Source organism: Bubalus kerabau, chromosome 2, assembly GCF_029407905.1.
Source record: "Bubalus kerabau isolate K-KA32 ecotype Philippines breed swamp buffalo chromosome 2, PCC_UOA_SB_1v2, whole genome shotgun sequence".
NCBI lineage: Eukaryota > Metazoa > Chordata > Mammalia > Artiodactyla > Bovidae > Bubalus > Bubalus kerabau.
Window position 1 is genome coordinate 46,613,676 of NC_073625.1, and position 142,687 is coordinate 46,756,362.

The 142,687-nt window shown below is 50.0% G+C and overlaps 1 protein-coding gene across 1 annotated transcript; it reads right to left on the minus strand.

Moving 5' to 3' along the window:
• Positions 1–25,001: 25,001 nt before the first annotated feature.
• Positions 25,002–98,579, minus strand: LOC129644410 (endogenous retrovirus group K member 25 Env polyprotein-like). Its single transcript, XM_055570057.1, is given in 9 exon segments — positions 25,002–25,157; positions 35,685–35,922; positions 40,821–40,880; positions 78,213–78,329; positions 81,121–81,237; positions 89,592–89,680; positions 91,843–92,894; positions 92,897–93,493; positions 98,537–98,579. Coding segments are annotated over 9 exon segments (2,469 nt in total).
• Between the last annotated feature and the right edge of the window lie 44,108 nt (positions 98,580–142,687).

Consider the following 142,687-nt stretch of genomic DNA (forward strand, 5'->3'; position numbering starts at 1 on the left):
CTTTTTTCACACCTTCTCTAACTTTATTTATGGAAAAAATATTCTGTTTAATATCCCTAGTTATGCTGTCGTTGGTGCTCTAATCCTATTTCTCATAATCATTCTTCCTTGTATTGTCAGGATTCTTCGGCAGAACATAGGGAAGCTTGCGACTGAGCTGCATCTGGCTGTTTTAAGAAATAAAAATGGGGGAGATGTTGGGGGCCGGTGTGATGCACTCCACCCATGGCAAAGGTCATGAGGAAGGAGGCTCGACATACGCAAAGGCGGGATCGAGCCTCAGGAGTCCCCCTGGAAATCCTCAAGCATCTACCCCCATAACCAGAGCCTGCCTACTTTACTACTTTGTGCTCCCACCTACACCTCTGACTTTACGGGGGCTGTCCCCCACCACCTCTTTCGGAGAAGGAGTTAACTTAGAACTCCAGTTAATAATAATTCCTGGGCGTGACAGGAGTGTTTCAATCTACAAACTCCTCTGAAGGTTCTCTAGCCTGCCTGACAGGCTTATCTGGCCACATGTGATTGCTCACAGCCTCCCAACCGTGTGAGGCACGAGATGCTTTAGACTTTCTAAAAACAGGTTCTTTAGAGACGTTAGAAAACTATTAGTATAAGTATAGTGGGCTGATTAGAAATTGTATTGTTGAAAGTTTTCTCATTGGTAGAGCCAATGTTTGCTGCTAAGTCTCCACATCCCCTGACCTTATACACATTAATGAATATATAAAAGAAATAAGTATTAACCTTTGATATAAATCACGTTAGACCTTAGGCCAAGTAAATTCTTTCCTTAACTAAAATCCACTACACCCTCACCCTATAGGAATGTAACTTTATTTGAGTGACGTCTGTTTTAAGAATAATCACCCCTGGAGAAATAAGTGTTGACTGACTGCTGTCACAAGGAGAGGGTCATAAACTGTCAGCAGGCCCCCCTGGCCAGAAGATGATGTAACACCCCTAAGACCTCTGTATACATTTGTAAGAAGCACCTGACTTTGATAAAAGTAATGCTGTCCCCGGGTGACTTTTGTATAACACCTCAGTGTATAAAAACAGACCCTGGAAAATAAAGAATTGGGATAAGTTCCTCAAAAGACTGGTCTCCCCATGTCTCTTTCTCTCTCAAATTCTGGCTGCGTCTCTATCTGGAGACTAACTTCTAACTTCTTCCTGCCATGCTTACTAATTATGCCTGGGCTTCTAAGATCCGACCTGGGAGTCCTCAGTGTCTCCTCTCCTTTGGGAGAATGGAAGGAGTACTGTGGCCTACGTAAGTGGTGCAAGCTTCTTGTCTTTAGGTTTTATTGGTCTCCCGCATAAACCAAGCTACTCAGCCTCTTTTCTCCACAGAATTATCCTACTGAACTATCCTCATTCTATTACACTTTATATCTTTGATGAATATTTAATAGTCGCTGACGCCGTCTCCCCTTTGAATAACCTGGATCAACTGGGGCTGGCCCCGGCAGGAGGGGCCTTTCAGGACACCACTGGGTTTGGTGCAATGGAAGAGGGCCTCATCTCGAGTTTAGGCAGGAACCTCAGTGTTCCTCTCCATTTCTGACTTGGATCGCAGGGTCTCTGCAGAGTTGGAACAGGAGATGCAGGCCTCATCTTGTGTTGAGGAATGGAACTCCGCTTGCCTCTCGAGTTGTTCACAGGGTGACAGGCCACTTGTTGAGGTGTACTGGAAACCTGGGGGTTTTTCCTGACTATGCATTGGGCTGTCAGTGCCCCTACGTGTTGTGACTTCACCTACAGGGTTACATTCGAAGAGGTGTCTGGGCATCGGGTTCTTATCAAGAGCAGACCAGGAAATCAAGGTCTTTCAGAATGTGGCACAACACACGAGGCTACATCTCGAATTTCTTCGTGAGACCAGCCTCATCCTGAGGTGCGACAGGAAGGTCGGGATCCCCTTCCAGACAAAGTAGGGGAATTGACTCTCATGTCGAGATCAGGAGGGGAGAAGGGGCTCAGATGAAGTGGTGCCAGAAACCTCAGTTTTCCTCTCGAGTGAGACCGGTATGTCAGGGAACTTTTTTGGTCGCATTAAGGGTGTCAATTACCCGTTTCAAACTTCAAGACAGAACGTGGAACTTCTCTTGAGATGCTGTAGCGGGAAAGGGCTTCATCTTGCGATGTAGGGGGAACCTCGTGATTTTTCCCGAGTTGCGGCGGGATTCTTGAGTTACGATGGGAAACAAAGGATGCCTCTCATGTTGGCCCAGGGAAGTTCAATCTTCCATTCGAGTTGCGAGGGAGATCTGGGGAATGCTCTCGAGTCACTGCAGGGCGAAAAAACCTCATTTAGGCTTGTGTCCAGAAACTAATGTTCCTCTCCAGGGGCGACAGGGATTTTGGGGTTGCATTGCAGACTCACCCGGGGAGTCAGGCCTTGTCTCGAATGTAAGCAAAGAACTCCGCTCTCCTCTCGAGTCGTGAAGGGTATCTCTTGTAGCACACTGAGTGGGCTAAAGGGAGGCAAGCCTCCTGTGGAGTTTGGAGAGAGGACTCGGGATTGCTGTCTAAGTGCTGCAGGAAAAGAAAGGCTTCATCTCGGGATGACATCTCGGAGGCATCTCGGGGTTTTTCTCAAGCTGCGGCGCCAGTGTGGGTTTTCTCACGAAGTACGACGGGGAACTCAGGGAGCCTTTCGGGTGGTGCCAGGGAAGTCAGATTTCCATTCGAGTTGCGAGGGGAAGCACAGCATTGGTCTCGAGTCATGATAGGTGAATCGAGCCTCAAGACGCTTTGAAGAAGGAATCTCGAGGTCTTTCTCTACATGCGGCAGGAAATCCTGGGTTCCCTCGACTTGTGCGGGTGACTACAGGGAGCTTCTCAGGGTGCCTCTGAGATGTCAGGGATACTGTGGAGTCGGGAGGGGCCTCTCTGGACTCCAATGGTTTGGTGCAATGGAAGAGGGCCTCATATCGAGTTGAGGCAGGAAACTCAGGTTTCCTCTCCATTTTTGATTTCGATCACAGGGTCCCTGCAGAGTTGGAACAGGAGAGTCAGGCCTCGTCTTGTGTTGAGGAATGGAACTCCGCTTGCCTCTCGAGTTGTTCACGGGGTGACAGGCTACTTGTTGAGCTGTATTTGGAATCTGCGGTTTTTTCTGGTGGAAGCACTGGGGTGTCAGTGACCCTTCGTATTGTGACTTCATTCACAGGATTGCATTCGAAGAGGTGTCCAGGCATCGGGTTCTTATCAAGAGCAGACCGGGAAATTGGGGTCTTTGGGAATGTGGCACCACCCATGACTCTACGTCTCGAATTTTTTCATGAGACTGGCCTCATCCTGAGGTGCGACGGGAAGGCCGGGATCCCCTTCCAGACAAAGCAGGGGAATCGACCCTCCTGTCGAGATCAGGAGAGGAGAAGGGGCTCAGATGAAGTGGTGCTGGGAACCTCGGTGTTCTTCTCGAGTGAGACCGGTATGTTGGGGAATTTTTTGGGTCACATCAAGGGTGCCAAGTACCTTTTCGAACTTCAAGACGGAACGTGGGACTTCTCTTGAGACACTGTAGCAGGAAAGGGCTTCATCTTGCGATGACGGGGGAGCCTCGTTGTTTTTCTCGAGTTGTGCCAGGATTCTCGAGTTATGAAGGGGAACTCGGGATGCCTCTCGTGTTGGCCCATGGAAGTCCAATCTTCTATTCGAGTTGTGAGGGAGAGCTGGGGATTGCTCCCGATCACTGCATGGCAGATAGCCCTCATATAGGCTTGTGTGCAGAAGCTAATATTCCTCTCCAGGGGCGACAGGGATCTCGGGGTTGCATTGTAGACTCACCGGGGGAGTCAGGCCCTGTCTCCAATGGAAGCAAAGAATTCCGCTCTCCTCTCGAGTCGCGACGGGTATCTCTTGGCGCCCACTGAGTGGCCTAAAGGGAGGCAAGCCTCTTGTGGAGTTTTGAGAGGGGACTCGGGATTGCCCTTTAGTCCCTGCTGGAAAAAAAGGGTCCCATCTCGCGATCACGGGGGAATCTCGTGGTTTTTCTCAAGCTGCGGCGCCAGTGTGGGGTTTCTCGCAAGGTACGACGTGGAACTCAGGGAGCCTCTTGTGTGGCGCCAGGGAAGTCAGGTCTCCATTCGAGTTGTGAGGGGGAGTGCGGCATTGCTCTAGAGTCATGGTAGGGGAATTGGGCCTCAAGACGCATTGAAAAAGGACTCTCGAGGTCTTTCTCGGGTTGCGGCAGGATACCCTGAGTTCCCTCGACTTGTGCTGGTGACCTCAGGGAGTTTCTCTGGGTGCCTCTGAGAAGTCAGGGATACTATGGAGTTGGGAGGGGCCTCTCGGGACTCCACTGGGTTTGGTGCAATGGAAGAGGGCCTCATCTCGAGTTGAGGCAGGAAACTCAGAGACCTACTCCATTTCTGACCTCAATCGCAGGGTCCCTGCAGTGTTGAAACAGGACAGTCAGGCCTCGTCTTGTGTTGGGGAATGGAACTCTGCTTGCCTCTTGAGTTGTTCACAGGGTGACAGGCAACTTGTCGAGCTGTATTTGGAACCTGCGGATTTTTCTGGACGATGCACTGGGGTGTCAGTGCCCCTTCTTGTTCTGACCTCATTCACAGGGTTACATTCGAAGAGGTGTCTGGGCATCGGGTTCTTATTAAGAGCGGCCCAGGAAATCGGAGTCTTTCGGAATGTGGCACCACCCACGACTCTATGTCTGGAATTTCTTCGTGAGACCGGCCTCATCCTGAGGTGCGATGGGAAGGTTGGGATCCCCTTCCAAACAAATCAGGGGAGTCGACCCTCATGTCAAGATCAGGAGGGGAGAAGTGGCTCAGATGAAGTGGTGCCGGGAACCTCAGTGTTTCTCTCGAGTCAGACCGGTATGTCGGGGAACTTTTTGGGTCGCATCAAGGGTGTTAAGTACCATTTCTAACTTCAGGATGGAACGAAGGATTTCTCTTGAGACGCTTTAGTGGAAAGGACTTCATCTTGTGATGACGGGGGAACCTCGTGGTTTTTCTCGAATTGTGGCAGGATTCTGGAGTTAGGACGGGGATGTCAGGATGCCTCTTGTGTTGGCCCAGGGAAGTCCAATCTGTCATTCAAGTTGCGAGGGAGAGCTGGGGATTGCTCTCGAGGCACTGCAGGGCAAATAGACCTCATCTAGGCTTGTGTCCAGAAACTGATGTTCCTCTTCAGGGACGACAGGGATCTCGGGGTTGCATTGCAGACTCACCCAGGATGTCAGGACTCATCTCGAATGGAAGCAAAGAAATCCGCTGTCCTCTTGATTTGCGACGGGAGTCTCTTGGAGCCCACTCAGTGGCCTAAAGGGAGTCAAGCCCCCTGGGGAGTTTTGAGAGTGGTCTCAGGATTGCTATCTAGGCCCTGTGGGAAAAGAAGGGCCCCATCTCTCGAAGACGGGGGAATCTCGAGGTCTTTCTCGAGTTGCACTAGCAAAACCCTGGGTTCCCTCCACTTGTGCTGGTGACCTCAGTGAGCTTCTCAGGGTGCCTCTGAGAAGTCAGGAATACTGTAGATTTGGGAGGGCCTTCTTGGGACGCCACTGGGTTTGGTGGAATGGAAGAGGGCCTCATCTCGAGTTGAGGCGGGAAACTCAGGGTTCCTCTCCATTTCTGACTTCATTCGCAGAGTCTCTGCAAAGTGGGAACAGGAGAGTCAGGCCTCATCTTGTGTTGAAGAAAGGAACTCCTCTTGCCTCTCGAGTTGTTCACGGGGTGACAGGCCACTTGTCAAGTTGTATTTGGAACTTGTGGGTTTTTCTGGACGATGCAACTGGGGTGTCAGTGCCCCTTGTGTTGTGACCTCATTCACAGGGTTACATTCAAAGAGGTATCTGGGCATCGGGTTCTTATCAAGAGTGGAGGGGGAAAACGGTGTCTTTCAGAAAGTGGCCTGACCCACGAAGCTACCTTGAATTTCTTTGTGAGACTGGCCTCTTCCTGAGGTGCAACAGGAAGGTCGGGGTCCCTTTCCAAACACAGCAGGGGAATCGACACTCATTTCAAGATCAGGACGGGAGAAAGGGCTCCGATTAAGTGCTGCCGGGAAAATCGGTGTTTCTCTCGAGTGAGACCGGTTTGTCAGGGAACTTTTTGAATTGGATCAAGGGTGTCAAGTACTGTTTTGAATTTCAGGAAGGAATGTGGGATTTCTCTTGAGACGCTGCAGCAGGAAAGGGCTTCATCACGCAATGACGGGCGAACCTTGTGGTGTTTCTCGAGTTGCAGCGGGATTCTCGAGTTATGACGGGGAACTCAGGACGCCTCTCGTGTTAGCCCAGGGAAGTCCAATCTCCATTCGAGTTGTGAGGGAGAGCAGGGGATTGCTCTCGAGTCACTGCAAGGCAAATAGACCTCATCTAGGCTTTTGTCCAGAAAATCCGTGTTCCTCTCCAATTGCAACTGGGATCTTGGTGTTACATTAAAGGTTCACCCGGGGAGTCAGGCCTCGTCGCGAGTGGAAGCAAAGAATTCCGCTCTCTTCTCCAATTGTGACGCGTATCTCTTGGAGGCCATACTGTGGTCTAAAGGGTGACAAGCCTCCTGTGGAGTTTTGAGAAAGGACTGGGGATTGCTCTCTAGGCCCTTCAGGAAAAGAGGGGCCTCATCTCACGAAAGTGGATTAATCTCATGGTAATTTTTCGAGCTGCTCTGCAAGTGTTTGGTTTCTCACGAGTTACGACGGAGAACTCCGGGAGCCTGTCGTGTGGCACCAGGGAAATCCAGTCTCCATTCGAGTCGTGAGGGGGAGCGCGGCATTGCTCTTGAGTCACGGTAGTGGAATTGGACCCCAAGAGGCATTGAAGTAGGAATCTCGAGGTCTTTCTTGAGTTGCGGCAGGAAACCCTGGGTTCCCTCGACTTGTGCTGGTGACCTCAGGGAACTTTTCAGGGTGGCTATGAGAAGTCAAGGATACTCTGGAGTTGGGAGGTGCCTCTCGGGACTCCACTGGGTTTGGTGCAATGGAAGATGGCTTCATCTCGACTTAAGGTGAGAACCTCAGGATTCCTCTCCATTTCTGACTTGCAACGCAGGGTCTCTGCAGAGTTGGAACCGGAGAGTCAGGCCTCGTCTTTTGTTGAGGAATGGAACTCCACTTGCCTCTCGGGTTGTTCACTGGGTGACAACCCACTTGTTGAGTTGTATTGGGAACCTGCGGGTTTTTCCAGACGATGCAACTGGGGTGTTGGTGCCCCTTCGTGTTGTGACTTCATCCACAGGGTTACATTCAAAAAGCTGTCCGGGCATCGGTTTCTTATCAAGAGTGGACAGGGAAATCGGTGTCTTTTGGAATGTGGCAGGAACCATGAGGCTGCCTCTCGAATTTTTTTGTGAGACCAGCCTCCTCCTTAGTTGCGACGGGAAGGTCGGGATGCCATTCCAGAAAAACTAGGGGAATCGACCCACGTGTCGATATCAGAAGGGGAGGAGTGGCTCAGATGAAGTGGTGCCAAGAACCTCAGTGTTCCTCTCCAGAGAGACCTTTAGGAACTTTTATGGTCACATCAAGGGTTTCAAGTACCCTTTCGACCTTCAAGACAGAACGTGGGACTTCTCTTGAGATGCTGTAGCGGGAAAGGGCTTTGTCTTGTGATGACGGGGAAACCTCATGGTTTTTCTCGAGTTGCGGCGGGATTCTCGAGTTATGATGGAGAACTCAGGATGCCTCTCGAGTTGGCCCAGGGAAGTCCAAACTTCCATTCGAATTGTGAGGGAGAGCTCCGGATTGCTCTCAAGTCACTGCAGTGCAAAAAGACCTCATCTAGGCTTGTGTTCAGAAAATAATGTTCCTCTCCAGGGGTGACAGGGATCTCGGGGTTGCATTGCAGACTCACCTGGGGACCCAGGCCTCATCTCGAGTGGAAGCAAAGAACCCTGCTCTCCTATTGATCACGATGGGTATCTCTTGGAGCCCACTGGGTGGCCTAAAGGGAGTCAAGCCTCCTGTGGAGTTTTGAGAGAGGACTCGGGATTGCTCTCTAGGCCCTGTGAGAAAAGAAGGGCCTCATCCCACGATCACGGGGGAATCTCGTGGTTTTTCTCGAGCTGTGGCGCCAGTGTGGGTTTTCTCACGAGGTACGACAAGTAACTCAGGGAGACTCTCGTGTAGCCCCAGGAAAGTCAGGTCTCCATTCAAGTTGCGAGGGGGTGCGTGGCATTGCTCTGGAGTCATGATAGGGGAATCGGGCCTCAAGGCACGTTGAAGAAGGTCTCTTGAGTTTTTTCTTGGGTTGAGGCAGGAAACCCTGGGTTCCCTCGACTTGTGCCGGTTACCTCAGGGAGCTTCTCTGGGTGCCTCTGAGAAGTCAGGGATACTGTGGAGTTGGGAGGGGCCTCTTGGAACTCCACTGGGTTTGGTGCAATGGAAGAGGGCCTCATCTCGAGTTGAGGCAGGAACCTCAGGGTACTTCTCCATTTCTGACTTCGATCTCAGAGTCCCTGCAATGTTGGAACAGGACAGTCAGGACTCATCTTATTTTGGGGAATGGAACTCCGTTTGCCTCTCGAGTTGTTCACGGGGTGACAGGCCACTTGTCGAGCTGTATTTGGAACCTGCGGATTTTTCCGGATGATGCACTGGGGTGTCAGTGCCCCTTCGTGTTGACTTCATCCACAAATTTGCATTCAACGAGGAGTCTGGGCATTGGCTTCTATTCAAGAGCAGACCGGGAGATTGGGGTCTTTCAGAATGTGGCACCACCCACTAGGCTATGACTCGAATTTCTTCGAGAGACCAGCGTCATCCTGAGATGAGACGGGAAGGTCGGGATTCCCTTCCAGACAAAGCAGGGGACTCGACCCTCCTGTCGAGATCAGGAGGGGAGAAGGGGCTCAGATGCTGTGGTGCTGGGAACTTCGGTGTTCCTCTTGAGTGAGACTGCTATGTTGGGGAACTTTTGGGGTCGCATCAAGGCTGTCAAGTACCGTTTTGAACTTCAAGACAGAACGTGGGACTTCTCTTGAGGTGCTGTAACGGGAAAGGGCTTCGTCTTGCGATTACGGGTGAACCTCATGGTTTTTCTCGAATTCCGGCGGGATTCTCGAGTTATGACAAGGAACTCAGGAGGCCTCTTGTCTTGGCCCAGGGAACTCCAATCTTCCATTCGAGTTGTGAGGGAGAGCTGGGGATTGCTCTTGAGTCACTGCAGGACAAATAAAACTCATCTAGGCTTGTGTCCAGAAACTAATGTTCCTCTCCAGGGGTGACAGGCATCTTGGGGTTGCATTCCAGACTCACCCGGGGAGTCAGGCCTCGTCTCGAGTGGAAGCAAAGAACTCTGCTCTCGTCTCGAGTCGCGACGGGTATCTCTTGGAGCCCACTTAGTGGCCTAAAGGGAGTCAAGCCTCCTGAGGAGTTTTTAGAGAGGACTCGGGATTGCTCTCTAGGCTCTGCAGGAAAGAAGGGCCCCATCTCGCGATGATGGGGGAATCTCGAGATCTTTCTTGAGCTGCGGCAGGAAACCCTGGGTTTCCTCAACTTGTGACGGTGACCTCAGGGAGCTTCTCATTGTGCCTATCGGAAGTCAGGAGGACTGTGAATTTGAAATGGGCCTCTCGGACTGCACTGGGTTTGGTGCAATGGAAGAGCACCTCATCTTGAGTTGAGGCGAAAACCTCAGGTTTCCTCTCCTGTTTTTGATGTGGGAATCGGGCTGTGTTTGCCGTTTCAAACAGAAAGGTAGGTCTCGACGTGTGTGAAGGCATGGAACTCTGCTTTTCTCTCGAGTTTTCAAAGAGGTTTCAGGCCTCCAGCCGAGTTGAATTTGGGATCTGGGGCTCTTTTCGTATTAACAACCAGGGCATCAGAACTCCTTCGTGTTCTGAGTGGATTCTCGGCTGACATTCAAATCAGTGCAAGGAAATCAGGCCTGACCTCGAGTGGATGGGGAAATCAGTGTCTTTCGAATTGTGACACAGCCTCCGTGTTCCCCTCCAGTTCAAGTAGATAGCAGCCTCCTCTTGAGGTACGATGGGACGTCGACATTCCTTTCCAGTCAAAGCAGGGCAATCGACCATCATCTCAATTTGAAGTGGGGAAAACAGTGCGCTTCTTGACTTGTGGCAGAAATTTCAGCGTTCCTCATGAGTGGGGTCGAGTATCTCGGGAAACTTCTGGAGTTTCGTAATGCATGTCTAGGACCCTTTCGGGTTCCAAGGGAAACGTGGGCTTTCTCTGGAAACGTTGCAGTGTAAAAGGGCCTCCTCAAGCATGCAGGCGAGAATCTCGTAGTTTGCGTGAAGTTGTGGTGGGAAGATTAGAGTTCCTCTTGTGTTGCTTGTCGATCTGGGGGGCCGCTTGTGTTTCCTCAGGGAACTCAGATCTTCTTTGGCATTGTGAGCGCCACCTCAGGATTCCTCATGCATCGCTGAAAGGATGAATAGAGCCTCATCTCGAGATGAGGCGGGAACCTCAGTCTTCCTCTCCATTTCTGACTTGGATTGCAGGGTCTCTGCAGAGTTGGAACAGGAGAGTCAGGCCTCGTCTTGTGATGAGGTTGGAACTCTGCTGGACTCTACAGTTGTTCACGGGATGACAGGCCCATGTAGAGTTGTATTTGGAACCTGCGGCTGTTTCTGGACAATGCAACTGGGGTGTCAGTGCCCCTTCCTTTTGTGACTTCATCCACAGAGTTACATTTGAAGAGGTGCCCGGGCATCGGGTTCTTATCAAGAGTGAATGGGGAAATCACTGTCTATCGGAATGTGGCACGACCTATGAGGCTACCTTTCGAATTACTTTGTGAGACCAGCCTCCTCCTGAGGTGCGACCAGAAGGTCAGGATCCCTTCCCAGACACAGCAGAGGAATAGATCCTCATGTTGAGATCAGGAGGGGAGAAGGGGCTCAGATTAAGTGGTACCGGGAAATTCCGTGTTCCTGTCGAGTGAGCCCGGTATGTCCAGGAACTTTTTGGGTTGAATAAAAGGTGTCAAGTACCGTTTTGAATTTCAATAGGGAAAGTCGGATTCCTCTTGAGAGGCTGCGGCGGGAAAAGGCTTCACCTCACGATGACGGGGGAACCTCGTGGTTTTTCTCGAGTTGCGACGGGATTCTCGACTTAACAACAGGGAACTCAGGATTCCTCTCGTGTTGGCCCAGGGAAATCCAATCTCCATTCGAGTTGCAAAGGAAGCTGGGGATTGTTCTCGTGTCACTGCAGGGCAAATAGACCTCATCTAGGCTTTTGTACAGAAAATCCGTGTTCCTCTCCAATGGCAACAGGGATCTTGGTGTTACATTCGAGGTTCACCCAGGGAGTCAGGCCTCGTCTCAAGAGGAAGCAAAGAATTCTGCTCTCGTCTCCAGTTGTGAGGGGTATCTCTTGGAGCTCATAGAGTGGCCTAAAGGGAGTCAAGCCGCCTATGGAGATTTGAAAGAGGCCTCGAGATTGCTCTCTAGGCCCTGCAGGAAAAGAAGGGCCTCATCTCATGAAAGGGGAGGAATCTCGTGTTTTGTTTTTTTTGTTGTTGTTTTGTTTTTTGTTTTTTTTTCGAGCTGCTGTGCAAGTGTGTGGTTTCTCACGAGGTACAACGGAGAATTCAGGGAGCCTCTCGTGTGGCACCAAGGAAATCCAGTCTTCATTAGAGATGTGAGGGGGAGCGTGGCATTGCTCTCGAGTCACGGTACCGGAATCCAGCCTCAAGACGCATTGAAGAAGTAATCTCAAGGTCATTCTCGAGTTGTGGCAGGAAACCCTGGGTTCCCTCCACTTGTGCCAGTGACATCAGGGAGCTTCTCAGGGTGCCTCTGAGAAGTCAGGAATACTGTAGAGTTGGGAGGGCCTTCTGGGGACGCCACTGGGTTTGGTGGAATGGAAGAGGGCCTCATCTCGAGTTGAGGCGGTTCCTCTCCATTTCTGACTCGGGTCTCAGGGTCCCTGCAGAGTTGGGACAGGAGAGTCAGGCCTTGTCTTGTGTTGAAGAATGGAACTCCACTTGCCTCTCAAGTTGTTCAAGGGTGACAGGCCAATTGTCGAGTTGTATTTGGAACTTGCGGTTTTTTCCGGAGGATGCAACTGGGGTGTCAGTGCCCCTTGTGTTGTGACCTCTTCCACAGGGTTACATTCCAAGAGGTATCTGGGCATCGGGTTATCAAGAGTGGAGGGGGAAACCGGTGTCTTTTGGAATATGGCCTGACCCACGAGGCTACCTCGAATTTCTTTGTGAGACCGGCCTCTTCCTGAGGTGCAACAGGAAGGTCAGGATCCCTTTCCAGACACAGCAGGGGAATCGACCCTCATTTCGAGATCAGGACGGGAGAAGGGGCTCAGATTAAGTGGTGCTGGGAAAATAGGTGTTTTTCTCAAGTGAGACCGGTTTGTCAGGGAACTTTTTGAATTGGTTCAAGGGTGTCAAGTACTGTTTTGAATTTCAAGAGGGAATGTGGGATTTCTCTTGAGACGCTGCAGCAGGAAAGGGCTTCATCTCGCGATGACGGGCGAACCTTGTGGTGTTTCTTGAGTTGCAGTGGGATTATTGAGTTACGACAGGGAACTCAGGATGCCTCTCGTGTTAACCCAGGAAAGTCCAATCTCCATTCGAGTTGTGAGGGAGAGCAGGGGATTGCTCTCGAGTCACTGCAAGACAAATAGACCTCATCTAGGCTTTTGTCCAGAAAATCTGTTTTCCTCTCCAATTGCAACTGGGATCTCGGTGTTACATTCAAGGTTCACCCGGGGATTCAGGCCTCGTCTCGAGTGGAAGCAAAGAATTCCGCTGTCTTCTCCAATTGCGACGCGTATCTCTTGGAGGCCATACAGTGGCCTAAAGGGTGACAAGCCTCCTGTGGAGTTTTGAGAAAGGACTGGGGATTGCTCTCTAGGCCCTTCAGGAAAAGAGGGGCCTCATCTCACGAAAGTGGATTAATCTCATGGTAATTTTTCGAGCTGCTCTGCAAGTGTTTGGTTTCTCACTAGTTATGACAGAGAACTCTGGGAGCCTGTCGTGTGGCACCAGGGAAATCCAGTCTCCATTCGAGTCGTGAGGGGGAGCGCGGCATTGCTCTCGAGTCACGGTAGTGGAATCGGGCCTCAAGAGGCATTGAAGTAGGAATGTCGAGGTCTTTCTTGAGTTGCGACAGAAAACCCTGGGTTCCCTCGACTTGTGCTGGTGACCTCAGGGAACTTTTCAGGGTGGCTATGAGAAGTCAGGGATACTGTGGAGTTGGGAGGTGCCTCTCGGGACTCCACTGGGTGTGGTGCAATGGAAGATGGCTTCATCTGGACTTAAGATGAGAACCTCAGGGTTCCTCTCCATTTCTGACTTGCAACGCAGGGTCTCTGCAGAGTTGGAACCGGAGAGTCAGGCCTCGTCTTTTGTTGAGGAATGGAACTCCACTTGCCTCTCGAGTTGTTCACTGGGTGACAACCCACTTATTGAGTTGTATTGGGAACCTGCGGGTTTTTCCAGACGATGCAACTGGGGTGTCGGTGCCCCTTCGTGTTGTGACTTCATCCACAGGGTTACATTCAAAAAGCTGTCCGGGCATCGGTTTCTTATCAAGAGTGGACAGGGAAATCGGTGTCTTTTGGAATGTGGCATGAACCACGAGGCTGCCTCTCGAATTTTTTTGTGAGACCAGCCTCCTCCTTAGTTGCGACAGGAAGGTCGGGATCCCTTTCCAGACAAAGCAGGGGAATCGACCCTCGTGTCGAGTTCAGGAGGGGAGAAGTGGTTCAGATTAAGTTGTCCAGGGAAATGCTGTGTTCCTCTCGAGTGAGACAGGTATGTTGGGGGACTTTTTGTGTTGCATCAAGGGTGTCAAGTACCATTTCGAATTTCAAGAGGGAAAGTGGGATTTCTCTTCAGACACTGCAGCGAGAAGAAGCCTCATCTCACGATGACGGGGGAACCTCGTGGTTTTCTCAAGTTGTGGCGGTATTCTCGAGTTATGACAGGGAACTCAGGGAGCCTCTCATGTTGCCCCAAGGATGTCCAATCTCCATTCGAGTTGCTAGGGGGAGCTGGGGATTGCTCTCCAGTCACTGCACGGCAAATAAACCTCATCTAGGCTTTTGTTTAGAAAATCCGTGTTCCTCTCCAATGGCAACAGGGATCTCAGTGTTACATTCAAGATTCACCCGGGGAGTCAGACCTCGTCTAGAGTGGAAGCAAAGAATTCTGCTCTCTTTTCCCGTTGTGATGGGTGTCTCTTGGAGCCCAGAGAGTGGCCTAAATGTTTTCAAGCCTCCTGTGGAGTTTTCAGAGAGGACTCGGGATTGCGCTCTAGGCCCTGCAGGAAAAGAAGGCCTCATCTCGCTATGACGGGCGAATTTCGTGGGTATTTTTCGAGCTGTGGCTCAACGTGTGGGGTTTTCCTCCAGTTATGACAGGGAACTCAGGGAGCCTCTCGTGTTGCCCCAGGAAATTCCAGTCTCCATTCGAGTTGAGAGGGGGAGCTGGGGATTGCTCTTGAATCACTGCAGGGGAAACTGGCCTCAAGACGAGTTGAAGGCGGAATTTCGAGGTCTTTCTCAAGTTGCTGCAGGAAAACCTGGGTTTCCTCGACTTGTGACGGTGACCTCAGGTAGCTTCTCATTGTGCCTATTGGAAATCAGGAATACTGTGGAATTGAGAGGGGCCTCTCGGACTCCACTCTGATTGGTGCAATAGAAGAGCGCCTCATTTCGAGTTTAGGCAGGAACCTCAGGTTTCCTCTCCTGTTTTGATGTGGGCCTCGGGCTGTGTATGCCTTTTCAAACAGGGAGGTGGGTCTCTATGTGTGTGAAGGCATGGAACTCTGCTTTCCTCTTTAGTTGTCAAAGGGGTTTCAGGCCTCCAGCCAAGTTGAATTTGGGACCTGGGGCTCTTTTCAGATTAACAACCACGGCATCAGAACTCCTTCATGTTTGAGTTGACACTCGGCTGACATTTGAATCGGAGCAAGGAAATCAGGCCTGATCTCGAGTGGATGGGGAAATCAGTGGCTTTCGAATTGTGACAAAGCCCCCGGGTTCCCCTCCAGTGTCAAGTAGATACCAGCCTCCTCTTGAGGTGTGATGGTGACGTCAGCATTCCTTTCCACCCAAAGCAGGGCAAACCACCCTCATCTCGACTTGAGGCGGGGAAAACGGGGCCCTTCTTGACTTGTGGTGGGAAACGCAGCATTCTTCTCGAGTGGCGACGGGTATCTTGGGAAACTTCAGGAGTTTTGTAAAGCATGTCGAGGACCCTTTCGAGTTCCTAGGGAAATGTGGGCTTTCTTTGGAAACACTGCAGCATAAAAGGGCCTCCTTAAGCATGCAGGCGAGAATTTCGTTGTTTGCATGGAGTTGTGGCGGGATGCTTAGTGTTCCTCTAGAGTTGCCTGTCGACCTAGGGTACCTCTTTTGTTTCCTCAGGGAAGTCAGATCTCCTTTGACTTTGTGAGGGCCACCTCGGGATTACTCGTGCATCGCTGCAGGGATGAATAGGACCTCATCTCGAGATGAGTTGGGAACCTCAGTGTTCCTCCCCATTTCTGACTTGGACCTCAGGGTCTCTGAAGAGTTTGAACAGGAGAGTCAGGCCTGGTCCTGTGGTGAGGTTGGAACTCCGCTGGCCTCTCAAGTTGTTTACATGCTGACAGGTCACTTGTCGAGTTGTATTTGGAACCTGCTTTTTTTTCCGGATGATGCAACTGGACTGTCAGTGACCTTCGTGTTGTGAGGTCATCCTCAGGGTTACATTTGAAGAAGTGCCTAGGTATCATGACCTTTCTTGAGTGGATGAGGAAATCGGTGTCTTTTGAAATGTGGCACGACCCACGAGGCTTCCTCTCGAGTTTCAGTGTGAGACCGGCCTCCTCCTGAGGTGGGACGTGAAGGTCAGGATCCCCTTCCAGACAAAGCAGGGGAATCGACCCTCTTGTCGAGATCAGGAGGGGAGAAGGGACTCAGATTATGTGGTGCCGGGAAACTCGGTGTTCCTCTCGAGAGAGACTGGTATGTCGGGGAACTTTTTGAGGTGCATCAAGGGTGTCAAGTACCATTTCGAATTTCAAGAGGGAACGTGAGATTTCTCTTGAGACTCTACAGTGGGAAATGGCCTCATCTCCCGATAACGGGAGAACCTTGTGGTATTTCTCGAGTCGCGGTGGGATTCACAGGTTTCGCGGGGAACTCCGGGAGCCTCACGTGTTGCCCCAGGGAAGTCCAATCTCCATTCGAGTCTCGAGGTGGAGCTGGGGATTGGTCTCGAAACACTGCAGGGCAAATAGGCCTCCTATAGGGTTGTGTCTAGAAACTACATGTTCCTCCCAGTGATGACAGGGATCTCGGGGTTGCATTCAGGCTTCACTCAGGGAGTCAGTCCTCGTCTCCAGTAGAAGCAAAGAACTCCAATCTCCTCGAGTTGTGACGGGTATTTCTTGGAGCCCATTGAGTGGCCTAAAGGATGTCAAGCCTCCTGTGGAGTTTTGAAAGAGGACTGAGGATTGCTCTCTATGCCCTGCAGGAAAAGAAGGGCCTCATCTCACGATGATGGGCGAATATCGTGGTTTATTTCGAGCTGCAGTGCAAGTGTGGGGTTTCTCTTGAGTTACAACAGGGACCTCAGGGAGCCTCTCATGTGGCCCCAGGGAAGTCCAGTCTCCATTCCACTTGTGACGGGGTGCACGACATTGCTCTTGAGTCACAGCAGGGAAATCGGGCCTCAAGACGCATTGAAGAAGGAATCTTGAGGTCTTTTTCGAGTTGTAGCAGGAAATCCTGGGTTCCCTAGACTTGTGACAGTGACCTCAGGGGGCTTCTCAGGGTGCCTATGGGAAGTCAGGAATACTGTGGTGTTGGGAGGGGCCTCTCGGTACTCCACTGGGTTTGGTGCAATGGAAGAGGGCCTCATCTTGAGTTGATGGGGGAAAATCAGTGTTCCTCACCTGTTCTGATGTGGCTTTCGGGCTGTGTATGCCATTTCAAACAGGGAGTCAGGTCTCGACGTGTGTGGAGGCATGGAACTCTGCTTTCATTTTTGGTAAAGTGTGCCAAAAACCCTTTCGAGTTCCAAGGGAAACGTGGGCTTTCTTCGGAAACGCTGCAGTGTAAAAGGGACTCCTCAAGGAGGAGGGGAGAATTTCTTACTTAGTGTGTAGTTGGGGCTGGGAGCTGAGGGTTCCTCTCGAGTTGTGAGTCGACCTGGGGGACCACTCGTGTCTCCTGGGGGAAGTCAGATCTCCTTAGGCATTGCGACGGGTATCTCTGGATTCCTTGTGCATCGCTGCAGGGTTGAATAGGGCCTCATCTCGACTGACGGGGGAACATCAGGGTTCCTCTGCATTTCTTACTTTGATTGCACGGTCTCTGCAGAGTTGGAACAGGAGAGTCAGGCCTCGTTTTGTGTTAAGGAATGGAGTTCCACTTGCCTCTGGAGTTGATCACGGGGTGACAGGCCACTTGTCGAGTTGTATTTAGAACCTGCGACTTTTTCGGGATGATGCAACTGGGGTGTCAGTGCCCCTTCATGTTGTGACTTCATCCTCAGGGTTACATTCGAATAGGTGCCCGGGCATCGGGACTTATCTTGAGCGGACGGGGAAATCGGTGTCTTTAGGAATGTGGCATGACCCACGAGTCTTCCTCTCGCGTTTCAATATGAGACCGGCCTCTTCCTGAGGTGCGACGGGAAGGTCGGGATCCCTTTCCAGACAAAGCAGAGGACTCGACCCTCATGTCGAGATCAGGATGGGAGAAGGGGCTCAGATTAAGTTGTGCCGGGAAACTCGGTGTTACTCTCGAGGGAGAATGGTATGTCGGGGAACTTTTTGAGTTGATTCAAAAGTGTCAAATACCGTTTCGATTTTCAAGAGGGAACGTGGGATTTATCTAGAGACGCTGTAATGGGAAAGGGCATCATCTCGCGATGACTGGGGAACCTCGTGATTTTCCTCGAGTTGGGGCGGGATTCCTGAGTTACGATGTGTAACCCCGGGAGCCTCTTGTGTGGCCTAAGGGATGTCCTGTCTCCATTCGAGTTGCGAGGGGGAGCTGTGGATTGCTCTCGAGTCAATACAGGGCAAATAGACCTCATCTCGGCTTGGGTCCAGAAACTCCTTGTTCCTCTCTAGTGGTGACAGAGATCTCGGGTTGAATTCAAGGTTCACCCGGCGAGTCAGGCCTCGTCTCGAGTGGAATAAAGAACTCCACGCTCCTCTCGAGTTGCGAGGGGTATCTCTTGGAGCACATTGAGTGGCCTAAAAGGAGTCAAGCCTCCTGTGGAGTTTTGAGAGAGGACTCAGGATTGCTCTCTAGGCACTGCAGGAAAAGAAGGGCCTCATCTCACGATGATGGGGGAAGCTGGTTGTTTTTCTTCAGCTGTGGCGAAACATGTGGTGTTTCTCTCGAATTAAGATGAGGAACTCAGGGAGCCTCTCGTGTAGCCCCAGGGTTGTCCATTCTCCATTTGATTTGTGACGCAGAGGGCGGCATTGTTCTCGAGTCATGACAGTGGAATCGGGCATCAAGACACATTGAAGGTGGAATCTTGAGGTCTTCATCGAGTTGCAGCAAGAAACCTTGGGTTCCCTCAACTTGTGATGGTAACCTAGGGAGCTTCTCAGGGTGCCTATGGGAAGTCAGGAATACTGTTGAGTTGGGAGGGGTCTGTTGGGATTCCACTGGGTTTGGTGCAATGGAAGAGGGCCTCATCTCGAGTTGAGTCTGGAACATCAGGTTTCCTCTCCTGTTCTTACGTGGGTCTCGGACTGTGTATGCTGTTTCAAACAGGGAGTCAGGTCTGGATATGTGTGGAGGAATGGAACTCTGCTTTCCTCTCGAGTTGTCAAAGGGGTTTCAGGCCTCCAGCAGACTTGAATTTGGGACCTGGGGCTCTTTTCGGATTAGCAACTGGGGCATCAGAACTCCTTTCATGTTGAGTTGATTCTCGGCTGACATTCGAATTGGTGTAAGGAAATCAGTCCTGATCTCGAGTGGATGGTGAAATACGTGGCTTTCAAATGGTGACAAGGCCCCCGGGTTGCCCTCCAGTGTCAAGTAGATACCAGCCTCCTCTCGAGGTGAGATGGGGACGTCGGCATTCCTAACCGTGAGAAACAGGGGAATCGACCCTCATCTCAACTTGAGGCAGGGAAAACGGGGCTCTTCTTGACTTGTGACGGGAAACTCAGCATTCCTTTCAAATGGGGATGGGTATCTCGCGAAACTTATGGAATTTCGTAAAGCATTTCAAGGACCCTTTCGAGTCCAAGGGAAACGTGGTCTTTCTCTGGAAATGCTGCAGCATAAAAGGATCTGCTTAAGTGTGCAGGGGAGAATTTCGTAGTTTTAGAGGAGTTTTGGTGGGAAGCTTAGGGTTCCTCTGAAATTGCGTGTTCACCAGGAGGACCGCTCTTATCTCCTCAGGGAAGTCAGATCTCCTTTGGCATTGTGAGGAGCACCTCAGGATTCCTCAAGCATTGCTGCAGGGATGAATAGGGCCTCATATCGAGTTGAGGCGGGAACCTCAGGGTTCCTCTCCATTTCTGACTTTGATCGCAGGGTCTCTGCAGTGTTGGAACAGGAGATTCAGGCCTCATCCTGTGTTGAGCAATGGAACTCTGCTTGCCTCTCGAGTTGTTCACGTGGTGACAGGCCACTTGCCGAGTTTTATTTGAAACCTATGACTTTTTCCAGACAATGAAATAGGGGTGTCAGTGCCCCTTCGTGTTTTGACTTCATCCTCAGGGTTACATTTGAAGAGGTGCCCCGGTAGTGGGACTTATCTGAGTGGATAGGGAAATGAGTGTCTTTCATAAAGTGGCACTACCCATGAGGCTTCCTCTCAAGTTTCAAGGTGAGACCGGCCTCCTCCTGAGGTGTGACAGGAAGGTCAGGATCCCTTTCCAGACAAAGCAGGGGAATCAACCCTCATGTCGAGATAAGCAGGGAAGGGGCTCAGATTAAGTGGTGTCGGGAAACTTGGTGTTCCTCTTGAGTGAGACTGGTATGTCAGGGAACTTTTTGGGTTGCATCAAGGGAGTCAAGTACTGTTTCGAATTTCAAGAGGGAACGTGGTATTTCTCTTGAGACGCTGCAGCAGGAAGGGGTCTCATCTCACTATGACGGGGGAAACTCGTGGTTTTTCTCAAGTTGCGGCGGGATTCTCAAGTTACGACAGGGAACTCAGGGAGCCTGTCGTGTTGCCCCAGGGAAATCCAATCTCCATTCGAGTTGCGAGAGGGAGCTGGGGATTGCTCTCGAGTCACTGTAGGGCAAATAGATCTCATCTACAGTTGTGTCCAGAAACTCCATGTTCATCTCCAGTGGCGTCATGGATCTTGGGGTTGAATTCAAGGTTCACCCAGGGAGTCAGGCCTCGCTCGAGTGGAAGCAAAGAACTCTGCTCTCCTCTAGAGTTGCGACGGGTATCACTTGGAGCCAACTGAGTGGCCTAAAGGCAGTCAAGCCTTTTGTGGAATTTTGAGAGAACACTTGGGATTTCTATCTAGGCCCTGCAGGAAATGAAGTGACTCATCTCGTGATGACGGGGAATCTCGTGTTTTTATTTGAGCTGCTGCGTGACATGTGGGGTTTCTCTCCAGTTATGATGAGGAACTCAGGGAGCCTCTCGTGTGGCCCCAGGGAAGTCCTGTCTCCATTCGTGTTGCGAGGGAGAGCGCGGCATTGCTCTCGAGTCACAGCAGGGGAATCTGGCTCAAGACTCATTGAAAGGAGTATCTCCAGGTCCTTCTCAAGTTGCAACAGGAAACCCTGGGGTTCCCTTGGCATGTGACCGTGACCTCAGGGAGCTTTTCAGGGTGCCTATGGGAAGTCAGGATTACTGTGGAGTTGGAAGGAGCCACTCGGTACTCCACTGGCTTTGGTGCAACGGAAGAGGGCCTCAACTCTAGTTAAGGCAGGAACCTCAGGGTTCCTCTCCATTTCTGACTTCGATCGGAGGGTCTCTGCAGAGTTGGTACAGGAGAGTCAGGCCTCATCTTGTGTTGAGGAATGGAACTCCGCTTGCCTCTCCAGTTGTTCTCAGGTTGACAGGACACTTGTCGAGTTGTATTTGGAACCTGCGGGTTTTTCCGGATGATGCAACTGGGGTGTCAGTGCCCCTTCGTGTTGTGACTTCATCCTCAGGGTTACATTGGAACAAGTGCCCGGGCATCGGGACTTATCTTGAGTCGACAGGGAAATCGGTATCTTTTGGAATGTGTAACAACCACGAGGCTTCCTATCCAGTTTCAATGTGAGAGAGGTCTCCCTCTGAGGTGCGAGGGGAACGTCGGGATCCCTTTCCAGACAAAGCAGGGGAAGAGACCCTCAGGTCGAGATCAGTGGGGAGAAAGGACTCAGATTAAGTTGGACCAGGAAACTTGCTGTTCCTCTCGAGTGAGACCGTTGTGTGTGGAACATTTTGAGTTGAATCAAGGTTGTAAAGTACCGTTTCGAAATACAAGAGGGAACGGGGGAATTCTCTTGAGATGCTGCAGCGTGAAAGGATCTCATCTTGCGATGCCAGGGGAACCTCGTGGTTTTTCTCGAGTTGGCCAGAATTCTCCAGTTACGACAGTGACCTCTGGGAGCCTCTCGTGTTGCCCCAGGGAAGTCCAATCTCCATTCGAGTTGTGAGGGGGAGCTGGGGTTTGCTCTCGCATGACTGCAGGGCAAATAGACCTCATCTAGGCTTTTGTCCAGAAACTCCGTGTTCCTCTCCAGCGGCAACAGGCATTTCGGGGTTGCATTCAAGTTTCACCCGTGAGTCACGCCTCGTCTCGAGTGGAAGCAAACAACACAGCTGTCCTCTCGAGTTTCGACGGGTATCTCTTGGAGCTCATTAAGTTGCCTAAAGGGAGTCAAGCCTCCTGTGGAGTTTTGAGAGAGGACTCGCGATTGCTGTCTAGGCCCTGCAGGAAAAGAAGGGCCTTATCTCACAATGACGGGGGAATCTCGTGGTTTTTTTCGATCTGCCACGCGACGTGTGTGGTTTCTCTCGAGTTAGGACTTCAATATCAGGGAGCCTCTCGTATGGCACCAGGGAAGTCCAGTCTCCATTCGAGTTTCGAAGGGGATAGTGGCATCGCTCTCGAGTCGCAGCAGGGGAATCAGGGCTCAAGACGCTTTGAAGGGGGAATCTCGAGGTCTTTCTCGAGTTGTGACAGGAAACCCTGTGTTCCCTGGACTTGTGACAGTGACGTCAGGGAGCTTCTCAGGGTGCCTATTGGAAGTCTGGAATACTGTGGAGCTGGGAGGGGCTCTCGGGACTCCACTGGGTTTGGTGCAATGGACGAGGGCCTCATCTCGAGTTGAGGCGGGAACCTCAGGTTTCCTCACCATTTCTGACTTCGATTGCAGGGTTTCTGTAGAGTTGGAACAGGAGAGTCAGGCATCTTCTTGTGTTGAGGAATGAAACTCTGCTTGCCTCTCGAGTTGTTCTCAGGGTGATGGGCCACTTGTCGAGTTGTATTTGGAACCTGCGAATTTATCTGGACTATGCAACTGGGGTGTCATTGCCTCTTCGTGCTGTGACTTCATCCACAGGGTTACATTCAAAGAGGTTTCTGGGAATCGGGTTCTTATCAAGAGTGCACGGGGAAATCGGTGTCTTTCGGAATGTGACATGAGCCACGAGGCTACCTCTAGAATTTCTTCATGAGACCATCCTCCTCCTGAGGTGCGACTGGAAGTTTGGGATCCCTTTCCAGACAAAGCAGGGGAATCGACCCTCATGTCGAGATCAGGAGGGGAGAAGGGGCTCAGATTAAGTGGTGCTGGGAAATTCGGTGTTCCGCTCGAGTGAGACCGGTAAGTCAGGGAAGTCTTTGAATTGGATTAAGGGTGTCAAGTACTGTTCGAATTTCAAGAGGGAACCTGGGATTGCTCTTGAGAATCTACAGCGGGAAGGGGCCTAATCTCAGGTTGATGGGGGAACCTCGTGGTTTTTCTCGAGGTGCATTGGGATTCTCAAGTTAGGACGGGGAACTCAAGGAGCCTCTCATGTTGCCAAAGGGAAGTCCAATCTCCATTCGAGTTGCGAGGGAGTGCTGGGGATATCACTGCAGGGCAAATAGAACTCATCTAGGCTTTTGTCCAGAATATACGTGTTCGTCTCCAATGGCAACATGGATCTCGGTGTTACATTCAAGGTTCAACCGGGGTGTCAGGCCTCATCTTGAGTGCAAGCAAAGAAATCCGCTCTCCTCTCCAGTTGCAACGTGTATCTCTTGGAGCCCATAGTGTGGCCTAAAGGGAGTCAAGCCTCCTCGGGGGGGTTTAAGAGAGGACTCGGGATTGCTGTCTCGGCCCTGCAGGAAAAGAAGGGCCTCATCTCGCGATGACGGGCGAATCTCGTAGTTTTTTCCAAACTGCTGTGCAACGTTTGGGGTTTTCCTCGAGTTACCACGGGGAACTAAGGGAGACTCTCGTGTGGTCCCAGGTAAGTCCAGTTTCCATTCGAGTTGCGAGGGGGAGCGTAGCTTTGCTCTTGATTCACTGCAGAGGAATCTGGCCTCAAGACGCACTGAAGGGGGAATTTCGATGTCTTTCTTAAATTGTGGCAGGAAACCCTGGGTTTCCTCAACTTGTAAGGTGACCTCAGGGAGCTTCTCATTGTGCCTATTGGAAGTCAGGGATACAGTGGACTTGGAGGGGCCTCTCGGACTCCCCTGGTCCTGGTGCAATGGAAGGGCTCCTCATCGCGAATTGAGGCAGGAGCCTCAGGGTTCCTCTCCTGTTTTGACGTGGGTCTCAGGCTGTGGATGCCGTTTCAAACAGGGAGGTAGGTCTCGACGTGTGTGAAGGCATGGAACTCTGCTCTCCTCTCTAGTTGTCAAAGGGATTTCAGGCCTCCAGCCGAGTTGAATTTGGGACCTGGGGCTGTTTTCAGATTAACAACCATGGCATCAGAACTCCTTCGTGTTGTGAGAACTCTCCACTGACATTTGAACCAGTGCAAGGAAATCAGGCCTGATCTCGAGTGGAATGGGAATATCAGCGGCTTTCGAACTGTGACAAGGCCCCCGGGTTCCCCTCCAGTGTCAAGTAGATACCAGCCTCCTCTCGAGGTGCAACGGGGATGTCAGCATTCCTTTCCAGGGGAAGCAGGGCAATCGACTCATCTCGCCTTGAGGCAGGTACAACGGGGCTCTTCTTGACTTGCGGTGGGAATTTCAGCGTTCCTCTCAAGTGGGGGCGGGTATCTCGGGAAACTTCTGGAGTTTCGTAAAGCATGTCGAGGACCCTTACGAGTTCCAAGGGAAACGTGGGCTTTCTTTGGAAACACTGCAGCATAAAAGGGCCTCCTCAAGTGTGCAGGCGGGAATTTTGTCGTTTGCCTGGAGTTGTGGAGGGAAGCTTAGGGTTCCTCTCGAGTTGCCGGTCGATCTGGGGGAACGCTCGTGTTTCCTGAGGGAAGTCAGATCTCCTTTGACATTGCGAGGGCCACCTCAGGATTCCTTGTGCATCGCTGAAGGGATGAATAGGGCGTCTTCTCGAGTTGAGGCCAGAACCTCAGGCTTCCTCTACATTTCTGACTTCAATCCCAGGGTTTCACAGAGTTGGAACAGGAGAGTCAGGCTTTGTCTTGTGATGAGGTTGGAACCCCGCTTGCCTCTCGAGTTGTTCACGGGGTAACAGGCCACTTGTCGTGTTGTATTTGGAACCTGTGCCTGTTTACGGACCATGCAACTTGGGTGTCAGTGTCCCTTCGTGTTGTGAATTCATCCTCAGGGTTACATACAAAGAGGTGCCCGGGCATCAGGACCTTTCTTGAGTGGACGGGGAAATCGGTGTCTTTCAGAATGTGGCATGACACACGAGGCTTTCTCTCGAGTTTCAGTGTGAGACTGGCCTCCTCCTGAGGTGGGACATGATGGTTGGGATCCCCTTCCAGACAAAGCAGGGGAATTGATCCTCATGTCAAGATCAGGAGGGGAGAAGGGGCTCAGATTAAGTTGTGCTGGGAAACTCGTTGTTCCTCTCGAATGAGAATGGTATGTCGGGGAACTTTTGGAGGTGCATCAAGGGTATCAAGTACCTTTTAAAATTTAAAGAGGGAACGTGGGATTTCTCTTGAGACGCTGCAGGGGGAAAGGGCTTCATCTCGCGATGACGGGGAAACCTCGAGGTTTTTCTCCATATCTGGCAGGATTCTCGAGTAATGACGGGGAACTCAGGATGCCTCTCGATTTGGCGCAGCGAAGTCCAATCTCCATTCGAGTTACGAGTGGGAGCCGGGGATATCTCCCAAGTCGCTGCAGGGCAAATAGGCCTCATCTAGGCATGTGTCCACAAATTCCGTGTTCCTTTCCAGTGGCGACAGGGATCTCAGGGTTACATTCAAGGTTCACCCGGGAAGTCATGCCTTGTTCGAGTGGAAGCAAAGAACTCCGCTCTCCTCTCGAGTTGCAACGAGTATCTCTTGGAGCCAATTGAGTGGCCTAAAAGGAGTCAAGCCTACTGTGGAATTTTGAGAGAGGACTCGGGATTGCTCTTTAGGCCCTGCAGGAAAAGAAGGGCGTCATCTCGTGATGACGGGGGAATCTCATGGTTTTTTTTGAGCTGCAGCGGGACTTGTGTGGTTTCTCTCGAGTAACGATGGGGAACTCAGGGAGCCTCTTGTGTGGCCCCAGGGAAGTTCACTCTCCATTCGAGTTGTGAGGGGGAACACAACATTGCTCTCAAGTCACAGCAGGGGAATCAGGCCTCAATATGCATTCAAGGGGAAATATCAAGGTCTTTCTGGAGTAGCAGCAGGAAACCCTGGCTTCCCTCAATATGTGACAGTGACCTCAGGGAGGTTCTCAGGGTGTTTATGGGAAGTCAGGAATATTGTGGAGTTGGAGGAGCCTCTTGGGGCTCCACTGGGGTCAGTGCAAAGGAAGAGGGCTTCATCTCAAGTTGAGGTGGGGAAAAGGGGGTTCTTCTTGACTTGTGGAGGGAAACTCAGCATTCCTATCGAGTTGGGACAGGTATCTCTTGAAACTTCTGGAGTTTTGTAAAGCATGTAGAGGACCTTTTCTAGTTCCAAGGCAAACGTTGTCTTTCTTTGGAAAGGCTGCAGCATAAAATGGCCTCCTCAAGCATGAAGGGGGTAATTTTGTAGTTTGCCTTGAGTTGTGGCAGGAAGCGTAGGGTTCCTCTTGAGTTGCGTGTAGACCTGGGGGACCGCCCGTGTTTCCTCAGGGAAGTCAGATCTCCTTTGTCGTTGCGAGGGGCACCTTGGGATTCCTCACGTATCCCTGCAGGGATGAATAGGGCCTCATCTCGAGTTGAGGCCGGAACCTCAGGCTTCCTCTCCATTTCTGACTTCGATCCCAGGGTCTCTGCAGATTGGAACACGAGAGTCAGGCCTCGTATTGTGTTGAGGAATGGAACTCCGCTTGCCTCTGGAGTTCTTCCCCGGGTGACAGGCCACTTGTCGAGTTTTATTTGAAACCTGCACCTTTTTCTGGACAATGCAACGGGGGTGTCATTCCCTTTGGTGTTGTGACTTCATCCTCAGGGTTACATTTGAAGCGGTGCCCGGGCATTGGGACTTATCTTGAGTGGACAGGGAGATCGTTGTCTTTCTTAAAGTGGCACGACCCACGAGGCTTCCTCTCAAATTTCAACATGAGACCTGCCTCTTCCTGAGGTGCGACGGTAAGGTCTGGATCCCTTTGCAGACATAGCAGGCGAGTCAACCCTCATATCAAGATCAGGAAGGGAGAAGGGGATCAGATTCAGTTGTGCCGGGAAACTTGGTGTTCCTCTCGAATGAGAACGGTATGTCGGAGAACTTTTTGAGTTGCATCAAGGGTTTCAAGTACCATTTTGAATTTATGAGGGAACATGGGATTTCTCTTGAGATGCTGTAGCAGGAAAGGGCCTCATCTCGCGATGACGGGGGAACCTCGTGGTATTCCTCTAGTTATGGCGGGATTCTCCAGTTACGACGGGGAACTCAGGAAGCCTCTGGATTTGGTGTAGGGAAGTCCAATCTCCATTCGAGTTATGAGTGGGAGCTGGGGATTGCTCTTGAGTCACTGCAGGGCAAATAGACCTCATCTAGGCATGTGTCCACAAATTCCGTGTTCCTTTCCAGTGGCGACAGGTATCTCTGGGTTGCCTTCAAGGTTCACCCAGGGAGTCAGGCCTCGCTCGAGTGGAAGCAAAGAACTCCGCTCTCCTCTCGAGTTGTGACGGGTATCTCTTGGAGCCAATTGAGTGGCCAAAAGGGAGTCAAGCCTCCTGTGGAGTTTTGAGTGAGGACTCGGGATTGCTCTCTAGGCCCTGCAGGAAAAGAAGGGCCTCATCTCACAATGACAGGGGAATCTCGCGCTTTGTTTGTTTGTTTGTTTGTTTTGAGCTGCAGTGGGACATGTGGGGTTTCTCTCGAGTAACGGCGGGGAACTCAGGGAGCCTCTCGTGGGGCCCCAGGGAAGTTCAGTGTCCATTCGAGTTAGGAGGGGCAGCACGGCATTGTTCTCGAGTCTCAGCAGGTTAATCGGGCCTCCAGATGCATTGAAGGGCGAATCACGGGGTCTTTCTCGAGGTGCGGCAGGAAACCCTGTGTTCCCTCGACTTGTGACAGTGACCTCTGGGAGCTTCTCAGGGTGCCTGTGAAAAGTCAGGAATACTCTGGAGTTGGGAGGGGCCTCTCGGGACTCCACTGGGTTTGGTATAATGGAAGAGGGCCTCATCTCGAGTTGAGGCGGGAACCTCAGGGTTCCTCTCCTGTTGTGACGTGGGTCTAGGTCTGTGTATGCCATTTATAACAAGGAGTCAGGTCTCGACATGTGTCGAGTCACGGAACTCTGCTTTCCTTTCAAGTTGTCAAAGTGGTTTCAGGCTTCTAACTGAGTTGAATTTGGAACCTGGGGCTCTTTTCAAATTAGCAACTGGGGCATCAGAACTCCCTTCGTGTTGTGAGTTGATTCCTGGCTGACATTTGAATCGGTGCAAGGAAATCAGGCCTGATCGAGTAGATGGGGAAATATGTGGCTTTCGAATTGTGACAGGGCCCCCGGGTTCCCCTCCAGTGTCAAGTAGATACCAGCCTCCACTCGAGGTGCAATGGGGACATCAGCATTCCTTTCCAGGTGAAGCAGGGCAATCGACCCTCATCTCGACTTGAGGCAGGGAAAAAAGGATCATTCTTGACTTGTGGTGGGAAACTCAGTGTTCAGGTCGAGTGGGGATGGGTATCTCGGGAAACTTCTGGATTTTCGCAAAGCAAGTCCAGGACCGTTTCCAGTTCCAAGGGAAACGTGGATTTTCTTTAGAAATGCTGAGCGTAAAAGGTCCTCCTCAAGCGTGCAGGGGAGAATGTTGTAGTTTGCGTGGAATTGCGGCAGGAATCTTAGGGTTCCTGTTGAGTTGCGTGTCGTCCTGGGTGACCGCTCATGTTTCCTCAGGGAAGTCAGATCTTCTTTGGAATTGCGAGGGGCCTCTCGGATTCCTCGTGCATCGCTGCAGGGATGAATACGGCCTCATCTAGAATTGAGGCGGGAACCTCAGGGTTCCTCTCCATTACTGACTTAGATGGCAGGGTCTCTGCAGATTGGAACAGGAAAGTCAGGCCTCGTCTTGTGTTGAGGAATTGAACCTACTTGCCTTTTAAGTAGTTCACAGGGTGACAGGCTACTTGTCGAGTATATTTGGAACCTGTGTCTTTTTCCAGAATATGCAACTGGGGAGTCAGTGCCCCTTCGTGTTTGACTTCATCCTCAGGGTTACATTCGAAGAGGGGCCCAGGCATCACGACTTATCTTGAGTGGACAGGGAAATTGGTATCTTTCTGAATGTGGCACAACCCACGAGTCTTCTGCTCGAGTTTCAATGTGAGACTGGCCTCTTCCTGAGGTGCGACGGGAAGGTCGGGATCCCTTTCCAGACAAAGCAGGGGAATTGATCCTCATGTCAAGATCAGGAGGGGAGAAGGGGCTCGGATTAAGATGTGCCGGAAAACTTGGTGTTCCTCTCGAGTGAGAAATGTATTTCGGGAACTTTATGAGTTGCAAGAAGTGTGTCAAGTACCGTTTCGAATTTGAAGAGGGAACATGGGATTTCCCTTGATACGCTGCAGCGGGAAAGGGCCTCATCTCGCAATGACGGGGGAACCTCGTGGTTTTTCTCGAGTTGCGGCGGGATTCTCGAGTTACGACAGGGAACTCAGGGAAACTCTCGTGTTTCCTCAGGGAAGTCCAGTCTCCATTCGAGCTGCGATGGGGAGCTGGGGTTTACTCTCTAGTCACTACAAGGCAAATACACCTTATAAAGACTTGTGTCCAGAAACTCCGTGTTCCTCTCCAATGGCGACAGGGATCTCAGTGTTGCATTCAAACTTCAGCCAGGGAGTCAGGCCTTGTTTCGAGTGGAAGCAAAGAACTCCGCTCTCCTCTAGAGTTGTAACGGGTATCTCTTGGAGAACATTGAGGGCCTAAAGGGAGTCAAACCTCCTGTGGAGTTTTGAGAGACAACTCGGGATTGCTCTCCAGGCCCTGCAGGAAAAGAAGGGCCTCATCTCGCAATGACGGGGGAATCTCATTGTTTTTTTCGAGCTGTGGCACGACGTGTGGGTTTTTATCAAGTTACGACAGGGAACTCAGGGAGCCTATCGTGTGTCCCCAGGGAAGTCCAATGTCCATTTGAGTTGCGAGTGGAGGGCAGCATTGCTCTCAAATAACGGCAGGGGAATCGGGCCTCAAGACGCATTGAAGGGGGAATCTCGAGGTATTTCTCGAGTTGCAGCAGGAAACCCTGGGTTCCCTTGACTTGTGATGATGACCTCAGGGAGCTTCTCAGGGTCCCTATGGGAAGTCAGGAATACTGTAGAGTTGGGATGGGCCTCTTGGGACTCCACTGGGTTCGGTGAAATGGAAGAGGGCCTCATCTCGAATTGAGGCGGAAATCTCATGGTTCCTCTCTTGTTCTGATGTGGGTCTCAGGCTGTGTATGCCGCTTCAAACAGTGGGTCAGGTCTGGAGGTGTATGGAGGCCTGGAACTCTGCTTTCCTCTCGAGTTGTCAAAGGGGTTTCAGGCCTCCAGCCGAGTTGAATTTGGGACCTGGGGCTCTTTTCATATTAGCAACCAGAGCATCAGAACTCCCTTCATGTTGTTAGTTGATTGTCGGCTGACATTTGAATCGGTGCAAGGAAATCAGGCCTGATCTCGAGTGGATGGGGAAATACGTGGATTTCGAATTGGGACAAGGCCCCCTTGTTCCCCTCCAGTGTCAATTAGATCCAAGCCTCCTCTTGAGGTGCAACAGGGATGATGGCATTCCTTTCCAGGCGAGCAGGGCAATCGACACTCATCTCGACTTGAGGCGGGGAAAATAGGGCTCTTCTTCACTTATGGTGGGAAATTCAGCATTCCTCTCGAGTGGGGACGGGTATCTCAGGAAACTTCTGGAGTTTTATAAAGCGTGTTGAGGACTGTTTCAAGTTTGAAGGGAAACGTGGGCTCTCTTTGGAAATGCTACAGCATAATAGGGCCACCTCAAGCAGGCAGGGGTGAATTACGTAGTTTGGGTGGAGTTGTGGCAGGAAGATTTGGGTTCGTTTCGAGTTGCGTGCCCACCAGGGGGACTGCTAGTGTCTCCTCAGGGAAGTCAGATATCCTTTGGCGTTGGTAAGGGCTCCTTGGGATTCCTCGCGCATCGCTGCAGGGATGAATAGATCCTCATCTAGAGTTCAGATGGGAACCTGCGGGTTCCTCTCCATTTAAGACTTCGATCACAGGGTCTCTGCAGAGTTGGAACAGGAGAGTCATGCCTTCTCTAGAGTTGAGGAATGGAACTCCGCTTGCCTCTTGCATTGTTTTCTGGGTGACAGGCCCCTTGTCGTGTTGTATATGGAACCTGTGGCTTTTCCGTACTATGCAAGAGGGGTTTCAGTACTCCTTCATGTTGTGACTTCATCCACAGGGTTACATACGAAGAAGTGCCCGGGCATCGGGACTTACCTTGAGTGGAAGGGAAACCGGTGTCTTTCAGAATGTGACCCGATCCACAAGGCTTCCTCTCGAGTTTCAATGTGAGATATGATCCTCCTGAGGTGCGACAGGAAGGTCAGGATCCCTTTCCAGACAAATCAGGGGAATCGACCCTCATGTCAAGGTCAGGAGTGGAGAAGGGGCTCAGATTAAGTTGTGCCGGGAAATTCGGTGTTCCTCTTGAGTGAGACCGGTATTTCGGGGAACTTTTTGATTTGCATCAAGGGTGTCAACTACCGTTTTGAATTTCAGGAGGGAACGTGGGATTTCTCTCGAGACGTTGCAAGGAGAAAGGGCCTCATCTCCCAATAACGGGGGAACCTCATGGTTTTTCTCGAGTTGTGGCAGGATTCTCGAGTTACGACGGGGAACTCAGGGAGCCTCTTGTGTTGGCCCAGGGAAGACCAATCTCCTTCGAGTTGTGAGGTGAACTGGGGAATGCTCCCCAGTCAATGTAGGGCAAAAAGACCTCATCTAGGCTTGTGTCCAGAAACTCCGTGTTCCCCTCCCTCTCCTGTGGTGACAGGGATCTCGGGGTTGAATTCAAGATTCACCCGGGTGCCAGGAGCCGGCATATTGCATATTGAGTGCATATTGCATATTGAGTGAGGATCTGTAATAGCTCAACTGGAATTCTATCACTGCCGGGAGCCAGCGTGAGGCACTCCGCCCATGACAAAGGTCATGAGGAAGGAGGCTCGGCATACGCAAAGGCGTGATCGAGCCTCAGGAGTCCCCCTGGAAATTCTCGAGCATCTACCCCCAAACCAGAGTCTGCCTACTTTCTGCTTTGTGCTTTCACCTACACCTCTGACTTTACGGGGGGCTGTCTCCCACTACCTCTCTCTGAAAAAAGAGTTAGCTTACAACTCCAGTTAATAATTCTTGGATGTGACAGTGTTTCAACCTACAAACTCCTTTGGAAATCCTCTAGCCTGCCTGAATGGGTTTTTCCGGCCACATGTGATTGTTCAGAGCCTCCCAACTGTGAGAGGCAGGAGATGTTCTAAACTGCCTAAACACAGATTCCTTTGAGTAGTTAAAAGATTGATTAGAAATTGTATTGGTGAAGGGTTTTTCACTTGTTGGGCCAATGTTTGCTGCTAAGTCTCCATACTCCTTACCTACTGTGTACTTGGCAGCGTATTGATTGATATAATGGGTGTATAGAAATGTAAAATGCAGCTTTGTCCAATGCTTTTTTGGAGGCTGGCGCCTGACTTTGGAATAATCACCTTTAGAGAAAGATAAGTTTCTTAAAATGTTAACAGGCCTCCTGGCCAGAAGATGATGTCTATCACCTGAACTTTTGCATATGACAAGTTTACAGGAAAAAAGCCTGGCTTGCTGCATGACTCTACCCCTTCCCCCATTATCCTCTATGCATAACTTAAGGTATAAAAACTACTTTGGAAAATAAAGTGCGGGCCTTGTTCACCAAAACTTGGTCTCCCCATGTCGCTCTCTCTTTCAACTTCCGGCTGAGTCTCCATCTGGAGCGCGGAACCCGCCATGCTTGCTAATTATGCCTGGGCTTCTAAGATCCGACTGGGGAGGCCTCAGTGTCTCCTCTCCTTCAGGAGAACAGAAGGACGCCTGCGGCCTACGCAAGTGGTGCAAACTTCTTGTCTTGAAGTTTTATTGGTCTCCCGTGTAAACCAAGCTACTCAGCCTCTTTTCTCCACTGAATTTTCCTACTGAGCTATCCTTATTTCAGCCGCTTTTCTCCACTGAATTTCCTCACTGGGCTATCTTTATTCTATTACTCTTTGTATCCTTAATTAAAGTGTAATTAAGCAGTTGTTCCCTGACCCTCGCCTACGCCGTCTCTCCTTCGAATACCCTGGCTCAGCCGGGGCTGGTCCCCGGCACCCGGGGAGTCATCCTCGTCTCGAGAGGAAGCAAAGAACTCTGCTCTCCTCTCGAGTTGTGACAGGTATCTCTTGGAGCCCATTGAGTGGCCTAAAGGGAGTCAAACCTCCTGTGGAATTTTGAGAGAGGACTCGGGTTTGCTCTCTAGGCCCTGCAGGAAAAGAAGGGCCTCATCTCTCAATGATGGGAGAATCTTGTGGTTTCTTTCGAGGTGCGGCGCAAATGTGGGGTTTCTCACCAGTTACTATGGGGAACTCAGGGAGCCTCTCATGTGGTGCCAGGGAAGTCAGGTCTCCATTTGAGTTGCGAGGGGGAGCGCGGCATTGCTCTTGAGTCATGGTAGGGGAATCGGGCCTCAAGACACGGTGAAGAAGGAATCTTGACATCTTTCTCTAGTTGCAGCAGGAAACCCTGGGTTCACTGGACTTGTGACGGTGATCTCAGGGAGCTTCTCAGGGTGCCTATGAGAAGTCAGGTATACTGTGGAGTTGGTAGGAGCCTCTCGGAGTTCTACTGGGTTTGGTGCAGTGGAAGAGCGCCTCATCTCGAGTTGAGGTGGGAACCCCAGGGTTCCTCTCCATTTCTGACTTCGATTGCAGGGTTTCTGTACAGTTGGAACAGGAGAGTCAGGCCTCGTCTTGTGTTGAGTAAATGAACTCCTCTTGCCTCTCTAGTTGTTCACAGGGTGACAGGCCACTTGTCGCATTGTATTTGGAACCTGCAGGTTTTTCAGGATGATGCAACTGGGGTGTCAGTGCCCCTTCGTGCTGTGACTTCATCCACAGGGTTACATTCGAAGAGGTGTCTGGGCATCGGGTTCTTATCAAGAGTGGACAGGGAAATTGGTGTCTTTCGGAATGTGGCATGACCCATGACGCTACCTTTCGAATTTCTTTCTGAGACCAGCCTCCTCCTGAGGTGTGACGGGAAGGTCGGGATCCCTTTCCAGACAAAGCAGGGGAATCGACCCTCATGTCGAGATCAGGAGGGGAGAAGAGGCTCAGATTAAATGGTGCCGGAAAACTCGTGTTCCTCTCGAGTGAGACAGGTATGTCGGGGAACTTTTTGGGTTGCATCAAGGGTGTCAAGTTCTATTTCGAATTTAAAAAGGGAACAGGGGATTTCTCTTGAGACGCTGCAGCGGGAAGGGGCGTCATCTCACGATGATCCGGGAACCTCATTGTTTTTCTCGAGTTGCAGCAGGATTCTCGAGTTATGACAAGGCTCTCAGGGAGCCTCTCGTGTTGGCCCAGGGAAGTCCAATCTCCAGTCGAGTTGTGAGGGAGAGCTGGGGATTGCTCTCGAGTCACTGCAGGGCAAATAGACCTCATGTAGGCTTTTGTCCAGAAAATCCGTGTTCCTCTCCAATGGCAACAGGGATCTCGGTGTTACATTCAAGGTTCACCCGGGGATTCAGGCCTCGTCTCGAGTGGAAGCAAATAATTTCGCTCTCCTCTCGAGTTGCGATGGGTTTCTCTTGGAGCCTATAGAGTGGCCAAAGGGTGTCATGCCTCCTGTGGAGTTTGGAGAGAGGACTCAGGATTGCTCTCTAGGCCCTGCAGGAAAAGAAGGGCCTCATCTCGTGATGACGGGTGAATCTCGTGGTTTTATTCCAGCTGCAGTGCAACGTATGGAGTTTTTCTGGAGTTACGATGGGGAACTAAGGGAGCCTTTCATGCGCCCCAGGGAGGTCCAGTCTCCATTCAAGTTGTGCGGGGCAGAGCGGCATTGCTCTCGATTAACTGCAGCGGAATCTGTCCTCAAGACATGGTGAAGGGGGAATTTCGAGGTCTTTCTCGAGTTGCAGCAGGAAACCCTGGGTTTCCTCGACTTGTGACGGTGACCTAAGGGAGCCTCTCATTGTGCCTATTGGAAGCCAGGAATCCTGTGGACGTGGGAGGGCCCTTCAGTCTCCATTGGGTTTGGTAAAATGGAAGAGGGCCTCATCTCGAGTTGAGGCAGGAACCTCAGGTTTCCTCTCCTGTTTTGACGTGGGTATCAGGCTGTGTATGCCTTTTCAAACAGGGAGGTAGGTCTCAACGTGTGTGAAGGCATGGAACTCTGCTTTCCTCTCGAGTTGTCAAAGGGGTTTCAGGCCTCCAGCCCAGTTGAATTTGGGACCTGAGGTTCTTTTCAGATTAACAACCAGGGCATCAGAACTCCTTCGTGTTGTGAGTTGATTCTCGGCTGACATTCGAATCCGTGCAAGGAAATCAGGCCTGATCTAGAGTGGAGGGGGAAATTAGTGGATTTTGAATTGTGACAAGGCCCCCGGGTTCCCCTCCAGTGTCAAGTAGATACCAACCTCCTCTCGAGGTGTGCCAGGGATGTCGGCATTTCTTTTCAGGTGAATCAGGGAAATCAACGCTCATCTCGACTTGAGGAGGGGAACATAGGGCTCTTCTTGACTTGTGGCGGGAATTTCAGCGTTCCTCTCGAGTGGGAATGGGTATCTCAGGAAACCTCTGGAGCTTCATAAAGTGTGTTGAGGACCCTTTCAAGTTCCAAGGGAAACGTGGGCTTTATTTGGAAACGCTGAAGCGTTAAAGGGCCTTCTCAAGCGTCCAGGCTAGAATTTCGTCATTTGCGTGCAGTTGTGGCAGGAAGCTTAGGGTTCCTCTCGAGTTGCCAGTTGACCTGGGGGTCCACTCGTGTGTCCTGAGGGAAGTTAGATCTCCTTTGGCGTTCCAAGGGCCACCTCGGGATTCCTCACACATAGCCACAGGGATGAATAGGGCCTCATCTCTAGATGAGGCGGGAATCTCAGTGTTGCTCTAGATTTCTGACTTCAATTGCAGGGTCTCTGCAGAGTTGGAACAGGAGAGTCAGGCCTCGTCTTGGGTTGAGGAATGGAACTCCACTTGCCTCTCGAGTTTCACGGGGTGACAGGCCACTTGTTGAGTTGTATTTGGAACCTGCGGCTATTTACAGACGATGCAACTAGGGTGTCAGTGCCCCTTCTTGTTGTGACTTCATCCTCAGGGTTATATTCGAAGAGGTGCCCAGTCATCAGGAGCTTTCTTGAGTGGACGGGGAAATCGGTGTCTTTCGGAATGTGCCACGACACTCGAGGCTTCCTCTCGAGTTTCCGTGTAGGACCGGCCTCCTCCTGAGTTGGGACGTGAAGGTCGGCATCCCCTTCCAGACACAGCAGGGGAATCGACCCTCTTGTCGAGATCAGGAGGGTAGAAGAGGCTCAGATTAAGTGATGCCAGGAAACTCGGTATTCCTCTCGAGTGAGACCTGTGTGTCAGGGAACTTTTTGAGTTGCATTAAGGGTGTCAAGTACCGTTTCGTATTTCAAGAGGGAACTTGGGATTTCTCTTGATACGCTGCACCAGGAAAGGGCTCCATCTCATGATGACGGGGGAACCTCGTGGTTTTTCTCGAGTTGCGGTGGGATTCTCGAGTTACAACGGGGAACTCTGCATGCCTCTCGTGGTGGTCCAGGGGTCCAATCTCTGTTCGAGTTGCCAGGGAGAGCTGAGGATTGCCCTCGAGTCACTGCAGGGCAAATAGAACTCATCTAGGTTTGTGTCCAGAAAGTATGTGTTCCTTTCCAGTGGTGACAGGGATCTCGGGGTTTCATTCTATATTCACCCGGGGAGTCATGCCGCGTCTCGAGTGGAAGCAAAGAACTCTGCTCTCCTCTCGAATTGCGACGGGTATCTCTTGAAGCCCATTGAGTGGCCTAAAGGGAGTCGAGCCTCCTGTGGAGTTTTGAGAGAGGACTCAGGATTGCTGTTAGGCCCTGCAGCAAAAGAAGGGCCTCATCTCGCGACAATGGGCGAATCTCGTGGTTTTTTTCGAGCTGCGACGCAACGTGTGGGGTTTTCCGCAAGTTACGATGGGGAACTTAGGGAGCCTGTCGTGTGGCCCCAGGGAAGTCCAGTCTCCATTCGAGTTGGGAGGGGGAGCGTGGCATTGCTCTTGAGTCACGGTAGGGGAATCAGGCCTCAAGAGGCATTGAAGGAGGAATCTCGTGGTGTTTCTCAGTTGTGGCAGTAAACCCTGGGTTCCCTCGACTTGGGTTGGTGACCTCAAGGAGCTTCTCAGGGTGCCTATGAGAAGTCAGGGATACTGTGAAGTTGGGAGGGGCCTCTCGGGACTCCACTGGGTTTGGTGCAATGGAAGAGGGCCTCATCTCGAGTTGAGGAGGGAATCTCAGGGTTCCTCTCCATTTCTGACTTCAATCGCAGGGTCTCTGCAGAGTTGGAACAGGAGAGTCAGTCCTCGTCATGTGCTGAGGAATGGAACTCCGCTTTCCTCTCGAGTTGTTCATGGGGTGACAGGACACTTGTCGAGTTGTATTTGGAACCTGTGGGTTTTTCTGGACGATGCAACCGGGATGTCAGTGCCCCATCGTGTTATGACTTCATCCACAAGGTTACATTCGAAGTGGTGTCTGGGAATCAGGTTCTTATCAAGAGTGGATGGGGAAATCGGTGTCCTTCGGAATGTGATATGACGCACGAGGCTACCTGTATAATTTCTTTGTGAGACCCGCCTCCTCCTGAGGTGTGATGGGAAGGTCGGGATCCCTTTCCAAACAAAGCAGGGGAATCGACCGTCATGTCGAGATCAGGAGGGGAGAAGGGGCTCAGATTATGTGGTGCCAGGAAACTCGGTGTTCCTCTCAAGTGAGACCGGTATGTTGGGGAACTTTTTGGGTTTCATCAAAGGTGTCAAGTACCGTTTCGAATTTCAAGAGGGAACGTGGGATTTCTCTTGAGACTCTACAGCGGGAACGGGCCTCATCTCATGATGATGAGTGAACCTCATGGTTTTTCTCGAGGTGTGGCGGAATTCTCAAGTTAGAATGGGGAACTCAAGGAGCCTCTCGTGTTGCCAAAGGGAAGTCCAATCTCCATTCGAGTTGTGAGGGGAAGCTGTGGATATCACTGGAGGGCAAATAGACCTCATCTAGTCTTTTGTCCAGAATATCCATGTCCGTTTCCAATGGCAAAAGGGATCTCGGTGTTACATTCAAGGTTCAACCAGGGAGTCAGGCTTTGTCTCGAGTGCAAGCAAAGAAATCCACTCTCCTCTCCAGTTGCAATGGGTATGTCTTGGAGCCCATAGAGTGGCCTAAAGGGAGTCAATCCTCCTGTGGAGTTTTGAGAGAAGACTTGGGATTGCTGTCTCGGCCCTGGAGGAAAAGAAGGGCCTCATCTCACGATGATGGGCAAATCTCATGGTTTTTTTCAAGCTGCGGGGCAACGTGTGGGGATTTTCCTCGAGTTACGATGGGGAACTAAGTGAGAATCTCGTGTGGCTCCAGGGAAGTCCAGTCTCCATTCGAGTTGCAAGGGGAAGCTTGGCCTTGCTCTGGATTCACTGCAGGGGAATCCGGCCTCAAGATGCACTGAAGGGGGAATTTCGAGGTCCTTTTCGAGTTGCAGCAGGAAACCCTGGGTTTACTAGAATTGTGATGCTGACCTCATGGAGCTTCTTATTGTTCCTATTGGAAGCCAGGAATACTGTGGACTTGGGAGGGGCCTCTCGGAATCCCCTGGGTTTGGTGCAATGGAAGACTGCCTCATCTCGAGTTGAGGCGGGAACCTCAGGTTTCCTTTCCTGTTCTGACGTGGGTCTCGGGCTGTGTATGCTGTTTCAAACAGGGAGGTAGGTCTCGACGTGTGTGAAAGCATGGAACTCTGCTTTCCTCTCGAGTTGTCAAAGGGGTTTCAGGCTTCCAGCCGAGTTGAATTTGGGACCTGGGGCTCCTTTCAGATTAACAACCAGGGCATCAGAACTCCTTCGTGTTGTGAGTTGATTCTGGGCTGGCATTTGAATTGGTACAAGGAAATCAGGCCTGTTCTCGAGTGGAATAGGGAAATCTGTGGCTTTCGAATTGTGGCAAGGCCCCCGGGTTCCCCTCCAGTGTCAAGTAGATACCAGGCTCTTCTCGAGGTGCGCCAGGGACGTCGGCATTCCTTTCCAGGCGAAGCACAGCAATCGACCCTCATCTCGACTTGAGGTGGGGACAATGGGGCTCTTCTTGACTTGTGGTGGAAATTTCAGCATTCCTCTCGAGTGGGGACGGGTATCTCTGGAAACTTCTGGAGTTTCGTAAAGTGTGTCAAGAACCCTTTCGAGTTCCAAGGGAAACGTGGGCTTTCTTTGGAAATGCAGCAGCATAAAATGGCCTCCTCAAGGGTGCAGGCGAGAACTTCGTTGTTTGCCTGGAGTTGTGGCGGGAAGCTTAGGGCTCCTCTCAAGTTGCCTGTCGACCTGGGGGACCGCTCGTGTTTCATCAGGGAATTCAGATCTGCTTTGGCATTGCGAGGGCCAACTGGGGATTCCTCGTGCATTGCTGCAGGGATGAATAGGGCCTCATCTCAAGATGAGGCGGGAACCTCAGTGTTCCTCTCCATATCTGACTTTGATCGCAGGGTTTCTGCAGAGTTGGAACAGGAGAATCAGGCTTCGTCTTGTGAAGAGTTTGGAACTCTGCTGGCCTCTTGAGTTGTTCATGGGGTGACAGGCCACTTGTCGAGTTGCATTTAGAACCTTAGGCTGTTTCCGGACGATGCAACTGGAGTGTAAGTGCCTTTTCGTGTTGTGACTTCATCCTCAGGGTTACATACAAAGAGGTGCCCGGGCATCGGGACCTTTCTTGAGTGGACAGGGAAATCGGTGTCTTTCGGAATGTGGCACGACACACTAGGCTTCCTCTCGAGTTTCAGTGTGAGACCAGCATCCTCCTGAGGTGAGACGTGATGGTTGGGATCCCCTTCCAGACAAAGCAGGGGAATTGACCCTCATGTCGAGATCAAGAGGGGAGAAGGGGCTCAGATTTAGTGGTGCCGGGAAACTCGAGTGAGACCAGTATGTTGGGGAACTTTTGGTGGTGCATCAAGGCTATCAAGTACCTTTTAAAATTTCAAGAGGGAACATGGGATTTCACTTTAGACACTGCAGCGGGAAAGGGCCTCATCTTGCGATAACAGGGGAACCTCGTGGTTTTTCTCGAGTTGCAGTGGGATTCTTGAGTTAAGACGGGGAACTCAGGTTACCTCTCGTGTTCGATCAGGGAAGTCCAATCTCCATTTGAGTTGCGAAGGAGAGCTGGGGATTGCTCTCGAGTTATGGCAGTGCAAATAGACCTCATCTAGGCTTGTGTCCATAAACTACGTGTTCCTCTCCAGTGGCGACAGGATTCTCCGGGTTGCATTCAAGATTCACCTGGGGAGTCAGGCCTCATCTCGAGTGCAAGCAAAGAACTCCACTCTCCTCTCGTGTTGAAACGGGTATCTCTTGGAGCCCACTGAGTGCCCTAAACGGAATCAAGCCTCCTGTGTAGTTTTGAGAGTGAACTCGGATTGCTCTCTAGGCCCTGTAGGAAAAGAAGGGCCTCATCTCATGATGACGGGGGAATCTTGTGGGTTTTTTCCCAGCTGCAGCAGGAGTGTGGGGTTCTCACGAGTTATGACGGGGAACTCAGGGAGCCTCTCGTGTGGTGCCAGGGAAGTCCAGTCTCCATTTGAGTTGCAAGGGGGAGTGCGGCATTGCTCTCGAGTCACGGAAGTGGAATCGGGCCTCAAGATGTGTTGAAGAAGGAATCTCGAGGTCTTTCTCGAGTTGCGGCAGGAAACCCTCGGTTCCCTTTACTTGTGCCATGACCTCAGGGAGCTTCTCAGGGTGCCTATAAGTCAGGGATACTGTGGAGTTGGTAGGGGCCTCTCAGGACTCCACTGGGTTTGGTGTAATGGAACAGGGCCTCGTCTCGAGTTGAGGCAGGAACCTCAGCGTTCCTCTCCATTTCTGACTTTTATCGCAGGGTCTCTGAAGAGTTGGAACAGGAGAGTCAGGCCTCGTCTTGTGTAGAGGAATGGAACTCTGCTTGCCTCTCGAGTTGTTGACGGGGTGACAGGCCACTTGTCGAGTTGTATTTGGAACCTGTGGGTTTTTCCAGATGATGCAACTGGGGTGTCAATGCCCCTTGGTGTTGTGACCTCATCCACAGGGTTACATTTAAAGAGGTGTCCAGGCATCGGGTTCTTATCAAGAGTGGACGGGTAAATTGGTGTCTTTCAGAATGTGGCATGACCCAAGGGGTTACCTCTTGAATTTCTTTATGAGACTGGCCTCCTCCTGAGGTGCGAGGGGCAGGTCGGGATACCTTTCCAGACAAAGCAGGGGAATCAACGCTCATGTCGAGATCAGGAAGGGAGAAGGGGCTCAGATTAAGTGGTGCTGGGGACTCCGTGTTCCTCTCGAGTGAGGCTGGTATGTCGGGGGACTTTTTGGGTGCATCAAGGGTGTCAAGTCCAGTTTCGAATTTCAAGAGGGAACGTGGGATTTCACTTGAGATGCTGCAGAAGGAAAGGGCCTCATCTCGCGATGACGGGGGAACCTCGTAGTTTTTCTCGAGTTACGGCGGGATTCTCGAATTACGACGCGGATGGGGGAATCTCCTGGGGTTTTTTGAGCTGCAGAGGGACGTGTGGGGTTTCTCTCAAGTAACAATGGGGAACTCAGCGTGCCTCTTTTGTGGCCCCGGGGAAGTTCAGTCTCCATTCAAGTTGGGAGGGGGAGCACGGCATTGCTGTTGAGTCACGGCAGGGGAATTGGGCCTCAAGATATGTTCAAGGGGGAATATCAAGGTCTTTCTGGAGTTGCAGCAGGAAACCCTGGCTTCCCTGGACATGTGAGAATGACCTCATGGAGCTTCTCAGGGAGTTTATGGGCAGGCAGAAATATTGTGGAGTTGGAGGGGTCTCTTGAGACTACACTGGTGTTGGTGCAAAAGAAGAGGGCCTCATCCCGAGTTGAGGCTTGGAAATAGGGGCTCTTCTTGACTTGTGGCGGAAAACTCAGTGTTCCTCTCGTTTGGGACGGGTATCTCTTGAAACTTCTGGAGTTTCCTAAAGCATATCGAGGACCCTTTCAAGTTCCAAGGGAAATGTTGTCTTCCTTTGGAAACGCTGCAGCGTAAAAGGGCCTCCTCAAGCGTGCAGGGGAGAATTTCAAAGTTTGCCTTGAGTTGTGGCAGGAAGAGTAGGGTTCCTCTCCAGTTGAGTTTAGACTTGGGGGACCACTCATGTCTTCTCAGGAAAGTCAGATCTCCTTTGTCATTGGGAGAGGCACCTCGGGATTCCTCGTGCATCACTGCACGGATAAATAGGGCCTCATCTCGAGTTGAGGCTGGAACCTCAGGCTTCCTCTCCATTTCTGACTTCGATCCCAGGGTCTCTGCAGATTGGAACATGAGAGTCAGGCCTCGTATTGTGTTGAGGAATGGAACTCCGCTTGCCTCTGGAGTTCTTCCCTGGATGACAGGCCACTTGTCGAGTTTTATTTGAAACCTGCACCTTTTTCCGGACAATGCAACGGGGATGTCATTCCCCTCGGTGTTGTGACTTCATCCTCAGGGTTACATTCGAAGAGGTGCCCCGGCATCGGGACTTATCTTGAGCAGACAGGGAGATCGTTGTCTTTCTTAAAGTGGCACGACCCACGAGGCTTCCTCTCGAATTGTAATATGAGACCTGCCTCTTCCTAAGGTGCCACGGTAAGGTCTGAATCCCTTTGCAGACATAGCAGGTGAGTTGACTCTCGTATCGAGATCAGGAGGGGAGAAGGGCTCAGATTAAGTTGTGCCAGGAAACTCGGTGTTCCTCTCGAATGAGAATGGTATGTCGGAGAACTTTTTGAGTTGCATCGAGGGTTTCAAGTACTGTTTCGAATTTACGAGGGAACGTGGGATTTCTCTTGAGACCCTGCAGCGGGAAAGGGCCTCATCTTGCGATGACGGGGGAACTTCGTGGTTTTTCTCGAGTTAACGAGGGATTCTCGAGTTATGATGGGGAACTCAGGGAGCCTCTGGATTTGGCGCAGGGAAGTCCAATCTCCATTCAAGTTACAGTGGGAGCCGGGGATTACTCTCGAGTCACTGCAGGGCAAATAGACCTCATCTAGGCATGTGTCCACAAATTCCGTGTTCCTTTCCAGTGGCGACAGGGATCTCAGGGTTGCATTCAAACTTCACCCGGGGAGTCAGGCCTCGCTCGAGTGGAAGCAAAGAACTCCACTCTCCTCTTGAGTTGCGACGGGTATCTCTTGCAGCCAATTGAGTGGCCTAAAAGGAGTCAAGCCTCCTGTGGAGTTTTGAGTGAGGACTCAGGATTGCTCTCTAAGCCATGCAGGAAAAGAGGGCCTCATCTTGAGATGACGGGGAAATCTCGTGGGTTTTGTTTTGAGCTGCAGTGGGACGTGTGGGGTTTCTCTTGAGTAACAATGAGGAACACAGGGAGCCTTTTGTGTGGCCCCAGGGAATTTCAGTATCCATTTGAGTGGTGAGGGGGAGCACGGCATTGCTCTCAATTCATGGCAGGGGAATCGGGCCTCAAGATGCGTTGAAGGGGGAATATCGAGGTCTTTCTGGAGTTGCAGCAGGAAACCCTGGCTTCCCTTGACATATGACAGTGACCTCAGGGAGCTTCTCAGGGTGTTTAAGGTAAATCAGGAATATTGTGGTGTTAGAGGTGCCTCTTGGGACTCCACTGGGGCCGGTGCAAAGGAAGAGGCCTCAGCCAGATTTGAGGCGGGGAAAATGGGGCTCTTCTTGACTTGTGGTGGGAAACTCAGCATTCCTTTTGAGTTCGGACGGGTATCTCTTGAAACTTCTGGAGTTTCATAAAGCATGTCGAGGACCCTTTCGAGTTCCAAGGGAAATGTTGCCTTTCTTTGAAACTGCTGCAGCGTAAAAGGGCCTCCTCAAGCGTGCAGGGGAGAATTTCGTAGTTTGCCTTGAGTTGTGGCGGGAAGCGTAGGGTTCCTCTCTAATTGCATGTAGACCTGGGGGACTGCCCGTGTCTCCTCAGGGAAGTCAGATCTCCTTTCTCGTTTTGAGGGGGCACTCAGGATTCCTCGTGCATCACTGCAGGGATGAATAGGGGCTCATCTCGAGTTGAGGCCGGAACCTCAGGCTTCCTCTCCATTTCTGACTTCGATCACAGGGTCTCTGCAGATTGGAACATGAGAGTCAGGCCTCATATTGTGTTGAGGAATGGAACTCCGCTTGCCTCTGGAGTTCTTCCCTGGGTGACAGGCCACTTGTCGAGTTTTATTTGAAACCTGCACCTTTTTCCGGACAATGCAACGGGGATGTCATTCCCCTTGGTGTTGTGACTTCATCCTCAGGGTTACATTCGAAGAGGTGCCCCGGCATCGGGACTTATCTTGAGCAGACAGGGAGATCGTTGTCTTTCTTAAAGTGGCACAACCCACGAGGCTTCCTCTCGAATTGCAATATGAGACCTGCCTCTTCCTGAGGTGCGACGGTAAGATCTGGATCCCTTTGCAGACATAGCAGGTGAGTTGACTCTCGTATCAAGATCAGGAGGGGAGAAGGGCTCAGGTTAAGTTGTGCTGGGAAACTCGGTGTTCCTCTCGAATGAGAATGGTATTTCGGAGAACTTTTTGAGTTGCATCAAGGGTTTCAAGTACCGTTTCGAATTTATGAGGAAACATGGGATTTCTCTTGAGACCCTGCAGTGGGAAAGGGCCTCATCTTGCAATGACGGGGGAACTTCGTGGTTTTTCTCGAGTTACAGAGGGATTCTCGAGTTATGATGGGGAACTCAGGGAGCCTCTGGATTTGGGGCAGGGAAGTCCAATCTCCATTCGAGTTACAAGTGGGAGCCAGGAATGCTCTCGAGTCACTGCAGGGCAAATAGACCTCATCTAGGCATGTGTCCACAAATTCCGTGTTCCTTTCCAATGGCAACAGGGATCTCGTGGTGCATTCAAGGGTCACCAGGGGAGTCAGGCCCCGCTCGAGTGGAAGGAAACAACTCCGCTCTCCTCTCGAGTTGCAACGCGTATCACTTGGAACAAACTGAGTGGCCTAAAGGGAGTCAAGCCTCCTGTGGAGTTTTGAGAGAGGACTCGGGATTGCTCTCTAGGGCCTGCAGGAAAAGAAGGGCCTCATCTCGCGATGACGGGGGCATCTCGTGGTTTTATTTTTAGACTGCAGAGGGACGTGTGGGGTTTCTCTCGAGTAACAATGGTGAACTCAGGGAGCCTCTCGTGTGGCCCCAGGGATGTTCAGTCTCCATTCGAATTGGGAGGGGGAGCACGGCATTGCTCCCAAGTCATGGCAGGGTAATCCGGCCTCAAGATGCTTTGAAGGGGGAATATCGAGTTCTTTCTGTAGTTGCAGCAGGAAACCCTGGCTTCCCTTGACATGTGACAGTGACCTCAGGGAGCTTCTCAGGATGTTTATGGGAAGTCAGGAATATTGTGGAGTTGGAGGGGCCTCTTGGGACTCCACTGGAGTCGGTGCAAAGGAAGAGGGCCTCATCTCGAGTTGAGGCCGGGAAAACGGGGCTCTTTTTTAATGTGGCAGGAAACTCAGCGTTCCTCTTGAGTTGGCACGGGGATGTCTTGAAACTTCTGGAGTTTCTTAAAGCATGTCGAGGACCCTTTCGTGTTCCAAGTAAACGTTGTCTTTCTTTGGAAACGCTGCAGCTTAAAAGACCCTCCTCAAGCATGCAGGGAAGAATTTCGTAGTTTACCTTGAGTTTTGGCGGGAAGCCTAGGGTTCCTCTCAAGTTATGTGTCGCCCTGGGGGACCGCTCGTGTCTCCTCAGGGTAGTCAGATCTCCTTTGTCGTTGCGAGGGGCACCTCTGGATTCCTCACGTATGGCTACAGGGATGAATAGGGCCTCATCTCGAGTTGAGACCGGAATCTCAGCCATTTCTGACTATGATCCCAGGGTCTCTGCAAATTGGAACATGAGAGTCAGGCCTCGTATTTTGTTGAGGAATGGAACTCCGCTTGTCTCTGGAGTTCTTCACCAGGTGACAGGCCACTTGTCAAGTTGTATTTGGAACCTGCACCTTTTCCCATAAAATGCAATGGGGGTGTCATTCCCCTTGGTGTTGTTACTTCATCCTCAGGTTTACATTCGAAGAGGTGCCCGGGCATCGGGACTTATCTTGAGCAGACAGGGAGATCGTTGTCTTTCTTAAAGTGGCACGACCCACGAGGCTTCCTCTCGAATTGCAGTATGAGACCTGCCTCTTTCTGAGGAGCGACGGTAAGATCTGGATCCCTTTGCAGACATAGCAGGCGAGTCGACCCTCGTATGGAGATCAGAGGGCAGAAGGGGCTCAGATTAAGTTGTACCGGGAAACTCAGTGTTCCTCTCAAATGAGAACGGTGTGTAGGGGAATTTTTTTGTTGCATCAAGGATTTCAAGTACCGTTTCGAATTTACGAGGGAATGTGGGATTTCTCTTGAGACGCTGCAGTGGGAAAGGGCCTCATCTCACGATGACGGGGGAATCTCGTGGTTTTTCTCGAGTTATGGGGGGATTCTCAACTTATGACGGAGAACTCAGGGAGCCTCTCGATTTGGCACAGGGAAGTCCAATATCCATTTGAGTTACAAGTGGGAGCTGGGGATTGCTCTCGAGTCACTGCAGGGCAAATAGACCTCATCTAGGCATGTGTCCACAAATTCCGTGTTCCTTTCCAGTGGCCACAGGGATCTCGGGGTTGCATTCAAGGTTCACCCGGGGAATCAGGCCCCACTAGAGTGGAAGCTAGGAACTCCGCTCTCCTCTCGAGTTGCGACGGGTATCTCTTGGAGCCAACTGAGTGGCCTAAAGGGAGTCAAGCCTCCTGTGGAGTTTTGAGAGAGGACTCGGGATTGCTCTCTAGGCCCTGCAGAAAAAGAAGGGCCTCATCTCGCGATGACGAGGGAATCTCGTGTTTTTTTTTCTTTTGAGCTGCAGCGGGACATGTGGGGTTTCTCTCGAATAACGACAGAGAACTCAGGGAGCCTCTCGTGTGGCCCCAAGGATGTTCAGTCTCCATTCGAGTTGCGAGGGGGAGCACAGCATTTCTCTCGAGTCGCGGCAGGGGAATCCGGCCTCAAGATGCACTGAAGGGGGAATTTCGAGGTCCTTCTTGAGTTGCAGCAGGAAACCCTGGCTTCCCTCGATTTGTGAAGGTGACCTCAGGGAGCTTCTCACTGTGCCTATTGGAAGTCAGGAATACTGGCGACTTGGGAGGAGCCTTTCAGACTCCACTGGGTTTGGTGCAATGGATGCGTGCCTTATCTCGAGTTGAGGCGGGAACCTCAGGTTTCCTCTCCTGTTTTAACGTGGGTCTCGTGCTATGTATGCCGTTCCAAACAGGGAGGTACGTCTTTATGTGTGTGAAGGTAGGAACTCTGCTTTCCTCTCCAGTTGTCAAAGGGGTTTCAGGCCTCCAGCTGAGTTGAATTTGGGACCTGGGGCTCTTTTTGGATTAACAACCAGGGCATCAGAACTCCTTGATGTTGTGAGTTGATTCTCGGCTGATATTCGATTCGGTGCAAGGAAATCAGGCCTGATCTCGAGTGGATGGGGAAATCAGTGGCTCTTGAATTGTGACAAGGCCCACGGGTTCCCCTCCAGTGTCAAGTAGATACCATCCTTCTCTTGAGGCACAACGGGGATGTCGGCATTCCTTTCCAGGCGAAGCAGGGCAATCAACCCTCATCTCGACTTGATGTGGGGAAAATGGGGCTCTTCTTGACTTGAAGCGGGAGTTTCAGAGTTTCTCTCGAGTGGGGACGGGTATCTCAGGAAACTTCTGGAGTTTCATAAAACGTGTCGGGGACCCTTTCGAGTTCCAGTGAAATGTGGGCTTTCTTTGGAAACGCTGCAGCATAAAAGGGCCTCCTCAAGTGGGCAGGCAAGAATTTCGTCATTTGCGAGGAGTTGTGGCGGGAAGCTTAGGGTTCCTCTCAAGTTGCCTGTCGACCTGGAGGATTGCTCGTGTTTCCTCAGGGAAGTCAGATCTCCTTTGGTGTTGCAAGGGCCACCTTGGGATTCCTTGCCCATCGGTGCAGGGATGAATAGGGCCTCATTCTGAGATGAGGCGGGAACCTCAGTGTTCCTCTCCATATCTGGCTTCGATCACAGGGTCTGTGCAGAGTTGGAACAGGAGAGTCAGGCCTCGTCTTGTGATGAGGTTGGAATTTTGCTGGCCTCTCGAGTTGTTCACGGGGTGACGTGCCATTTGTAGAGTTGTATTTGGAACCTGCGGCTGTTTCCGTACGATGCAACTAGGGTGTCAATGCCCCTTTGTTTTGTGACTTCATCCTCAGGGTTACATTCGAAGAGGTGCCCGGGCATCGTGACCTTTGTTGAGTGGACGGGGAAATAGGTGTCTTTCGGAATGTGGCATGACACATGAGGCTTCCTCTCGAGTTTCAGTGTGAGATCGGCCTACTCCTGAGGTGAGACGTGAAGGTCGTGATCCCCTTCCAGATCAAGCAGGGGAATCGACCCTCATGTTGAGATTAGAAGGGGAGAAGGGGCTCAGAGGAAGTGGTGCTGGGAAACTCAGTGTTCCTCTTGAGTGAGACCGGTATGTCAGGGAACTGTTTGAGTTGCATCAGGGTTGTCAAGTACAGTTTCGAATTTCAAGAGGGAACGTGGGATTTCTCTTGAGATGCTGCAGTGGGAAAGGGCCTCATCTCACGATGACTGGGGAACCTTATAGTTTTTCTCGAGTTGCAGCGGGATTCTCGAGTTACAACATGGAACTCAGGGAACCTGTCTTGTTGCCCTAGGGAAGTCGAATCTCCATTCGAGTTGCAAGGGAGAGCTGGGGATTGCTCTCGAGTCACTGCAGGGCAAATAGACCTCATATAGGCTTGTGTCCAGAAACTACGTGTTCCTCTCCAGTGGGGACAGGGATCTCGGGGTTGAATTCAAGATTCACCCTGGGAGTTAGGCCTCGTTTCATGTGGAAGCAAAGAACTCCGCTCTCCTCTTGAGCTGCGACGGGTAACTCTTGGAGCCCATTGAGTGGCCTTAAGGGAGTCAAGCCTCCTGTGTAGTTTTGAGAGGGGACTCGGGATTGCTCTCTAGGCCCTGCAGGAAAAGAAGGGCCTCCTCTCGCGATGACGGGCCAAACTCGTGGTTTTTTTCGAGCTGCGGCACAACGTGTCGGGTTTTCCTCGAGTTACGATGGGGAACTAAGGGAGCCTCTCGTGTGGCCCCAGGGAAGTCCAGTCTCGATTCGAGTTGAGAGGGGGAGCTTGGCATTGCTCTGGATTCACTGCAGGGGAATTCAACCACAAGGCACGTTGAAGGGGGAATCTCGAGGTCTTTCTCGAGTTGCAGCAGGAAACCCTGGCTTTCCTCTACTTGTGAAGGTGACCTCAGGGAGCTTCTCATTGTGCTTATTGGAAGTCAGGAATACTGTGGACTTGGGAGGGGCCTCTCGGGCCTCCACTGGGTTTGGTGCAGTGGAACAGGGCCTCGTCTCGAGTTGAGGCGGGAAACTCTGTGTTCCTCTCCATTTCTGACTTCGATTGCAGGGTCTCTGCAGAGTTGGAACAGGAGAGTCAGGCCTCGTCTTGTATTGAGGAATGGAACTCTGCTTTCCTCTCGAGTTGTTCACGGGGTGACAGCGCAGTTGTCGTGTTGTATTTGGAACCTGCGGGTTTTTCTGGACAATACAACTGGGGTGTCAGTGTCCTTTCGTGTTGTTACTTCATCCACAGGGTTACATTCAAAGAAGTGTCTGGTCATCGGGTTGTTATAAAAAGAGGACAGGGAAATCAGTGTCTTTCAGAATGTGGCATGACCCATGAGGCTACCTCTCGAATTTCTTTGTGAGACCGGCCTCCTTCTGAGGTGCGATGGGAATGTTGGGTTCCCTTTCAGAAAAAAAAAACAGGGAAATCGAGCCTCATGTCGAGATCAGGAGGGGAGAAGGGGCTCAGATTAAGTGATCCCGGGAAGCTCGGTGTTCCTCTCAAGTGAGACCAGTATGTTGGGGAACTTTTTGAGTTGCATCTAGGGTGTCAAGTACAGCTTTGAATTTCAAGAGGGAACGTGGGATTTCTCTTGATACCTTGCAGCAGGAAAGGGCTTCATCTCACCATGACGGGGAACCTCATGGTTTTTCTCGAGTTGTGGCAAGATTCTGGAGTTATGATGAGGAACTCAGAGAGCCTCTCGTGTTGGCCCAGGGAAGTGCAATCTCCATTCGAGTTGCGAGGGAGAGCTGGGGATTGCTCTCGAGACACTGCAGGGCAAATAGACCTCATCTTGGCTTGTGTCCAGCAACTCCGTGTTTGTCTCCAGTGTCGACAGGGATCTGGGGGTTGCATTCAAGGTTCACCCGGGGAGTCAGGCCTTGCCCAAGTGGAAGCAAAGAACTCCACTCTCCTCTCGAGTTGCCACAGCTAACTCTTGGAGCCCATTGAGTGGCCTAAAGGGAGTCAAGCCTCCTGTGTAGTTTTGAGAGAGGACTCGGGACTTCTTTCTAGGCCCTGTAGGAAAAGAAGGCCCTCATCTCACAATGACGGGGTAATCTCGTGGTTTTTCTTGAACTGTGGTGCAACGTATGGGGTTTTTCTCGATTTACGATGGGGAACTCAGGGAGCCTCTCGTGTGGCCCCAGGGAAGTCCAGTCTCCATTCGAGTTGAGAGGGGGAATGAGGCATTTCCCTCGAGTCACGGCAGGGTTATCGGGCCTCAAGACACGTTGAAGGGGGAAATTCAAGGTCTTTCTCGAGTTGCATCAGGAAACCCTGGGTTCCCTAGACTTGTGACAGTTACCTCAGGGAGCTTCTCATGGTGCCTATGGGAGCTCAGGAATACTGTGGAGTTTGGAATGGCCTCTCGTGACTCCACTGGGATCAGTGCAATGGAAATTGGCCTCATCTCAAGTTGAGGCAGGAACCTCAGTTTTCCTCTCCTGTTCTGGTCTCCCGATGTGTATGCCATTTCAAACAGGGAGTCAGGTGTGGACTTGTGTAGAGCCATGGAACTCTGCTTTCCACTCGAATTGTCAAAGGGGTTTCAGGCCTCCAGGAGAGTTGAATTTGGGACAGGAGGCTTTTTTTGAATTAGCATCAGGGCATCAAAACTCCCTTCATGTTGTGAGTTGATATTTGGCTGACATTCAAATCGGTGCAAGGGAATCAGGCCTGATCTCGAATGGAAGGGGAAATATGTGGCTTTCGAATTGTGACAAGACCCCCGGGTTCCCCTCCAGTGTCAAGTAGATACCAGCCTCACCTAGAGGTGTGACAGGTATGTTGGCATTCCTTTCCAGGCCAAGCAGGGCAATCAACCCTCATCTCGACTTGATGAGGGGAAAACAGGGCTCTTCTTGACTTGTGGTGGGAAACTCAGTGTTCCTCTCGAGTGTGGAAGTGTATCTGGGGAAACTTCTGGAGTTTCATAAAGTGTCTCTAGTACCCTTTCGAATTCCAAGAGGGAACGTGGGCTTTCTTGGCAATGCTGAAGCGTTAAAAGGCCTCCGTAAGGGTGCAGGGGAGAATTTCGTGGGTTGTGTGGAGTTGTGGCGGGAAGCTTAGGGTTCTTCTCGAATTGCGTGTTGACCTGGAGGACCCACAAGTGTCTCCTCAGGGAAGTCAGATCTCCTTTTGTGTTGCGAGGGGGACCTCGGTATCCTTCGTGCTTCACTGCATGGATGAATAGGGCCTCATCTCCAGTTGAGGCGGGAATCTCATGGTTCCTCTCCTGTTCTGACGTGGGTCTCAGGTTGTGTATTCCATTTCAAACAGGGAGTCAGGTCTCGACTTGTGTGGAGGCATGGAACTCTGCTCTTCTCTCGAGTTGTCAAAGGGGTTTCAGGCTTCCAGTCGAGTTGAATTTGGGACCTCGGGCTCTTTTCCAATTACCAACCAGGGCAACAGAACTCCCTTCGTGTTCTGAGTTGATTCTCGGCTGACATTCGAATCGGTGCAAGGGAATCAGGCCTGATCTCGAGTAGATGGGGAAATACGTGGCTTTCGAATTGTGACAAGAACCCCGGGTTCCCCTCAGGTGTCAAGTAGATACCAGCCCCTTCTCGAGGTGCGATGGGGATGTCAGCATTCCGTTTCAGGCAAAGCAGGGCAATCGACCCTCATCTCGACTTGAGGGGGATAAAACAGTGTTCTTCTTTACTTGTGGCAGGTAACTCAGCGTTCCTCTCGTTGGGGACAGGTATCTGGTGAAACTTCTGGAGTTTCATAACTTGTGTCAAGTACCCTTTCGAGTTCCAAGAGGGAACGTGGGCTTTCTTTGGAAACACTGCAGTGTCTAAGGGCCTCCTCAAGCATGCAGGGGAGAATTTGGTGGATTGCGTGGAGTTGTGGCTGGAAGCTTAGGGTTCCCTTCGAGTTGCGTGTTGACCTGGGGGACCCGCTCGTGTCTCCTCAGGGAAGACAGATATCCTTTGGCATTGAGATGGGCATCTCGGGATTCCTCGAGCTTTGCTGCAGGGATAAATAGAGCCTAATGTCCAGTTGAGGCGGGAACCTCAGGGTTCCTCTCCATTTCTGATATCAATCTCATGGTCTCTGCGGAGTTGGAACAGAGGTGTCAGACTTCGTCTTGTGTTGAGGCACGGAACTCACCTTGCCTCTCGAGTTGTTCATGGGGTGTCATGCCACTTGTCAAGCTGTATTTGGAACCTGCATCTTTTTCCAGAGGATGCAACCGGGGTGACAGTGCTCCTTCGTGTTGTGACTTCATCCTCAGGGTAACGCTCGAAGAGGTGCCCTGGCATCGGGACTTAACTTAAGTGGAGGGGGAAATCAGTGTCTTTTGGAATGTGGCAAAACCCTTGAGGCTTCCTTTCAAGTTACAATGTGAGACCAGACTCCTCCTGAGGTGCGACAGGAAGGTCGGGATCCCTTTCCAGACAAATAAGGGGAATCACCCTCATGTCGAGGTAAGGTGAGGAGAAGGGGCTCAGATTAAGTTGTGCCGGGAAATTCAGTGTTCCTCTCGAGTGAGACCGGTATGTCGGGTAACTTTTTGAGTTGCATCAAGGGTGTCAAGTACCGCTTCGAATTTCAAAGGTGAACGTGGGATTTCTCTCGAGTTGCTGCAGTGGGAAAGGGCCTCATCTAGTGATGACGGGGGAACCTCGTGGTTTTTCTCAGTTGCATCACGATGCTCGAATCATGATGGGGAACTCAGGGAGCCTCTTGTGTTGCCCCAGAGAAGTCCAATCTCAATTCGAGTTGGGAGGGGGAGGTGAGGATTGCTCTCGAGACACTGCAGGGCAAATAGACCTCATCTAAACGTGTGTCAAGAAAGTCCGTATTCTTCTCCTTTAGTGAAAGGGATCTCTAGGTTGCATTCAAGGTTTACCTAGGGAATCAGGCTTTGTCTCGAGTTGAAGCAAAGAACTCCGCTCTCCCTCGAGTTGTGACGGGTATCTATTGGAGCCCATTGATTGGCCTAAAGGGAGTTAAGCCTCCTGAGGAGTTTTGAGAGGGGACTCGGGATTGCTCTCTAGGCCCTGCAGGAAAAGACGGGCCTCATCTCGCCATGACGGGGGAATCGCGAGGTTTTTCTCGAGTTGCAGTGCGACATGTGGGGTTTCTCTTGAGTTAAGACGGGGAACTCAGGGTGTCTCTCGTGTGTAACCAGGGAATTCCAGTCTCCATTTGAGTTGGAAGGGGGAGGCGGAATTGCGCTCGAGTCACTTGAAGGGAATATGTCCTCAAGACGCGTTGAAGGGGGAATCTCAAGGTCTTTCTCGATTTGTGGCAGGAAACCCTCAGTTCCCTCGACTTGTGATGATGACCTCAGGGAACTTCTCATGGTGCCTATGGAAAGTAAGGAATACTCTGGATTTGCGAGTGGCCTCTCCGAATCCACTGGGGTTGGTGCAATGGAAGAGGGCCTCATCTCAAGTTGAAGCGGGAACCTCAGGCTTCCTCTCCTGTTCTGACATGGGTCTCGGGGTGTGTATGCAGTTTCAAACAGGAAGTCACGTCTAGACTTGTGTGGAGGCATGGAACCCTGCTTTCCTCTCGAGTTGTCAAAGGGATTTCAGGCCTCCGGGAGAGTTGAATTTTGGAGTTGGGCTCTTTTTGAAATAGCAAGGGGGGCATCAGAACTACTTTTGTGTTTTGAGTTGATTCTCGGCTGACATTCGAAACGGTGCAAGGGATTCAGGCCTGATGTCGAGTGGATGGGGAAATAAGTAGCTTTCGAATTGTGACAAGACCCCCGGGTTCGTCTCTAGTGTCATGTAGATATCAGCCTCCTCTCAAGGTGTGACGGGGACATCCGCATTCCTTTCCAGACGAAGCACGGAAATCGACACTCATCTCGACTTGAGGACGGGAAAACAGGGCTCTTCTTGACTTGTGGCGGGAAACTCAGCATTCCTCTCGAGTGGGGACGATATTTGGGGAAACTTCTGGAGTTTCATAAAGCGTGTCAAGTACCCTTTTGAGTTCCAAGAGGGAAGGTGAGTTTTCTTTGGAAACCCTGCAGCGTAAAAGGGCCTCCTCAAGTGTGCAGGGGAGAATTTCCTGGGTTGTGTGGAGTTGTGGCGGGAAGCTTAGGGTTCCTCTCGAGTTGCCTGTCAACCTGGGGGACCCGCTCATGTCTCCTCAGGGAAGTCAGATCTCCTTTGGCTTTGAGAGGGGCACCTCAGGATTCCTCGTGCAGCTACAGGAATGAATAGGGACTCATCTCGAGTTGAGTTGAGAACCTGAGGGTTCCTCTCCATATCTGACATCAATTTCAGGGTCCCTGTGCTTTTGGAACATGGGAGTCAGGCCTCATCTTGTGTTGAGGCACAGAACTCCGCTTGCCTCTAGAGTTGTTCATGGGGTGTCAGGCAACTTGTCAAGTTGCATTTGGAATCTGCAGCTCTTTCTGGAGGATGCAACCGTGGTGTCAGTGCCCCTTCGTGTTGTGACTTCATCCTCGGGTTTACATTCAGAGGTGCTCGGGCATCAGTACTTACCTTGAGTGGATGGGGAAATCAGTGTCTTTCTGAATGTGGCATGACCCACGAGGCTTCCTCTCTACTTTCAATGTGAGACCTGCCTCTTCCCGAGGTGCGATGGGAAGGTCGGGATCCCTTTCCATACAAAGCAGGGGAATCGACCCTCATGTCGAGATCAGGAGGGGAGAAGGGGCTCAGATTAATTGTGCCGGGAAACTCGGTGCTCCTCTCGAGTGAGACCAGTATGTAAGGGAACGTTTTGAGTTGCATCAAGGGTGTCACGTACCGTTTCGAATTTCAAGAGGAAACGAGGGATTGCTCTCAAGACGCTGCAGCGAGAAAGGGCCTCATCTCGCGATCACGAGGAAACCTCGTGGTTTTTCTCGAGTTGCAGTGGGATTCTCTAGTTACGATGGGGACCTCAGGGACCCTCTCGTGTTGCCCGAGGGAAGTCCAATCTCCATTCAAGTTGCGAAGAGGAGCTGGGGATTGCTCTCGAGTCTCTGCAGGGCAAATAGACTTCATCTAGGCTTGTGTTCAGAAACTCTGTGTTCCTCTCCAGTAGCCACAGAGATCTCGGGGTTGCATTCAAAGTTCACCCGGGGAGTCACGTCTCATTTCAAGTTGAAGCAAAGAACTCCACACTACTCTTGAAATACGCCGGGTATCTCTTGGAGCCCATTTACTGGCCTAAAGGGAGTCAAGCCTTCTGTGGATTTTTGAGAGGGGACTCGGGATTGCTCTCTAGGCCCTGCAGGAAAAGAAGGGCCTCATCTCACAATGACGCTAGAATTACCTGGATTCTCTTGAGGTGTGGCACGACGTGTGGAGTTTCTCTGGAGTTATGAAGAGAAAATCAGGAACCTCTTGTGTGGCCCCAGGGAAGTCCAGTCTCCATTCGAGTTCCAAGGGAGAGCGTGGCATTGCTCTGGAGCCACAGCAGGGGAATAAGGCCTCAAGACACATAAAAGGGGGAATCTGGAGGTCTTTCTTGAGTTGCAGCAGGAAACCCTGGGTTCCCTCGACTTGTGACAGTGACTTCAGCGAGCTTCTCATGATGCCTGTGGGAATTCAGGAATACTGTGGATTTGGGAGTGGCCTCTCGGGACTCCACTGGGGTCGGTGCAATGGAAGAGGGCCTCATCTCGAGTTGAGGCGGGAGCCTCAGGATTCCTTTCCTGTTCTGACGTGGGTCTCGGGCTGTGTATGCCATTTCAAACAGGGAGTCAGGTCTCGACTTGTTTGGGGCATGGAATCTGCTATTCTCTCGAGCTGTAAAGGCGTTTCAGGCCTCCAGGAGAGTTGAATTTGGGACGTGGGGCTCTTTTTGAATTAGCAACCAGGGCATCAGAACTCCCTTTGTGTTGTGAGTTGATTCTTGGCTGACATTCGAATCAGTGCAAGAGAATCAGGCCTGATTTCGAATGGATGGGGAAATAGATGGCTTACGAATTGTGACAAGACCCCCGGTTACCGCTCCAGTGTCAAATAGATACCAGCCTCCTCTCTAGGTGTGACGGGGATGTCAGCATTCCTTTCCAGGCGATGCAGGGCAATCGACTGTCATCTCAAGTTGAGGAGGGGAAAACAGGGCTCTTCTTGGCTTGTGGCGGGAAACTCAGCATTCCTCTAGAGTGGGGATGAGTATTTGGTGAAACTTCTGGAGTTCCATAAAGCATGTCAAGTACCTTTTCGAGTCCAAGGGGGAACGGGTCTTTCTTTGAAAACGCTGCAGCGTAAAAGTGCCTCCTCAAGCGTGCATGGGAGAATTTCGTGGTTTGTGTGGAGTTGTGGCAGAAAGCTTAGGGTTCCTCTTGAGTTGCGTGTCTACCTGGGGGACCCGCTCGTGTCTCCTCAGGGAACTCCGATATCCTTTGGCGTTGCAAGGGGCAATGCAAGATTCATCCCACATCACTGCAAGAATGAATAGGGCCACATCTCGAGTTGAGGCGGGAACCTCAGTGTTCCTCTCCATTTCTGACATCAATCTCGGGGTCTCTTCGGACTTGGAACAGGGTGCTCAGGCCTCGTCTTTTGTTGAGGCATGGAACTCCGATTGTCTCTTTAGTTGTTCATGGGGTATCAGGCCACTTGTTGAATTGTATTTAGAACCATCAGCTTTTTCTGGAGGATGCAACCGGGGTGTCAGTGCCCCTGACAGTCAGTGTTGTGACTTCATTCTCGGGGTTACATTTGAACAGGTGCCCAGACATCAGTACTTTTAATGAGTGGATGGGGACATCGGTCTTTTGGAATATGGCACGACCCACTAGTATTCCTCTCGAGTTTCCATGTGAGACCGGCCTCCTCCTGAGGTGGGACTTGAAGGTCGCAATCCCTTTCCAGACAAAGCAGGAGAATCGACTCTCATGTTGAGATAAGGAGGGGTGAAGGGGCTCAGATTAATTTGTGCCAGGAAAACCAGTGTTCCTCTCGAGTGAGACCAGTATGTCAGGGAACTTTTTGAGTTGCATCAAGGGTGTCAAGTACTGTTTCAATTTTCAAGAGGGAACGTGGGATTACTCTCAAGACACTGCAGTGGGAAAGGGCCTCATCTGGTGATGAGGGGGGAACCTCGTGGTTTTTCTCGAGTTGTGGCGGGATTCTCGAGTTATGACGTGGAACACAGGGAGCCTCTCGTGGTGCCCCAGGGAAGTCCAATCTCCATTCAAGTTGTGAGGGCGACCTGGGAATTGCTCACGAGTCACTGCAGGGCAAATAGACTTCATCTAGGCTTGTTTCCAGAAACTCCGTGTTCCTCTCCAGTGGCGACAGGGATCTCAGGATTGCATTCAAGGTTCACAAGGGGAGTCAGCCGTCATCTCGAGTTGAGGTGGGAACGTCAGGGTTCCTCTACATTTCTGACATTGATTTCAGGGTCTCTGTGGAGTTGGAACAGGGGAGTCAGGCCTCGTCTTGTATTGAGGCATGGAACTCCACTTACCTCTCGGGTTGTTCATGGGGTGTCAGGCCACATTCGATTTGAATTTAGAACCTGCAGCTCTTTACGGAGGATGCAATCAGGGTGTCAATGCCTCTTCGTGTTGTGACTTCATCCTCGGGGTTACATTTGAAGAGATGCCCGGGTATCGGGACTTACCTTGAGTGGACAGGGAAATCGTTTTCTTTCAGAATGTGGCACGACCCACGAGACTTTGTCTCCAGTTTCAATGTGAGACCGGCCTCCTCCTGAGGTGCGACAGGAAAGTCATGATTCCTTTCCAGACAAAGCAGGGGAATCGACCCTCTTGTCGAGATCAGAAGGGTAGAAGTGGCTCAGATGAAGTTGTGCCAGGAAACTAGATGTTCTTTCGAGTGAGACCGGTATGTCTGGGAACTTGTTGTGTTGCATCAAGGGTGTCAAGTACCATTTCAAATTACAAGAGGGAACGTGAGGGTTCCCTCGAGATGCTGCAGTGGGAAAGGGCCTCATCTTGCGATGACAGGGGAATCTCCTGATTTTTCTCGAGTTGCAGAGGGATTCTCCAGTTATGACGGGGAACACAGGGAGCCTCTTGTGATGCTCTAGGGAATTCCAATCTCCATTCGATTTCCGATCTGGAGCTGGGGATTGCTCTCGAGTCACTGAAGGGCAAATACTCCTCATCTTGGCTTGTGTCCAGAAACTCCATGTTCCTCTCCAGTTGCGACAGGGATTTTGAGGTTGTATTCAAAGTTCACCTGGGGACTAAGGCCTCTTCTCGACTGAAGCAAAGAAATCCACTCTCCTCTCGCTTTGCAATGGGTATCTCTTGGAGCCCATCGAGTGGGCTAAAGGGAGTAAAGCCTCCTGTGTAGTTTTGAGAGTGGACTTGGGATTGCTCTCTAGGCCCTGAAGAAAGAGAAGGGCCTCATCTCTCGATGATGGGGGCATCTTGTGGTTCTTCTCGAGCTGCAGCGTGATGTGTGGGGTTTCTCTCAAGTTATGACAGGAAATTCAGGGAGCCTCTCGTGTGGCCCCAGGGAAGTCCAGTCTCCATTCGAGTTGCGAGGGGGAGTGTGGCATTGCTCTCGAGTCACGGCAGGGGAATTGGGCCTAAAGAAGCGTTGATGGTGGAACCTCGAGGTCTTTCTCGAATTGCAGCAGGAAACCCTGGGTTCCCTCAACTTGTGACGGTGACCTCAGGGAGCTCTCTTGGTGCCTTTGGGAAGTCAGGAATACTCTGGAATTGGGAGGGGCCTCTAGGGACTCCACTGGGGTCAGTGGAATGGAAGAGGATCTCATCTCGAGTTGAGGTGAGAATCTCAGGGTTCCTCTCCTGTTCTGACGTGTGTTTTGGGGTGTGTATGCCATTTCAAACAGGGAGTCAAGTCTCGACCTGTGTGGAGGCATGGAACTCTCCTTTCCTCTCGAGTTCTCAGAGGGGTTTCAGGCTTCCAGCCGAGTTGAATTTGGGACCTGGGGCTCTTTTCAAATTAGCAACCGGGGCATCAGAACTCCCTTCATGTTGTGAGTTGATTCTCGGCTGACATTTGAACCAATGCAAGGGAATCAGGCCTGGTCTCAAGTGGATGGGGAAATACGGGGCTTTTGAATTGTGACAAGACCCCCAAGATCCCCTCCAGTGTCACATAGATACCACCCTCCTCTCGAGGTGCAACAGGGATGTCGGCTTTCCTTTACAGGTGAAGCAGGGCTATCGACCCTTATCTCGACTTGAGTTGGGGAAAATGGGTCTCTTCGTGACTTTTGGCGGGAAACTCAGCATTCCTCTCATTTTTGGATTGGGTATAGGGGAACCTTCAGGAGTTTCATAAAGCGTGTCAAGTACCCTTTCGAGTTCCAAGGGGGAAGTTGGGCTTTCTTTGGAAATGCTGCAGCGTCAATGGGCCTGTTCAATCATGCAGGGGAGAATTTCGTGAGTTGGGTGGAGTTCTGTCGGGAAGCTTAGGCGTCCTCTCAAGTTGCATGTCGACCTGGAGGACCCGCTCATGTCTCCTCAGGGAAGTCAGATCTCCTTTGTCATTGTAAGGGGCACCTCGGGATTCCTCGTACATCCCTGCATGGATGAATAGGACATCATCTCGAGTTGAGGCGGGAACCTCAGGGTTCTCTCCATTTCTGACAACGATCTCGGGGTCTCTGTGGAGTTGGAACAGGGGAGTCGGGCCTCGTCTTGTGTTGAGGCAGGGAACTCCGCTTGACTCTTGGTTGTTCATGGGGTGTCAGGCCACTTGTCGAGTTTTATTTGGAACCTGCGGCTTTTTCTGGAGAACACAACCGGGGTGTCAGTGCCCCTTCGTGTTGTAACTTCATTCTCGGGGTTACATTCAAAGAGGTGCCTGGGCATTGGGATTTACCTTGAGTGGATGGAGAAATCGGTGTCTTTTGGAATGTGGCATGACCCACGAGGCTTCCTCTCGAGTTTCAATGTGAGACTGGCCTCCTCCTGAGGTGTGATGGGAAGGTTGGGGTCCCTTTCCAGATAAAGCAGGGGAATGGCCCTCAGTTCTAGATCAAGAGGGGAGAAGGGGCTCAGATTAAGTTGTGCCAGGAAACTCCGTGTTCCTCTCGAGTGAGACCAGTATGTCAGGGAGCTTTTTGAGTTCCATCAAGGGTATCAAGTACCGTTTTGAATTTCAAGAGGGAACGTTTGATTTCTCTCGAGACGCTGCAGTGGGAAAGGGCCTAATCTTGCAATGACAGAGGAACCTCATGGTTTTTCTCGAGTTGTGGCGGGATTCTCGAGTTATGATGGGGAAACAAGGAGCCTCTCATGGTGCCCCAGGTAAGTCCAATCTCCATTCGAGTTGGGAGGGGGAGCTGGGAGTTTCTCTCGAGTCACTGCAGGGCAAATAGACCTCATCTAGGCTCGTGTCCAGAAACTCTGTGTTCCTCTCCAGTGGTGACAGGGATGTCAGTGTTGCAGTCAAGATTCAGCCGGGGAGTCAGACCTCGTCTCGAGTTGAAGCAAAGAACTTCGCTCTCCTCTCAAATTTCGACGGGGATCTTTTGGAGCTCATTCAGTGGCCTAAAGGGAGCCAAGCCTCCTGTGTAATTTTGAGAGGGGACTCGGAATTGCTCTCTAGGCCCTGCAGGAAAAGAAGGGCCTCATCTCTCGATGACGGGGCAATCTCGTGGTTTTTTTCGAGCTGCAGAGGGACGTGCGGTGTTTCCCTCGAATTACAACGGGGAACTCAGGGAGCCTCTCGTGTGTCCCCAGGGAAGTCGAGTCTCCATTTCATTTGAGAGGGGGAGCGCAGCAGTACTTTCGAGTCACAGCAGGGAAATCTGGCCTCAAGAAGCGTTGAAGGGGGAATCACGAGGTCTTTATCAAGTTGTGGCAGGAAACCCTCGGTTCCCTCGACTTGTGACAGTGACCTCAGGGAGCTTCTCATGGTGCCTATGGGAAGTCAGGGATACTGTGGAGTTGGGAGGGGCCTCTCGGGACTCCAATGGGGTCGGTGCAATGGAAGAGGGCCTCATCTCGAGTTGAGGCTGGAACCTCAGGCTTCCTCTCCTGTTCTGACGTGGGTCTCAGGGTGTGTATGCTGTTTCAAACAGAGAGTCAGGTCTCGACTTGAGTGGAGACATGGAACTCTGCGTTCAGCTCGAGTTGTCAAAGCGGTTTCAGGGCTCCAGGTGAAATGAATTTGGGACTGGGGCTCTTTTTGAATTAGCAACCAGGGCATCAGAACTCCCTTTGTGTTGTGAGTTGATTCTCAGCTGACATTCGAATTGGTACAAGGGAATCAGGCCTGATCTCGAGTGGATGGGGATATACGTGGCTTTTGAATTGTGACAAGACATCTGGGTTCCCCTCCAGTGTCAAGTAGATACCAGCCTCCTCTTGACGTGCAACTGGGACATCGGCACTCCTTTCCAGGCGAAGCAAGGCCATTGATCCTCACCTTGACTTGAGAAGGGGAAAAAAGGGCTCTTTTTGACATGTGGCAGGAAACTCAACATTCCTCTCGAGTAGGGCCGGGTATCTGAGGAAACTTCTGGTGTTTCATAAAGCGTGTCAAGTACCCTTTCGAGTTCCAAGAGGGAAGGTGGGCTTTCTTTTGGAATTGCTGCAGCGTCAAAGGGCCACCTCAAGCGTGCAGTGGAGAATTTCGTGAGTTGCGTGGAGTTGTGGCGGGAAGCTTAGGCTTCCTCTCGAGTTGCGTGTCGACCTGGGGGACCTGCTTGTGTCTCCTCAGGGAAGTCAGATCTCCTTTGCCATTGCGAGGGGCACTTTGGGATTCCTCACACATCCCTGCATGGATGAATAGGGCTTCATCTCGAGTTGAGGCGGGAACCTCAGGGTTCCTCTCCATTTCTGACATCGATCTCGGGGTCTCTGTGGAGTTGGAACAGGGGAGTCAGGCCTTGTCTTATGTTGAGGCATGGAACTCCACTTGCCTCTCGGGTTGTTCATGGGGTGTCAGGCAACTTGTCGAGTTTTATTTGGAACCTGTGGCTTTTTCCAGAGAACGCAACCAGGGTTTCAGTGCCCCTTCGTGTTGTGACTTCAGCCTCGGGGTTACATTCGAAGAGGTGCCCAGGCATCGGGACTTACCTTGAATGGACTGGGAAATCGGTGTCTTTCAGAACGTGGCACAACCCACGAGGGTTCCCCTCGAGTTTCAATGTGAGACCGGCCTCCTCCTGAGGTGCAACGGGAAGGTTGGTATCCCTTTCCAGACAAAGCAGGGGAATTGCCCTCATGTCGAGATCAGGAGGGGAGAAGGGGCTCAGATTATATTGTGCCGGGAAACTCGGTGTTCCTTTCGAGTGATACCGGTATGTCGGGGAACTTTGTGAGTTGCATCAAGGATGTTAGGTACCGTTTCGTATTTCAAGAGGGAACATGGGATTTGTCTAGAGATGCTGCAGTGGGAAAGGGCCTCATCTCACGATGATGGGGGAACCTCGTGGTTTTTCTCGATTTCGGGCGGGAATCTTGAGTTACGACAAGGAACTCAGGAAGCCCCTCGTGTTGCCCCAGGGAAGTCCAATATCCTTACAAATTGCAAGGGGGAGCTGGGGATTGCTATTGAGTCAGTGCAGGGAAAATAGACCTCATCTAGGCTTGTGTCTAGAAACTCTGTGTTCCTCTCCAGTGGCGACAGTGATCTCGGGGTTGCATTCAAGGTTCACCTGGGGATTCAGGCCTCGTCTCGAGTTGATTCAAGAACTCCGCTCTTCCCTCGAGTTGCAATGGGTATATCTTGGTGCCCTTTGAGTGGCCTAAAGGGAGTCAAGCCTCCAGTGGAGTTTTTATAGGGGACTCGGGATTGCTCTCTAGGCCCTTCAGGAAAAGAAGGGCCTTATCTCGTGATGACAGGGGAACCTCGTGGTTTTTCTCAAATTGCGGCCTGATTCTCGAGTTGTGACGGGGTACTAATGGATCCTTTTGTGTGGCTCCAGGGAAGTTCAGTTTCCATTCAAATTATGAGGGGAGCGCGGCATTGCTCTGGAGTCACGGCAGGGGAATCGGACCTCAAGTTACATTGAAGGGGGAATCTCGAGGTCTTTCTCGAGTTGCAGCAGGAAACCCTGGGTTCCCTCGACTTGTGACGGTGACCTCAGGGAGCTTCTCATGGTGCCTATGGGAAGTCAGGAGTACTTTGGAGTTCGAAAAATCCTCTCGGGTCTCCACTGGGATCGGAGCAATGGAAGAAGGCCACATCTCGAATTGAGGCTGGAACCTCAGGGTTCCTCTCCTGTTCTGACGTGGATCTCAGGCTGTCTATGCCATTTCAAACAGGGACTCAAGTCTCGACTTGTGTGGAGGCATTGAACTCTCCTTTCCTCTCGAGTTTTCAAAGGGGTTTCAGGCCTCCAGGCGAGTTGAATTTGGGACCTGGGGCTCTTTTCCAATTAGCAACTGGGGCATCAGAACCCCCTTCCTGTTGTGAGTTGATCCTCGGCTGACATTCAAAGCAGTGCAAGGGAATCAGGCCTGATCTCGAGTGGATGGGGAAATACGTGGCTTTCGAATTGTGGCAAGACATCTGGGTTCCCCTCCAGTGTCAAGTAGATACCAGCCTCCTCTCGAGGTGCGACGGGGACATCGGCATTCCTTTCCAGGCGAAGCAGGGCAATTGACTCTCATCTCAACTTGAGCAGGGGAAAACAGGCTCTTCTTGACTTGTGGCAGGAAACTCAGCGTTCCTCTTGAGTGGGGACGGATATCTGGGGAAACTTCTGGAGTCATACAGTGTGTCACGTACCCTTTTGAGTTCCATGAGGGAACGTGGGCTTTCTTTGGAAACGCTGCAGTGTAAATATGCCAGATCCAGCGTGAGGAACTCTGACCATGGCAAAGGTCATGAGGAAGGAGGCTTGCCATACTCGAAGGCAGGAACGAGCTTCAGGAGTTCCCCTGGAAATTCTCGAGCATCTACCCACAAAATCAGAGTCTTCCTACTTTACTGCTTTGTGCTCTCACCTACACCTCTGACTTTATGGACCGCTGTCCCCCACCACCTCTTTCAGAGAAGGAGTTAACTTAGAGCTCCAGTTAATACAAATTCCTGGGCGTGACAAGAGTGTTTCAACTACACAGTCCTCTGAAGGTTCTCTAGCCTGCCTGACAGGCTTGTCCGGCCACATGTGATTGTTCACAGCCTCCCAAGCGTGAGAGGCATGAGATGCTCTAAACTTTTTAAGAACAGATTCTTTTGAGAAGTTAGAAAATTATTATTATAATATTAGTGGGCTAGTTAGGAATTATACCAGTGGAGGGTTTCATTGTTGAGCCAATATTTGTTGCTACATCTCCATATCCCTTGCCTCTTATACACATTATGAATATAACTAACATATAAGAGAAATAAGTATTAACCTTGATATTAATCATGTTGGACCTTGGACTAAGTAAATTCTTTTCTTAATTAGAACTCACTGCACCCTCACCCTATGGGAATGTAACTTTATCTGGTACCTTCAGAAGGTGGCGTCTGTTTTAAGAATAATTACTCTGGACAAATAAGTGTTCTGGTTGCTGACCACTGTCACAAGGAGAGGGTCATAAATTGTTAGCAGGCCCCCTGGCCAGAAGATGATATAACACCCCTAAGACCTTTGTATACATTTGTATAAAGCATCTGACTTTAATAAAAGTAAGGACTGCTGACCCTGCATGACTTTTGTATAACATCTCAGTGTATAAAAACAGACCCTGGAAAATAAAGAGTGGGATCTGTTCACAGAGAGACTGGTCTCCCCATGTCGTCCTTTCTCTCACCTTCTAGCTGAATACCATCTGGAGCGTGGAGGCTCGTTAAGCCTACTAATTATGCCTGGGCTTCTAAGATAAGACTGTGGAGGCCTTAGAGTCTCCTCTCCTTCAGGAGAACAGGAGGATGCCTGAGGCCTATGTAGGTGACACAAATTCCTTGTCTCTTGCAATTTTATTAGCTTTCCACGTAAACCAAGTTATTAAGCCTCTTTTCTCTGCTGAATTTTCCTACTGAGCTATCCTTATTCTAATACTCTTTATATCTCTAATTAATATTTACTTAATGCCAGTGTATCCAGTTCACCAAAGGCGTCTCCCCTTCGAGTTTTCCTATATACACTGGGGCTGGACTCCTCAAGCGTGCAGGGGAGAATTGCATGGTTTGCCTGGAGTTGTGTTGGGAAATTTAGGATTCTATGTCGACCTGGGGGACCTGCGCCTGTCTCCTCAGGGAAGTCAGATCTCCTTCGGTGTTGCGAGGGGCACCTCGGGATTCCTCGCACATCGCTTCAGGGATGAATAGGGCCTCATCTCTCTTTGAGGCGGGAACCTCAGGGGTCCTCTCCATTTCTGACATTGATGTAGGGGTCTCTGCGGAGTTGGAACAGGGGAGTCAGGCCTCATCTTGTGTTGAGGAATGGAACTCCGCTTGCCTCACGAGTTGTTCATGGGGTGTCAGGCCACTTGTAGAGTTGTATTTGGAAGCTGTGGCTTTTTCCAGAGGATGCAACTGAGGTGTCAGTACCCCTTCGTGTTGTGACTTCATCCTCGGGGTTACATTCTAAGAGGTGTGCGGACATCGGGACTTATCTTGAGTGGACAGGGAAATTGGTATCTTTCGGCATGTGGCACGACCCACGAGGTTTCCTCTTGATTTTCAATGTGAGACCGGCCTCCTCCTGAGGTGCAAAGGGAATGTCGGGATCCCTTTCCAGAAAAGCAGGGGAATCGACCCTCTTGTCGAGATAAGGAGGGGACAAGGGGCTCAGATTAAATTGTGCCAGGAAACTCCGTGTTCCTCTCGAGTGAGACCAGCATGTCGGGGAAATTTTTGAGTTGCATCAAGGGTGTCAAGTACCGTTTCGAATTTCAAGAGGCAACGTGGGATTTCTCTAGAGATGCTGCATTGGGAAAGGGCCTCATCTCGCGATGATGGGGGAACCTTGTGGTTTTTCTCGAGTTACGGGATTTTCGACTTATGACAGAGAACTCAGGGAGCCTCTCGTGGATCCCCAGGGAAGTCCAATCTGCATTCAAGTTGCAAGGGGGAGCCGGGGATTGCTCTCGAGTCACTTCAGGGCAAATAGACCTCATCTAGGCTTGTGTATAGAAACTCTGAGTTCCTCTCCAGTGGCCACAGGCATCTCGAGGTTGCATTCAAGGTTCACCCAGGGATCAGGCCTCGTCTTAAGTTAAAGCAAAGAACTCCGCTTTCCTCTCAAGTTGCGAAGGATATGTCTTGGAGCACATTGAGCGGCCTAAAGGGAGTAAAGCCTCCTGTGGAGTTTGGAGAGGGGACTCGGGATTGCTCTCTAGGCCCTGCAGGAAAAGATGGGCCTCATCTCGCGATGATGGGGTAATCTTCTGGTTTTTCTCCAGCTGGGGCGCGACATGTGGGGTTTCTCTCGAGTTACGATGGGGAACTCATGGATCCTCTCGTGTCTCCAGGGAAGCCCAGTCTCAATTCGAATTGCGAGGGGAGCCCGGCATTGTTCTCGAGTCACGCCAGGGGAATCGAGCATCAAGACAATTTGAAGGGGAATCTCAAGGTCTTTCTCAAGTTGTGGCAGGAAAGCATGGGTTCCCTCAACTTGTGACGTTGACCTCAAGGAGCTTATCATGGTGCCTATGGGAAGTCAGGAATACTGTGGAGTTGGGAGGGGCCTCTTGGGATTCCACTGGGGTTGGTGCAATGGAAGAGGGCCTCATCTTGAGTTGAGGTGGGAACCTCAGGGTTCCTCTCCTATTCTGATGTGGGTCTTGGGGTGTGTATGCCATTTCAAACAGGGAGTCAGGTCTCCACTTGTGTGGAGGCATGGAACTCTACTTTCCTCTCGAGTTTTCAAAGGGGTTTCAGGCCTTCAGGCGAGTTGAATTTGGGACCTGGGGCTCTTTTTGAATTAGCAATTCGGGCACCAGGACTCCCTTCGTGTTGTGAGTTGATTTTCGGCTGACATTCCAATCGGTGCAAGGGAATCAGGCCTGATCTTCAGTGAATGGGGAAATACGTGGCTTTCGAATGGTGACAAGTCCCCCAAGTTCCCCTACAGTGTCAAGTAAATACCAGCCTCCTCTCCAGGTGCGACAGAGACGTTGGCATTCCTTTCCAGGAGAAGCAGGGCAATCGACCCTTATCTCTAATGAGAAGGGATAAAAGGGGCTCTTCTTGACTTGTGGTGGGAAACTCAGTCTTCCTCTCAAGTGGGGACAGGTATCTGGGGAAACTTCCAGAGTTTCATAAAACGTGTCAAGTACCCTTTCGAGTTCCAAGAGGGCATGTGGGCTTTCTTTGCAATCGCTGCAGCATCAAAGGGCCTCCTCAAGCGTGCAGGAGAGAATTTAGTGGCTTGCGTGGAGTTGTGCCGAGAAGCTTAGGGTGCCTCTTGAGTTGCGTGTCGACCTGACGTCCCTCTCTTGTCTCATCAGGGAAGTCAGATCTCCTCTGGTGTTGCGAGGGGAACCTCTGTATTCCTCGTGCATTGCTGCAGGGTTGAATAGGGCCTCATTTCGAATTGAGGCAGAAACCTCAGGGTTCCTCTCCATTTCTGACATTGATCTCAGTGTCTCTGCAGAGTTGGAATAGGGTAGTCAGGCTTCATCTTGTATTGAGGCATGGAACTCCGCATTCCTCTCGAACTGTTCACGGCATCTCAGGCCACTTGTAGAGTTGTATTTGGAACCTGCAGCTTTTTCTGGAGGAGGCAACTGGAGTGTCAGTGCCACTTCGTGTTGTGACTTCATCCTCGGGGTTACATTTGAAGAGGTGCCCGGGCATCGGAACTTTTCTTGAGTGGACCGGGAAATTGGTGTCTTTCCGAATGTGGCACGTTCCACGACACTTCCTCTCGAGTTTTAATGTGAGACTGGCCTCCTCCGGCGGTGTGATGGGAAGGTCAGGATCCCTTCCAGACAAAGCAGGGGAATCGACCCTCATGTCAAGATGAGGGGAGAAGGCTCTCAGATTAAATTGTGCCGAGAAACTTGGTGTTCCTCTCAAGTGAGACTGGTATGTCAGGGAAATTTTTGAGTTGCATCAAGGGTGTCAAGTACTGTTTCGAAATTCAAGATGGAACGGGGGATTTCTCTCGAGACACTGCAGTGGGAAAGGGCGATGACTAGGGAATCTCGTGTTTTTTCTCGAATTGCAGTGGAATTATCGACTACCATGGGGAACTCAGGGAGCCTCTTGTGTTGCTGCAGGCAAGTCCAATATCCATTCAAGGGGCAAGGGAGAGCTGGGGATGGCTCTTGAGTCACTGCAGGGCAAATAGACCTCATCTAGGCTTGTGTCGAGATACTCCGTGTTCCTCTCCAGTGGTGACCGAGATCTCGGGGTTCACCCAGGGTGTAAGGCCTAGTCTCGAGTTGAAGCAAAGAATTCCACTCTCCTTTTTAGTTGCCACGAGTATCTCTTGAAGCCCATTGAGTGGCCTAAAGGGACTGAAGCCTCCTGGCGAGTTTTGAGAGGGAACTCGGGATTGCTCTCTAGGTCCTGCAGGAAAAGACGGGCCTCATCTCGTGATGGCAGGGGAATCACATGGTTTTTCTCAAGCTGTGGCGCGAACTGTGGGGCTTCTCTTGACTTACAATGGGGAAATCAGGGAGCCTCTCGTGTGGCCCCAGGGAAGTCCAGTCTCCATTCAAGTTGTGAAGGGGAGTACGAAATTGCTCTCGAGTCACGGCAGGGGAATCGGACCTCAAGACGCGTTGAAAGGTGGATCTCAAGATCTTTCTCGAGTTGTGGCAGGAAACCCTGGGTTTCCTCGACTTGTGATGGTGACCTCAGGGAGCTTCTCATGGTGCCTATGGGAAGTCAGGAATACTTTGGAGTTGGAGGCGCCTCTCGGGATTCCACTGAGGTCGATGCAATGGAAGAGGGCCTCATCTCGAGTTGAGGGGCGAATCTCAGGTTTCCTTTCCTGTTCTGATGTGGGTCTCAGGGTGTGTTGACATTTAAAATAGGGAGTCAGTTCTCGACTTGTGTGGCAGCATGGAACTCTACTTTCCTCTCGAGTTTTCAAAGGGGTTTCAGGCCTCCAGGCGAGTTGAATTTGGAACCTGGGGCTCTTTTTGAATTAGCAACTGGGGAATCAAAACTCCCTTCGTGTTGTGAGTTTATTCTCAGCTGACATTTGAATCGATGCAAGGAAATCAGGCCTGATCTTGAGTGGATGGGGAAATACGTGGCTTTCGAATTGTGACAAGACCCCCAGGTTCTGCTCCAGGGTCAAGTAGATACCAGCCTCCTCTCAATGTGCGAATGGAACGTTAGTACTTCTTTCCAGGTGAAGCAGGGCAATCGACACTCATCTCGACTTGAGGAGGGGAAAACGCGGCTCTTCTTGACTTGTGGCAGGAAACTCTGTGTTCCTTTCGAGTGGGGACAGGTATCTGTGGGAACTTCTGGAGTTTCCTAAGCATATCAAGTACCCTTTCTAGTTCAAGAGGGAAAGTGGTCTTTCTTTAGAAATGCTGCAACGTCAAAGGGCCTGCTCAAGCATGCAGGGGAGAATTTGGTGGTTTGCGTGGAGTTGTGGCAGGAAGCTTAGGGTTCCTCTCGAGTTGCGTGTCGACCTGGAGGAACCGCTTGTGTCTCCTCAGGGAAGTCAGATATCCTTTGGCTTTGCGAGGGGCAGCTCGTGATTCCTAGCCCATCACTGGAGGGATGAATAGGGCCTCATCTCAAGTTGAGCCGGGAACCTCAGGGTTCCTCTCCATTTCTGACATTGCTCTCGGTGTCTCTGTGGAGTTAGAACAGGGGAGTCAGGCCTCGTCTTGTGTTGAGGCATGGAACTCCGCATTCCTCTCGAGTTGTTCATGGGGTGTCAGGCCACTTGTCGAGTTGTATTTGGAACCTGCAGCTTCTTCCGGAGGATGCAGCCAGTGTGTCAGTCACCCTGCGTGTTGTGACTTCATCCCAAAATGTCATTTGAAGAGTTGCCCGGGCATAGGGACTTACCTTGAATGGACGGGGAAATCGGTGTCTTTCGGAATGGGGCGTGACCCACAAGGCTTCCTCCCGAGATTCAATGTGAGACCAGCCTCCTCCTAAGGTTCGACGGGAATGTCGGGATTCCATTTCAGACAAAGCAGGGGAATCGACCCTCATGTCAAGATCAGGAGGGGGGAAGGGGATCAGATTAATTGTGCTGGGAAACTCGGTGTTCCTCTCGAGTAAGACTGGCATGTTGGGAACTTTTTTAGTTGCACCAATGGTGTCAAATACCATTTTGAATGTTAAGAGGGAACTTGGGATTTCTCTCGAGATGCTGCAGTGGGAAAAGGCCTCATCTCGCGATGACGGGGGAACCTCGGGGTTTTTCTCGAGTTGCGGCGGGATTCTCGAGTTATGACGGGGAACTCAGGGAGTCTCTCGTGTCGCCCCAGGTACGTATAATCTGAGTTCGAGCTGCGAGGGGGGAACTGGGGATTGCTCTCGAGTCACTGCAGGGAAAATAGACCTCATCTAGGCTTGTCTCCAGAAACTCCGTGTTCCTCTCCAGTGGTGACAGGGATTTCAGGGTTGCATTCAAGATTCACCCGGGGAATCAGGCCTCGTCTCTAGTTGAAGCAAAGAAATCCCCTCTCCTTTCTAGTTGCCACGGGTATCTCTTTGAGCCCATTGAGCGCCCTAAAGGGAGTCAAGCCTCCTGTTGGGTTTTGACAGTGGATTTGGGATTGCTCTCTAGGCCTGGGAGGAAAAGAAGGGCCTCATCTTGTGATGACAGGAGAATCTCGTGGTTTTTCTCGAGTTGCAGTGTGGCGTGTGGTGTTCTCTCGAGTTAAACGGGGAACTCATGTTGCCTCTTGTGTGGCCCCAGGAAGTCCAGTCTCCATTCGGGTTTCAAGGGGGATCGCGACATTGCTCTCGAGTCACGTCAGGGGAATCAGGCCTCAAGACGCATTGAAGGGGGAATCTCGAGGTCTTTCTCGAGTTGCGGCAGGAAACCCTGGGATCCCTCATGTGTGACAGTGACCTCAGCAAACTTCTTATAGTGCCTATGGGAAATCATGGATACTGTGGAGTTGGGAGGGGCCTCTCGGGACTCCACTGGGGTCGGTGCAATGGAAGAAGGACGCATCTCTTGTTGAGATGGGAAGCTCAGGGTTCCTCTCTTATTCTGACGTGGGTCTCGGGGTGTGTATGCCGTTTCAAAGAGGGAGCCAGGTCTCGACTTGTGTGGAGGCGTGGAACTCTGCTTTGCTCTCGAGTTGTCAAAGGGGTTTCAGGCCTCCAGGAGAGTTGAATTTGGAACAAGGGGCTGTTTTCGAATTAGCAACCAGGGTATCAGAAATCCCTTCATGTTGTGAGTTGATTCTCAGCTGACATTCCAATCGATGCAAACGAATCAGGCCTGATCTTGAGTGGATGGGGAAATACATGGCTTTCGCATTGTGACAAGATCCCAGGGTTCCCCTCCAGTGTCAAGCAGATACCAGCCTCCTCTTGAGGTGCAACGGGGACATCGGCATTCCTTTCCAGGCGAAGCAGGGCAATCGACCCACATCTCGAATTAAGGAGGGGAAAACGGGGCTCTTCTTGACTTGTGGTGGGAAACTCAGCTTTCCTCTCGAGTGCGCACGGGTATCTGGGGCAACTTCTGGAGTTTTCTAAAGCATGTCAAGTACCCTTTTGAGATCCAAGAGTGAACGTTGGCTTTCTTTGGAAACACTGCAGTGTAAAAGTGCGTACTCAAGCGCGCAGGGGAGATTTTTGTGGTTTGCGTGGAGTTGTGGCGGGAAGCTTAGGGTTCCTCTCGAGTTGCATGTCGACCTGGGGGACCCGCTCATGTCTCCTCAGGGAAGTTAGATCTCCTTTGGCGTTGCGAGGGTCATTTTGGGATTCCTCGCGCATCGCTTCAGGGATGAATAATGCCTCATCTCGAGTTGAGGCGGGAACCTCAGGGTTCCTCTCCATTTCTGACATTGATCTCGAGGTCTCTGCAGAGTTGGAACAAGGGAGTCAGGCCTCGTCTTGTGTTGAGGCACGGAACTCCGGTTGCCTCTTGAGTTGTTCATGGGGTGTCAGGCCAGTTGTCGAGTTGTATTTGGAACCTGCGGCTTTTTCAGGAGAATGCAACCGCATTGTCAGTGTGCCTTCGTGTTGTGACTTCATCCTCGGGGTGACATTTGAAGAGGTGCCCGCTCATCAAACTTACCTTGAGTTCATGGGGAATTCGGTGTTTTTGCAATGTGGCCCGACCCACGAAGCTTCTGCTTGAGTTTCAATGTGAGACCTGCCTCCTCCTGAGGTGCGATGGGAAGGTGGGTATCCCTTTCCAGAAAAAGCAACGCAATCGACCCACATGTTGAGATCAGGAGGGGAGAAGGTGCTCAGATTAAGTTGTGCTGGGAAACTCGGTGTTCCTTTCCAGTGAGACTGGTATGCCGGGGAACTTTTTGAATTGCATCAAGGGTGTGAAGTACTGTTTCGAATTTCAAGAGGGAAAGTAGGATTTCTCTCGAGTTGCTGCAGTGGGAAAGGGTCTCATCTCGTGATGACGGGGGTACCTCGTGCTTTTTCTCGAGTGTTGGCGGGATTCTCGAGTTATGACGGGGAAGTCAGGGAGCCTCTCGTGTGGCCCCAGGGAAATCCAATCTTCATTTGAGTTGAGAGGGTGATCGCGACATGGCTCTTGAGTCACAGCAGGGGAATCAAGCCTCAAGATGCGTTGAAGGGGGAACCTCGAGGTCTTTCTCGAGTTGTGACAGGAAACCCTGGGTTCCCTTGAATTGATCTTGGTGTCTCTGAGGAGTTGGAACAGGGGAGTCAGGCCTTGTCTTGTGTTGAGTGACAGAACTCCACTTGCCTCTCGAATTTTTCATGTGGTGTCAGGACACAAGTTGAGTTGTATTTGGAACCTGCAGCTTTTTCCAGAGGATGCAACCAGGGTGTCAGTGCCCCTTTGTGTTGTGACTTCATCCTCGTGGTGACATTTGAAGAGGTACCCGAGCATCGGGACTTATCTTGGGTGGATGGGAAAATCGGTGTCTTTCGGAATGTGGCACGACCCACGAGGCTTCCTCTCGAGATTCAGTGTGAGACGGGCCTCTTCCTGATGTGCGTTGAGAAGGTCGGGATATCTTTCCAGACAAAGCAGGGGAATTGAGCCTCATGTCAAGATCAGGTGGGGAGAAGGGGCTCGGATGAAGGTGTGCCGGGAAATTCTGTGTTCCTCTCGATTGTGACCCATATGTCGGGGAGTTTCTGAGTTGCATCAAGGGTGTCAAGTACTGCTTCGAATATCAAGAGGGAACGTTGGATTTCTCTCGAGATGCTGCAGTGGGAAAGGGCCTCATCTTGCGACGACAGGGGAACCTCATGATTTTTCTCCTGTTGCGGTGGGATCTCAAGTTACAATGGGGAACTCAGGGAGCCTCTTGTGTTGCCCCAGTGAAGTCCAATCTCCATTCTATTTGTAATGGGGAGCTGGGGATTGCTCTCAATTCACTGCAGGGCAAATAGACCTTATCTTGGCTTGTGTCCAGAAACTCGGTGTTCCTCTTCAGTGGCGACAGGGATCTCAGGGTTACATTCAAGTTTCACCCAGGGAGTCAGGCCTTGTCTCGATTTAAAGCAAAGAAATCCTCTCTCCTCTCGAGTTGCCACTGATTTCTCTTGGAGCCCATTGAATGGCCTAAAGGGAGTCAATCCTTCTGTGTAGTTTTGAGAAGGGACTCAGGATTGCTTTCTAGGCCATTCAGGAAAGAAGGGCCTCATCTCGCCACGACGGGAGAATCTCGTGGTTTTTCTTGAGCTGCAGTGCAACGTCTGTTGTTTCTCTCGAGTTACAACGGGAAACTCAGAGAACCTCTCGTGTAGCCCCATGGAAGTCCAATCTCCATTCGATTGTGAGGGGGATCACAGCATTGCTCTCGAGTCAAGGCATGGGAATCAGGCCTCAAGATGCGTTGAAGGAGGAATCTCGAGGTCTTTCTCGAATTGTGGCAGAAAACCCTGGATTCCCTCGACTTGTGACAGTGACCTCAGGGAGCTTCTCATGGTGCCTATGGGAAGCCAGGAATACTGTGTAGTTGCGAGGGGCCTCTGGGGCCTCCACTGGAGTTTGTGCAATGGAAGAGGGCCTCATCTAGAGTTGAGGCGGTATCCTCAGGTTTCCTCTCCTGTTCTGACATGGGTCTCAGTCTGTGTATGCCGTTTCAAACAGGGAGTCAGGTCTCGACTTGTGTGGATGCATGGAAGTCTGCTTCTCTCTTGGGTTGTCAAAGGGGTTTCAGGCCTCCAGCTGAGTTGAAATTGGAACTGGGGCTCTTTTCGTATTAGCAACCAGGGCATCAGAACTCCCTGTATGTTGTGAGTTGATTCTCAGCTGACATTCGAATCAGTGCAAAGGCATCAGGTCTGATATTGAGTGGAAGGGGAAATACTTGGCTTTCAAATTGTGACAAGAACCTGGGTTCCCCTCCAGTGTCACCAAGATACCAGCCTCCTCTCAAGGTGCGACGGGGACATCAGCATTCCTTTCTGGGCGAAGCAGGGCAATCGACCCTCATTTTGACTAGAGGAGGGGAAAACGGGGCTCTTCTTTACTTGTGGTGGGAAACTTAGCATTCCTCTTCTGTGGGGACGGGTTTCTGGGGAAACTTCTGGAGTTTCCTAAAGCATGTCAAGTACCCTTTCGAGGTCCAAGAGTGATCATGGCCTTTCTTTGGAAATGCTGCAGCGTAAAAGGGCCTCCTCAAGCATGCAGGGGAGAATTTCGTGGTTTGCTTGGATTTGTGGTGAGAAGCTTACGGTTCCTCTCGAGTTGCGTGTTGACCTGGGGGACCCGCTAATGTCTTCTTAAGGAAGTCAGATATCCTTTGGCATTGTGAGGGGCACCTCAGGATTCCTTGCGCATCACTGCAGGGATGAATAGAGCCTCATCTCGAGTTGAGGTGGGGACCTCAGTGTTCCTATCCATTTCTGACATTGATCTCGGGGTCTCTGGGAATTGGAACAGGGGAGTCAGGCAATGTCTTGTGTTGAGGCACAGAACTCCGCTTGCCTCTCGAGTTGTTCATGGGATGTCAGGCCACTTGTCGAGTTGTATTTGGAACCTGTGGCTTTTTCCGGAGGATACAACCGGGGTGTCAGTGCCCCTTCGTGTTGTGACTTCATCCTCGTGGTGACATTCAAAGAGGTGCCCGGTCATCAGGACTTACCTTGAGTGGACGGGGAAATCGGTGTTTTTGCAATGTGGCCTGCCCACGAGGCTTCTGCTTGATTTTCAATGTGAGACCGGCCTCCTCCTGAGGTGCAACCGGAAGGTCGGGATCCCATTCCAGACATAGCAGCGGAATCGGCCAACATGTTGAGATCAGGAGGGGAGAAGGGGCTCAGATTAAGTTGTGCCAGGAAACTTGGTGTTCTTCTCGAGTGAGTCTGGTACGTTGGGGAAATTTTTGAGTTGCATCAAGGGTGACAAGTACCGTTTAGAATTTCAAGAGGGAAAGTGGGATTTTTCTCGAGTTTCTGCAGTGGTAAAGAGCCTCATCTCACGATGACGGGGGTACCTCGTGGTTTTTCTCGAGTGTTGGCGAGATTCTCGAATTATGACTGGTAACTCAGGGAGCCTCTCGTGTTGCCCCAGGGAAGTCCCATCTCATTCGAGTTGCGAGGGGGATTGCGATATTGCTCTTGATTAATGGCAGGGGAATCGGGCCTCAAGACGCATTGAAGGGGGAATCTTGAGGTCTTTCTCGAGTTGTGGCAGGAAACCCTGCATTCCGTCGACTTGGGACGGTGACCTCAGGGAGCTTCTCATGGTGCCTATGGGAAGCCAGGAATACTGTGGAGTTGGAAGGGGCCTCTCCAGACACCACTGGAGTTGGTGCAATGGAAGAGGGGCTCATCTCGTGTTGAGACGGGAACCTCAAGGTTCCTCTCCTATTCTGACTTTGATCTCGGGGTCTCTGCGGAGTTGGAACAGGAGAATCAGGCCTGTCTTGTGTTGAAGCACAGAACTCCGCTTGTCTCTCTAGTTGTTCATGGGATATCAGGCCACTTGTTGAGTTGTATTTGGCACCTGTGGCTTTTTCCGGAGGATGCAACCTGGGTGTCAGTGCTGCCTTGTGTGTGACTTCATCCTAGGGGTTACATTTGACAAGGTGTCTGGGCATCGGGATGTACCATGAGTCGACAGGGAGAAATCGGTGTCTTTCTGAATGTGGCACGACCCAAGAGGCTTCCTCTTGGGTTACAATGTGAGACCGGCCTCCTCCTGAGGTGCGACGGGAAGTGCGGGATCCCGTTCCAGACAAAGCAGGGGAATTAACCCTCATGTCGAGATCATGAGGGGAGAAGGGGCTCAGATTAAGTTGTGCCGGGAAAATTGGTGTGCCTCTCGAGTGAGACTGGTATGTCAGGGAACTTGCTGAGTTGCATCAAGGGTGTAAAATACCTTTTCGAATTTCAAGAGGGAACGTGGGATTTCTCTCGAGACGCTGTATTGGTAAAGGGCCTCATCTCGCGATGATGAGGAACCTTGTGGTTTTTCTCATGTTGCGGTGGGATTCTCCAGTTATGACAGGGAACTCAGGGAGCCTCTCGTGTTGCCCCAGGGAGGTCCAATCTCCATTCAAGTTGTGAGGGGGAGCTGGAGATTGCTCTCGAGTTACTGCAGGGCAAGTAGACCTCATCTAGTCTTCTTCCTGGAAAGTCCGGGTTCCTCTTCAGTGGTGACAGGGATCTTGGGGTTGCATTCAAGGTTCACCCGGGGAGTCAGGTCTCATCTTGAGTGGAAGCAAAGAACTCCGCTATCCTCTCGAGTTGCCACGGGTATCTCTCAGAGCCCATTGGTGGCTTAAGGGAGTCAAGCTTCCTGTTGGGTTTTGAGAGAGGACTCGGGATTGCTCTCTAGGCCCTGCAGGAAAAGAAGGACCTCATCTTGTGATGACGGGGGAATCTCATGGTTTTCCTCGAGCTGAAACGTGCCATGTGGGATTTCTCTCGAGTTACGATGGGGAACTCAGGGAGCCTCTCGTGCGGCACCAGGGAAGTCCAGTCTCCATTCGAGTTGTGAAGGGGAGCACAGCATTGCTCTCGAGTCACGGTAGGAGAATCGGGCCTCAAGACTAGTTGAAGGGAGAATCTCGAGGTCTTTCTCGAGTTACGGCAGGAAACCCTGGGTTCCCTCGACTTGTGAAGGTGACCTTAGGGAGCTTCTAATAGTGCCTATGGGAAGTTAGGAATACTGTCGAGTTGGGAGGACCCTCTCCAGACTCCACTGGGGATGGTGCAATGGAAGAGCACCTCATCTCGAGTTAAGGCGGGAACCTCAGTGTTCCTCTCCTGTTCTGACCTGGGTCTCGGGCTGTTTATGCCATTACAAACAGGGAGTGAGGTCTCCACTTGTGTGGAAGCATGGAACTCTGCTCTCCTCTGGAGCTGTCAAAGGGGTTTCAGTCCTCCAGGAGAGTTGAATTTGTGACCTGGGGTTCTTTTCCAATTAGCAACCAGGGCATCAGAACTCGCTTCGTGTTGTGAGTTGATTCTCGGCTGACATGAGAATCGGTGCAAGGAAATCATGCCTGATCTCGAGTGGAAGGGGAAACACGTGGCTTTCGAATTGTGACAAGACACCTGGGTTCCCCTCCAGTGTCAAGTAGATACCAGCCTCCAGTCAAGGTGTGACGGGGACTTCGGCATTCCTTTCCAGGCGAACCAGGGCAATCGATCTTCATCTCGACTTGAGGAGGGGAAAACGGGGCTCTTCTTGACTTGTGGTGGGAAACTCAATGATCCTCTAGAGTGGGGAAGGGTATCTGGGAAAACTTCTGAAGTTTCATAAAATGTACAAGTACCCTTTCGAGTTCCAAAATGGAACATGGGCTTTCTTTGGAAAGGCTGAAGCGTATAAGGGCCTCCTCAAGCATGCAGGGGAGAATTTCGTGGTTTGCGTGGAGTTGTGGGGGGAAGCTTAGCATTCCTCTCGAGTTGCGTGTGACCTGGGGGACCCGCTCGTTTCTCCTCAGGAAAGTCAGATCTCCTTTGGCATTGAGAGGGTCACCAAGGGATTCCTCGAACATCGCTGCAGGGATGAATCCAGCCTCATCTCGAGTTGAGGTGGGAACCTCAGGGTTCCTCTCCATTTCTGACATTGATCTCGGGGTCTCTATGGAGTTGGAATAGGGGAGTCAGGCCTCATCTTGTGTTGAGGCACAGAACTCCGGTTGCCTCTCGAGTTGTTCATGGGGTGTCAGGCCACTTGTCGAGTTGTATTTGGAACCTGCAGCTTTTTCCGGAGGATGCACCCGGAATGACAGTGCCCCTTGATGTTGTGACTTCATCCTCGGAGTTACATTCGAAGAGGTGCCCGGGCATCAGGACGTACCTTGAGTGGAAGTGGAAATCGGTGTCTTTCAAAATGTGGCATGACACAAGAGGCTTCCTCTCGAGGTTCAATGTGAGACCGGCCTCCTCCTGAGGTGCGACAGGAAGTTTGGGGTCCCTTTACAGACAAAGCAGGGAAATCGACCCTCATGTCAAGATCAGGAGGGGAGAAGGGGCTCAGATTAAGTTGTGCCGGCAAACTCGGTGCTCCTCTCGAGTGAGACCAGTGTGTCCTGGAACTTTTTGAGTTGCATCAAGGGTGTCAAGTATCATTTCAAATTTCAAGAGGGAACGTGGGATTTCTCTTGAGACACTGCTGCGGGAAAGGGCCTCATCTCGCAATGATGGGGGAACCTCATGGTTTTTCTCGACAGGGGGACAGGGATCTCGGTGTTGCACTCAAGGTTCACCCGGGGAGTCAGGCCTCATCCTGAGTGGAAGCAAAGTGTTCGCTCTCCTCTCAAATTGCTACGGGTATTTCTTGGAGCCCATTGAGTGGCCTTAAGGGAGTCAAGCCTCCTGTGGAGTTTGGAGAGGGGACTTGGGATTGCTCTCTAGGCCCTACAGGAAAAGAAGGGCCTCAAGTCGTGATGATGGGGGAATCTCGTGGTTTTTCTCGAGCTGCCATGCAACGTATGGGGTTTCCGTCGAGTTATGATGGGGAACTCTGGGAGCCTCTCGTGTGGCCCCAGGGAAGTCCAGTCTCCATTCGAGTTGCGAGGGGGAGAGCAGCATTTCTCTCGAGTCATGGCGGTGGAATCGGGCCTCAAGACGCGTTGAAAGGGAAATCTCAAGGTCTTTCTCGAGTTGTGGCTGGAGACCCTGGGTTCCCTCGACTTGTGATGGTGACCTCAGGGACCTTCTCATGGTGCCTATGGGAAGTCAGGAATACTGTGGTGTTCGGAGGGTCCTCTTGGGACTCCACTTGGGTCGGTGCATTGGAAGACGTCTTATCTCGAGTTGAGGCAGGAGCCTCAGTGTTCCTGTCCTGTTCTGACGTGGGTCTCAGTGTGTGTATACCGTTTCAAACACGGAGTCAGGTCTCAACTTGTGTGGAGGCATGGAACTCTGCTTCCCTCTCGAGTTGTCAAAGGGGTTTCAGGCCTTCAGGTGAGTTGAATTTGGGACCTGGTGCTCCTTTTGAATTAGCAACTGGGGTATCAGAACTCCCTTCATGTTGTGAGATGATTCTCGGCTGACATTCGAATTGGTTCAACAGAATCAGGCCTGATCTTGAGTGGATGGGTAAATACGTGGCTTTCGAGTTGTGACAAGACCCCCAGGTTCCCCACCAGTGTCAAGTAGATACCAGCCTCTTCTCGAGGTGCGACGGGGTTGTCAGCATTCCTTTCCAGGCAAAGCAGGACAATCGACCCTCATCTCGACTTGAGGAGAGGATAACGGGGCTCTTCTTGACTTGTGGCAGGAAACTTAGCGTTCCTCTCTAGTGGGGACGGGTATCTGGGGAAACTTCTGGAGTTTCATAAAGTGTGTCAAGTACCGTTTCAAGTTCGAAGAGGGAACGTGGGATTTCTTTGGAAACGCTGCAGCGTAAAACAGCATCCTCAAGTGTGCAGGGGAGAATTTCGTGGGTTGCATGGAGTTGTGGCGGGAAGCTTAGGGTTCCTCTTGAGTTTCGTGTGGACCTTGGGGAACCCACTCGTGTCTCCTCAGGGAATCAGATCTCCTTGGGCGTTGCGAGGGCCACCTCAGGATTCCTTCTGCAGTGCTGCAGGGATGAATAGGGCCTAATCTCTAGTTGAGGTGGGAACCTCAGGGTTCCTCTCCATTTCTGACATCGATCTCGGGGTCTCTGTGGAGTTGGAACAGGGGAGTCAGGTGTCGTCTTTTGATGGGGCACGGAATTCTGCTAGCCTCTAAAGTTGTTCATGCAGTGTCAGGCCACTTGTCGAGTTGCATGTGGAACCTGCGGCTTTTTCCAGAGGATGCAACCTGGGTGTCAGTGCCCATTCGTTTGTGACTTGATCATTGGGGTTACATTCGAAGAGGTCCCTGGGCATCGGGACTTACTTTGAGTGGACAGGGAAATCGGTGTCTTTCAGAATGTGGCACGACCCACGATGCTTCCCCTCGAGTTTCAATGCGATACCAGCCTCCTCCTGAGGTGGGACGGGAAGGTCGGGATCCCTTTCAAGACAAAGCAGGGGAATCCACGTTCATGTCAAGATCAGGAGGGCAGAAGCGACTCAGATTATGTTGTGCCATGATACTTGGTATTCCTCTCGAGTGAGACCCGTATGTCAGGGAAATTTTTGAGTTGAATCAAGGGTGTCAGGTACCATTTCGAATTTCAAGAAGGAACGTGGGATTTATCTTGAGACGCTGCAGTGGGAAAGGACCTCATCTCGTAATGATGGGGAAACCTCGTGGTTTTTCTCTAGTTGTGGCGGGATTCTCGAGTTTCGAAGGGGAACACAGAGAACCACTCGTGGTGCCCCAGGGAAGTCCAGTCTCCACTGGAGTTGTGAGGGGGACCTGGGGATTGCTCTCGAGTCACTGCAGGGCAAATAGACCTCATCTAGGCTTGTGTCCAGAAACTCCGTGTTCTTCTCCAGTGGTGACAGGAATCTCGTGGTTGCATTCAAGGTTCACACAGGGAGTCAGCCGTCGTCTCGAGTTGAGGCGGGAACCTCAGGGTTCCTCTCCATTTCTGACACCAATCTCGGGGTATCTGCGGAGTTGGCAAATGGGAGTCAGGCCTCGTCTTGTGTTGAGGCATGGAACTCCACTTGCTCTCACGTTGTTCGTGGGGTGTCAGGCCACCTTCGAGTTGTATTTGGAACCTGTGCCTTTTTCCGGAGGATGCAACTGGGGTGTCAATGCCCCTTCATGTTGTGACTTCATCCTCGGGGTTACATTCGAAGAGGTGCCTGGGTATCAGGACTTACCTTGAATGGACGGGGAAATCGGTGTCTTTCGGAATGTGGCATGAACCATGAGGCTTCCTCTCGAATTTCATTGCGAGACCGGCCTCCTCCTGAGGTGCGATGGGAAGGTCAGGATCCCTTTCCAGACAAAGCAGGGGAATCGACCCTCATGTCGAGATCAGGAGGGGAGAAGGGGCTCAAATGAAACTGTGCCGGGAAACTCGGTGTTCCTCTCGAGTGAGACCGGTATGTTGGGGAACTTTCTGATTTTCATCAAGGGTGTCAAGTACCATTTCGAATTTCAAGGGGGAACATAGGATTTCCCTTGAGACGCTGCAGTGGAAAGGGCCTCAACTCGAGATGACAGGGGAACCTCATGGTTTTTCTCAAGTTGCAATGGGATTCTCGATTTATGATGGGGAACACAGGGAGCCTCTCCTGGTGCCCCAGGAAAGTCCAATCTCCGTTCGAGTCGCGAAGGCAAACTGGGGATTGCTCTCGAGTCAATTCAGGGCAAATAGACCTCATCTAGGCTTGTGTCCAGAAACTCCTTGTTCCTCTCCAGTGGCGACAGGGATCTCGTGGTTGCATTCAAGGTTCACCCAGGGAGTCAGGCCTCGTCTGGGGTTGAAGCAAAGAACTCCACTCTCTTCTCGAGTTGCCACAGGCATCTCTTGGAGCCGATCAAGTGGCCTAAATGTAGTCAAGCCTCCAGTGGAGTTTTGAGAGGGGAATCGGTATTGCTCTCTAGGCCCTGCAGGAAAAGAAGGGCCTCAACTCACGATGAGGGGGGAATCTTGTGGTTTTTCTCCAGCTGCGACACAACATGTGGTGTTTCTCTCTAGTTACGACAGGGAGTCGTAACTAGTCGGGGAGCGTCTTGTGTGGCCCCAGGGAAGTCCAGTCTCCATTCGAGTTGCGAGGTGGAGCGTGGCATTGCTCTCGAGTCACGGCTGGGAAATTGGGCCTCAAGATGCATTGAAGGGGGAATCTTGACATCTTTCTCAGGTTACGGCAGGAAAGCCTTGGTTCCCTTGACTTGTGACGGTGACCTCAGGGAGCTTCTCATGGTGCCTATGGGAAGTCAGGGATACTGTGGAGTTGGGAGGGGCCTCTCGGGACTCCAATGGGGTCGGTGCAATGGAAGAGGGCCTCATCTCGAGTTGAGGCGGGAACCTCAGGGTTCCTCTCCTGTTCTGACCTGGGTCTCGAGGTGTATATGCCATTTTAAACAGGGAGTCAGGTCTTGACTTGTGTGTAGTCATGGAACTCTGCTTTCCTCTCGAGTTGTCAAAGGGGTTTCCAGCCACCAGGCAAGTTGAATTTGGGACCTGGGGCAATTTTTCAAATAGCAACCGGATCACCAGAACTCCATTTGTGTTGTGAGTTGATTCTCGGCTGATATTCGAATTGGTGCAAGGGAATCAGGCCTAATCTCGAGTGGATGGGGAAATACGTGGCTTTCAAACTGTGACAAGACCCCCGGGTTCCCCTCCTGTGACAAGTAGATACCAGCCTCCTCTCGAGGTGCGACGGGGACTTTGGCATTCCTTTCCAGGTGAAGCAGGGCAATCGACCCTCATCTCGACTTTAGGAGGGGAAAACGGGGCTCTTCTTGACTTATGGTGGGGAACTCAGCTTCCCTCTCAAGTGGGAACGGGTTTCTGGGGGAACTTCTGGAGTTTCCTAAAGCATGTCAAATACCCTTTCGAGGTCCAAGAGGGAACGTGGGCTTTCTTTGGAAACACTGCAGCATAAAAGGGCCTCCTCAAGCCTGCAGGGGAGAATTTCGTGGTTTGCGTGGAGCAGTGGCAGGAAACTTAGGGTTACTCTCGAGTTGCGTTTCAACCTGGGGGATCCATTTGTGTCTCCTCAGGGAAGTCAGATCTCCTTTGGCGTTGAAAGGGGAACCTCGGGATTCTTCGCACATCGTTGCAGGGATGAATAGGGCCTCATCTAGAGTTGAGGCGGGAACCCAAGGGTCCTCTCCATTTCTGATATCGATTTTGGCATCTCTGCGGAGTTGGAACAGGGTAGTCAGGCCTCGTCTTGTTTGCTGCGGCAACACGAGAGACTCCCTGAGTTCCCCGTGGTACCTGGAGAGGAAAATCAAGCCTCCAGCTGCAACTCGAGATAAACCACGAGATGCCACCGTCAATGCAAGATGAGGCCCTTTTTTCCTGCAGCACTGCTAGAGCAATCCCAGGTGCCCTCTCAAAACTCGAGAGAATGCTTGACTCCCTTTAACCAACTCATGGGGGCCCAGAGATCCCCATCACAACCCGAGACGAAAGCCGAGTTTCCCGCCACAACTCGACTAGAACCCCGTGTGTCCCACCTCGTCTGGATATGAGGGCCCATTCCCTGCTTCAACTCAAGAGGAATCCCAACTTCCCCTCGCACCACAAGAGGAGGCCTGTGTCACCGCTTGAATCTCGAGTGGAATCCCGCGGATCCTGCTGCAGGGAATAAGGACGCCGATTTCCCCCTCCGCTCCGGATAAGTCCTGATTCCCCTGCACCGGCTCCAGTGGAACACCGAGTATCCCCTCACAACACAATGGGAGGACTGTCGGCCTTGCCTATTTCTTGAAAAAGCCCAAATTCCCCACCTGAACTCGACTGGAGGCCTGACAGCCCTTTAACAACTCAAGAGAAATGCAGAGTTCCATGCCTCAATACCAGACGAGGCCTGACTCCCTAGTTGAACCTTGATAGGAAGCCCGAGATCCCAGTCGCCGCTGCAGAGGAACATTGAGTTTCCAGACTGAACTCTAGACACGGACCTATTCACCAGTAGTGACTCGAAAGGAATCCCAACGGGCCTCTCGCAACTCGAAAAGGGACCTGACTTCTCTGAGGCAACAGGAGCCGGTCCCTGAGATCCCCGTTGCAACTCGAGAGGAGCCCCATGGCAACCACCATCCCTCCCACGATCCTCCCACCACCCTCCCACCACCATCCCACCAATCTCCCACCACCCTCCATTCCACCCTCCCATTCATCTTCCCACTACCCTCCCACCTTCCTCCCACCACCCTCCCAATCACTTTCACATCCATTCTCCCATCCATCCACTCACATCCTCTCATCTACCTTCCCACCATCCTTACAGCACGCTCCCATCATCCTCCCACCATCCTCCCATTCACCTTCCATCCACCCCCCATCCACCTTCCCACCATCCTCTCACCCATCCTCCCATCTCTCCTCCTATCCACCCACACTCTCATCACCCCTCTCTTTGCTTCCCTCCCTTCATGTCTTTCCTTCCATATAGCATTTATTGAGGGTCTACTGTGGGATGCAGTAGACATTGGTGATGCAATAATGAACATGGCACAGCGACCCTTTTTCCAAAGGGGTGCAGATATGGAAGCCATATGTTGTCCCTCTATCATTCTTTGGATGAAATCTCACCCAGAATCACAACACAGAAAGCCAATAAATCCTAGATACCCTAGAGGTCCAAAAGGTCAAGTTTATAAACCACAGATCGAGCTAGATGCTCCCATTTTGTGTATAAGAAAACAGGTTCATCCAACTCGATCCCACTCCACAGGGGTGGGAAGATGAATGGAAGGGTGGATTGGAGGGAGGTGGGTAGGAGATGGGAGAGTGGTGGGAGGGTGGTGGGCGGGTGGTGGGAGGGAGGTGGGAGGGTGGTGGGAGGGTGGTGGGAGGGTGGTGGGGGGTAGGTGGGCCGGTGGTGGGAGGGGGGTGAGCGGATGGTGGGAGGATTGTGGAGGGAGGTGGGAGGGTGGTGGGTGGGAGGTGGGAGGGTGGTGGGAGGTTGGTGGGTGGGAGGACGGAGGGTGGTGGCAGGGTGGTGGGCGGGAGCTGGGAGAGTAGTGGGCGGGTGGTGGGATGGTGGTTGGAGGGTGGTGGGCGGGAGGTGAGACGGTTGAGGCACAGAACTCCGCTTTCCTCTCGAGTTGTTCATGGGGTGTCAGGCCACTTGTCGAGTTTTATTTGGAACCTGTGCCTTTTTCCAGAGGATGCAACTGGGGTGTCAGTGCCCTTTCATGTTTTGACTTCATCCTCGGGGTTACATTCGAAGAGGTGCCCGGGCATCGGGACTTACCTTGAGTGGATGGGGAAATCAGTGTCTTTCGGAATGTTGCACAATCCACGAGGCTTCCTCTCGAGTTTCAATGTGAGACCGGCCTCCTCCTGAGGTGCAACGAGAAGGTCGGGATCCCTTTACAGACAAAGCAGGAGAATCGACCCTCATGTTGAGATCAGGAGGAGAGAAAGGGATCAGATTAAGTTGTTCCAGGAAACTCGGTGTTCCTCTCGAGTGAGACTGGTATGTTGGGGAACATTTGGAGTTACATCAAGGGTGTCAAGTACTGTTTAGAAATTCAAGAGGGAACGTGGGATTTGTCTCGAGACGCTGCAGCGGGAAAGGGCCTCATCTGGAGATGACGGGAGAACCTCGTGGTTTATCTGGAGTTGCGGCCCGATTCTCAAGTAATGATTGGGAACTCAGGGAGACTCTCGTGTTGCCCCAGGGAAGTCCAATCTCCATTCGAGTTGTGAGGGGGAGCTGGGGATTGCTGTCGAGTCACTGCAAGGTAAATAGCCCTCATCTAGGCTTGCGTCCAGAAACTCCGTGTTCCTCTCAAGTGGTGACAGGGATCTCAGGGTTGCATTTAAGGTTAACCTGGGGAGTCAGGCCTCGTCTTGAGTTGAAGCAAAGAACTCCGCTCTCCTCTCAAGTTTTGACGGGTATCTCTTGGATCCCATTGAGTGGCCTAATTGGAGTCAAGCCTCTTGTGGAGTTTTGAGAGGGGACTCAGGATTGCTCTCTAGACCCTGCAGGAAGAAAAGGGCCTCATCTCGCGATGAGGGGGAATCTTGTGGTTTTTCTCGAGCTGCAGGCGACGTTTGGTGTTTCTCTCGAGTTATGTCGGGGAGCTCAGGGAGCCTCTCATGTGGCCCCAGGGAAGTCCAGTCTCCATTCGACTTGCGAGGGGGAGCGCGGCATTTTTCTAGAGTCATGGCAGGGGAATCGGGCCTCAAGATGCGTTGAAGGGGGAAACTCGAGATCGTTCTCGAGTTGTGGCAGGAAACCCTGGGTTCCCTCAAATTGTGGCGGTGACCTCAGGGAGCTTCTCATGGTGCCTATGGGAAGTCAGGTATACTGTGGAGTTTGGAGGGGCCTCTTGGGACTCCACTGGGTTTGGTGCAATGGAAGAGGGCCTCATCTCGAGTTCAGGCGGGAACCTCAGTGTTCCTCTCCTGCTCTGATGTGGGTCTCTAGGTGTGTATGTTATTTCAAACAGGAAGTCAGTTATCGACTTGTGTGGAGGCATGGAACTCTGCTTTCCTCTCGAGTTGTCAAAGGGGTTCAGGCCTCCAGGCGAGTTGAATTTGGGACCTGGGGCTCTTTTTGGATTAGTAACTGGGGCATCAGAACTCCCTTCGTGTTGTGAGTTGATTCTCGGCTGACATTCAAATCCGTGCAAGGGAATCAGGCCTGATCTTGAGTGCTTGGGGAAACACGTGTCTTTCAAATTGTGACAAGACTCCAGGGTTCCACTCCAGTGTCAAGTAGATACCAGCCTCCTCTGGAGATGTGACGGGGACGTTGGCATTCTTTTCCAGGAAAAGCAGGGCAATCGACCTTCATCTCGACTTGAGGAGGGGAAACAAGGCCCTTCTTGACTTGTGGCGGGAAATTCAGCGTTCCTCTCGAGTGGGGACGGGTATCTGGGGAAACGTCTGAAGTTTCCTAAAGCGTGTCAATTACCCTTTCCAATACCAAGACTGAACGTTGGCTTTCTTTGGAAACACTGAAGCATCAATGGGTCTCCTCAAGCGTGCAGGGGAGAATTCTGTGGGTTGGGTGAAGTTGTGACAGGAAGCTTAGAGTTCGTCTCGAGTTGCATGTTGACCTGGGGGACCAGCTCTTGTCTCCTCAGGGAAGTCAGATCTCCTTTGGCATTGTGAGGGGCACTTCAGGATTCCTCGTGCATCACTGCAGGGATGAATAGGGCCTCATCTCGAGTTGAGGCAGGAACCTCAGGGTTCCTCTCCATTTCTGACATCAATCTCGGGGTCTCTGTGGAGTTGGAACAGGGGAGTCAGGCCTCATCTTGTGCTGATGCACGGAAATCTGCTTGCCTCTAGAGTTCTTCATGGGGTGTCAGGCCACTTGTCGAGTTGTATTTGGAACCTGTGGCTTTTTCCAGAGGATGCAACCAGGGTGTCATTGCCCCTTAGTGTTGTGATTTCATCCTCGGGATTACATTTGAAGAGATGTCTGGGCATCGGGACTTACCTTGAGTTGACGGGGAAATCGGTGTCTTGTGGAATGAGGCACGACCCACGAGGCGTCCTCTCGAGTTTCAATGTGAGACCGGCCTCCTCCTGAGGTGCAACGGGAAGGTCAGGATCCCTTTCCAGACAAGCAGGGGAATCAACCCTCATGTCCTGATTTGGAGGGGAGAAGGGGCTCAGGTTAAGTTGTGCCAGAAAACTCGATGTTCCTCTCGAGTAAGACGGGTATGTCAGGGAACTTTTTTTGAGTTGCATCAAGTGTGTCAAGTACCCTTTCGAATTTCAAGAGGGAACATGGGATTTCTCCCGAGACGCTGCAGTGGAAAAGGGCCTCAACTCTCGATGACAGTGGAACCTCGTGGTTTTTCTCAAGTTGGGGCGGGATTCTCGAGTTACATCAGGGAACTCAGGGAGCCTCTTGTGGTGCCCCAGGGAAGTCCAATCTCAATTCAAGTTGTGAGGGGGAGCTGGGGATTGCTCTCGAGTCACTGCAGGACAAATAGACCTCATCTAGGCTTGTGTCCAAAAACTCCATGTTCCTCTCCAATGGCAACAGGGATCTCAGGGTTGCATTCAAGATTCACCCATGGACTCACACCTCGTCTCAAGTTGAAGCAAAGAACTCCGCTGTCCTCTCGAGTTGCGACGAGTATCTCTTGGTGCCCATTGAGTGGCCTAAAGGGAGTCAAGCCTCCTTTGGAGTTTTGAGAAGGGACTCACGATTGCTCTCTAGGCCCTGCAGGAAAAGAAGGGCCTCATCTCTCGATGACGGGGGAATCTCGTGGTTTTTCTCTAGCTGTGACATGACGTGTGGGGTTTCTCTCGATTTACGATGGGGAACCCAGAGAGCCTCTAGTGTGGCCCCAGTGAAGTCCAGTCTCCATTCGAGTTGGGAGCGGGAACGTGGCATTGCTCTAGAGTCTTGGCACGGGAATCTGGCCTAAAGACACGTTGAAGAGGGAATCTCAAGGTCTTTCTCGAGTTAAGGCAGGAAACCATGGGTTCCCTAGACTTATGACAGTGATCTCATGTAGCTTCTGATGGTGCCAAGGGAAGTCAGGAATACTGTGGAGTTGGGAGGGGCCTCTTGGGACTCCACTAGGGTCGGCACAATGGAAGAGGGCCTCATCTCTTGTTGATATGGGAACCTCACGATTCGTCTTCTGTTCTGATGTGTTTCTCGGGGTGTGTTTGCTGTTTCAAACAGGGAGTCAGATCTCGACTTGTGTGGAGGCATGGAACTCTGCTTTCCTCTCTAGTTGTCAAAGGGGTTTCAGGCCTCCAGGAGAGTTGAGTTTGGGACCTAAGCCTCCTTTCGAGTTATCAACCAGGGCTTCAGAACTCCCTTCGTGTTCTGAGTTAATTCTCGGCTACATTTGAATCGGTGCAAGGGAATCAGGCCTGATCTCATGTGGATGGGGAAATACGTGGCTTTCGAATTGTGACAAGGCCCCCGGGTTCCCCTCCACTTTCAAGTAGATATCAGCTTCGTCTCGAGGTGCGACAGGGACGTCAGCATTCCTTTCCACCCAAAGCAGGGCAATCGACCCCCATCTCCACTTCAGGAGGGGAAAACAGTGCTCTTCTTGACTTGTGGTAGGAAAATCAGCATTCCTCTCGAGTGGGGACGGGTATCTGGGGAAATTTCTGGAGTTTCCTAAAGCGTGTCAAGTACCCTTTTGAGTTCCAAGAGGGAACGCGGGCTTTCTTTGGAAACGCTGCAGCCTAAAAAGGCCTCCTCAAGCATGCAGAGAATTCCGTGGGTTGTTTGGAGTTGTTGCGGGAAGCTTAGGGTTCCTCTCGAGTTGCGTGTCGACCTGGGGGACCCGCTCATGTCTCCTCAGGGAAGTTAGATCTCCTTTGGCGTTGCGAGGGCCACCTCGGGATTCCTCGTGCATTGCTTCAGGGATGAATAGGGCCTCATCTCGAGTTGAGATGGGAACCTCAGTGTTCCTCTCCATTGCATTTCTGACATCAACCTCGAGGTCTTTGAGGAGTTGGAACAGGGTAGTCAGGCCTCATCTTGTGTTGAGGCATGGAACTCCGCTTGCCTCTCGAGTTGTTCATGGGGTGTCAGGCCACTTGTCAAGTTGTATTTCGAACCTGCGGCTTTTTCCAGAGGATGCAACTGGGCTGTCAGTGCCCTTTCATGTTCTGACTTCATCCTTGGGGTTACATTTGAAGAGGTGCCCGGGCATCAGGACTTACCTTGAGTGGACGGGGAAATTGGTGTCATTTGGAATGTGGCACGACCCACGAGGCGTCCTCTTGAATTTCAATGTGAGACCGGCCTCCTCCTGAGATGTGACGGGAAGGTCAGGATCGCTTTCTAGACAAAGCAGGGGAATCGACCCTCATGTTGAGATCAGGAGGAGAGAAAGGGATCAGATTAAGTTGTTCCGGGAAACTCGGTGTTCCACTCGAGTTAGACTGGTATGTCAGGGAACTTTTGGAGTTACATCAAGGGTGTCAATTACTGTTTCAAATTTCAACAGGAAATGTGGGATTTGTCTCGAGATGCTGCAGCGGGAAAGGGCCTCATCTCGTGATGACGGGGGAACCTCGTGGTTTTTCTGGAGTTGCAGCAGGATTCTCGAGTTACAACAGGGAATTCAGGGAGCCTCTCGTGTTGTCCCAGGGAAGTCCAATCTCCATTCGAGTTGCGAGGGGGAGCTGGGGATTGCTGTGGAGTCACTGCAGGGCAAATAGACCTCATCTAGGCTTGTGTCCAGAAACTCCGTGTTCCTCTCCAATGGTGACAGGGATCTCAGGGTTGCATTCAAGGTTCAACCGGGGAGTCAGGCCTTGTCTTGATTTGAAGCAAAGAACTCCACTCTCCTCTCGAGTTGTGATGGGCATTTGCCAGGGTCCAGCCCCGGCAGATCCAGGGAATTCAAAGGTGAGATGGTGTCGGCGTTCAGGATATGAGAGAATTAAAGATATAAAGATTGGTTAAATAAGGATAGCTCAGTGAGAAAATTCAGTGGAGGAAAGATGCTGAATATCTTGATTTACGTGGAAAGCTAATAAAATTCCAAAATAAGGAATTCACATCACCTACATAGGCCGCAGGCGTCCTCCTGTTCTCCCAAAGGAGAGGAGACACTAAGGCCTCCCCAGTCCGATCTTAGAAGCCCAGGCAAAATTAGTAGGCTTGAGGAGCCTCCATGCTCCAGATGGAAATTCAGCCAGAAGGTGAGAGAAAGAACGACATGGGGAGACCAAGCTTTGGTAAACAAGGCCCACACTTTATTTTCCAAAGTAGTTTTTATACCTTAAGTTGTGCTTAGAGTATAATGAGGGAAAGGGTAAAGTTAGCAGTAAGCCAGGCTTTCTCCCTACAAACTTATCATAATCAAAAGTTTTGGTAAATTACATCATCTTCTGGCCAAGAGGCCTGTTAACATTTTAAGATCCTTTCTTCAGAAAACTTATTTTTCTCTAAAGTTGATTATTCTAAAGTCAGGCACCATGCTCCAAAAGCATTAGATAAAGTTGAATTCCTATAGGGCAAAGGCATGGTGGGCTATAACAAGAAAATAATTAACTCAAGGGTCCAAGGTTACAAACATTAAGGCTACTACTTATATTCCTATACACCAACTCTGTTAATCAATACACTGCGAGGAACACAGTAGGTAAGGGATATGGAAACAGCAGCAAACATTTGCCCAACAAGTGAAAAACCCTTCACCAATACAATTTCTAATCAATCTTTTAACTGCTCAAAGGAATCTGTATTTAGACAGTTTAGAACATCACATGCCTCTCATGGTTGGGAGACTGTGAACAATCGCATGTGGCCGGAATAATCTTCAGAGGAGTTTGTAGGTTGAAACACTCTTATCACACCCAGGAGCTATATCAACTGGAGCTGTAAGTTAACTCTTTTTCAGAGAGAGGTGGTGGGGGACAGCCCCCTGTAAAGTCAGAGGTGTAGGTGAGAGCACAAAGCAGTAAAGTAGGCAGACTCTGGTTTTGGGAGTATATGCTCGAGAATTTTCAGGGGGACTCCTGAGGCTTGATTCCACCTTTGCTTATGCCAAGCCTCCTTCCTCATGACCTTTGCCATGGGCAGAGTTCCTCACGCTGGGTCCCGGCATCTCCCCCTTTTTTATTTCTTAAAACACCCAATGCAGCTCAGTCACGAGCTTCTGAATGTTCTGCCGAAGAATCCTGACAATACAAGGAAGAATGATTATGAGTAGCAAAAATAGAGCACCAGCCTCAACATAACTAAAGATATTAGACAGAATGTTTTTTTTTTCCCTGAAATGAAGTTAGAGAAAGTGTGAAAAAAGTTATTAGCTGCTCCCGCGGTGGTAAAATCCAGTCGAGAGTGTTCCAAGGTCTGTATTTGATTATGAAGTTTCCCTAAGTCCAGGCCAATGTCAGAGCTGTTCCAAACACCTGAAATATGATTTTTAATTTTTTCCAATTCATAATCTGTCTCGTTTACATTTAAAGATGTCACACATATCCACCAGTAATCAGCGTGGCATGACAGAGCCATTTTCACCTTTAAAGCCTGTTACTCAGTCCCAATATGCATTATTGCCTCCTCCAAGGCATCTACCCTCATCTCCAACTTTCTGTCTATAACTTCCTGTGTTGCTAGAGTTAGAGAAATATTTTTAGACATGATATCAACATATTGGGCAGTATGCACTTGTTGAGTCAATGATTTTGCTGCTGCAGTAACAGAAATAATTGCTGCTATTAAAGCTGTTATTCCTAAAATAAGTAAGCCCACAAATCGCCGTTGTCGCATTAAATCTTGTAGTTGTTGTAACACGGCGAGGCTGTAATTGTCATACCAGTGGCTAGTCACGGTCACAGGTATCATGAGATAGGATGGGTGTTGTAACACCACAAAAGAGCAGACATTATATTTTGGGGTCAAACAAGATGAAAGCATACATTGTTCACAAGTTACTATATTAGGTCCACCTGAATAATTCATGCATACATTAAGTCTCTTGGAGTCATTAGTAAAAAGAAAAACATAAGGGGAGGGTAGACAAGCTAAAACAGAAGAATTGCTATCTGGGAGGTATAAGGAAACAGGAGCAGTAGCAGCAAGGGCTCTCCAAATTTCAGGTTGCCAATAGGTCTGTTTCTTAGTTGTATAAGACAGCATAGGAGGAACAAATTGATTATGATGCCATCTAGTGGCATGTATTGGCCAAGGAAGAGGAATCCTATCCCAATTCTCGAATCTGCCCTCAAATGTATCATCAGCCAATGGATCCTCACCTGGATTCAGGTTGCTCCAGTCCTGAATAGTATAATCTCCACCTCCTGGTATCCTATAATCAATCCTTGAATCATAAGTACAAGATGTCCAAGTCGGACACCCTGTACGACTGTCTATGGTGTTCCATATTTTGTCTGAAGGAGCAACCTTATAACAATTCGGATATTTTGGTGGAGATTTGAAATGCAGGGTTACATAGGGGTCAAGAATCCCGGGCATACGAGCCAATAATACCCAAGCTGACGTAGAGACCAGGAATCTGTTATAATTACTTTTTTAGAGGCCCCAACACATCCTTCTTTGGTGGTGGTAATAAAGCTTCTAGGATCATTGGGGAAGTTAAAGCAAACAGGGAAATCGTCTGTTAATCCCCTGAAGGTATAATTGAAGTTAATAGGATATTTATCTCTAGTGTAAGAAGTATAGGATCCTCCCAAAATCTGAGGTTGGTCTGTGTTGACCCGTATAGGCTCATTATTCCAATTAACAACTTGGAAAGTTGGAGGAACTGGGAGATATGTCCAATATTTGGTTGGAATAGGAGAGGCACTTACCTGGCAGGAAAGCAAAGCAAGCATGGCAATAAACATTTTCTCAGGAGAAGCTGGAGATCCTTGTAAGGAAGCTATTCCCCGTGCCTGGTGGCAGAGTATTTTCATTTGTCCCCAGGTGGGTATGGGGGCGTGCTGAGTCACCCCAGTCAGGCAACCTGGCATCTTCCTGTGGGGCAGGGGATCTGGGGGAGTAATATCCTGTAGGTGAAGTTGAGACATCTGCTTGGTGGGCAGATCCGTTCCTTGCTCATCCGGGATCTCTGATGTCAGTTGTTCCGATGCTGGTGGCGTTTCTCGTGCTGGCAGGGGGAGCGAAGGTAGAGGAGGTCCCTTCCTTTTTCGGAGTCATGGCGGCCAGGGAATCCGATATCCCGAGGGGCTGAGACATGGTGAATCAATATGTCTGGAACCCAAATTGGAGAATTTGCGTCCTGTGGAAAAATGCAAGCATATCCTCGACTGCTGGTTAACAATGGGTTGGGACCTTTCCATTGTCCAGAGAAGAGATCCTTCCATTTAACTAATGGTTTTGCATTCAATTGCTCTGGGCACCCGTGGCGAAGCATTGCAGTAGTTCCGGCTGAATCAGTATTTAAAATATTTATTATGAAAAGAACATGTTGCAAGATTTGATGGGGAGAACTATACTTAAGCTCCTCTTCTTTTAGTTTTTGAATTTGGATTTTTAATGTTTGATGTGCTCTTTCCACAATGGCCTGTCCCTGGGGATTATAAGGGATGCCAGTATTAGGTTTAATTTGAAACTTTATACAAAATTCCTGAAAAGACTTAGAAGTGTAAGCAGGGGCATTATCAGTTTTCAGAGCTTTTGGCAAGCCCAAATATGAAAAACAAGTAAAGAGATGTATCACATCTTTAACTGCCTCTCCAGTATGAGCAGTTGCAATAATAACGTGAGAAAAGGTATCAACAGTTACATGAACAAAAGACAGTTTTCCAAATGAAGAGACATGAGTTACATCCATCTGCCAGAGTGCGTTAAGTTTGAGACCACAAGGATTAACTTCCATAGGTAGACTATTATAAACAGTGGGGCAGTGTAAGCAAGAATGCACAATCTCTTGAGCAGTCTCTCTGGGAATTTGGAATTGACATCTTAAGGCCATAGCATTTTGGTGATGAAGTAAATAAGAGGCTCAGGCCTCCTAAATCACAGTAGCCACTGTATTTCTGGTTAGTGAGTCAGCCAAATCATTAAAGGCATTTAAAGGGCCGGGCAATCCAGAATGAGCCCAAAAGTGTCCAGTGAAAAATATTTTATTTCTTTTCCAAATTTGTTGCTGTAATTTACTTAACAAATGAAATATGGCAGTCTTATTTTCAAGCAAAACCATAGTTTCCATGTGTGGAAACAGCCTGACTACATACTGAGAATCAGAATAAAGGTTAAATTCCTCATCTGCAAACATAGCAAAAGCCTCTATGACTGCTGTTATTTCAGCTCTTTGAACTGAAGTTTCCTGTGTTTCTAAAACTTTCTGATGATTTTTAGTAACTAAGGAGGCTTTACTGTTTGCTGACCCATCAGTAAAGGCTATCTGAGCATTTGGAATAGGAGACTGTTTGCACATGACGGGAAAAATAACTGGATGTTTAGACATAAAATTCAGCAAAACATGCGAGGGTAAATGATGCAAAATTTGACCACAATAATTTCCAATGGCAATCTCCCAATCCTCATCAAACATTAGAAAAGCATCAAGTTGTTCTTTATTATATGGAATTACAATCTCTGATGGCTCTTTAATGAACAATTCAATGCTCCACTTTCTTCCTTTTAATATCAACGTAGCTATCAATCCTAGATAAGAAGCTACTACTTTTTTAGCTTGGGCGGGGAGATGAGCCCATTCTAGGGGGCCATTTTGCCATAAGACTCCCGTAGGCGCAGTTGGAGTAGCTAGGCAAAGGAATTGTCAGTTTTCTTGTAAATCAATTCTTTTTACATAGCTATCAGATAAGGCTGCTTCTACTTTGTCTAAAGCCTCCCGAGCCTCAGCAGTTAATTTTCTTTTAGAAGTTGGGTCAGGATCACCACGTAAAATATTAAAAAGAGGCTTTAATTCAGCAGTGGTTAATTTTAAATAGGGTCTAATCCAATTAATATCACCTAAAAGTTTTTGATAATCATTTAAAGTAACAAGGTGATCTTTTCTTAATTGTAATGGGGCATGAGTCACTGTTTCTGAATTGATAATCTGTCCTAAGTAAGTTATGGGCGGATTGACCTGAATTTTCTCTGGGGCAATTTTTAAGCCTCTGGCTGTCAATGCCTGGGTCAAATCTTGGAGGACAGTTTGTAAATGAGTTCTATCAGGATGAGCTATTAAAATGTCATCCATATAGTGAATCATATAGACTTGTTCATATTTAGCTCTAACATCTTCTAAAGCAGCATTAGCAAATTTTTGACATAGGGTGGGGCTATTTTTCATTCCCTGAGGCAAAACCTTCCATAGAAACCATAAATAAGGCTGCTTAAGATTTTCTGATGGCAGACTAAAAGCAAATCGCCTTTTATCCTCAGTATTTAAGGGAATGGTGAAAAAGCAATCTTGTAAATCAATTATAATTACATTGTGTCCCTCTGGAATGGCTGCAGGGGAAGGGAGCCCAGGTTGTAGGGCCCTCATGTCCTCCATGGTGGCATTAATGGCTCTTAAATCCTGTAAAAGTCTCCATTTACCAGATTTTTTCTTAATGACAAAAATAGGAGTATTCCAAGGGCTATTGGAGGGCTCAATATTCCCCAATTCTAGTTGTTCAAAAATTAACGTTTTAGCTGTCAGTAATTTTTCTTTAGGCAGAGGCCATTGTTCTACCCACACCAGGTCTTGATATTTCCAGTAATGGGGTCGGCAGCAAAAACAATGGCCTCCATTAAAAATTTGGATACCCCAATCCAGTACATAGCTTTCGAGGAGTTGGGCAAATTGGCTCAATTATTCCTGTCTGCTGTTTACCCAATCCTTTTGAAGGATCATAACCCATATGTAGCATTTGAGAGATCACTTTATCATCAAGGCTAAAAAGTAACACTCCCATTTGAGACAGCACATCCCTTCCCCACAGGGTAAAGGGGAGTGAAGGAACTACATACGGTTGGAATGTTCCACGGGTATCATCAAATTGCCAATCTAAAATCTTTGCACTTTTAGCTACTGCAGGGGCTCTTCCTATGCCCACCAACTCATTTTCAGTAATATGGGTGGGCCAGGAGCTGGGCTAGTCTTTCCCAGAAATACAAGAAACATCTGCTCCTGTATCTAATAGTCCTACAATAGACTTGCCACTGACAAAAATAGTGCTCATAGGGTGTTTCTGAGAAATCTATTACCCAAAAACCCATATCACTAGACCCAAATCCTTTGTCCTGACTTTCATTTTGAGTAGCTGTATGCCCAATTGCAGTATGGTAAGGCAAAAGTAAAAGTTGGGCAATTCTCTGTCCCTGATGTATTTGTAAAGTTTTAGTAGGGAGTGAAATCATTATCTGAATTTCTCCTGTATAATCTGAATCAATTACTCCAGGAATAATTGTAAGACCTTGCATAGCTAAGGAACTTCTGCCTAATATAATTCCCACCAAGCCTTTCGGTAATGGACCTTTAACTCCTGTAGGGATGTTTATAGCGGGGCTATCTGGTGTTAATATTGTTGAGGTGGTGGAACTGAGCTCCAGCCCTGCACTGCCTGGGGTTGTTCTGACCAATTCTGCGACAGGACGAAGGGAATGAATGGGTTCAGTGAGGCTGCCCCAATCGTTGTCAGGGCCTGGGGCTGGCCCCTCAATCCATTTCTCGACTGCTGGTAGGGGCCCAAAAAGTTCCATTTCTATGGAATCTTGACCTACAGTCCCTTGCCCAATGATATACTCTTTGACAGCAAGAGCAGAGACCTAGGGTTCGTGGTTGGGGGTGCAGGATTTTGCAGAGCAGACACAGCCAGTGGGGCAGGTTTAGGCGGATAAGAACCAAGTGTTCTTTGAAGGCAAGCATAGAAAATGTGTCTCTCCTGGCCACAGGAAAAACAAGTTCTGGGCAAATAATTCTCACCTTGGCTTCTGGGATCACCTTGTTGTGGCTTATTCTTGTTGGTAAAAAAGGATTGGACTGCCTGCTGATAAGAATTCCCTTTTATTGCTGCAGCTATAGCAACACCTTGCAGCATGGACAGTCCTACATCTGCACATTGCCTTATATAATGAATTAGGCCTCCAGATCTTCTTATAGGGCATAAAATAGCTTGGCAGGTAGAGTTAGCATTTTCAAAAGCCAATTGTTTTGTCAATATTCCGGCTGCCTCAGAATCAGAGATTATTCTCTGGACAGCCTCTGAAAGCCATGAGACAAAGTCTTCATATGGCTCCTTTGACTTTTGTTTAATATTAGATAGAGCAGAATTTGATTCTCTACCATCGGGCAATGAGTGCCAAGCAGTAAAACCACAATCAGCTACCAGTTTTAGAGCATATTTATCTAGTTTCATCTACTCATTAAGTGTGGGGTAATCATATTTTCCAGCTAGCATACCTTCAGTGATATAGTTTAAATGTCCCTGTTGATTATTATTGGCATGCCAGTGAGCAAGATTGTCATACTCATCTTTCCAAAGTATAAAGTGTCCTCCAGACAGGCAGGCCTTAGTGACTGATTTCCAATCATGGGGTGTCAGCCATTTGCCTGCTAAGGCTCGTACCAGCTGCATTGTGTATGGGACTTTAGGCCCATACAAAGCACAAGCATCTTTAAGTTCTTTTACCAGCTTTAAAGGAACGGCTTCCCATCTGATAGTCCTTCCATTGTCAGTCGGCTCAAATATTATAGGAAAACAAGCCTTAAGTTGGGGATCAAATTTATCGTTAGGGGCAGAAAAAACACTTCCTCATGGAGCTGATAGTGAAGCTCTTCCTCCTTGATAAGGGGGTGATGTCAACGGCATAAGTCTCATATCCCTCGAAATGTATCCTATATTGCTTGGTCTAGGAGGTGATGGCAGAAGTATGGGTCCCACACACCCCGCTCTAGGAGGTGGTGGCAAAGGTATGGGTCCCATGTCTCTTGCTCTGTACTCTGGGGCTCGTTGGACTGTTTGGTGTTCAGATTTTATGGATGACTGAACTGGGGATGTCTCCTGTAAGCTCTTAGCGGCACATGGCCTAATAGGAGATATTTCTCTTAAGCTCCTTGGAGCAGATGGCCTGATGGGGGGAGTTTCTCTTAAGCTCCTTGGGGCATTTTCATTTAAAAGAGGCCAATCTTTGTCAGAGTGATATCGAGCTGCTATCTCATCTAAATCTTCATCCTGAGGGGAAAGCTGACCTTGTTTCTCTTCCCTATCTTTAATTTGTTCCTGAGCAGTCATGGCGGCTAGCATTTTTCTTAGTTGCTGATAGTCAGGTGGGTCCTCCTCTTTCTCATACTCCTCAGGTTTAACTGCAGTTTTTTCCTCACTTTCCTCTTTAAAATGTACTTTTTCAGATTCTGGGGCAGGGTCTAAATCATCTCTAATGATATTCCATAAGGAAAAAGCGTCATTAGGCACCTTTTCTGAGCCATGTTCAGCATGGTAAGTTTTCAGCTGTTTTCCTACTCTCTCCCAGGTGTCTAAGTTAACCATGCCCTCTTCTGGAAACCAGGGACAATGTTCTTGCACAAATGAAAAAAATGAATGAATAGTAGATTTTTTAACTTTAATTCCTGTGTTACTTAATAGCTGAAAAATTACTTCTATAAAGAGCTGCCTTTCATTTGATTCACTGTTACCCATGTCAGAAAGTATAGTAAAAGATTTAGTTTTAGTCTTCAGAAATAGGGTTTTACTCAACCCTTTAACACTGTCAATACTTCCCACTCCTACTCGCCCTGTCTATCCTACAGGGGGGTCTGTGGCACCCTGAGTGGGGTCCTAGCTGTCCCAAAAACTCAACACAAGGAGAAAAAGAGGGCTGATGATCCTAATTGCTCTGGGGGCGGGAGGGAACAACAGGGCTGATGACCCTAACTGCTCCGAGGGGGAACAACCAGGGATGATGACCCAGATTGTTCAGAGAGGGGAGCAATAGGGCTGATGACCCTAATTGCTCTGAGGGGGAACAACAGGGCTGATGACCCAAATTGTTCCGAGGGGGGAGCAATAGGTATGATGACCCAGTTGCTCCGAGGGGACCTACCTTTGAAAAGCCTGTCCAGGCGCCACTAGCCCGGGTCCAGCCCCGGTGGATCCAGGGAATTCGAAGGGGAGACGGCTTCAGTGATCCGGATATGATAGAATTAAAGATATAAAGAGTGGTTAAATAAGGATAGCTCAGTGAGAAAATTCAGTGGGGAAAAGAGGCTGAATAACTTGGTTTATGTGGAAAGCTAATAAAATTCCAAAATAAGGAATTTATGTCAACTACGTAGGCTGCAGGCATCCTCCCGTTCTCCTGAAGGAGAGGAGATGCTAAAGCCTCCCCAGTCAGATCTTAAAAGCCCAGGAAAAATTAGTGGGCTTGATGAGCCTCCACGCCCCAGAGGGAAATTCAGCCAGAAGATGAGAGAAAGAATGACATGGGGAGACCAAGTTTTGGTGAACAAGGCCCGCACTTTATTTTCCAAAGTAGCTTTTATACCTTAACTTGTGCATAGAGTATAATGGGGGAAGGGGTGGAGTCAGCAGTAAACCAGGCTTTCTTCCTGCAAACTTATCATATGCAAAAGTTTAAGTGAATTACATAATCTTCTGGCCAAGAGGCCTGTTAACATTTTAAGATCCTTTCTTCAGAAAACTTATTTTTCTCTAAAGTTGATTATTCTAAAGTCAGGCGCCACCCTCCAAGAGCACCAGATAAAGTTGCATTCCTATAGGGCAAAGGTGTGGTGGGCTATAACAAGAAAATAATTAACTCAAGGGTCCAAGGTTACAAACATTAAAGCTACTACTTACATTCCTATACACCAATTATATTAATCAATACACTGCCAGGGACACAGTAGGTAAGGGATATGGAAACTTAGCAGCAAACATTGGCCCAACAAGTGAAAAACCCTTCACCAATACAATTTCTAATCAATCTTTTAACTGCTCAAAGGAATCTGTATTTAGACAGTTTAGAACATCTCATGCCTCTCACGGTTCGGAGGCTGTGAACCATCACATGTGGCTGGAATAAACTTCAGAGGAGTTTGTAGGTTGAAACACTCTTATCATGCCCAGGAACTTTATCAACTGGAACTGTAAGTTAACTCTTTTTCAGAGAGAGGTGGTGGGGGAGAGCCCCCCATAAAGTCAGAGGTGTAGGTGAGAGCACAAAGCAGTAAAATAGGCAGACTCTGGTTTTGGGGGTATATGCTCGAGAATTTTCAGGGTGACTCCTGAGGCTCGATCCCGCCTTTGCGCATTCCAAGCCTCCTTCCTCACGACCTTTGCCACGGGCAGAGTTCCTCACGCTGGCTCCTGGCAGGTATCTCTTGGAGCCCATTGAATGGCCTAATGGGAGTCAAGGCTCCTGTGGAGTTTTGAGAAGGGACTCGGGATTGCTATTTAAGACCTGCAGGAAAAGAAGGGCCTCATCTCACAAAGACGGGGAAATCTCGTGGTTTTCTCGAGCTGTGGCGCGACGTGTGGGGTTTCTCTCAAGTTATGACTGGGAACTCATGGAGCCTCTCGTGTGGCCCCAGGGAAGTCCAGTCTCCATTCGAGTTGCGAGGGGGAGCACAGCATTTCTCTCAAATCATGGCAGGGGAATCCGGCCTCAAGACGCGTTGAAGGGGAAATCTCGAGGTCTTTCTTAAGTTTCGGCAGGAAACCCTGGGTTCCCTCAACTTGTGATGGTGAACTCAGGGAGCTTTTTATGGTGTCTATGGGAAATCAGAAATATTTTGGAGTAGGGAGGGGCCTCTCCGGACTCCACTGGGGTTGGTGCAATGAAAGAAGGCCTCTTCTCGAGTTGAGGCAGGAACCTCAGGGTTCCTCTCCTGTTCTGACATGGGTCTCCGGGTGTTTATGCCATTTCAAACAGGGAGTCAGGTCTCGACTTGTGTGGAGGCATGGAAATCTGCTTTCCTCTCGAGTTGTCAAAGGGGTTTCAGGCCTCCAGGTGAGTTGAATTTGGGACCTGGGGCCCTTTTCGAATTAGCAACCTGGGTATCGGAATTCCCATCGTGTTGTGAGTTGCTTCTCGTCTGACATTCAAATCGGTGCAAGGGAATCAGGCCTGATGTCGAGTTGAGGGGAAATAAGTGGCTTTCGAATTGTGACAAGACCCCAGGGTTCCCCTCCAGTGTCAAATAGATACGAGCCTCCTCTGGAGGTGCGACGGGGACGTTGGCATTTCTTCCAAGGTGAAGCAGGGCAATCGACCCTCATCTCGACTTCAGTATGGGAAAACGGGGCTCTTCTTGACTTGTGGCAGGAAACTCAGCATTCCTCTCGAGTGGGGACGGGTATCTGGGGAAACTTCTGGAGTTTCATAAAGCGTGGCAAGTACCCTTTCGAGTTCCAAGAGGGAACGTGGGCTTTCTTTGGAAATGCTTCAACGTACAAGGGCCTCCTCAAGCGTGCAGGGGACAATATCGTGGTTTGCGTGGAGTTGTGGCGGGAAGCTTATGCTTCCTCTCAAGTTGTGTGTCGACCTGGGGGACCTGCTTGTGTCTCCTCATGGAAGTTAGATCTCCTTTGGCATTGCAGGGGCACCGCAGGATTCCTTGAACATCGCTGCAGGGATGAATAGGGCCTCATCTCGAATTGAGGTGGGAACCTCTGGGTTCCTCTCCATTTCTGACATCGACTTCAGGGTCTCTGCGGAGTTGGAACAGGAGAGTCAGGCCTCGTCTTATGTTGAGGTGAGGAACTCCGCTTGCCTCTCGAGTTGTTCATGGGCTGTCACGCCCCTTGTTGAGTTGTATTTGGAACCTGCGGCTTTTTCCGGAGGATGCAACTGGGGTGTCAGTGCTCCTTCGTGTTGTGACTTCATCCCAGGATGTCATTTGAAAAGTTGCCCTGGCATTAAGAATTACCTTGAATGGATGGGGAAATCAGTGTCTTTTGAAATGTGGCATGACCCACGAGGCTTCCTCTCAAGTGTCAATGTGAGACCTGCCTCCTCCTGAGGTGCGAAGGGAAGGTTGGGATCCCATTCCAGACAAAGCAGGGGAATCGACCCTCATGTCGAGATCAGGAGGGGAGAAGGGGCTCAGATTAAGTTGTGCAGGGAAACTCGGTGTTCCTCTCGAGTGAGACCGGTATGTCAGGGAGCATTTTGAGTTGCATCAAGGGTGTCAAGTACCATTTCAAATTTCAAGAGAGAACGTGGGATTTCCCTCGAGACACTGCAGTGGGAAACAGCCTTATCTCGCGATGATGGGGGAACCTTGTGGTTTTTCTCGAGTTGCAGCAGGATTCTCGAGTTATGACAGGGAATTCAGGGATCCTCCTGTGTTGCCCTAGAGAAGTGCAATCTCCATTCAAGTTGCGAGGGGCAGCTAGGGACTGCTCTCGAGTCACTGCAGGGCAAATAGACCTCATCTAGGCTTGTGTCCAGAAACTCCGTGTTCCTCTCCAGTGGTGACAGGGATCTCGGGGTTGCATTCAAGGTTCACCCGGGGAGACAGGCCTCATCTCGAGTGGAAGCAAAGAACTCCCATCTCCTCTCGAGTTGCAACAGGTATCTCTTGGAGCCCATTGAGTGCCCTAATGGAGTCAAGCCTCCTATAAAGTTTTGAGAGGTGACTCAGGATTGCTTTCTAGGCCCTGCAGGAAAAGAAGGACCTCATCTCGCGATGACCAGGGAATCTCATGGTTTTTCTCTAGCTGTGGCGTGACATGTGGAGTTTCCCTTAGTTATGATGGGGAACTCAGGAAACCTTTCGTATAGCCCCAGGGAAGCCCAGTCTCCATTCTAGTTGTGAGAGGGAGCGCAGCATTACTCTTGAGTTATGGCAGGGCAATGGGGCCTCAAGACGCATTGAAGGGGGAATCTCGAGGTCTTTCTCAAGTTGCAGTAGGAAACCCTGGGTTCCCTCGACTTGTGATGGTGACTTTAGGGAGCTTCTCATGGTACCTATGGGATATCAGGAATACTATGGAGTTGTGAGGGGCCTCTGGGGACTCCACTGGGATCTGTGCAATGGAAGAGGGCCTCATCTCGAATTGAGGTGGAAATCTCATGGTTCCTCTCTTGTTCTGATGTGGGTCTCGGGGTGTGTATGCCCTTTCAGAGAGGGAGTCAGATCTCAACTTGTGTGAAGGCATGGAACTCTGCTTTCCTCTCGAGTTGTCAAAGGGATTCAGGCCTCCAGGAGAGTTGAATTTGGGACTGGGACTCTTTGCGGATTAGCAACCGGGACATCAGAACTCCCTTCATGTTGTGAGTTGATTCTCGGCTAACATTCAAATCAGTGCAAGGGAATCAGGCCTGATGTCGAGTGGATGGTGAAATACGTGGCTTTTGAATTATAACAAGACCCCCAGGTTCCCCTCCATTGTCAAGTAGATACCAGCCTCCTCTCGAGGTGTGACGGGGACGTCAGCATTCCTTTCCAGGCGAAGCAGGGCAAACGACCCTCATCTCGACTTGAGGAGGGGAAAACGGGGCTCTTCTTAACTTGTGGTTGGAAACTCAATATTCCTCTCGAGTTGGGACGGTATCTGCAGAAACTTCTGGAGCTTCATAAAGCTTGTCAAGTACCCTTTCGAGTTCCAAGAGTGAACGTTGGCTTTCTTTTGAAACACTGCAGCGTCAATGGGCCTACTCAAGCATGCAGGGGAGAATTCTGTGGGTTGTGTGGAGTTGTGGCAGGAAGCTTAGGGTTCCTCTCGAGTTGTGTGTCGACCTGGGGGACCTGCTCGTGTCTCCTCAGGGAAGTCAGATCTCCTTTGGCTTTGTGATTGGCACCTCGGGATTTCTCATGCATTGCTCCAGGGATCGATAGGGCCTCATCTCGAGTTAAGGTGGGGACCTCAGTGTTCCACTCCATTTCTGACATTGATCTTGGTGTCTCTGCATAGTTGGAACAGAGACTCTGTCTTGTGTTGAGGCATGGAACTCTGCTTGCCTCTCGAGTTGTTCATGGGTTGTCAGGCCACTTGTCAAGTTGTATTTGGAACCTGCAGCTTTTTCCAGAGGATGCAACCAGGGTGTCAGTGCCCCTTCGTGTTTTGACTTCATCCTCAGGGTTACATTCGAATAGGTGCCCGGGCATCGGGACTTAACTTGATTGGACTGGGAAATCGGTGTCTTCTGGAATGTGGCATGACCCACGAGGCTTCCTCTCGAGTTTCAATGTGAGACAGGCCTCCTCCTGAGGTGCGTCAGGAAGGTCGGGATCCCTTTCCAGACAAAGCAGGGGAATCGACCCTCATGTCGAGATAAGGAGTGGAGAAGGGGCTCAGATTACGTTATGCATCAAAACTTGGTGTTCCTGTAGATTGAGACCATTATTTCGGGTACTTTTTTAGTTTCATCAAGGGTGTCACGTAACGTTTTGAATTTCAAGAGGCAACGTGGGATTTCTCTCGAGATGCTGCATTGGGAAAGGGCCTCATCTCGCGATGATGGGGCAACCTAGTAGTTTTCTCGAGTTGCGGCATGACTCTCGAGTTACGACGGGGAACTCAAGGAGCCTCTCGTGGTGCCCCAGGGAAGTCCAATCTCCCTTCGAGTTGTGAGGGGGAGATGGGGATTGCTCTCGAATCACTGCAGGGCAAATAAACCTCATCTACGCTTTTGTCCAGAAACTTCGTGTTCCTCTCCAGTGACGACAGGGATCTTGGGGTTGCATTCAAGGTTCACCTGGGGAGTCAGGCCTCGTCTCAAGTGTAAACAAATAACTCCTCTCTCGAGTTGCGATGGGTACCTCTAGGAGCACACTGATTGGCCTAAAGGGGGTCAAGCCTCCTGTGGAGTTTTGATAGGGGCCTCGGGATTGCTCTCTAGGCCCTGCAGGAAAAGAAGGGCCTCATCTCCTGATGCCAGGGGAATCTCGTGGTTTTTCTCAACCTGGGGCACAACATGTTGGGTTTCCCTTGAGTTACGACAGGGAACTCAGAGAGCCTCTAGTGTGGCCCCAGGGAAGTCCAGTCTCCATTAGAGTTTCGAGGGGGAGCACGGCATTGTTCTTGAGTCACAGCAGGGGAATCGGGCCTCAATATGTGTTGAAGGGGGAATCTCGAGGTCTTTCTTGAGTTGCAGCAGGAAACCCTGGGTTCCCTCCACTTGTGACAGTGACCTCAGGGAGCTTCTCATGGTTCCTATGGGAAGTCAGGAATACTGTGGAGTTGGGAGGGGCCTCTTGGGACTCCACTGGGGTCGGTGCAATGGAAGAGGGCCTCATCTCGAGTTGAGGAGGGGAAAACGGGGCTCTTCTTGACTTGTGGTTGGAAACTCACTGTTCCTCTAGACTGGGGACGTGTATATGGGGAAACTACTGGAGTTTCGTAAAGCGTGTCAAGTACCTTTTCGAGTTCCAAGAGGCAACATGTGCTTTCATTGGCATCACTGCAGCGTAAAAGGGCGTCCTCAAGCATACGGCAGAGAATTCCGTGGCTGGCGTTAAGTTGTGGTGGGAATTTAGGGTTCCTATCTAGTTGCGAGTTGACCTGGGGGACCCGCTCGTGTATCTTCAGGAAGTCATATCTCATTTGGCGTTGTAAGGGGCACCACGGGATTCCTCGGGAATCACTGCAGGGATGAATAGGGCCTCATCTCAAATTGAGGCAGGAACCTCAGGGTTCCTCTCCAATTGTGACATTGATCTCGGGGTCTCTGCGGAGTTGGAACAGGGTAGTCAGGCCTCGTCTTGTGTTGAGGCATGGAACTCTGTTTGCCTCTCCAGTTGTTCATGGGGTGTCAGGCCACTTGTCGAGTTGTATTTGGAATCTGCGGCTTTTTCCGGAAGATGCAACTAGGGTGTCAGTGCCCCTTCCTGTTGTGACTTCGTCCTCGTGGTTACATTAGAAGAGGTGCCCGGGCATCAGGACTTACATTGAGTGGATGGGGAAATCAGTGTCTTTCGCAATGTGGCACGACACATGAGGCTTCCTCTCGAGTTTCAATGTGAGACCGGCCTCCTCCTGAGGTACGACAGGAAGGTCAGGATCCCTTTCCAGACAAAGCAGGGGAATCGACCCTCATGTCGAGATCAGGAGGGAGAAGGGGCTCAGATTATGTTGTGCCGGGAAACTTGGTGTTCCTCTTGAATGAGACCGGTATGTCGGGTATTTTTGAGTTGCATCAAGGGTGTCAAGTACCCTTTCGAATTTCAAGAGGGAACGTGGGATTTCTCTCGAGATGCTGCAGTGGGAAAGGGCCTCATTTCGCGATGAGAGGGGAACCTCGTGATTTTTCTCGAGTTTTGGCAGGATTCTGGAGTTACGACGGGGAACTCAGGGAGCCTCTCGTGGTGCCCCAGTTAAGTCCAATTTCCATTCGAGTTGTGAGGGGGAGCTGGGGATTGCTCTCGAGTCACTGCAGGTCAAATAGTCCTTATCTAGGCTTGTGTCCAGAAATTCCGTGTGCCTCTCCCGTGGTGACAGGGATCTCAGGGTTGCATTCAAGTTTCACGCTGGGAGTCATGCCTCATCTCGTGTTGAAGCAATGAACTCCACTCTCCTCTATAGTTGGCACGGGTATCTCTTGGAGCCCATTGAGTGGCCCAAAGGGAGTCAAGCCTCCTGTGGAGTTTTGAGAGGGGACAAGGATTGCTCTCTAGGTCCTGCAGAAAAAGAATGGCCTCAATCGCAATGACGGGGTATCTCATGGTTTTTCTCGAGCTGTGGCGCAACGTATGGGGTTTCTCTCGAGTTACGACGGGGAACTCAGGGAGCCTCTCGTGTGGCCCCAGGGAAGTCCAGTCTCCATTTGAGTTGCGAGGGGGAGCGCGGCATTGCTCTCGAGTCACGGCAGGGGAATCGGGCTTCAAGACGCGTTGAAGGGGGAATCTCGAGGTCTTTCTCGAGTTGCGGCAGGAAACCCTGGGTTGCCTCGACTTGTGATGGTGACCTCAGGAAGCTTCTCATGGTGCCTATAGGAAGTCAGGAATACTGTGGAGTTGGGAGGGGCCTTTCGGTATTCCACTGTGGTCGGTGCCATGGAAGAGTTCCTCATCTCAAGTTTAGCCTGGAACCTCAGGTTTCCTCTCCATTTCTGACATTGATCTCAGGGTCTCTGCAGAGTTGGAACAGGGGAGTCAGGCCTTGTCTCAAGTTGAAGCAAAGAACTCCGCTCTCCTCTCGAGTTACGACGGGTATCTTCTAGAGCCCATTGAATGGCCTAAAGTGAGTCAAGCCTCCTGTGGATTTTGAGAGGGAACTCAGGATTGCTCTCTAGGCCCTGAAGCAAAAGAAGGGCCTCATCTCGAGATGATGAGTCAATCTCGAGGTTTTTCTCGAGCTGCAGTGTGATGTGTAGTGTTTCACTCGAGTTACGACAGGGAATTCAGGGAGCCTCTCGTGTGGCCCCAGGGAGTTCCAGTCTCCATTCGAGTTGTGAGGGGGAGAGTGGCATTGCTCTCAAGTCACGGTAGGGGAATCTGTCCTCAAACGAGTTGAAGGAGGAATCTCGAGGTCTTTCTCGAGTTGCAGTAGGAAACCCTGGGTTCCCTCGACTTGTGACAGTGACCTCAGGGAGCTTCTCATGTTGCCTAAGGGAAATCAGGAATACTTTGGAGTTGGGAGGGGCCACTCAGGACTCCACTGGTTTCAGTTCAATGGAAGAGGGCCTCTACTTGAGTTGAGGCGAGAACCTCAGGATTCCTCTCCTGTTCTGATGTGGGTCTCGGGGTGTGTATGCTGTTTCAAACAGGGAGTCAGGTCTCCACTTGTGTGGAGGCATGGAACTCTGCTTTCCTCTTGAGTTGTCAAGGGGTTTCAGGCCTCCTGGTGAGTTGAATTTGTGACCTGGGACTCTTTTCGAATTAGCAACCAGGCCATGAGAACTCCCTTCGTGTTTTGCATTGATTCTTGGCTGACATTTGAATTGGTGCAAGGGAATCAGGCCTGATCTCGAGTGTATGGGGAAATACGTGGCTTTTGAATTGTGACAGGACCCCCTGGTTCCCCTCCAATGTCAAGTAGATACCAGCCTCTTTTCGAGGTGTGACAGGTACTTTGACATTCCTTTCCAGGCGAAGCAGGGCAAAGTGAGACCGGCCTCCTCCTGAGGTGCGACTGGAAGGTCGGCATCCCTTTCCAGACAAAGCAGGGGAATAGACCTTTATGTCGAGATCAGGAGGGGAGAAGGGGCTCTTTAAGTTGTTCCGGGAAATTCGGTGTTCCTCTCAAATGAGACCAGTATGTGGGGGAAGTTTTTGAGTTGCATCAAGGGTGTAAAGTATCATTTCTAATTTCAAGAGGGAACGTGGGATTTCTCTTGAGATGCTGCCACGGGAAAGGTCCTCATCTGGTGATGACGGAGGAACCTCGTGGTTCTCGAGTTGCAGTAGATTCTGTAGTTACGACGGGGAACTCAGGGAGCCTCTCGTGTTGCCCCAGGGAAGTCCAATCTCCATTCGAGTTGCGAGGGGGAGCTTGGGATTGTTCTCGAGTCACTGCAGGGCAAAAGGACGTCATCTAGGCTTGTGTCCAGAAACCCCATTTCCCTCTCAAGTGGTGACTGGGATTTCTGGGTTGCATTCAAGGTTCACCCGGGGCATCAGGCCTGGTCTCTAGTTGAAGTAAAGAATTTCACAGGTACGTCTTGGAGCCCATTGAGGGGCCGAACGGGAGTCAGGCCTCCTGTGGAGTTTTGAGATGGGACTCAGGATTGCTCTCTATGCCCTGCAGGAAAAGAAAGGCCTCCTCTCGTGATGACGGGAAAATCTCGTGGTTTTTCTCAAGCTGTGGCGTGATGTGTGGGGTTTCTCCTCACTTACGATGGGGAACTCAGGGAGCCTCTTGTGTGGCCGCAGGGAAGTCCAGTCTCCATTCGAGTTTCGAGGGGGAGCTGGTGATTGCTCTTAACTCACTGCAGAACAAGTAGACCTCATCTAGGCTTGTGTCCAGAAACTCCGTGTACCTCTCCAGTGGTGACAGTGATCTCTGGGTTGCATTAACGGTTCACCCGGGGAGTCAGGCCTGGTATCTAGTTGAAGTAAAGAACTCCGATCTCCTCTCGAGTTGCCATGGATATCTCTTGGAGATAATTGACTGGCCTCAAAGAAGTCAAGCCTCCTGTGGCATTTTGAGAGGAGACTCAGCATTGCTTTCTAGGCCCTGCAGGAAAAGAAGGGCCTCATTTCACGATGACAGGGGAATCTCGTGGTTTTTCTCTCACTGTGGTGCAACGTGTGAGGTTTCTCTTGAGTTACCAAAGGGAACTCAGGGAGCCTCTCGTGTGGCCCCAGGGAAGTCCAGTCTCCATTTGAGTTGTGAAGAGAGGCTGGGGATTGCTCTCGAGTCACCGAAGGGCAAATAGACATCATCTAGGCTAGTGTCCAGAAACTCTGTGTTCCTTTCCAGTGGCGACAGGGATCTTTGGGTTGCATTCAAGTTTCACCCAGGGAGTCAGGCCTCATCTTGAGTTGAAGCAAAGAACTCCACTCTCCTCTCGAGTTGCAATGGGTACCTCTTGGAGCTCATTGAGTGGCCTAAAGGGTGTCAAGCCTCCTGTTGAGTTTTCAGAGGGGACTTGGGATTGCTCTCTAGGCCCGGCAGGAAAAGAAGGGCCTCATCTCGCAGTGACGTGGGAATCTCGGGGTTTTTCTTGAGCAGTGGTGGGACGTTTGGGTTTTTTCTGGAGTTATGATGGGCAACTCATGGAGCCTCTCGTGTGGCTCCAGGGAAGTCCAGTCTCCATTCGGGTTGTGATGGGGAGCAAGGCAATTCTCTCGAATCATGGCAGCAGAATCAGGCCTCAAGACGCATTGAAGGGGGAATCTCGAAGTCTTTCTCGACTTGCGGCTGGAGACCCTGGGTTCCCTCGATTTGTGATGGTGACCTCAGGGACCTTCTCATGGTGCCTATGGGAAGTCAGAAATACTGTGGTGTTGGGAGGGTCCTCTCGAGACTCCACTTGGGTCAGTGCATTGGAAGACGTCTCATCTCGAGTTGAGGCAGAAACCTCAGTGTTCCTGTCCTGTTCTGACGTGAGTCTCAGGGTGTGTATGCCTTTTCAAACAGTGAGTCAGGTCTCGACTTGTGTGGAGGCATGGAACTCTGTTTTCCTCTCCAGTTGTCAAAGGGGTTTCAGGACTTTAGGCGAGATGAATTTGGGACCAGGGGTGCTTTTCAAATTAGCAACCAGGGCATCAGAACTCACTTTGGGTTATGAGTTGATTCTCGGCTTTCATTTGAAAAAGTATACACACCCCAGAACCACGTCAGAACAGGATAGGAACAGAACAGGCCCTTTTATGCTGTGGCTTTTCCAAAGAAAGCCCACGTTCCCTCATGGAACTCAAAAGGGTACTTGACACACTTTAGGAAACTCCAGAAGTTTCCCCAGATACCCGTCCCCACTTGAGAGCAATGCTAAGTTTCCCGCCAAAAGTCAAGAAGAGCCCCGTTTTCCCCTCCTTAAGTCGAGATGAGGGTCGATTGCCCTTTTTCTCCTGGACAGAAATGCCGACATCCCCGTCACACCTCGAGAGGAGGCTGGTATCTACTTTACACATGAGGGGAACACAGGGGTCTGTCACAATTCGAAAGCCACGTATTTCCTCATCCACTGGATATCAGGCCTGATTCCCTTGCACCGATTCAAATGTAAGCCGAGAATCAACTCACAACATGAAGGGAGTTCTGATGCCCCGGTTGCTACCTGGAAAAGATCCCCAGGTCTCAAATTCAACTAGCCTGGAAGCCTGAAACCCCATGACAACTCGAGAGGACAACAGAGTTCCATGCCTCCACACAAGTCGAGTCATGACTCCCTGTTTTAAATGGCATACACATCCTGAGACCCACGTCAGAACAGGAGAGGAACCCTGAGGTTCCCGCCTTAACTCGAGATGAGGCCCTCTTCCATTGCTCCAACCTCAGTGGAGTCCCGAGAGGCCACTCCCAACTCCACAGTATTTCTGCTTTCCCAAGGCACCATGAGAAGCTCCCTGAGGTCACTATCAAATGTCGAGGGAATGCAAGGTTTCCTCCTGCAGCTCGAAAAAGAACTCGAGATTCGTTCTTCAATGAGTCTTGACGCCTGATTCCCCTGCCATGACCGAAGAGCAATTCCACACTCCCCCTCGCAACTCGAATGGAGACTGGACTTCCCTGGGGCCACACGAGATGCTCCCTGAGTTCCCCGTCATAACTCGAGAGAAACACCACACGTCGTGCCACAGCTCGAGGAAAACCACGAGATTCCCCCGTCATCGCGAGATGAGGCCCTTCTTTTCCTGCAGGGCCTAGAGAGTAATGCCGAGTACCCTCTCAAAATTCCACAGGAGTCTTGACTCCCTTTAGGCCACTCAATGGGCTCCAAGAGATACCCATCACAACTCGAGACGAGAACTGAGATCTTTGCTTCAACTCGAGATGAGGTCTGAATTCCTGGGTGAATCTTGAATGCAACCCTGAAATCCCTGTCGCCACTTGAGAGGAACACAGAGTTTCTGGACACAAGCCTAGATGAGGTTTATTTGCCCTGCAGTGACTCGAGAGCGATCCCCAGCTCCCCCTCGCAATGCAAATGGAGATTGGACTTCCCTGGCGAAACACGAGAGGCTCCCTGAGCTCCCCGTTATAACTCGAGAATCCCGCAGGAACTCCCAAAAACTACAAGGTTCCACCGTCATTGCCAGATGAGGCCCTTTCCCATTGCACTGTCTCCAGAGAAGTCCCACGTTCCCTCTTGAAATTCGAAATGGCACTTGACACCCTTGACAACTCAAAAAGTTCCCCGACATACTGGTCTCATTCGAGAGGAACACCCAATTTCCCTGCACAACTTAATCTGAGCCCCTTCTCCCTACCTAATCTCGACATTAGGGTCGATTTCCCTGCTTTGTCTTTAAAGGGATCCCAACCTTCCCTTCGCACCTCAGGAGGAAGCCGGTCGCACATTGAAACTCGAGAGGAAGCCTCGTGGGTCGTGCCACATTCTGAAAGACACCGATTTCCAAGTCCACTCAAGATAAGTCCTGATGCCCGGGCACTTCTTCGAATGTAACCCCGAGGATGAAGTCACAACACGAAGGGGCAATGACACCCTGTTGCATCCTCTAGAAAAAGCCACATGTTCCAAATACAGCTCAACAAGTGACCTATCACTCCATGAACAACTCAAGAGGCAAGCCGAGTTCCGTGCCTCAACACAAGACGAGGCCTGACTCCCCTGTTCCAATTCTGCAGAGACCCCGAAATGGAGAGGAACCCTGAGGTTTCTGCCTAAACTCGAGATGAGCCCCTATTCATTCCTGCAGTGATGTGCGAGTAATCCCAAGGTGCCCCTCGCAATGCCAAAGGAGATCTGACTTCCCTGAGGAGACATGAGCGGTTCCCCCAGGTCGACAAGAGAGAAACAGTAAGCTTTCTCTTCGAGTAAGCAACTCGAGAGAAACAGTAAGCTTCCCGCCACAACGCCACGCACACCACGAAATTCTCCCCTGCATGCTTGAGGAGGCCCTTTTATGCTGCAGCATTTTCAAAGAAAGTGCACCTTCCCTCTTGAAACTCAAAAGGGTACTTGACATGCTTTATGAAATTCCAGAAGTTTCCCCAGATACTGTCCCCACTCGAGAGGTACACTGTTTCCAGCCAGAAGTCAAGAAGAGTGCCGTTTTACCCTCCTCAATTGAGATGAGGGTTGATTGCCCTGCTTCGCCTGGAAAGGAATGCCGACGTCCCCGTCACACCTCGAGAGGAGGCTGGAATCTACTTGACACTGGAGGGGAACCCGGGGGTTTGTCACAGTTCGAAAGCCACGTATTTCCCCCATTCACTTGGGATAAGCCCTGATTCCCTTGCACTGATTCGAATGTCAGCCGAGAATCAAATCACAACATGAAGGGAGTACTGGTGCCCCGGTTGCTAATTCGAAAAGAGCCCCAGGCCCCAAATTCAACTTGCCTGGAGTCCTGAAACCCCTTTGACAACTCAATAGGATAGCAGAGTTCCTTGCCGCCACACAGGTCGAGACCTGACTCCCTGTTTGAAACAGCATACACACCTGAGACCCACGTCAGAACAGGAGAGGAACCCTGAGGTTCCCGCCTCAACACGAGATGAGGCCCTCTTCCATTGCACGGACCCCAGTGGACTCCCAAGGGGCCCCATTCAACTCCACGGTATTGCTGACTTCCCATAGGCACCATGAGAAGCTTCCTGAGGTCACTGTCACAAGTCGAGGGAACCCAGGATTTCCTGCCGCAACTCGAGAAAGACCTCAATATTCCCCGTTCAACACGTCTTTAAGCCCGTTCCTGTGCCGTGACTTGAGAGAAATGCCGCGCTCCCCCTCGTAACTTGAATGGAGACTGGACTTCCCTGGGGCCACACCAGAGGCTCCCAGAATTCCCCATCGTAACTAAAGAGAAACCCCATATGTCACACCACAGCTTGAGAAAAACCACAAGATTCCCCCATCATGGGTCCTTCTTTTCCTGCTGGGCCTAGAGAGCAATCCTGAGTCCCCTCACAAAACTACACAGGAGGCTTGAATCCCTTTAGGCCACTCAATGGGCTCAAAGAGATACCCGTGGCAACTCGAGAGGAGAGTGGAGTTCTTTGTTTCAACTCGAGACGAGGCCTCAGTCCCTGGGTGAACCTTGAATGCAACCCCGAGATCCCTGTCACCACTGGAGAGGAACACAGTTTCTGGACACAAGCCTAGATAAGTCTATTTGCCCTACAGTGACTCAAGAGCAATCCCCTGCTCCCCCACACAACTCGAATGGAGACTGGACTTCCCTGGGGCAACACAAGAGGCTCCCTGAGTTCTCTGTCATAACTCCAGAATCCCACCGCAACTCTAGAAAAACCACAAGGTTCCCTAGCCATCGCAAGATGAGGCCCTTTCCCACTGCAGCATCTTGAGAGAAAGCCCAAGTTCCCTCTTGAAATTCGAAATGGTACTTGACACCCTTGATGCAACTCAAAAAATTCCCCAACATACTGGTCTCACTCGAGAGGAACACTGAGTTTCCCAGCACCACTTAATCTGAGCCCCTTCTCTCCTCCTTATCTCAACATGAAGGTCGATTCCCCTGCTTTGTCTGGAAAGGGATCCCGACCTTCCCTTCGCACCTCAGGAGGAGGCCTGTCTCAAATTGCAACTCGTTAGGAAGCCTCGTGGGTCGTGCCACATTCCGAAAGATACCAATTTCCCCCTCCACTCAAGATGAGTCCCGATGCCCAGGAATTTCTTCGAATGTAACCCCGACGAAGAAGTCACAACACGAAGGGGCACTGACACCCCGGTTTCATCCTCGGAAATAAGTCGCAGCTTCCTAATCAACTAGACAAATGGCCTGATACCCCATGAACAATGCAAGAGGCAAGCAGAGTTCCATGCCTCAACAAAAGATGAGGCCTGACTCCCCTGATCCAACTCTGCAGAGACCCTGAAATGGATGTCAGAAATGGAGAGGAACCCTGAGGTTCCTGCCTCAACTCGAGATGAGACCCTATTCATTCCTGCAGCGATATGCGAGGAATCCTGAGTTGCCCCTCACAACGCTGAAGAAGATCTGACTTCCCTGAGAAGACACGAATGGGTCCCCCAGGTTGACACGCAACTGGAGAGGAACCCTAAGCTTCCCGCCACAACACCACGCAAGCCACTAAATTCTCCCCTGCACGCTTGAGGAGGCCCTTTGACACTGCAGCAATTTCATAGAAAGCCCATGTTCCCTCTTGGAACTCGAAAGGGTTCTTGACACGCTTAGGAAACTCCAGAATTTTCCCCAGATACCCGTCCCCACTCGAGAGGAACACTGAGTTTCCCTCCACAAATCAAGAAGAGCCCCTTTTTCCCTTGGACACGTCGAGATGAGGGTCAATTGACCTGCTTCACCTGGAAAGGAATGCTGACGTCCCCGTCGCACCTTGAGAGGAGGCTGGTATCTACTTGACACTGGAGGGGAACCCGGGGTCTCGTCACAATTCGAAAGCCACGTATTTCCCCATCCACTCTAGATCAGGCCTGATTCCCTTGCACTGATTCGAATGTTAGCCGAGAATCAACTCACAACACGAATGGAGTTCTGATGTCCCAGTTACTAAATCGAAAAGTGCCCCAGGTGCCAAATTTAACTCACCTGGAGGCCTGAAACCCCTTTGACAACTCGAGAGGAAAGCAGAGTTTCATGCCTCCAAACAAGTCGAGACTTGACTCCCTGTTTGAAATGGCATACGCACCCCGAGACCCATGTCAGAACAGGAGAGGAAACCTGAGGTTCCCACCTCAACTCCAAAAGAGGCTGTCTTCTGCTGAACCCACCCCAGTGGAGTCCCGAGAGGCCCCTCCCAACTCCACAGTATTCCTGACTTACCATAGGCACCATGAAAAGCTCCCTGAGGTCACCGTAACAAGTCGAGGGAACCTAGGGTTTCCTGCCCCAACTTGAGAAGGATCTCGAGATTCCCCCTTCAACACGTCTTGAGGCCCGATTCCCCTGCTGTGACTCGAAAGCAATGCTGCACTGCCCCTCGTAATTTGAATGGAGACCGGACTTCCCTGGGGCCACACGAGATGCTCCCTGAGTTCTTCGTTGTAACTGGAGAGAAACCCCACATGTCATGACGCAGCTTGAGAAAAACCACGAGATTCCCCTGTCATCACGAGATGAGGCCCTTCTTTTCCTGCAGGACCTAGAGAGCAATCCCGATTCACCTCTCAAAACTCCACAGGAGGCTTGACTGCCTTTAGGCCACACAATAGGCTTCGAGAGATACCCGTGGCAACTCAAGAGGAGAGTGGAGTTCTTTGCTTCAACTCTAGACGAGTCCTGAATGTAACCTCGGATGCAACCCCGAGATCCCTGTCACCACTGGAGAGGAACACAGGTTTCTGGACACAAGCCTAGATGAGGTCTATTTGCCCTGCAGTGACTTGAGAGTAATCCCCAGCTCCCCCTCGCCACTCAAATGGAGATTGGACTTCCCTGGGGCAAGAAGAGAGGCCCCCTGTGTTCCCCATCATAACTCGAGAATCCTGCCACAACTCTAGAAATACCACGAGGTTCCCCTGTCATCACGAGATGAGACCCTTTCCCATTGCAGCATCTCAAGAGAAATCCCACGTTCCCTCTTGAAATTCGAAACGGTACTTGACACCCTTTACATTTCAAAAAATTCCCCAACATACCGGTCTCAGTAGAGAGGAACACCGAGTTTCCTGGCACAAGTTAATCTGAGCCCTTTCTACCCTGCTGATCTCGACATGAGGGTCGATTCCCCTGCTTTCTCTGGAAAGGGATCCCGACCTTCCCTCACACCTCAGGAGGAGGCCCGTCTCCCATTGAAACTTGGGGGGAAGCCTCGTGTTTCATGCAACATTCAGAAAGACACCGATTTCCCCGTCCACTCAAGATAAGTCCCGATGCCCGGGCACCTCTTCGAATGTAACCCAAGGATGAAGTCACAGCACGAAGGGACACTGTCACCATGGTTGCATCCTCCGGAAAAAGCCGCATGTTCCAAATACAACTCAACAAGTGGCTTAACACCCCATGAACCACTTGAGAGGCAATCGGAGTTCTGTGCCTCAACACAAGAAGAGGCCAGACTCCCCGGTTCCAACTCCACAGAGACACCGAGATGGATGTCAGAAATGGAGAGGAACCCTGACTTTCCCACCTCAACTCGAGATGAGGTCCTATTCATCCCTGTAGCGATGCATGAGGAATCCCAAAGTGCCCCTAGCAACGTCAAAGGAGACCTGACTTCCCTGAGGAGACACGAACGGGTCCCCCAGGCCAATACGCAACTCTAGAGAAACCCTAAGCTTCCCACCACAAGTCCACGCAAACCACAAAATTCTCCCATGCATGCTTGAGGAGGCCCTTTTACGCTGCAGCATTTCCAAAGAAAGCCCACGTTCCCTCTTGGAACTCGAAAGGATACTTGACATGCTTTAGAAAACTCCAGAAGTTTCCACAGATACCCATCTCCACTCTAAAGGGATGCTCTGTTTCCTGCCACAAGTCAAGAAGAGCCCCGTTTTCCCCTCCTCAAATCGAGATGAGGGCCCATTGCCCTGCTTTGCCTGGAAAGGAATGCCGACGTCCCTGTCACACCTCAAGAGGAGGCTGGTATCTACTTGACACTGGAGGGGAACCTGGGGGTTTTGTCACAATTGGAAAGCCATGTATTTCCCCATCCACTCGATATCAGGCCTGATTCCCTTGCACCCACTCAACTGTCAGCCGAGAATCAACTCACAACATGAACGGAGTTCTAATGCCCTGGTTGCTAATTTGAAAAGACCCCTAGGTCCCAAATTCAACTCGCCTGAAGGCCTGAAACCCTTTTGACAACTCTGGAGGAAAGCAGAGTTCCATGCCTCTGCACAAGTAGACACCTGATTGCCTTTTTAAAACAGCATACACACTCAAGACCCACGTCAGAACAGTAGAGGAACCCTGAGGTTCCCACCTCAACTCGAGAAGAGGCTGTCTTCCATTGCACCAAACCCAGTGAAGTCCCGAGAGGCCCCTCCCAACTCCACAGTTTTCCTGACTTCCCACAGGCACCATGAGAAGCTCCCTGAGGTCACCGTCACAATTCAAGGGAACCCAGGGTTTCCTGCCACAAATCCAGAAAGACCTCGAAATTCCCCCTTCAATGCATCTTGAGACCCAATTCCCCTGCCGTGACTCGAGATCAATTCCACGGCCCCCCCTCGCAACTCGAAAGGAGACTGGACCTCCCTGGGGCCACACGGGAGTCTCCCTGATTTCCCCATCATAACTTAAGAGAAACACCTCACTTCACACCACAGCTTGAGAAAAACCACGAGATTTCCCCGTCATCGCGAGATGAGGGCCTAGAAACCAATCCTGATTTCCTCTCAAAACTCCAGAGGAGGTTTGACTCCCTTTAGGCCACTCAGTGGCCCCCAAGAGATACCTGTCGCAACTCGAGAGGAGAGCAGAGTTCGTTGCTTCCACTCCAGATGGAGCCTGACTCCCCGGGTGAACCTAAAATACAACCCCGAGATCCCTGTTGCCACTGGAGAGGAACACAGTTTCTGGACACAAGACTAGATGAGGTCTATTTGCCCTGCAGTGACTCGAGAACAATCCCCAGCTCCCCCTCATAACTCGAATGGAGATTGGACTTCCCTGGGGTACCACAAAAGGCTCCCTGAGTTCCCCATCGTAACTCAAGAATCCCGCCGCAACTCGAGAAAAACCACGAGATTCCCCCATCATCGCCAGATGAGGCCCTTTCTCACTGAAGTGTCTCGAGAGAAATTCCCCATTCCCTCTTGAAATTTTAAAGGGTACTTGACACCCTTGATGCAACTCAAGAAGTTCCTTGACATACCGGTCTCACTGAAGAGGAACACCGAGTTTCCAAGCACAACATAATCAGAGCCCCTTCTCCCATCCTTATCTCGACATGAGGGTCCATTCCCCTGCTTTGTCTGGAAAGGAATCCCGACCTTCCCGCTGCACCTCAGGAGGAGGCCGTTCTCACCTTGAAACTTGAGAGGAACTCCAGGGGTCGAGCTACCATTTGCAAAAACCCCAATGTCCCCTTCCACTGGAGATAAGGCCTCATGCCCCTGTAACAACTCGAATGTCACCCCGAGTATCAACTCACAACAAGAAAGGAGGACTGAGAGCCACATGCACCTCTAGAAATAGCCTGAAATCCCTACCTCAACTCCACAGGAGGCCTGACACCCCTTTTCCACCTCGAGAGGGAAGTGGAGTTCCATGCCCCAACACGAGACAACGTCTGACTCTCCAGTGTAATCTCCATAGGAACCCCGAATGCCTTTCAGAGCTGGAGAGGAACCCTGAGTTTCCCACCTCAACTTGAAATGAGGCCCTGGTCCCCTGCACCAACTCGAGAGGAATCCCGAGAAGCCCCTCACAGCTCGAACGGATTCCTGACTTTCCAGAGACAACATGAGAGGCTCCCTCAGGTCCCCGTGGCAACTTGAGGGAACCCATACCTCTGGCCGCAACTAGAAAAACACATGGAAATTCCCCCGTCAATAGGAAATGAGGCCTAATCCCCCTCCCGTGACTCCAGAGCACTCCCTGGCTTGCCCTCGCAAAGCGAATGGGGACTTGAATTTCTAAAGCAACACGAGAGTCTCCTCGAGTTCCCCATGGTACCTGGAGAGGAATCCCAAGCCGCAACTGGAGACAAACCACGAGATTCCCCCATCAACACGAGATGAGGACTTTTTCTCCTGAGCACCTCGAGAGCAATCCAGAGTTCCCCCTCAAAGCTCAACAGGAGGCTGGACTCCCTTCACGCAAATGAAGGGGGCCCAGGATCCCCATCACAACTCAAGATGAAAGCCGAGGCTCCCACCACAAGTAGAGAAGAGCCCCGTGTTTCCTATGTCATCTGGAGATGAGGGCCCATTCCCTGCTTCAACTCAAGAGGAATGCCAAATTCCCCTCACACCACAAGAGGAGGCCTGTCTCACCTGTTGAATCTCGAGTGGAACCACATGGATCCTGCTTCAAGGAAAAAGGACACTGAGTGTCCCCTCAGCTCAAGATAAGTCCAGATTCCCCTGCACTGGCTCCAATGGAACCCCAAGTATCCTTCAAAACAGGACTGGAGGCCTGTCTCCCCTGCTGATCCTCTTGAAAAAGCCCAAATTCCCTGCTTGAACTCGACCGGAGCCCTGACACCCCTCGGACAACTGGAGAGGAATGCAGAGTTCCATGCCTCGACACCAGACAAGGCCTGCCTCCCTCGTTGAACCTTGATAAAAAGCCCGAGATCCCTGTCACTGCTGGAGAGGAACACTGAGTTTCCCGACTGAACTCTAGACACAGCCCTATTTGCTGGCAGCGAGTCGAGAGGAATCCTGACATGCCCCTCACAACTCGAGAAGAGATCCGACTTCTCTGAGGCAACACAAGCGGGTCCCTGAGGTCCCTGTCGCAACTTGAGAGGAACCCCAAGCTTCTCGCCACAACTCGAGAAAAACCACCAGATTCTCCCCTCAATGCAAGATGAGGCCCTTTTCCAGAGCAGTGTCCCCAGAGAAATCCCACGTTCCTGTTTGTTGAAACGAGAAAGGGTACTTCACACCCTTCATGCAACTCAGGAAGGTCCCCGAGATACCCATCCTCACATGAGAGGAACACTGAGTTTCATGCCACAGCTCAAGAAGAGCCCTGTTTTTATCCTCTTCAACTCGACATGAGTGTCGATTCCTCTGCTTCGTTGGGAAAGGAATCCCAAAGTTGCTGTGTCCCCTCAAGAGAAGGCCGGTCTCACCTTGAAATGTGATCACATCCCCTGGAGTCATGCCTCGATTCGAAAAGATCCCAAATTCCCCATCCACTCCAGATAAGCCTGATTCCCCTGCACTGCCTTGACTGGAATCATGAGTATCGGCTGAAAACACGAATGGACGTGTGACAGCCCCAGAGCACCTATAGAAAAAGCCCGGATCCCAAGGCCAACTCGACAGGAAGCCTGATAACCCTTTTACACCTGAAGAGGAAAGCGGAGTTCCATTTCTCCACACAAAACGAGGCCTGACTCCCCTGTTGAACATTCATAAGATCCCTGAGATCCATGTGAGCACTGGGCTGGGAAACTGTGGTTCTGGCCTCAACTGGAGATGAGGCCCTATCCCCCTGCACCAACTGAAGAGGATTCCCGAGAGGCCCCTTGCAACTTGAAGGGAGACTTGAGTTTCCGAGTGGGTCCCTGAGGTCCCTGTTGCAGCTCGAGAGGAACCCCAAGTTTCCTGCCACATCTCAAGAAAACACAGGAGATGCTCCCCTCAATGCGAGATGAGGCCACTTTCCACTGCATCATCTCTAGAGAAATCCCACCTTCCGTCTTGAGCCTTGAAAGGGTACTTGACACCCTTTAGGCAACTCAAGAAATTCCCCGACATACCCATCTCCGCTCGAGAGGAACACCGAGTTTCCCACCACAACTCAAGAAGAGCCCCATTTTCCGCTCCTCCTCTCGAGATTAGGGTCCATTCCCCTGCTTCATCTGCAAAGGAATCCCGACCTTCCCACTGCACCTCAGGAGGAGGCCGTTCTCACCTTGAAACTCGAGAGGAACCCCAGGGGTCGGGCTACCATTTGCAAAAACCCCAATGTCCCCTTCCACTGGAGATAAGGCCTCATGCCCCTGCAACGACTCGAATGTCACCCCTAGTATCAACTCACGACAGGAAGGGAGGTCTGAGAGATCCATAGCACCCCTAGTAATAGCCCGAGATCCCTACCTCAACTCCACAGGAGGCCTGACACCCCTTTTCCACCTCGAGAGGGAAGCGGAGTTCCATGCCACAACATGAAATGACGGCTGACTCCCCAGTGGACTCTCCATAGGAAGCCCAAGATCCTTGTCAGAGCTGGAGAGGAACCCTGAGTTTCCTGCCTCAAATCGAGATGAGGCACTAGTCCCCTGCACCAACTCGAGAGGAATCCCGAGAGACCCCTCACAACTCAAATGGATTCCTGACTTCCCAGAGACAACATGAATGCCTCCCTCAGGTCCCCATGGCAACTCAGGGGAACCCACACTTCTGGCCGCAACTCGAGAAACACATGGAGATTCCCCCTTCCATGCGAAATGAGGCTTGATCACCCTCCCGTGACTCCAGAGCACTTCTGGGCTCGCCCTTGCAACTCGAATAGAGACTTGACTTGCCTGAGGCAACACGAGAGGCTCCCTGAGTTCCCCGTGGTACCTGGAGAGGAATCCCAAGCCACCGGCCGCAACTCGAGACAATCCACGAGATTCTCCCGTCCACGTGAGATGAGGCCCTTTATTACTGCAGCGCCTCAAGAGCAATCCTGAGTTCCCTGTCAAAACTCGAGAGGAGGCTGTACTCCCTTCATGCAACAAAAGGGGGCCCAGGATCCCCATCACAACTCAAATTGAAAGCCGAGGTTCCCACCAAAGTTGACAAGAGCCCCGTGTTTGTCACCTCATCTGGAGATGAGGGCCCATTTCCTGCTTCAACTCGAGAAGAATCCCAACTTCCCCTCACACCACAGGAGGAGGCCTGTCTCACCTGTTGAATCTCGAGTGGAACCCCGCTGATCCTGCTTCAGGGACAAAGGACACCGAGTGCCCCCTCAGCTTGAGATAAGTCCTGATTCCCCTGCACCAGCTACAATGGAACCCCAAGAATCCCCTCACAACAGGATGAGAGGCCTGTCTCCCGTTCTGATCCTCTAGAAATAGCCCAAATTCCCCGCCTGAACTCGACTGGAGCCCTGACACCCCTTGGACAATTCGAGAGGAATGCAGAGTTCCATGCCTCGACACCAGACGAGGCCTGACTCCCTAGTTGAACCTTGATAAAAAGCCTGAGATCCCTGTCACCGCTAGAGAACACTGAGTTTCCCAACTGAACTCGAGACACGGCCCTATTCACCAGCAGCGACTCGAGAAGGATCCCAACGTGCCCCTCGCAACTCGAGAAGAGACCCGACTTCTCTGAGGCAACAGGAGCGGGTCCCTGGGGTCCCTGAGTTCCCTGTCGCAACTTGAAAGGAACCCCAAGCTTCCCGCCACAACTCAAGAAAAACCACGAGATTCTCCCCTCAACGCAAGATGAGGCCCTTTTCCAGAGCAGTGTCTCCAGAGAAATCCCACATTCCCTCCAGAAACGCGAAAGGGTACTTGAAACCCTTCATGCAACTCAGGATGGTCCCCGAGATACCCGTCCCCATGTGAGAGGAATACTGAGTTTCACGCCACAACTCAAGAAGAGCCACAAATTCCACTCCCCCTCTCGAGATGAGGGTCCGTTCCCCTGCTTCGTCCGCAAAGGAATACCGACGTTCCTGCCGCACCTCAGCAGGAGGTTGTTCTCACCTTGAAACTCGAGAGGAACTTCAGGGGTCGGGCCACCGTTCTAAAAGACCTCGACGTTGCCATCCACTGGAGTAAGGCCTCATGCCCCTGCAACAACTCAAATGTCAGCCCGTGTATCAACTCACAACACAGTCTCCTCATGACAGAGGAGACCTCCACCAAAATTGGAGAGGTTTCCCCCACCACAAGTAGAGAGGAGTTCACCAAGACATCACACATAGAGAAGAGCTCCTCGGCTGCAAATAGAGCTGAGCCCCTTGAAATAAATCGAGAAGAGGCCTTCACAAGTAGAGAGGAGTAACCATGTTAAAAGAAGAGCAGAGCCACATGCAGAGCCTCCCATCACAACCTAAGAGAAGGGACTACTGAAACTCGGGAGGATCCTTAATACACTTCCAGAACTCAAGAAAATAACTCTACCACCTCTTAAGAAAAGCCACTGGACACCATGCAAGATGATGTACCCACATATCATACCTAGAGTGGAGTCACACTGCAACAAATATTGATGAGCTACCCCACCACAGGAAAGGAAGCCTTTTCACATTGCAATGAGAGCAGACTCCCTTCAGATATTGTAACTAAAGAGACCCTCACCATAACTAGAAAGGGGCCTGCACATCACATCTAGAGAGTAGCCCACCAGCACACCACATATAGAATGGAGCAGCCACACTACAGAAAAGCCCCCACTGATACTTGAGAGGAGCTCACCAGCACACCACAACTAGAAAGAAACCCCAATGCCACAGGTAGAGAGGAGTGCCCAACCACAATTAGAGAGGAGCCCCCCAAAGGAACTCCAGAGGAGCCCTCTGCTTCATCTTGACAGGATCCTCTGCCTTCTTTTAGAGGATCCCCGAGCCACCACAGCAAAATGATATGTGTCTCCTGAGACAAATAAGGAGGAGCCCATGACCACAAATAGAGACATGCCACCACCACAACTAGAGAACCCCATGAACAATGCAACTAGATTGAAGTCCTTTGCCACAATAAGAAAGTTGCACCCTGCCACCACTAGAGAGTAGCCTGCACAAAAAATACTAGAGAGAAGCCCCCCACAACTAAACACGAACCCTGGAATTAGACTTAGAGTGGAGCCCACCTTAATACACAAGCCTTCTGCTGAAACTCCAGAGGAGCCTGCATTCCTCATGTGGAGAAGACCCCCAGACAAACCACAACTATTGAGGAAAAGCCACACCCAATGAAACTAGACAGGAGCTCCCTCACCACTAGAGAGTTGACCACCTGTCACAACTAGAGGGAGTCAACCCTACCAAAATGAGTGAGGAACCCATAGCACAAAAAGTAGAGAAGACTCCTTGCTGTGTAGTCCCCCACATGACAAATGCTAGAGAAGGCACAACCACATCTCAAAAGGAGTTCCATGTACCCTGCAAAAACTGTAGAGGAGACCTTTGACCCAACTTGAGAGAAGCCCCATCCACAACAGGAGAGGAGTCCTCTGGATATCTCATCTAGAGAGGAGCCCGTTCACTGCAAAGAGAGACAAACCTCACATCACAACTAGAGAGGAGACCCCATGCACATCGTAATGAGAGAGGAATCCCCACAGACATCATAACTAAAGAAGAGCACCTCACTGCAACTAGGGAGGACACTGTGCACTGCAGCCAGAAAGAGGTCCCCATATTACAGCTATAGGTGAGTCCACAATCACACATAGAGAGGAGATGCCCACTGAAACTTAAGTGGAGCTCACCAGCACAACACGACTAGAAAGGAGGCACCATGCCACAGCTAGAAAGGAGTCCCCCACCACAGTGACAGATGATTGTGTGTTAGCTGCTCAGTCATCTCAGACTCTTTGTGACCCCATGGACCATGTGGCTAGCCATGCTCTTCTGTCCATGGGATTCTACAGGCAAGAACACCAGAGTGGGTTGTGATGCACTTTTCCAGGGGATCTTCCTGGCCCAGGGATCAAACACAGGTATTGCATCCCAGGCAGATTCTTTAATATCTTAGCCACTGGGGGCCTATGATGAAAAGTGAAAGTGAAAGTGAATTTGCTCAGTAGTGTCTCTTTGCAACCCCATGGACTGTAGCCTACCAGGCTCCTCCACCCATGAGATTTTCCAGGCATGTGTACTGGAGTTGGTTGCCATTTCCATCTCCAATTTCAGATGAGTGCTGCCTTTCCACCAAAACTCAAGAGGTGCTTCCTGCAGCAACTCAAGAGGTGACTAATTCTACAACTGGAGAGGAGCTCCAGGCACAAGTTGAGAGCCTTGTGCACCCAGTAGCTAACTCAGTGCCTCCTGTCACAACTAGAAAGGAGCACCCCTCCACAACTAGAGATGAGCCTACACAATACAACTAGAGAAAAGGCCCCCACAACTAGAGAGGACCTTTCACTCAGATCATAAAAAGAGAGGAGCTCCACAACACAACCAGAGGGGAGACCCCCACAGGAACTAGACATTAGCCCCGCTGATCATTGACACTAGAGAGAAGCACACCAACACTTCACAGCTAAACATAAGCCCCCTGCTATGAGTAGAGAAGTGGCCAACACACCACAACAAAGGAGGATGTCCCTTGCTACAATTAGAGTATATTCCTTCAACTCACAACTGGAAAAAGTGCCCTTTCACATCACAAGCAGAGAAGAAGCACCCTCACCACAGTCCAAGAGGAGTATGTAACCACATCTAGAGAGGAATCCGCATATCACAACTATAGAGGAGCCCCCACACACACAACTGTAGGCGAGTCTGCAAACCACATTTAGAGGGGAGCAGAAACTAAAATGTCAGTTGAGCCCCACTGCAACTAGAGTGGAACCCTATGCCATAACTATACAGTAGCATACCACACATCACAACAAGACGGGAGCCAACCTACTAACTGATACTAGAGAGGAGCTGTCCCATGCAGTTCTAGAGGATGCCCCTCCACAACTCTAAAGAACCCAAGTCACCTGTCACAACTTGAGAGGAACACCAAGTACTCCACCACATCTTGACTGCAGTCATTTGCCATCACAAGGAAGGAGCCCCCAGTGATGAAACTAGAAGACACCCCCACCAAAACTGGAGAGAATATCCCTGAAAAAACTAGAGAGGAACCCTCTGGCACATTGTGCCTAGAGAGGAGCCCCTGTGCTGCAAACAATGATGAAGACATTGAAGTAACTCAAGAGAAGCCCGTCACAACTAGAGTGGAGCAACCCCAAGAAAAACAGGAGCCCCCAAACAACAAGTAGAGTGAACACCCACCCCACAGAGAACCCCCAGATGAGGCACCCTGCAATAAGAGAGGAGCCCCCAAACCCCTCCTGAATTTGAGAGGAGGCCTATGCCACAATGAGAGAGAAGCCAATGGACACAATGAGAGAGGAGCCCACCCACCAAAACTGGAGTATATCACCCTTATCACAGCTAGAGAGGAGACCTCTGACATCGCACCTAGAGAGGGTCACCTCCACAGCAAAAAGAGACTAACCCACTCCCACAAGTTAAGTAGATGCTCCTACAAATATTGAGGAACAAACTAGCCAAAACCTGAAAGTAGACCACAAATAGAGATAAGCTCCCTGAACATCAACACGCGAGAGGAGCATTCCAGCCCAATGCAATTAGACAGAAGTCTCCTGCTAAATCAAGAGAGGAGGCACAGATGCCACAATTAAAGAGGAGGGGCCATGCCAAAATTAGAGAGTAGACTCCCAGATATTGCACTTGGGAAGAGTGCCTGTGGTGCACATCACTCACAGAGAGCAAACCCCTACCACAATTCAAGAGGAACACTTCACCACAACTCTAGAGGTGCCCCCCAAACACTACAAATAGGGAAGACCTCCCTCAATACAACTTGAGAGAAGCCTTTACACTATAACTAGAGAGGAGCCCACCAAATACAACTAAGAGTTGACCCCACAACTAGAGAGGAGCTTCATGCCACAGGTAATTTGGCCACCCACACATTGAAACTAAACAGAAGCAACCCTGCACATTACCCCCCATCACCATTAAAGAGGAGCTACTAGAGAGGATCCACACAAAAAAAAAACTCGAGTGGAGGCCCAACCTCAACTTTAGAGGAACATGTCCCCCAATGCAACTCGATTGGAGTTCCCCACAAAACTTGGAAGGAGCCCAACACTGCAACAATAGAGGAGCCAAACTGGACACTGCATGTATAAAGGAGGCCCCACACTCTGCTCCTAGAGAAAAGCAGTCTTGCACACCACATCTAGAGAGGAGGATCCACTCCAATAATAGAGAATGGCCACTCAAACTACAAATAGAGATGAGCCAGCAAACTGCACCTAGAGAGGAGCAGCACAGCACAATGCAACAAAACAGGAGGTCCCACTCCACAACTAGAGAGGATAACCCCAGGAAGAGTACAACTAGGGGAAGAGCACCACAGCACTTCACTACTAGAGTGAAGCCCAAGTGCCAAAACTAGAGAGTTGAATACATGCCACAACTAGATAGCTGACATTCAGGCATAAGAAGCATACAGCTGCAACTACATAGTAAGGAGCATATCACTGCAACTACAAAGGTGCCACCCCCGCCTTAAATCACAACTAGAGTGGAGCACCACTGCCATAACTACAGTGAATAACCCTTGCACAGATTGATAGGAGCGCAACACATCACAATTAGAGAAAAGTGCCCATGCACATAAAAACTAGAGTGGAACTCCCACAGGGATTGAAACAAAAGAGGAGGCCAATATTGCAAATAAGAGGAGATCCCTGCCACAACTATAGATAAGCCCCCCGAACATCACCATTAAAGAGGAGCATACCCACATATCACAATTAGACAGAAGTCCCTTGCCACGAGTAGAAAGGAGACCACCATGCCACAACTGAAGAAAGCACCCACTACCACAACTAGAGAGTAGCCTCCTGCACATTGCACCTAGGAAAAGGGCCTTTCACATCACAACCAGAGAGGAGCCACACCCATCACGATTTGAAGAGTTCTTTACCACAACTAGAGAGGAGCCCAAATGCACAACTAAGGAGGACACCCCTGCCACAACTAGGGAGGATGAGAGCCCCCTGCCAAAGCTAGAAAGGAGTCTGCAAGTGACAACTAGAGAGGAGCTGAAGCATCATAAATAAACAGTGGAACTACACTGCAACTGGAGTGGAGACCCCTTGCCTCAACTAGAGAATAGAGTCCCACAAATTGCAACAAGACAGAAGCCAGCCTGAACATCTTTTCTAGAGTATCTGCCCCAGTGCAATTCAAGAGGAGTCTCCACCACAACTTAAAGGAAACCTGAGACCCCTGCTGAAACTTAAGAGAAATACTAAGTTCCCTACTGCAATCTGACAGGAATATTATGCTGTAACAAGAAAGGATAACCTGGCCAAAAGACAGAAGAGCTCCCTTGGAAAAACTGTAGAAGATTCCCTGGGCAGAAATAGACCTGGAGTCCCTCAGGACATCACACCAAGACAGAAGTCCCTCTGAAGCAAATAGAAATAAGCTCCCTGAATTAAATCGAGTGGAGTGACTCACAACTATCGAGAAGCAAGCCCACTAATATTAGGAACCTCTAGCACCAAAAGAGTGGAACCTTCCCATGGAGCCACCCACACCCCAAACAGAGAGGACACAGCCCCACAACTCAAGAGGAGCCCTCCACTACAACTCGAGAGGAGCCTGCTGGACATCACACATAGAGAGGAGCTCTTCTGCTGACAATAGAGACAACCCTCACAACACAACTAAACAGGAGCTAGAAGACCACAACTAGAGGGAATTGAACTCACCACAACTACAGAGTTGACCCTGACCATATCTAGAAAGAAGTCCCATGCCAAAACTAGTGAGCAGTCACCCGCACATTGTAACAAGAGAGAGGCCAACCTGCACATCCCTACTAGAGACCAGTCATCCCAAAACATCACGAGAGGAGGTCCCAGCACAACATGAGAGGAGAGGAACCATATGTAGCCCCCCCCCCAACTTGATAAGAAAACTGAGTTCCCCACCACGGATCAAGTGGAACCCTGACTCCCACACTGCAACTCAAGAAGAACCCTGAGTTCTTGCCACAACTCGAGAGGAGCTCTGAGTACCCTGATGTAACTTGAAAGGAACCCCAAGATTCATGCTGCAACTTGAGAGCTACCCAGTGTTCCCAGCTGCAACTCGAGTGGAAACCCAAGTCCCCTTTTGCAACTAGAGAGGAACCCTGAGTTCCCCCTCACAACTTGAGAGGAGGCCCGACTCCCCGGCTGAAACTCAAGAGGAAACCCAACTTCCTCATTTTAACATGAGAAGAGACCTCAATCCCCTGTTGCAACTCGAGATGAACCCCGACTTTCTCCATCACAACTCAAGAGGGATCCTGCATTTCCTGCTGAAACCTGAGAGGAACTCCGAGTTACCCAACTCAACTGGAGAAGAGGCCCAATTCCCCTGATGCTACTGGAGGGGAACACGGAGTTCCCCGTTGCAAATCAAGACGAGCCCCAAGCACTGAGGCAACTCAAGAGGATTCCCAAGAGGAGCCACCACCACCGCAATTCAAGAGCAGAACTCTACCACAAGAGAGATAGCTTCACACCACAACTGAAGAGGAGTCCTACCTTGCCACAACTAGAAGGAGTCCAAACCACAACTAGAGAGGCATGGAAACAAAAACGTCAGTTGACCCCACTGCAATAGAGTGTAGTCCCAGTAGCCTACCGCACATCACAAGTAGACAGGAGACAGCCTGCTAATGCTACTAGAGAGGAGCTGCCCCATGCATCTCAAGAGTAAACCCCACCACAACTCTAAAGGAATCCCATCACCTGTCCCAACTTGAGAGGAACCCCAAGTCCCCCACCACATCTCGAGAGGAGCCCTATGCCATCACAAGGAAGGATCACCCAGTGACAAAGCTAGAAGCCCCTGCCCCAAAAAATGGAGAGAATTCCCCTGCCAAAATTAGATAGGAGCCCTCCGGCACATTGCACCTAGGGGGGAGTCCCTCTGCTGCAAATAGAGACGAGGGCCCTGAAGTAACTTGAGCCTGTCACAACTAAAGTTTGGAACCACGTGAAAACTAGTGAGGAACTCCCAATGCCACAAGTAGAGAGAACAAACTCCCTACATAGAACCGTCGGAGAAATCACCACCCCAACTAGAGAGGAGCCCCGAGTCCCCTCCTGAACTTGAGAGTATCCCTATACCACAGCTCAAGATAAGCCCATGGCCACAATGAGAGAAGAGCTCACCTGCCAAAACTGGAGAGTGTCCCCCCCAACACAACAGGAGAGGAAACCCTGGACATTGCACTTAGAGAGGGTCCCCTCTAGGGGACTCTAGGTGGTAGGATCTAGTACCTCCCCTACCACCATCAGAGAGGAGTAACCTCACCACATTTAGAGAGTAGACCTCATTTCACAAATAGAGAGAAGCCCCTTGAACATTGCCACTTGAGAGGAGCATTTCCATACATCACAATTAGACAGAAGCCTCTTTCCACAATTAGAGAGGAGGCTCCCATGCTGCAAATAAAGAGGAGGGGCCATGCCAAAATTAGAGAGTAGGCTCGCAAATATCACACCTGGAAAGAGTACCTGTGCACATCACTACTAGAGAGGAAACTCCCTTCCCAATTCAAGAGGAACATTTCACTGCAGCTCTAGAGGTGCCTCCAGAACACCATAAATAGAGAAGAGATCCCTAACACAACTTGAGAGGAGACTGCACACCACAACTAGAGAGAAGCCAAACGAACACAATTAAGAGTTGACCCCCTACACCAGCTAGAGAGGAGAAACTGCCACATGGAGTTTAGCCACCTACAAATCACAACTAAACAGAAGCCATGCTGTACAAAGCTACTAGAGAGGAGCTACCCTACCAAAACTCAAGTTGAGGCCCCACCTCACCTCGAGAGGAATACAAAGTCTCCCGATGAAACTCAAGAGGAGTCCCCCACCACAACTAGAGGGAAGCCCACACACTGCAACAAGAAAGGAGCCCACTGAGACACCACATGAAGAAAGGAGGCCCCACACCCCACTCCTAGAGAGGAGTAATCTCGTAAATCTCATCTAGAAAGGAGGCTCTACACCACTACAAGAGAGTAGCCCATCAAACCACAAATAGAGATGAGCCAGAAAACTACACCTAGAAAAGAGCTGCACAGATTAATGTAACAAGACAGGAGTTCCCACTCCACGACTAGAGAGGACTTCCCAGGCACAGCACACTTAGGGAGGAGCACCCTGGCACATAACAACTAGAGAGAAGTCCAACCGCCAAAACTGGAGAGTTGAATACATACCACAACTAGATATTTGACCCTCAGGCGTGACTAAAGGAGTACACTGTCGAAACTAGAGAGGTACCCCACCCTCCCTTACATTGCATTTAGAGTGGAGAACCACTGCAACAACTAGAGTGGACACCCCTCCCACAGGTAGATATGAGTGCTCCCCACTCATCACAATTAGCAAAACGTGCCCATGCACATCACAACTAGAATGGAATTCCCACATGGATCAAAATGAAAGAGGAGGCCAACACTGCAGCTAGAGAGGAGACCCCTGCCACAGTTAGAGGTAATCCCCCCTTAACATCGCCATTAGAGAGGAGCATACCCACACATCACAATTAGATGGAAGCCTCCTTCCACAAGTAGAGTGGAGCCCACCAGGTTAAAACTAAAGAGGCGTCCCATTGCTGCAACTAGAGAGTAGCCTCCTGCACATTAAACCTAGAAAAAGTGCCCCTTCACATCATAACCAGACAATAACCACCCCCATCACAGTTTGAGGAAAGCACTCCACCACAACTAGAGAGAAGCCCAACTACCACAACTAAAGAGAAGCCCCTCTGACACAACTAGAGAGGAGTATGCAAATAACAATTAGAGAGGAGCCGACCCACCACAAATAAAGAGTGGATACCCACTGCAACTAGATTGGAGCCCCATGCCGCAATTAGAAAGCAGCCTCCCACACAATGGGGGTAGACAGGGACTAGCCTGCACAGCGCTACTTGAGAGGATTGGCTCCACTGCAGCTCGAGAGGAATCTTCACCACAACTCTAAAGGAAACCTGAGTCACCTGCTGTAACTCAAGAAGTACGCCGAGTTCCCTGCTGCAATTTGACAGAAGCCCTAGGCAATAACAAGAAAAAGGGCCTCTGGTCATAATGATATACTGGGGATCCCCGGATAAAACTGAAACGGATTCACCCAGAAAAACTAGAGTGGATTCCCACAGAACATCACACCTAGAGAGAAGCCGCTCTGCCACAAATAGAGGCAAGCTCCCTGAAGTAAGTTGAGTGGCATCCTTCATAACTAGAGAGAAGCTATCCCACTAATGTTAGTGAGGAACTCCTATCACCAAAAATAGTGGACCTTCCCCATGGAGCCACCCACACCCCAACCAGAGAGAACATTTCCCTGCAACTTTAGAGGAGCCCTCCACCACTAACTGAGAAGAACCCAGTGGACATCACACATTGAGAGGAGCACCTTGCTGCTAATAGAGATGAACCTCACACCACAACTAGAAAGGAGCTTTCATACCACAACTAGAGAGAATTGAACCCACCACAACTGCAGAATTGACCCTGACCAGAACTAGAGAAATCCCATGCCAAAACTAGTGAGTAGCCACGCGCAGATTGCAACAAGAAAGGAGCCATCCTGCACACCCCTGCTAGACATGAATTGCCCCAAGGTAACTCGAGAGGAGGTCCCACCACAAGTTGAGAAGAGCCCTGAGGAAACCTCCCAACTCGAGAGGAACACAAATTCCCCGCCATGCCTCGAGTGGAACCCTGAGTTTCAAGTTGCAATTGGAGAGGCACACTGAGGTCCCGCTGCATTTAAAGGGGAGCTTTGAGTTCCCTGATACAACTCAAGAGGAATCCCGAGTTTCCTGCCACAACTCGAGAGGAATCCCATGTTCCCCACTGCAAAACTAGAGGAGCCCTGGGATCAGATTTCCACATTCTCCAGAGTGGCACCCTTCACAGATCCTGAAACAGGGTCACATGTCCATGTTCACCAGGGTGTAAACCCTCTCAGTTCATGTACCTGGTCTCACACATCCACAGTCTCCGGGTTAACACCCCTCCCATTTCTTGTACCTGGCTCACACATCCAGTCTCCAGTGTGACCCCATGTCTCAGGTACTGCACCTGGTGTCACATGGTCACAGTCTCCAATGTGACTCCTCTCTTCCACCTGGGGTCACACATCCGTAGATTCCAGGGTGACATCCCTCTTAGACCCTGCAGCTGGGGTTACACATCCAGTCTCCAGTATGACCCCACCTCACCAAACTTTTTACCTCAGTTAACTTGGCCTCAGTCTCCAGGGTTACCCCATATCTCAGACCCTGTACCTGGGGTCACATGCTCATGGTGGCCAGGATGACAACCTTCCCCAGAGGCTGTACCTGGTGTCACATGGGCACAGTCACCAGGGTTACCCAAACTTCCAGACCCTGTACCTGGGGTCACACAAACACAGTCTCCAAGGTGAACCCCTCACAGACACTCCCCCTGGAGTCACATATCCACAGTCTCAGAGTGACACATCCAAAATTCTGTACCTGGGGTCACAAGTCCAGTCTCCAGGGTGACTCCCTCCCAGACCCTGAACCCTGGGTCACATGTCCAGAGTCTCCTGTGTAATGTCACTTCCCAGACACAACCTGTGGTCACAGGTCCACAGGCTTCAGTGTAACCCCCTTCCCAGACTCTGTAATTGGGATCACACGTCCTCAGTTTCCAGTGTGACCCCACCTCTCATAATCTGTACCTGAGGTGAGGTGTCCACAGTTTCCAGGGTGAAGCCCCCTACCAGACCCTGTACTTGTATCCACACATCCACAATTTCTAGGATGACCGCTCTTCCCTACCCTGCAGCTGGACTCACATGTCCACAGTCTCCAGCGTGAACTCCATTTCACACACTGCACCTGGGCTCACATGTCCACATTATTCAGGGTGACACCCCTTGAAGACCATTTACCTGTGGTTAAAATTCTTCTGTCTCTAGAGTGACCCCCCCATACACTACCTGGGGTCACATGTACAGAGTCTCCTGGGTCATTCCCATCCCAGACCCTGTACCTGGGGTCAGATATCCAGGTGCCTAGGGTGACCCCATTCAGACCTTGTATCTATGGTCACATGTCCAAGCTCCAGGATGATGTCCCTCCCAGACAGTGTACCTGGGGTCACATGTCCACAGTCTCCAAGGTGATCCCGTCCTCTAACCCTGCACATTTGTCACTCGTACACTGTCTCCAAACTGACCTCACCCCAGACCCTGCACCTGGGGTCACACTTCCACAATCTCCAGGGTGACCCCACCACACCAGACTATGCACCTGGGGTCATATTTCCACAGTCGGCAGGGTAACACTCTCCCAAACCCTATACCTAGGATCACATAGCTACAGCCCCCTGGTTGATCCCTCCCAGACACTGTACCTGGAGTCACACATCCACAGTCTCTAGGGTGACCCCTTCCCAAGCCCTGCAACTGGACTCACAATTTCACAATCTCCAGGGTGACCTCCTTCCGACCGTTCCCCTGGGGTCACATATCCACAGTCTGCAGGGTGACACTCCTCCCCAGACCCTGAACCTGGGGTCACACATCCACACTTTCCAGGGTGACACCCTTCCAGACCCTGAAACTGGGGTCACAGGTCCACACTTTCCAGGGTGACTGCATCCTCCAGACCAGAACCTGGGGTCACACATCCACCGACTTCATGGTGAACACACTCCCTACACCCTGCAACTGGAATCACAGGTCCACAGTCTCCAGGTTGACGCCATACTCAAGACCCTGTTTGTGGGTTCACAAATCCACAGTCTCCAGGGTGATCTCACCACCCAGATACTGCACCCAGGGTCTCATGTCCACTGTCTCCAGGTGACACCCCTCCCAGACTCTGAACCTGGAGTCACACACCCTCAGTGTCTGGGGTAACAACACGTCACAGTGCCTCCACCTGAGGTCAAATTTCCACAGTCTCCAGGGTTACCCCCTCCCAGACCCTGTAGCTACAGACACACATCCACAGTCTCAATGGTGACCCCACACTCCAGACCCTTTTCCTGAGGTCACACATCCAGTCTCCATGGTGAAACACTTTCACAGGCCTGGTACCTGGGGTAACACGTCCACAGCCACCAGAGTGACCCCACCCTCCTGACCTGTACCTGGGGTCACATATCCACTGTCTCAAAGGTGACACCCCTCCCTACATCCTGTGCCAGTGATTACATGTTCAGTCTCCAGGGTGACCCAACTTCCAAGACTCCACACCTAGGCTCACACGTCTACAGTCTCCTGGTTGACCCCACCTCCCAGTACTGTACCTGGACTCACACGTCCACAGCCTCAAGGGTGACCCCACATTCTAGACCCTCTATTGTGGTCTCCTTGGTTGAACACACCTCCCAGAACCTGCACTTGGGTAGCAGTTACAACAGACAATGCAGAAATACAAAGGATTATAATAGACTATTATGAACAACTATATGTCAATAAAAGTGATAAATGGAAGAAATGGACAGATTAAATACATAATGATGCCTACATTAAAAGTTTATAACTTTGTGAAAAGATTAAATTGCCTTTCATTATGTTTGCATAGGTACATGTATTATAAACTGTATAATTAAAGCCTTTTTATAAAAATAAAATTAAAAAAAAAGAAAAGTTCAATTATTCAAGACTGTATCCACAGTGTCCAAATTTGGTGAAGATTGAAACACCCACCTGGCCAAAGAAGATAAAAAATTGTAAATAAGCATACAAGAGTATACTCAAGATGCTGGTTGGATGCATGTACAGTCAACTTTGGAAGACAGTTTGGCACTTTTCTCCAAATCTAAACTGTCTCACCTTAGGAATCAAGAAGTGTACCTCTTGTATTTACACAACTGCTTTGCAAAACTGAAATAAAAACTAGCATTGAGTAATGTACAAGAGCACTATTCATAATTGATAATAATTAAAAACTTAAAAATATCAGGATATCCTTCCATAGATGTGCATTCCTAGGCATATTACAGCATGAAAATTTCAAGGGAAGCACAAAACAGCACACCCAAAATATGCCCATTTGACAAAAAGATTATTTTAGACTGATTAATTTAAAAAAAACAGGAACTCCTGGAGATTCTTTGAAAACCAAATAGAAATGCCATTTTATGAAGTAGATTTACATTTATTAAGGATATTTCCATCTGTAAGGATGTGTCCTTTTGTGGACAAGGATATGGAGGATAACTAAATATCAAGAATGACTTGACTTGACTAAATGACTTGACTAAATATCAAAAAGATCTATAGAATGGACCTGGATGTTAATCTACATAACCACCATACCTTTGTTTACTGTGCTTCACATAATAATCTCCCTTAAATGGCTTCTTCCATCCCCTAAACTCCTCTGTCATTGATAGCTGATGATAGCATTTAAAGTAAAATCTTGGACCATTTCAGGAAGTGACTCAGTTTTCCCAGGTATCTTTCAACTATACAGGAGATATGCATGGCATATATTAAACTTCTGATTGTTTTTCTCCAGTCCATCTCCCTTTCATTACGAGCATCTCAATGAAGAACACTGAGGGGTAGAGGGAAATTTATTTTTCCTCTCATACAATTCAATACAATAGTGTTCAGAGATATAAAGGAATGAACAACAAACCCATTTATAAAAAAAAAAAAGAAAAGCATGAATCTAACACTTATGTTACTAAGTGAAGGAATCCAGCCTCAAGTGCTACACACTGTATGACCTTATAAGACGTTCTAGAAAAGGTAAAACAGACATGATAAACAGTTTATGGAATATGTGGGTGAAATATATCACATGATACTTTAGTGATGAATACCTGACACTATGCATTTGTCTAAGCACATAGATTTTTGTTTTCAGAACCCAACAAGTAAATTATTACCTATTAACGTTTATTTATGATATGAGAGTGTCAAAGACTGGAATGCATAATTTAACAAAGAATCTAACAGATCAAGAAATATATGAAAAGATTCAGACTTCCCTGGTGGGCCAGTGGTTAAGACTCCACATTGCCAATGCAGGAGAGGTGGGTTCAATTCCTGGTCAGGGACCTAAAATCCCACATGCCACAGCACAGCCAAGAGATTAAAAAAGAATGAATTTTTGTAGAAAAAGCCACTCTTAGTATTAGGACAAAAGTATCTGACCTAAGTTCACTGTGGAAATGAATAGAATCTGCAGGCCAAAGGCAAAATGTACCAAACCTAAACAATGAGCTCTGTAAGTTCTTTCCACAGGGGTTTGTAACTAACAGGACTGAAACTACAGTATCAGTCATTGAATGGAACAAGCCCTGAATTTGATAACTGACAAGTAGTGGAAGCCAGGATTTTTACCACTGGAGTGGGAAGTTACAGGCAGACAAAGGGAAATGGTTATAATACCTGTATCATAAGAAATTAGGTTGGAGACATCATTATAAACTATCTTTAGCCTAATACAGAAACACATAGCTCCATGTGAAAATCTTCATAACCATGTGTATGCATAGTCTGGGATACATGTGTATGTATTTCCATGCATTTTCTGCTGAGATTACTAAGTTCTCACATGAAAATTTTTAGTAACATTCTTTAATAAAAAGGAACAAGGATTCTTTAAAAATGTGGCTTATACTAGGACTGAGACAGTAAATATGTAAAGCAGCATAATCTTAAAATATGAGAAAGAAGAACCAAAAAACCCAATGAAAGCTGAATTATGTAAAATAAAAGCAGAAGAGCATGGAAAAATCTATCAATAGCCAAAGCAAGAATGAACTAAGCTGTCTAATTGGCTGGATTATAGCCAAAAGAAAGAGAAAATGAAGTCTCTCAGTCATGTCTGACTCTTTCAGACGCCATGGACTGTAGGCTATGAGGCACCTCCATCCATGAAGTTTTCCAGGCAAGAGTACTGGAAGGGTCATCATTTCCTTCTCCAGTGGATCTTTCCCACCCAGGGATTGAACCCAGGTCTCCTACATTGCAAGCAGATGCTTTACAGTCTGAACCACCAGGGTAGCTCCCAAAAGATTAAAATAACTTTCAGGTGTCCAAACAGTTAAAAAAGAAAAGAAAAGAAAAGAAAAATATAGGTTTTATGAGTAGTGTTGAATAAAAATATCTACGCAGAAAGATTCTAAATAACTGATACAGACACTCAGCTGTCCATCATGTATGTGAAGCTAACTCCTCTCTCCTCAAATGTGGGTCCTGCATTATGACTTCCTCCTTAATAAGGCACTCAGGATGGATGTGGGGGAAATCAACAATAAAGACAAATGACAAATGTTGGCAAAAATGTACAGAAATTGGAACTCAAACTTTACTTGTAGAGATGTAAAATGTTGTGATCTATGTGTGCAAAACCAGCATTTTCTCAAAAACATAAAAATGTAATTATCATATCACTCAGTAGTGGCCACAGGACTGGAAAAGGTCAGTTTTCATTCCAATCCCCAAGAAAGGCAATGTCAAAGAATGTTCCAACTACTGCACAGTTGTGCTCATCTCACACGTTAGCAAAGTAATGCTCAAAATTCCCCAAGCCAGGCTTCAACAGTACGTGAACCATGAACTGCCAGATGTTCAAGCTGGATTTAGAAAAGGCAGAGGAACCAGAGATCAAATTGCCAACATCCGTTGGATCATTGAAAAAAAAGAGAAAAAAACATCCAGAAAAACGTCTACTTCTGCTTTATTGACAATGCCAAAGCCTTTGACTGTGCAGAGCACCACAAACTGGAAAATTCTTAAAGAGATGGGAATACCAGACCACATTACCTGCCTCCTGAGAAATCTGTTTGCAGGTCAAGAAGCAACAGTTAGAACTGGACATAGAACAACAGACTGGATCCAAATCAGGGAAGGAGTATGGCAAGGCTGTATATTGTCACCCTGCTTATTTAAATTATTCAGAGTACATCATGTGAAATTCCAAGGCTGGATGAAGCACATGCTGGAATCAAGACTGCAAGAATAAATATCAATAATCTCAGGTACGCAGATGACACTACTTTTATGCAGAAAGCAAAGAACTAAAGAGCCTCTTGATGAAAGTGAAAGAGGAGAGTGAAAAATTTGGCTTAAAACTCAATATTCAGAAAACTAAGATCATGGCCTCCAGTCCCATCACTTCATGGCAAATAGATGGGGAAACAATTGAAATAGTGACAGACTTTATTTTGGGGGCCTCCAAAATCCCTTCAGATGGTGACTGCAGCCATGAAATTAAAAGATGCCTGCTCCTTGGAAGAAAAGTTATGACCAATCTAGACAGCATATTAAAAAGCAGAGACATTACCAACAAAGGTCTGTGTACTCAAAGCTATGGTTTTTCCAGTAGTCATGTATACATGTTAGAGCTGGACTACAAAGAAAACTGAGTGCCTAAGAAGTGATGCTTTTGTTTTGTTTTTAATTTTATTTTATTTTTAAACTTTACATAATTGTATTAGTTTTGCCAAATATCAAAATGAATCTGCCACAGGTATACATGTGTTCCCCATCCTGAACCCTCCTCCCCTCCTCCCTCCACATACCATCCCTCTGGGTCGTCCCAGTGCACAAGCCCCAAGCATCCAGTATCGTGCATTGAACCTGGACTGGCAACTCGTTTCATACATGATATTTTACATGTTTCAATGCCATTCTCCCAAATCTTCCCACCCTCTCCCTCTCCCACAGAGTCCATAAGACTGTTCTATACATCAGTGTCTCTTTTGCTGTCTCGTACACAGGGTTATTGTTACCATCTTTCTAAATTCCATATATATGCGTTAGTATACTGTATTGGTGTTTTTCTTTCTGGCTTACTTCACTCTGTATAATAGGCTCCAGTTTCATCCACCTCATTAGAACTGATTCAAATGTATTCTTTTTAATGGCTGATGTGGTGCTGGAGAAGACTCTTGAGAATCCCTTGGACTGCAAGAAGATCCAACCAGTCAATCCTAAGGAAAATCATCCTTGCATATTCATTGGAAGGACTGATGCTGAAGCTGAAACTGCAATACTTTGGCCACCTGATGTGAAGAACTGATTTGTTGGAAAAGTCTCTGATGCTGGGTAAGCCTGAAGGTAGGAGCAGAAGGGGATAACAGGATGAGATGGTTGGATGGCATCACCAACTCGATGGACATGAGTTTGAGTAAGCTCCAGGAGTTGGTGATGGATAGGGAAGCCTGGTGTGCTGTAGTCCATGGGGTCACAAAGAGTCGGACATGACTGAGTGACTGAACTGAATTATCATATGTTTTGGCAACTCCACTCCAAGATATACATCCAAATAATTTAAAACAGGTGTTCAAATATAAACTTGTACACCAATATTCCTAGCTGCAGTGTTCTTGAGAACACAAGTTAAAAACAATGAAAATGCCTACCAACAGGTGAGTGGAAGAGCAAATAGGGTAGATACATCCATAAGATGAATTACTCTGCCATAGAAAGGAATATAGTAAAAATAGTTCCAAAACTGCAGAAAACAGTAGGGGTCATCTCAAATACATAAATACAGAGTTAACATAGAATCCATCAATCCTGGTCCAGGTTATACACCCAGAATATTTAAAACCAAGAACTGGAACAGATATTCAGACCCTGTATTCATAGCAACATTATTCACAGTAGCCAAAAGGTGGAAGCAACACAAGTGTTCAACAGATAACTGGATGAGCACAATGTAGTATAAACACAATGGAATATGATTCAACCTTTAAAAACAAGATAACTCTCACACATGCTATAATGTGGATGAAATGTTAAGTCATTATGCCAAGTGAAAAAAAGGAAAACTGTTCTATGATTCCAAGAGTAGGAGATATCCATATAAGACAAATTCCAAGTAGAATAAGATGGCCAGGGATTGAGGGTGGTGAGTGTTTAATGCTTAGAGTGTCACTTCAGGAAAAGAAAAAGATTCTGGAGATGAATGGTGGGGAAAGTTTTACAACAATGTGAGTGCAGTTAATGCTATAGAAGTGCATACTTAAAATGACTCAAATGATAAATGTTGTCATAGGTTTGTAAGCAAAATGAAAAAATGACACATGGCACAACATGAAAAACATTCTCAGTGAAAGAAACCACACAGATAAAGCCACCCAGATCATAGGCATCTTGTCACTTTAAATCCAAGAAGGTTTTTAATATGAGGGAAAGCCCCAGTGATGGCTCCAGAAAAAGAAAACTGCATTAGAATGAAGAAAGACATTTGCACAAAGCTTGGGCAGCTGATGAAAGTTGAACTGGTCCTATGGATAGGATTATAATGTGGAAAACATAAATATCCTCCATTTTTGGGTTACGGGCTAGTTCCCCAGGAAAGTGACCCTGTTTGGGGTATAACACATTGCAGTATTTGGTGTGAATGTAGAAAACTTTCTACCACTATTTAAAGTTGAAACATTTGAAATTTTACTAGAAAGTAAATTACTTTTCAAAACAACCATGTATGTCACATGCCAGAAAATCAGAGATGGCATTGAACATTGCAATAGAAGCCAAGACTTAACCAAACCAACTAATTGCCTTGTACTAGTCCACATGGTATTAAAAGGCACTGTAGGAAGAACATATTAGTAGACACCACGTCTTGGTTGCTGTGGATGACCCAGATGGAACTGAAACTATGACATGTCTTAATTCTAGTTTTCCACATAACACTACACCAAAGCAACTGTCAGAACTAAAAAGTGAATTCATGGACATGCCTGGCAGTCCAGTGGTTAAGGCTCTGCACTTCCACTGCAGGGGCACTGGTTTGATCCTTTGTCAGGGAACTAAGATCCAACATGACGAGCTGAAGGCCCCCCAAAAAAGAAAAGAAAGTCAGTAGAACTGCAAAATCATTTGTGATTCTCTACACTAACAATGAACTATTAGAAAGAGAAATGAAGAAAATAATCCCTTTTACAATTGCATCCCCCTCCCCCCTGCCAAAAAACTAAAAATCTTACCGAGGACTTGAAAGACCTGCAAGGTAAAAACTACAAGACAATGATCAAAGAAACTGAATGGACACAAGTAAAAAATATCTCATGTTTGTGGGTGAAAATACCATTTAAATACTCACTCTAACTAAAGCAACGTACACATTCATGCAATCACTGCCAACATTTCAATGATATTTTTCATAGAAACAAATGCAATCTTCACATCTCTGTGGAGCCACAAAGGAATGAGAAGAGCCAAAGGGACCCTGAGAAAGCAGAACAGGCTGGTGGCATGTCTATCCCTGAATTCAATCTAGAGTATGCACCTATAGTCATCACAAGACATGTGGAATTGGCACAGAAATAGGCACAGAGACAAGAGAGCTCAGAAGTAAACCTACAGGCACATGGTAATTAATTTACAAGACAGGAACTAAGAACATACACACAGGAAAGGACAGTTCCCCCCCAATAAACTGTGCTGGAAAAAATGGAAACCACACACCAAGGAACAATACAGGACACCATCTTATACCACAGACAAAAACTGACTAAAATCACACAACTTTCCA